Source organism: Mchenga conophoros, linkage group LG11 (genome assembly GCF_057382185.1).
Source record: "Mchenga conophoros isolate Kocher_MC1m ecotype Shallow Benthic linkage group LG11, M_conophoros_male_GT1.1, whole genome shotgun sequence".
In the NCBI taxonomy this organism is placed as follows: domain Eukaryota; kingdom Metazoa; phylum Chordata; class Actinopteri; order Cichliformes; family Cichlidae; genus Mchenga; species Mchenga conophoros.
This window is the reverse complement of record NC_140536.1, coordinates 21,523,992-21,650,703: the sequence shown is the minus strand read 5'-3', so window position 1 is coordinate 21,650,703 and position 126,712 is coordinate 21,523,992. Positions and strand designations below refer to the sequence as shown.

Below are 126,712 nucleotides of genomic sequence, written 5' to 3'. Positions count from 1 at the left end.
GACTTTCAGCATGGTGACTTTCAACCTGGCCCAGCTCCACAGTCCCTTTCAACAGCTGTGGAAGTGTGTTATTATCTCGATTACACTCCTCTAGCACACTCCTCTGTGCACCACCCTAATGAGAGGGAGAAAAAAAAGAGACAGCATCTAATGACTTTGACCTCCATCATTTACACATAAGTACATGCTTATGTTTGTCCTTTTACATGAATGTTCTCCTTGCGTATGTGTGGCCTTTCACTGTAAGAGAAGTCTAAATGGAAACATATCGTTTGTTGACATCTTTTTTTATAACCATTTCTGTTTCACTATATGCTAGGGCTTTTAAGCTTTTAAGAGTGCTATTCTCCAAAGGCTGCACAATTACTTGTGGTTTATAGTGAAAAACAGCCTTTGCCACATTTCAGCTTGATGTTTCACTTTAGCTTGTTCCCAGCAGTCATAAATACCAAAGACGGCCTGTATTTTTAGCCCATTTTATGTGGGATAATTCAAGTTCAACTCTAGAAATCTGTCTATCACTGTATATGTGAATACAAGTGCATGCAAGTGGATATATGTGTAAGAGATGACTGTTAGGCTGGGAATTCTTAAGTAAAACTGTGGCTTTGAGTCATATGTCAGGATTCTTAAAAAAGGGATGCACCCTGTGGATTTATTTGGCACCCGGTAGTTAAGATAAGATAAGATAAGATAGAACTTTATTAATCCCTCGGGTGGGTTCCTCTGGGAAATTCGACTTCCAAAAAGCACAGCAACGACCGAAGTTACAGTTACAGAATTGTTATATATATATATATGTATATACACACACACACACACACACACACATATATAAATACAGAGACAAATATAAAATATACAAAGGGGATAAATAGAATAAATAGGAATAAAAAAATAAAAATACAAGTGAATTGCACATTTCAAGTATTGAGTCTATTGCACTGTTGACTATTTACAAAAAGTATTGCACAAGGTATTGTACAGTGAGGTGAAGAGGCACTACAGCTTAGTTGTTCCCCCCTCCTTTGTCCTCCTGTTTCCCCTCCCTCTCCCCTCCAGAGAGGAGTTAAACAGTCTGATGGCGTGTGGGACAAAGGAGTTTTTAAGTCTGTTAGTTCTTGTCTTGGGGAGAAGCAACCTGTCACTGAACAGACTCTTCTGATTGTTTATGGCCGTGTGCAGAGGATGCCCAGCATTGTTCATAATGTCCAGCAGTTTCTTTAATGTCCTTTTCTCTGCCACTGTCACCAGAGTGTCCAGCTTCATGCCAACCACAGAGCTAGCCCTCCTGATCAGTTTCTCCAGCCTGGATGAGTCCTTCTTTGCTGTGCTGCTCCCCCAGCACACCACAGCATAGAAAAGTACTCCAGCAACCACCGACTGGTAAAACATCCTCAGGAGCTTCCTGCAGATGTTAAAAGACCTCAGCCTCCTGAGGAAGTACAGTCGGCTTTGGGCTTTTTTATACAGGTGCTCTGTGTTGCATGACCAGTCCAGTTTATTGTCCACCCACAGCCCGAGGTACTTGTACTTGTTGACCACCTCCACCTCCTCCCCCTCTATCTGAACCGGCAGTGGACCTTCTCTGGACCTCCCGAAGTCCACAACCAGTTCCTTAGTCTTTGAGGTGTTGAGTTGCAGGTGGTTTGTGTGACTCCATGCGACAAAGTTCCTCACCAGACTTCTGTACTCCTCTTCCTGATCATCCCAGATACACCCCATGATGGCCGTGTCATCTGCAAACTTCTGAATATGGCATAATTCAGAGTTGTAGCAGAAGTCAGAGGTGTACAGGGTGAAGAGAAGAGGGGACAGCACAGTTCCCTGTGGTGCTCCTGTGCTGCTGACCACTGTGTCAGACGTGATGTCCTTCAGCCTGACGTACTGTGGTCTGTCGGTGAGGTAGTCGGAGATCCAAGCCACCAGGCAGGGGTCCACCTCCATCCTGTTCAGTTTTTCCTGAAGCATACAGGGCCGGATGGTATTAAAGGCACTGGAAAAGTCAAGAAACAGGATCCTGACCGTGCCTTTTCCCCCATCCAGGTGTGAGTGGGCTCTGTGTAGGAGGTACAGGATGGCATCCTCCACTCCGACACCCGCCTTGTATGCAAACTGTAGTGGGTCCTGGGCATGTTGTACCTGTGGTCGGAGGAAGTTGAGGAAGAGCCGCTCCAGAGTCTAGAGTTTGATTAAGTCCCAAGAGGGCGACTTTCTGCCGAAAAGCAAAGGACTTGGCATGAGGGCAACATATTGTCTGTTTTTGTCTGGTCATAGTCTGTTTTTCTTTGATTATATCCTGCTTCAAAATAAGCTGATTCCTTGTGTATATAAAAAGGAAAAGTTCTGAGTTTTCTTTATGGTGGAAAAACAGAATCCAAGTAAGTAGTCCGTATGTATAATTAGTTCAGCATCCTCATGTGACTTCACAGATTCTTTCCAGAATAAAAACGCTCCTGGGGCTTTAGGCCAGATTTGAGGATGATCGTTGCACTTAAAAAAGCGACTCTTTAATTTTGAAGCATTTTTTTCCCTTTTTCTTCTTCATCTTTTAACACTGCACAGAGTCACAGTTTTTTGAATCCCAAATAAGATACAAAGCCATTGGTCAAATCAAGTGGGATAGGCTCCAATCCTCCACAACACTGAATTGGATAAGCGGCTAAGAAGATGGATGGATGAAAGATGTATTAAACTTAAATTTAACAGAAAAGATATCTTTTCAGTTTATAAATTTAAGCCTACAGAATTATTTGCAGCATCATTATTAAAAGTACAGGTATTTAAATGGAGTTGCTAAAATACCTCAATTCAGGTTCCAGTTTAGCTCAGTGACTGAGGTTGACAAGATACCCATATGCTGAAATGCAGCAGTCCTTTGCTGTTTGTCTTCCCCTGCACTCTCTCCCCTGTTTCCTGTCTACTCTTCACTGCTGTCAAAAAAGACAAAAAAAATCTGTTTTAAAAAAGTGTTTGGCGATACACAAGAACAATCCATTGGAAGACAATAAAAAACACGACTTTAAAACTGAGCAAACGTGCAGTCAGGAGTAAGTGTTTTATTTGCACACATGTTAAGCAGATGTTTGAGAAATATGTTAATATCTCGTTTACAATGGATTTGTAAAATGTGTAAGGTAGTTAAATGCACTAGTTTGGCATTCAGAAGTGATCTCTGAAGCATTAAAATTATATTTCCTAACATCAGCAAATCCTTTCTATATTCGTTAACAGGGACTTTTGGACTGTTATGGCTCAAGGTACAACCAATATTCTTGTTCACTGTGAACCATAAACAGTTAAAACCAGCTGAAAATTGCATTCTTGTAAATTGGCCCAAATTGTAAACTAAATTGGTAGCTCTGAAATCCCCTGAGGCACCTACACTGCAGTTGGAGCCTCCACTTGCAACATGTGTGGTGCTCACTGTGTAGTCGAGGATGGGAAGATGGCTGGAAAAGAGACTGGTTTGTGTTTGAAAGGTATTTCAAAAAAAAGTTTCAAGCTGTCACTTCCTAATCTGTGATACCAATAAGCAATGGAATTTTATACTTGGGGATAAACAGTAATCCTTATATTTGGTCAAGCTCTATTGACCAAATTGCTCTTGAGGAGGTTTTGTTTGCATGCAGGTAAACATTTAATGTGAAGAGAAAGAGTTGACAGGTTTCCAGATTGGATGAATGGTGAACATGCTTTTCTTGCACGGTGAAACCAATGATTTGTTTGTTTTTTCGTAAAGAATTCATTCATCAGCTTGTTTGGAACGTGTCTATTTTGCAAAGCTGGAACTAACATAGAGTCAATGCAAGGCAGAAGGCCACAGCAAAGGTATTGTTTGGGCCAAAGCTGGCTTAAGCTGTAGAAGTGGAGTATTTTACATGTGGCAGCCAAACAACAGCACTGTCATTTTGACAGTCAGTATCAGGTCTCTCCTTTTCTCTGCATCTGTGTAACTGTCTGTGTGCGTTCCTCTGCGTGCATGTGTGTGTGTGTGTGTCCGTGTGCGTGCAGGAAAGACAAGCAAACTGGCTCCAGCCTGCTCTGGGATTAATGCCTTTATCAAGCCATAATGACTACTTTAGCTGTTTTTAGTGTCAGCCTCAAATTTGATAGTGTGTAAGTGTTGGTGGCCATGGGTATGCTCCAAAACCTCTGCTGTTCTGTATAAACAGCCGTGTCTTTAAAACGCACTGGCTGCAATTGTTCTATCTTGGCTTTTCATTAAAGTGACATCCAACTGAGCTACTACAAGAGCTTGATGTATCGTATGAAAGTGTTAAATGCAAAGTTTTGCAAAGGAAAGTCTGAATACATTTTAAATCAATGTTGAATTCGTCACGATTTTCTAAGCTTTAACAAGACAGCTGTGCTTCATCTGTGAGAAATACAAAGAAACCGGCTTTCATCTCTGTCTGGACTTTGTGTAACAGTGTTTACTATTTTTTTGTTGTTGTTGGTTGTTATATACACATACACATGTGGAGCAGAATATGAACTGTGCTTCAGTGTTTTTACTCTACTTCTTAAATCAGAAACCAGCGTTTCACTGGCTGTATGGCATTGATCAAGTTTTTAATGATTCTCTAAAGGAAGCCATACACACAGTGCTGCATTGTTCATGCTTATTTTGAGGTATATACTTAGCATCTTTTACAGTTCTCTGCACACGAAAGCCCATCATTATGTCTCATGTGCAAACAGATGGGGAGTTTTGGTGTTGCTAGGAGGGGTGCTGCTTGCAGAGGTGGACGGAGGTGGAAATAATTATTCATTATCTTGGACTGCAGCTTTTCCTCTCCTACTAGATGTTGCTCTCACTGGTCTCACAGTGATCCTCCGCAGACTTTTACCCATATAGCCTGTGTATAGAGCACTCTAAGCCTGGCTGTGGTGGTTTGTCAGTCACATAGTTTCCACGTAGTACATACTTGTATACACACAAAGAGCTATTCTTAAATATGCAAAGTAAGGCTGGTTTATAAAAGAACAGTGTGGCCTGTTACATAGTCTTTGTAATGTTATTCAGATGTTTACAGCGACACCGATGGGACCATTGTTTAAGAGGAATATCAGTCCTTTTGAATCAATATTTGTGCTCACGTGTGGTTTTAAGTTGTTTCCCAATTTAAGTAAATTAAACAGGGAATCATACTTAAAACAGTATTAAAATGGATTAAGGACCCAAATCTGGTATTGGAGGAACAGAATAATTTTTAATGATAACATTCAAAGGCTTTTGCAACTCTCTTGGAACAGAGACAGGGGACATCTGTTTAAATCTACTCCTGTTTGTATGTTCTGAACTTATAAAATGCTTTATAATCATTAGCCCAGACTGCCAGAGTCACAGCAATCTGCTTCCCACAACAATACAAGCAAAATCATTACTACCAGTGAGTCACTACATGCAGTGTTGATCTACTAAACATACATGAAAACTATTTATGCCCATTTTTTTTTTTCATATTAATCAGCCTGGTGACAACAGCTTAACAAAGCTAAATGGAGGTTACAGTCATGCCGACTAAACATGCCCCCTTGGGTCCTTTGTGCGGCTGACAGTGGGCTGCCTGTGCACATAGGTGTGGGTGACCTGTGGGGCTATCCATGCAGGGCAAACCTGCACTTATCCCACATGGTACCATGGTCAGTGTGCCCACACAGCGTCCAAAGCAGTTTTGCTCTTATATGGGGCCAAGAGAATTCTTTCTTGGGAACCCAAAAGGGCAAAACTGCCATGGACCCCAAATGGGTTAGTCTCATATGGGCCTCATGGCCTTCATATGGGTTTTCACACACAGAAAACCCATATGAAGTACCCAAGGTATGACGTACCCAAAAGGACAAAACTGTTCTAGGCCCTGTGTGCTGCCTGGTGCTCATAGGATGAATGTGAATTTGCCTTTCCCCACACAGCCTCATGTGTGGCAAACATGAGCTTGATACTGACACAGAGTGCATTCTGGTTCATCAGCTGGGGAATATCGTGCATTGTCATGCATATGTTTTTGTTCCTAACTAAACCGTCGGAGAAAGTTTTAGAGGTGTTTATGTTTCTATCTGTTCTCTGTCCAGTATCTGAACTGGTTAACAAACAGCATTAGTATCCCAGGAGTACTGCTGCTAGCATGGAAAAAATAAAATGGCAAAGTGACTGATGCATAATATGAGCAAAGGTTTAGGTTCCAACATTATCAATTTCACACACAAAGAACTGCATACTTGCATTGATTATTATTTTTCTTATGAAATCCAATAGTCTGCCATGACAAAGAAAACACATGTTTTCTGTTCTGGAAGGAAATTTAGCTCCTGTTACTTTATTTTCTTATTTTAATTTTGTCTTGTATTTTATTTAAAAGCTCCACAAACTTCACCATAATAAGATAAGCAGATCTTCATATTTTGGGAACTAACTGCTGTAAAACAAAGAGAGAGACAGTGAAAGAGATTTAGGAAGAAAGGGAAACTATGCAACTGTCAAGTTGCCAAGATGTTAAGATGTTTATGTAATCTCTCCCCTGAATTTTTGCAATCTTTGTGTTCCTTCCCCACTCATTTAACCCCTGTCAACCCTTCTGTGTCCATTGACTTGCGTAGGAGTGAGCGTGAGCACTGGGAACTTGGGAACAGTGTGCAGTATGTGCATAGACTGCGCCTGAACAACTCAGGATCATTTCCTGTCCTCAGCTTCCAGCCTAATACCAAACAGACCTCTTCCTTAATATCCTTTCTATTTACCACTCCATGGGTGTGCCGGAAGTGAGGTCATGGTCTTCTTGGCATGGTCTTCTTATTATAATAAAAGAACTGTACAACAATAAAAAAATAAAATAAAATAAAAAACAGCATACCTTTTTAGAGGTGTACCTATTATATACATAATCTGCATACCAGATTGTCACCAATGAAAGACTTTCTATAGTTTAAAGTACTTCCAGTAAAAATACTTCATAAAAATATCCACAAAGACGGCCGAAGACACATGTGCTGAAAACAGTAAAATTCCACAAAGTAATGGCTCCTGACAGTTGCAGTCATGGTGGAAACATTTCCAAAGATGCGCAGAAGATTTTGGCTGTTCCACTTTCTGGTGTCAGTGAGCCTCCTTGAGAGCATTGCTGACCAAAGATATCTGCATGATCTGCAGAGTTAAAACAGTAAGATTTAATACATCTTAAGAGCTAATCCATCTGTTTGTAATTGTGGAGAAATACTGAGTCGTCGATATGTGCTTATACACCTCTATTCATGTGTTCTAGTGTGTTTCTATGTGCCCAGGTATGTGCATGTGATTTATTATTTATGAACAGGGAGTGGAAAATCACAGCAGGAAAGAGATCAGGCTCGTGACAAAACAAACCCTGTGCACAGGAGCTGCCTTCTCAGGATCCCATCTGTCCCATAAAGAAGCAACTGCAAGCAGATGCCTCCAGTGTGATTGGTTTTTATGGGGGGGGCACAGAGGCCAAAAAGACAAGTATGTGCTTTCACGCACTGGAAAAAGTGCAGAAAGCACCTGAAAAAGACCTTGATGAGGTTAATCCAGGTAATCCACGAATGCATTAATGAGCCATTTGTGAAGGGCAAGTTGTTTGTACCTTGACAAACTCGAGGATACATTAAAAATGTTTCTTTTCTCTTTTGTCTTCACTCAAGCTGATGGTTGCTTCAGTGTTACTTCTTTGCAATATTTCTTTGCAGTTTTATGTCATTGTATGCTTTTGATTAAAGAAGGAATGATGCTAATTCTCTCAGGGCGCCCTCCCTGGATATTAATTTCAGTTTGCTGTTGAGTCATAGGGGTGGTGTTTTCCTCCCCCTATCTCTCTCCCCTCTCTCTAACAGGAAGACAAAGGTTTATTATTCTTTCATAACTATAATCACATTATTGCAATACTTGAGAAAAAAAAAACGCAGCCATTCCCTAAACAGATTGTTTTGCATTTACATTTTAAGAAAATTGCGGATGTCAGAAGTGCAAACAGCCTAAGCACTTCTTCTCTTTATTCCGCTTGCTCTACTGTGGTTTCAGCCACCCGAATCCAAGCCTTTCATCAGAGGTTTCCATCTACTGTTCATTCACGCTGCCTCGCTGCGGTGCAGATCCCCAACAAAGGCTGTGCATGGCAACCTTTGGAAAATGAGTGGGTGTGGCAGCTCTCTCACGAAATGTACTGCAAATATTAATCTAGGTTAAATACTGTAGTTAGCTTTTGTTACTATGAAACCTGCCTCGAACACACAGCCTCACCTGATCCTGGCAGTTAGCTTTGTGAGCAAGTGCTATCTTGTTTAACTCTCCCCACCACCACCACTACAGTCTTTACACACTTTATGTTTCATTCTTCCCTACCTGCAGACAGACCTTTGCCAATCATTAGTCACACTCCCTTCCCCCATCACCGTTTCCATCTCCAAAAATGCTGTGAATTTATATTTATATTGAGCACCACACGGGAAGGTTTGGGTTTGTCTGACATGATCCAGGAAAAGTCTGTCTTAAAGCCATACGTGCTCTGTAATTAGACTGCTCTCATTATCTTTAAGTCATTTTCACCTCCTCCTCTTCTTCTGTTTCTTCCTGTTTTTATCCCCAGTCTCCTACCCTTAACATACCCACCCTCCTCAGACTAACCCAGTACTGGCGTGTAAATCAGCCCCAGGGACAGGTGGACATCTGCCAGTTATGAGGAGATTCAGGCAGGAATGTGATAGCTGATGCAGCAAAGAGAAGCATTCAAATTCTGGCGTAAAGGAACTCGGCTTTTCCACTAAAGGTGCTACAGGTTCTCCTTCAGCACCTCCTTCATCGATGCAGACGACTGGGTGGATTTTTGGAGAGATGCCTTCCACTTTCTTTTTGTTTTGCTTGCATCCAAAGACAAAGGGGGAAGCAGTAACTTGAGAAAGTGGTGGTGGGAGGATGTTTGATTTGGAACGATGATCCTGAAAGACCAGTGGGTGCAAAATTAAATGCAGTTTCAAGTGAAGTGAGTGAATGCTTAGATTTTAGAGCCTCCAAACTACGTGGGTTAACGAGCGAAATATGTGACCGAAATATCTAGACCAGGATGTTCTTTCAAGTCCCAGAAGGGTGTAGCACAATAACAGCTCAGTTCTGACACTGACCCTCTGGAAGGATAAAATGAACACTTGATTTCACTCTTCTCAGCTTTTCTTCCTTATTTTCCCATGAAGACTATGGGCAAAACTAATGAAAAATGTCACATTGCCCCCGCAATCATATGGCTTCAATAAACCTGGCAAACCCAGAGCTTGTTTAAAAATGCTGGTAGTTAAACTGCTTGCAAAATATGACAAACAAAGGTCGGTGCATGCTGAGAATACAAAAATACTGTTCATGATATGCAGCAATCAAACATGAGAAAAACATTATTATTACCAGTGTTAACTCAGTGGTGCGGTCAATTCCTGATGCAAGATACTTTTTCATGTATCTTGCAGCTGTTCTCAATTAGTATGTCAACTCCTTCAGCGTAGCAGTTGACATATTATTGGGATTACATGTTTACTATGTTTTGTGTGAGGCTGCTTTTACCAGTGCTGTTACCAGTCGCACTATATCGTAACACGACTCTTTTAAGTTACAAATATTCATCAAAAACACACATTTTGAATTATAAATCAACATTAAGCTTTGTCATTGCATCGTAAGTACACTGAGCCACATCAGTTTTTGTCAAAATAAAGCCAATGGAAGCTTTAGCTTACTTTACTTAAGCTGCATGTACCAGCCATACAAGCCTGGGATAGAATTAATGTAAAGTTATTTAAAACTTTATTTTCAAAGTAGATTTTAACATTCTGAAAGATGCACTTACTTTCTATTTAGTATAGAAGATCAAGGGCATTCGCATATATGCATTAAATATAATTAAGCTACAGGTTATATGAGCATTAACAGTATAAACAAGGGGAATTAGGAATCCTGGGTCTGTCTGCTAACATCTCTAAAGGTTACTAATTAACATGTTTTATTTAATATGTGCAAAAATTAGAGCACAAAAATTGCATGTTGTGTATTCTTGGTTATTCTCTTGAGATTGGGAGGCATACACTGAGAACTAGAATTCACCGCAACAAACAATTTCAGCATGTATTCTCTCCATAGCAATGCAACTTGACATTTTCAAGTGTCAGTTATTAAGCAGATTACTTAGACGTGACAGATCCAGGTAGCTGCTGTTCCCTTACAGTCTTTAAACTACACAAAACAAACCGGCGGCCTGCACAAAGTTTTCTATCAACACACTTGAGAGCAGAACTGATCTCATTCCTCATAAAAGAAAATGTTCTTTTAAAGAAATAGCTTGGAGGGAAAGAAGACTAGGATTTGTAATCCAGCATTTTCCTGAAGCTATTCACAACACCCATTAAACGTTTAGATGCGTGGGTGAAAAAGTGCAAAGCCACAAAACAGCAGTTCTTACACCATGTAACATATTGTTTCGTTTCTTGTCAAACTGCATGGAAAAACTTGGGCTAATATTCCTGGAGTTGCGTTTTGCCTGTTTTCTCAACAACAGAGGGAACCCCCGCTCTCCAGTGCTCCTACACACCCTCACCACACTACACACACCACAGCTTTCCTCCCTCCCCTCTTCTTGGAGCTTGCCCTTTTTTGGCTGTTCCTCTTTCTTTCTTTTTTTCATCTTTTTTTTTTTTTTTTTTTTCTCTGAAAGAGGGATAGTGTGACAGCTTTTCCTGCTTGTAGATTGGAACCGGGAGAGAGAGAACTCTGTTACTCGCTCCGTCTCCAACTTTCAGAGGAAGTTACCACCTCTTCCCCAGACCCTGTACACATACTCAGGCAAACACACGCTCCCTTCAGGACTTGACCACAGCAGCAACAGAGCAACAGTCAAGGCTGCTTTTAATGCCGTGCTCTTTTTTTCCTTTTCTCTAATTCAAAATTTGGAGGGAAGGAAGATTAAGATTTGCAGTTTGCTTTCTGCGAGGACTGAACAGCTTCTCTCAAGAGTGACAGGTGAGTTTAACATTCATATCATAGAAACTCCTGTGAATCACGAACACTATTTTTTTTTAAATTAACTCTTTCCTGTATTAGAGAGAGTCTGAGATTTAATTTGTTTTAGTTTAGAGAGATGCTTGGTCTTGGGAAAACCTTCCTGTGCTACAAAGTCTGATATCTGGTCTTCATCACAGCGAGTCTGGTAAGTTTTTACAAGAAAAAGCAGCTTATCTGCAGTTGTTTCTGTTTTGATTAACTGTGTTCAAAGGTTTAGAGAAGCTTGAGTGAAGTGACTGAGTTTTAGTAACAGCAGTGTGAATACATTCTTCAAACCTTTTAAGCACCTGGCATCTTTTTTACATAAAAACACGTTGTTCTACTACAATCTACTGTCTCGAACTAAGCTGGATCCTCATCTGCCGTGTCAGTGCATCAGAGCTGAGTTAAAGTGTTTTTAGCTTGTAACAGATCTAAGAAGAGCTGATGCAGCACCAGTTCAGACAGGACAGAAGAGCTGGATTTCCTGTGCCTCTGCACATCATTTCTAAACTTAAAGCCACTAGATAGTTGTCTAATAAAAGGTTCAATATAAGCAAACATCCTGTTGCTGTTTTGTTGTGTTTTTAAGGCCACAAAAGAGCAGATTCTTACAGTAAAATAAGAGAGGTGAGAGAATTTTAAAAGTAGGGCACACATGGTGCGTATGGCTCTATTCATCTGTCAGTTTTTCTTTTCCTTTTTTTTTTTTTTTTGCATAAGCACTAAGAGAAGATCATGGTCAACAGCAGCTGACCATATGCCTCATTTCCATTAGTTCTAGCTTTCTGCTGGATGATTGTGGTTAGCACCTCTTATCAGAGAGAAGAGCGCTGATGGGTGGAGGCTGGAGCTGCTCTCCAGTGTCCTTTTATTCACACTATCTGAGTGGACTGCTTGCACTGTAGCCTCCCACATTCAATCAGATAATCTCCCATAGGAAGAGCATGTAACAGGGTTAAATGACCCCTTGGAGCCTGATTATCAAGACTTGACTTCTGCATGACCTCTCCAAGCTATTCATACTAGCAGACTTTTCTTTTTCCAAAACCCAGTTGACTCACTTGTCAGTTGGCCTGTCTTATCTGTCCTGAGGATGGTTGGTAACTCTCTCCATTTACTCAGAGGTGAAAGGTCAGATTCTGACTTGATTTGCTTGTCTAAAGTCCCATGGTACCAATCTGTTTGCAGAAAGTTTCAATCCACACAAAGCCAGGATAAGTCAAAAGAACTTAGCCCAATGGATAGCATTCATAAACAAACCCAGTGCAAGAGAAGGGCTAATATAGGCAGCTAGATATATTATCGTTACTCTTTGTAATTTATGTTTACACATGAACAAATAGCCTGTAATGATGTAATGCTATTGAAGCCCTGCAGAGGTATAGTGTGTACATACATTTGGCTGATTTAGCAGGACTCAAAATTGGGCAACAGTGCTGTTTTATCAAATGTGAACAATGCATTGTTATCACAAAAGCATCCCAGTAAACATTCTCAAAGTCCCATGTGTAGACCACCGCATCAAACTTCATGTTTCCAGTTCTTGGCTTTGGGAGAGAACAATTGTACTAAAAATTGAAGTAAGAGCAATGAGGTAATTTTCCATCAGTGCATGAATTAAGCGAATTAGATCTTAATGCATATGCATTTAGTGTGCCTCTTATGTCCCTTGGACATAACTTGGACAGATGGAAAAATGCTGAATCAGGAGTTCACTGTTGGTTGCTCAGTATTGCAAATTGTCCCAAACAAAAGTTACAAAAGATGGGAATGTCAAAGAAAGTAAATGAAAAAATGTCAGCCAACACCAATGAACCACTTTACCTACATTTATTCCTTGGAGTATTTTCAGCTTGTTCCAACTTTAACATTCCATGCAATGGAAATACGGTAGTTGTCTTGTGCATCACTTTTTAATTTCACATTGATTGTCGCTGACATCTTTTTAGGTGAGTTGGGTTTAAAGTTAAACTTGCAGTGGTTTGTTTCATATATGGATGTATAGCATATGTTTGTCCTAAGGTCAGAGTGCCTTTGATAACCACTGCATGGGGAAAAAAATGCTTTGCCAAAAAATGGTTTATTTACAGTGAAGATGCTGTGATAATGGTTTCATGGGGCATATTTAAGCTAGGATATGAAGTCATGCAGGATCAGATGATCATCAGCAGATCTCTCTGAACAACACCCAGCCCCAAAACAAAGTGCTCCATTTAAACAGCAGGCCTTCTCCTTTTAACTGTTAGTGCTGGTGGTTTTATTATAGCCGCTAACTGTTGTTACCAGGGTTGAAGATGTGGGAAAAATGGTGAGTGTTTATCACTTGTCTAGTTTTTCATCAGGTAAAAACACAGCTCCAAAATCATGTCATTCATCAAGCAGCAGCTGGTTTCACCTTAACGCCCTTTTAACACACTCATATATGTATACAGATTTAATTACTGCACTTTTAACAGCGGTTTTGTTTAACAGTTATATGGCCTTGGTCAAAAGGTGATAGCTAACACATAAAAATATATATATATTTTAGGTCACTGACAAATATGAGTTTGATAAATGAGGTGTCTCCAAAACTATGTTTAGCAAAGCTTCAACTAGCCGGTGATGCCTTCCAGGACTCAGGGCTTATTGTCTTCTAGCGGGAGCCCCACTGGCCTAGACAGTCTGGTCTTTAGATTTCAGTGGATGGTTGACATGTTAAGTCCAGTGGGTTTACCTAAGCTTACACTCCTATCTTGGATACATGTATGCTGAGACATATTTGCAGCTGGACACACACATACTGGAAGAAGAGGGGCATGCAGGAAAAGACACACGTTGAAAAAATGTGCTTGAGCATGCATAAATGTGTGGTGGGCATATTTTTGCTTAGGCTGCAATATTTAGTACATTTGCTGTTTGAAACAATGACAAGAGCTGAATGAATGTTATTTAGGCCCAAACTCAAGGCATTATTCCGCAGATATAACAATCAACAATAACTTGCTATTATGTTAAGTAATATTTGCACCCTACAAGAACACATAAAATTAGCTCAAGTGACAACAAAAGCACTGTCAGCAAAAGCCATGTCACATTTTTATTTTTGTCTTGCTGTAAATAAACCCAGAAAATTGAAAGGATTAGTTTTAGAGCACCATGCCATCTTATAAACTATCATTTTTAAGCTATGCTATGATCTGTGCTCTAAGCACCTCCTCACATCTCTATTGTAAAAATATGACACTATCATGATCTAAGAGTTAACCATAACAGATGACAGCGCTGTTTTTCTAATTGCTACTGGTTACTAAAAGAAGTCAGTAGGAGCCACTACCTCAACAGCCCCTAAAATAGTCATACAAGCAGCCTTCACTTTCACTACACAAACTCAGTCCTGCCAGAGCAACACTTCGAAACTCCCCAAATCTACTGGAACTGCAACATATTTGTGGATAGCCTACAGCGAGCTGTATGGGCCCAATCATGGAAAGGGCAAACACGTGTTTTGTGTCACAGAGTAATCCGTAGGGTCCATGTAATTGATACAGTATGTGGTGCTGGCTTGCTTGCTGGATGATGGCCAAGATAAATGAAAACGATGAGATCATGTCTCTATTTTTGGAGATTTCAATTTGTGCTGATCTAAAGCCCAAAGTAATTTAGGGAATTGTAGAGGAACGCTCAAATGAATCGATCTAAACATCCAGGAATTACTCAAACAACCTATAAGAAAAAACTGTACACACACGAATATATAAATAAACCTTTCAGCACAACACACAATGGTTGTCATAAATTGGATTCCCTACTGCCATCAGCTATTTGACTTATACCTTGATGACGTCAGTATTAAGAAGGAGCATGGGAAATCTCTCCCTGATTTACATAGCAAAGCATTCTCTCTCTCCCTCATATCAGGAACACATCTGGGTGCTATTAACCACTTGCTCTAACCCCAAGCTCAGTCCTGCATCTCTATTACCCTCCCATTACCTGCCATAACCCACAAAACATATTCTCCACAGGGCGAGCAGTACACTGAGGTTCACTTCTTCATGACATGAAGATGGAAAGGAATTAATCAGGGCAAGAGATGCTTTGCCCTGAGTCTACCACTGCCATCACGTTGGACAGTGAATTCCTAACCTAACTGTTGTTGAAAGCTAAATATCTGTTGTAAAATAATTGGCTGACAATACTGCCGGGAGTTTGTGTTCACTCCTGGAAAAGGGTTTGTCCTTGAAAGAAAAGCTGTTGTTCATTAGGCTTATGTAAAATACAGTACCCAGTGCCCAGAGCCATCAACGCATAAAAACCAAAGGTCTTTTTCAGCATCATATCCAACACTAAAAGATATTCAAGACATTCAAGACTCTCTAAGAGTCTCAAGAGGAAACTTGATAAAAGCTGGGCATGTCCTGACTTTTAAATTTGCTATGCTGTTTGTCTTTGCAGCTGGCTGTAGCTAGGGTGAGTAGTTCAGAATGGGGTCAAATATGATTGAAATTCTGTTTGTTTTTACCAACCGTGAATGTTACATGGGTAATTTTTTTTTCTCGATGATTTAATCATGTTCTGTCAAACTACTGGGAGTGGTTGGGTTCTTGTAGTAGTTCTTGAAAACTGAAAGTCTTCATGTTCATATTGGCAAAACAATCTTCAGTCATCAGCAGACAAAGCTTTCACTGTGCTCATCAACCTTTTCTTGAGCTGAGGCTGGAAATAAATGCTGACCTTGGAAACTTGAGGTAATGAGACAACCTGCACTCGAGGACCTCTCATTCGCTTTGGACGATGCTCATACTCTTCACCTGCAAATGTGGTTTGAAGCCCCACAGGCACTTAAATTCATGGGAAGTTTGAAATCCTGCTGGTCTGTGATAACAGCGAAAACTTCATCTGCTTTTGTAATCAGTGTGATTCTAAATGGGCAAAAGAGCCAGGACAAGACAGCAGGTATACTTTATATTTTCAACTCTCATTTCCACTGTCAGCCCCAAAAAGCTTTTTTTTAAAATCTTATTTGCATGTTAAAGCTCTTCCTAAAACACATCTTTTTCTGAGAAGTTACGTTAACCACTCTCTGTTTAAATAAATGGTGGAAAGAAACATATCATTAATTTAAAAAAATACTTGATTTAGTTATTAACTGTTTGATCATTTTTCTAACCGTTTGGCTTTTAAGAAGCATTTTAAGAGCAGTGGTTCAGATCTGCTGGCCAGCTACACCCCTCTGTGTGGAGTGCACCTTCCCTCAGTATTCCAGCTTCCTTCTACAGTTCAAAGACAAGCTTGTTAAGTTAACTGGTTATACTAAATTGGTGTGACTGTGAGCATTACTGATTGTCAGTCTTTGGATGTTAGCCCCGTGATAGTTTGGCAGTTTGTACCTTGTCGCTTGCCCCATGACAGCTAGGCTAGGTTCCAGCCCTCCCACAACCCTCAGGTGGATTAATGGTTAAAGAATACCATATCTCTGTCCTTTCAATATTTTTCTAAAAGTTATCTAGCATAAAAATTTGGCTTTATTTGATTGTTTTTTGCTGATAAATACTACGCCTGATCAAACACTCTCAAACTCTCCAAGCTGTGTCTGCTCATGTTCAGCCTGGGTTTCTGCATCTTTCCTGATGTTACCCTTATGAATTTTTTGTTTCCAAATGGAACAACCTTCCTGTCAAGCTTTCACAACGGGGTAGCAGAACTGACAGAAATCATAGCTTGAAATCCAAGATGTTGGTGTCAAGAGTAACTTGGAAGAAATGTACTTTTACTTTCTCCAGAAATGCAGCTCTGTGCAACCCTCCGCCGTCTGAAGAAAACTTACAGGCACTTCCAGAAGAAATTACCCTTCACCCTGTGGACATCCATGAATGCTTTCACAGACACAGTTGACAGAGATCTTGGTTTGGACAATGTTTCTATTTACCAAGTGGAAAGTAATCTACTGCACTTCTGCTGTTTTGCGGAGAACTTGAAATTCCATTATGTTTGAGTGCTTGGAGACGGTTCGCTGGCTTGATTACAGGTGTCTGATAAATGGTGTGCACATACATCCAGCAGATATTTTTGTGATACAGTTTCACATTCTTTGGCATGTGAGCCAAAACGAAGCTATGATTCAGTAAATCTTTTTTTTTCTTTTTACAGGAACTTGCACGGTTTCAGAATGAGATCTGAAAGCTGGAAATAATGCGTTTGTTTGATGTTGTGAATCATTTAGAGTTTTTTTTTTTCTATCGGCAGCTACAGAATAAGAGCATAATTAAGACCAAAAAAAGATGCTATAAATCCTACACAGCAAAATCTCCAGTGTTAAATTAACACTGGAGAGTGTCTATATGGGTCCACACCTCTGAGTGTTAAATACAACACTGTTGAGTGTTAAATTAACACTTTTGACAGTGTTATATGTTTAAACGTAACCTGGTCAGTTTTGAAGATTAACAAAGACTAACACTGAGCAGTGCTGATTTTCTAACACTGGAATATTTCTAACATTTTGAGTTATTTTCCAGTGTTAGAAAATCAGCACTGCTCAGTGTTAGTCTTTGTTAATCTTCAAAACTGACTAGGTTACTTTTAAACATATAACACTGTCAAAAGTGTTAATTTAACACTGGAGACTTTGCTGTGTAACAGCACCTTTTGTGATCTTGGCTACTAGAGAGAGTCTGTGTGTGCATGTAGATCTGGGCATTTTCATTTTGTGAAGTTTCATCCCAGGCAAACCACAGACACACTGTCTGTTGTGCTAGGAATCATTGCAGCTGCAAAGAAATTGGAGGTATTAAAAATATTTATTTTCTTCTGTGGTTCAGTGTGTGTGTCATTACAATGCGGAAATAACACAGACAGGCTTCCTTGTGTAATCTGACCTTTTCATGTTCTGTGTATAAATCAAATGTGGCTTGACTCCTCGCGTAAATTCCACTGAAGAGTTACAACTTTGACTTTTTCATTGTGGAAAAGGAGCAATATGGTTGGATGGTTTATGAAACTACTGTAACTGGTGAACTATCCAAGGGGAAAAGTGCGTCTATTCTGTGACAGACCTTTGCCTTGGAAAGCTGCCCATCTAAGGAGCCACCTGATAAACTGCTCAGCTGACATCTGTGTACAGTAAACAGCCCAGTCTATTCTGTCTCAACCTACTTATCTAAGACAATGAAGCAGAGGAAAGGCTTTGCCCTGGATGTTGCCTCTGTGGAAAGGGATAAACCTTGTGGGAAGGAAGAGCAGTTGTGGTTATCACCACAACAGCAAAAATATCACACTGCATAACATTTTGTAGCTGGTCCTCCACTCAGCTATTTCTTCTAAACCAAAGCAAACAATGCCGGGTCAAAAATAGCGCCTGACCTCTTCTCAGGCCACAACGTCATGATGTGTTTATCTTGGCTTCTGCAGTGATCTGACACAAACAGCTCATTGCTGAGTGACACACACACACATGCACAGAGATGAATGGTAATTTAGTTGATGCCCTTTCCATTTGTTACTGGAATAATAGCTGTTTTGATATAACAGGACATAAAATATAGACTGTGTGTTTCGCACAGAAAAAAAAGAAAATAATGTCAGGATGATGATTTGAGTGATTATTTAATATTCAGAGACATGAAGAAGACCTCAGACGGGGTGAGCCTAAGTCTTTGACCTGAGGGTATGAGACCCTCAGAAATTCTGCCTTTTTGGACCTTAACAGGGCCAAAAAAGCTAGAATTTCAAAAGAAATGCCTCTTTCTGCACCTCAAACCAGATGAGTAGGGTCACAATATTTTCCAGGCTGTTAAAAATTTAACAACTGTTTAAGTAAAACATGATGGAAATAAATGATACATCAAGTCCCCAAAGCATGACTGTTTTCTTATAATGAAGGTCTCCTTTTTAAAGCTTTCGGGTTGTGCAAAACCTGCAAAAGAAAAACAGATTGGGTCACTTTGAGAACATGACTGAGAACTGAGTCATGATACAGTGCATGCTGCTGCAGAGGAACAGGTCTGTTAATAATTTCCTTGTTTGACTAAAACAAACACACAACAAAACAACAAGCCAGGATAATTAGTGTTTAAATAGGTTTTAAACAGCTCTCCAGTTATCATTAGCCACCAGTAACAGATGCCAAGATCCTAAAGCTCAGTTTTGCTGCATAGCGGTGTGAGTAGAGGTCAGTTAATGTTCTGTAGGTACCCAATCATTAGCTTTGACCTTGGCTTAAAAAGACTGTAGTCATCTGAGCCGTTTACTTTATTACCCCTGGGACAAAAACAAAATATTTCATTTAAAGTCTGTGCTTTTCTGCTCAGCTTGGATAATGATGATAGATTCCATTATGTGGATTCTATCATCGAGTGGGATTCGCCTCAGCAGGAGATCGGAAATGAATCTGTTCATTATTTGTTTATCTACTTTTTATAAAGAGAGGAAGCTTGTTTGGAAGACAGTGCACGGGTCTATCACTGCATCGTGGAGCAGCTGCCTCCTGTACGGGCCCCCCCCCGAGTGCTGTTTCAGTTAGGCACTGTGTAAAGTGCATAGGATCTGCCAAGAGTCAGCAAGATCAAAATCTGCCCTGGAAAGCTCAGAGGCTCTGCTAAACCAACTGCTGCTGGCAGAGGATCTTTTTTCCTAAACAGGGGTGCAAGTCAAAAAACTCCACAGCTCAGCATTTTCACAGCGCTCAGCTCTGCACCTGGCATGTAAACCGCAAAACCCCCAGGATGTTATAGGGCTTTTAGTAAGTATAGAAAATTGATTGTTATTGTTCAAGGTGCTAGAAACAAAAAGAAAAATCTCAAGTTCGTGTCACTTGTTCAAAGTTCAAAATGTTCTGTTTTGTCATCCTTGCACAATGCTGCAATGAGAGAGCAGCATTACAGGTCCCTGAGGCTGGAGAGTGGAAACACCTCACTTGTATTTTACTATTGATGACAGCTTTACATCTAATAGGTGTGTTTTCCCTACAGAGCCAGAAGGGGACCCTATGTTTTTGGGGATTTTTTAGCTGTCAGTACTCATTTTGCTAGTATCTTTGTAATTGGATCTGATGTTGTTCCCAGCTTTCTATGCATAAAAGTCTAAATGTGGAGTATCTTCAAGTCATAGAACAAAGTCCCACTAAGTTCATATCACAAAATAATTTAGTTCCCAAGATCTAATCAAATGTATTTAAAGACATCAAAAAAAAATTTACTTTTTCTTTTAGCAAAAAAAAAAAAAAAAAAGTTACTTTTCATGTTGCTTTTATGACACTAATATGCACAACTTGGCCATACCTGTGTTTTTTTTTCTGTGTTGGAACAACTTAAGCACTAAAAAATGCAAAATGTCTGCCTCTGGTCTCCTGCTGGACCACGTAACCTGCAATAGGTCTGTCTTTGTTTGCATTGCAGACGCCTCACTGAGTTTGGCTCTAACATAGCTTGACGTGTCTGTGTGTGTATTTGCTCTTTTTTTCAGGGTGGCCAAATCAACTATTTAGCCTGAAGACCAAAGATCACAAGCCGTGATCCAACAGCAGAGAGAAAAGAGGAGCGTGATAATTTTGCATCTGTTCTCCAACTTCTCAGAACAATATGAACTGGAACTGAAGCTCCATAGTTTCATTTTTGTGGTAAGTTTTATACTTTATCTGCACTCCCCTTTCTGTTTACTTCTACTTTTACAAGAGAATGTTTGCTGTGTTTTAAAGTTCATTAGTGGGCCATATTACATATGGTTTACACATGTGTGGTTTCATGCTTGAATTTTACTAAAAGTTCCATCAACAAGTAAGCACACATGCTAAATAAATTATTGAGGTAGTCACATCATGATAGAGATCAGACATTGAGATTATCACTGGGTGCAATTTAGAGGTAAATGGAAACATAAACATGTGGTTTGTGCAATATGAACGAGTCCATATGATCTCTATAGGCACAGTGACATGTGGTTTAACTTAGAGAAGAGCGCACACAGGTTAGAGTGAGATGGTTGCAGCGCTCGTCATCATATCTCGTGAACAGAATGGTTTTTTTTCCACAGTCAGCCACAACACAAAGCACATGCTAAAGAGGGATGGTGCTAACGTGTGTATGTGTGTTATTCTGAACTGGTCTTTTTTCTGTTGTCACCAGCACTCTTTTATGTAACTTGGTGCAGCTCTATGATGCCATCCTTGGGTAGTGACAGAAGTTATGGCTGCACATAGCAGCGGAAGAAGCACAACAAAGTTCATTTGACTGACAGGATATGGGAGGATAAGGCAGCTTAAATGTCAAGGAAACAATGGCTAAACATTAGAAAAATGTCAACCGTGCACTGGCTGCTTCCTCTGAGCTTTACAAATCGATCTGACAGTCCCATCTGACACGAAGGAGCCCGTTGCGGCTACTTGGGAAATTGACTCTTGACCTCATTTATATAGGGTTGTCATGGTTCAGAGAGAATGGCTGAGGCAAAGTGCCATGTGCCAAATGCATTATGATGATCCCACATCAAGCTAGTAGTTAATAGTGACACAAAGGAGCTTTTGTTGGGGACTCGAAGGCCTCATCCCACCCACCAGGCATATGAAGAATGTTGTGGTCAGTGGGTTTGACATCCCGGCGCTGCACAGAATATAAACCTGGAGGAAAAGAAGTCTGGCAGATATTTCAAAAGCGACTTTTAGCACCTGGAAGAGAACTGATTGATTAAGTGTCTTGTATCTTATAGCAGTCAGATTAAATATTGTGTGTCAAATGTCTGCTACAGGTGTAAAAGAAGAAAACCGAGTCACCATGGATGTGAAGAAAAAGGAAATGGACCTCCTAAGTAACAGCATTGCTGCCTATGCACACATCAAAGGTAAGCCACAGTGTGAATTTGCCTCTCATTTTTTAACAACATTTAACTGTATCTAATGCAGTTTGTTTTTGTCCCTTCTTTAGCAAATCCAGAGAGTTTTGGCCTTTACTTTGTGCTTGGAGTGTGTTTTGGCTTGATACTCACACTCTGCCTACTGGTGATTCGGATCTCCTGCAAGCCACGCACTACCATTACCCCCTCCACTCCTGAGAAAAAAAACTTAAAGGACATCAACGAGGAGGATGAGGACAGTGATGACGATGATGAAGATGAAGAAGTGGACGATGTAGAGGCGACTGTTCCGTTGCCCACCACAGAAATCTCTGTTGGCAATCACACCAGCCAGTCGGATGGGACACTGAGCGTGAATGTGTTTACTTCAGCCGAAGAGCTGGAGCGTGCACAGCGACTGGAGGAGAGGGAACGCATCATCCGAGAGATCTGGAGGAACGGCCAGCCAGATATCCTGGGGACAGGAACGGGAACTATTGGAAGAGTGCATTACTACTAAGAAACATGAGGCTAAGGAAAGTGAGCCCTGAGGAAATGAGACATAGACTTTTGGGTGGGCCTGGTGTCCCTCAAGCCCGAAAGCCTGCGTTAGATACAAAGTGACTGGATATTAGTCATATTTGACATACTTAGCTCTGACAGAGCAGACTGAGATATTGCACTTCTTATGTAGCATTGATAAATCTGACTGATTAACCAAACCAATGGAGGTCTCAAGGACTGAATAATTCATATGGAAGAGATGTGGAGTGAATGTGGGGAATGATGGGACACTTGAAGTAATCAGTCTATTAAACTTGGTGCTTAATTACAGAAATGAAAAGTAGATTTGTGTATGTAATAAATGAAAAATGAAAGTGTCAATAAGTAAAAAAGAACTGTTTGTTTAAACAAAGACTATTTCCACTAACAATTCTCACATTATAGGATAATGAATTTGCAGGATAAATCAAAGCACTTCATGAGCATATATACGTGTATTCAACAACATCAGATACTGAAGTCCAAAGGTATATACTGATCAGCTTCAAAATGAAACTCTATCTAATTGTTGATGTTCTTCCTGCACTGCTAAAACAGCTCTGAAATGTGGAAGAATAAATACCACGTTTGTAGGGCTTACTGGGATGGGAGGAACAGGTACTGAATTTTAAAATAAAATCCAGACCTCAAAGTTTTTCAGGAAGAACATTAGTATTGCAACATGATATCCAGTGCTATTGATATATTAATGCTGTGGCTGATCAGTGTGTACAAATCTAATAGATCTAATCATGTAAAAAATAAATAAATAAATAAAATAAGCAAACATGTCAAAATGTCAGAAAAACACAACAAGAATCACTACACCTTTGGGCCATAAATATATTTTCAATAATAATAATAATAAAGATGGAGAAAGATCACTTTTGCCACTTTTATTTCTCAATATCACCGTAGTGCTTGATGCACATTTGTTCTTGATACAACTATTCAGTTTGGCTCTTGGCCACTTTAACACAGTTTTCTTTCATCCGCTGACATCTGGAAACTACAAAAGCTAATGTTTCCCTCCATAAAGCTAAGTAGCCTGCTAGCTTTTTAGTCTAATACATGCTAACTCTGCTACCTGTTGCCACTGCCTTTGCAGTCGAAGCTGAAGCAGGGTTGGAGTAAGGCTCTTGGCCAGGTTCCATGAACTCTGTGGTCTACACCACAGACCTCTAGTGCTAAGATTTGTCTGACATGTTCAGCGTCTCTGGAACATGAATCTTTTCGACTTATGTGACCTGTTGGTTTTACACGTTTAACTTCAAATTATTCCATATATGTAAGATGGGCATTAGGATGTTGCGTGAACATGCTAGCTTGTTAGTGCAGCACTGAGCTGTTAGGCTGTTCACCTGCATTTTTTTTGTTTTGTTTTTGATTGCTTATCTGTTTTTTCAGAGCTGCCTGATAATATCTGCTAAAACTGCTCATTTTTTGGTTGATAACCTTTTATATGCTCGTGGCTAATTTCTTCTCCTGCAACCCAATCCTAATTTACTTTCTACTACAATGCTAACCTGCTAACCTCTTCTCTTATTCTGTTGACCTCATGGTTGAATTGTCTTTCTTGGTGCTTTTACTGTTTCATATGCCCATTATGATTTTTTTTTCGTGCTTTTGATTCAGATTTAGAGAAAAATAATGGCAGTGTTAATGGATGAATTAGTTTTGGATGCCTCCTGTGGTGGAGAGGGTCTCCCATAGCTCCCTCCAAGTCTGGGTCACTGCTGTAAACTTGGATGTAGTTATTAGCCAGTTATTAGTGAAAATGAAATTGAATTTAATCCAACGATGACACTTGCAACCTTCTGCTGCACTCATTGCCCAGTTTCTCTGGACTAGGTTGTATGTTGAAGGTGTTTTGTTTAGAGCTGACCACAGAGGCCATTAGCATGGCTCATGCACACAAGGTGCTTACTTGGCAGCCTAATTCCATCTGTGGTCTCGTGCAGGGTAATGGCCCCAAACGCTTCACATAATGACTAAAGTCAGACTCTGTTTCTAATGTGGTCTTCAGAGACGTGCTATCATCACTCCCACTGCTCAGCTGCTCTGAATTTCAGAGCTTAGATGTCCAATATCAACTCTGTGTATTAGTGTAATAAATCTGTTCCATGTGAGTTTATAGCTTGGAACAATGTTTGGTTGCCAGTAAAGACTTACAGAACATTGATGAATTGTCCACACTGGTGGTGTGTTTGTGTTGAATATTATCACAAGTCACCCTTCAGCGGTTTGGTGATTTACAATAAATGTTAGCATGAATTCTTGACACATCTGTAAATCCATAGAGAGGGTTAGTATGCACTAAAATACACATCATTGTAAGGCAATAATATTCCTTTTTTTGGGCACCCTGAAGCCGGTCTGGTCCTTGTGCTGCAGGACCAGATAGGGCTCAGGTTTGCCTTCGGGTCTCCGATTTCTGATAGCATCTTCTGTGTTGAGGTCTTGGAAAAGGTTCTCCTGTGGTCAGTGGCTTAGAGAAATTAGTAGCTTTGATTGTGTGCAGTCCTTTTAAGAGTCCAAAAAATATATTTTACTAGAGTCACGACTAAATATTGTGAACAGTGTCATTTTCATTTTGCTTAGGGCAATTAGTTCCAACATATATATGTGTATTTTTTACATAGGTAAAGTTAAGTCAACATCAACATGATTGAAATCTAGTAACCAAAGCCATAACTGAACTTATTTGACTTCAAAGTTTAAACAATAAGAAAATATATCTGTATGGATACCTCATTAAAGGTGACGTCTTTAATTTACGATTAAACAATGAGGAAAAATATGATAATAGGTTTACAGTTTGGTCTTCGAGAGGGGGAGGTGGTGCTCATAAGCACTGACCTGCCCTTTACTTGGCTTCTGGAAGCTGGACACTCAGTAGGAAGTGGGCTTCTAGGGAGGACGGGATGTTTAAAGACACTTACTGGAGCTAATGTTACTGCTGTTTCAGGCGATGGCTCAACTAAGGGGCTATAGAGCAGGCATTATGAAATGACGTGCTTTTTAATTGTGCAAAGCTTCACGGTTCCAAAGTAAAAAATAGCTGAGCCGAGAATCAGAATACAATGTTCCTTTTAAGCTTAGATCACAAATCTGTACAAGCTGTACAAATCCAGATTTGTTTCAGCATCTGTCTCGCTTTCTTTGTCAACATCTTTCATTATTTCTAAATTTAACTTGGGAATTTTTTTTGTGTGTGTGTGTGACCTTTGGGCTCTGATAACTTTTTCACTACTCCATTTTCAGTGCTCTCTACAGAGTTTAAATTCCACCAGTGTTACTGTACACTGTACAGAGTTCACCATCTAAGACGAAGGAATAAAGTATCTGTGCAGATATTCCACTTTATTTGTGTATCTCTGGTGTAAGAAGAACTTACCTTCTATAAACATTTAAATCACATGCAGTTCTTCACAGAGAGGACATTATTGTTTTTAGATATCCTATGAAAGGTTTCTGCACTGTCAGCAGACTCTTTGTTTTACTGTTTGTCCATAAAGGAACACATCAATAATGGGCATGATTAACAATATTTTTTTGTTTCCACGAGAGTTTCAGAGCTTGATTCCTAAATAGCTCCAGGTATTGTTCATATATGCTCTTCACAGAGACACTACCATTAGCATGTTGTGAAGACTGCATTGTCCAAAGCTGTTCCTGCGATGGGTGTAATAATTTCTCAATAATTTTCCTCCCATGTGTTCCGCATCCACTGATGAGTCACCTTTTGGTGTTTTAAGAGTGAGTCAGTGTTTCTCCGACACAAACTGACCACAAACTCCTGGTGCATTAAATCACAGTTTTATTTCTTTTCTTTTCTCACTACCCATTAACATGAGCCACTCGCTTAAATCTTAAATGTTAACACAGTTACTGTTTGGATGAAGAATGTATTTCTTTCTTCTATTTTTCCTTCTCCAATGTGAGGTTATTTTGCCAGGGCATTTCCATAAATCCCAGCAATCACAGAAAAACTTAACACCTTATGTAAAAAAAAAAAATAGTCAAAGAGGGCCCCCTAGTGGATCTTTGCAACATTACATTACATTGCATAAATTCACTAACATGGCATAGTTTGGACAGTAGTATCTCACTTGACATTCAGGTAACAAAGCCCATTATGATGATGTAAATTATCCTTTAGCTCTTTGTAAAAGACTTAACAATATTTCCTCCTATGTACAGCTGCATATATTACAAATTCTGATATTAAAAATAGCCTAACCTGTAATCCACAATAAAAGTAATAAAAAAGAAAACATGTAAAACAGTAATTTGCTTCCAGGCGTACCCAACTGAGGACCTGTATGAGATTTCTGGCATTCCAATATCAAACAGCATGTTACTTAAAAGTCTTCTGGAGGATCTGGTTCTTTTGCTCCATTATAGGAGTAGCTTGATATTAACTCCAGCTATACTGTTTAGGGAGGGTTTTTTTGTTGTTTTTTTTACTTTCTCAATGTCAGAAAAAAATGTTCATTTTCTGAAATTTGCAGTCCAAGAGCTCGCATGGCACAGTGTCAGACAAGCAGCTTAGTCACAGTCTGTGTTGGGATTATTGCTTCATTCTCAAACTCTGCACTTCCTCCTGTAAGAAACAACAACAAAAAGAACCCTTTTAAACAACTGATTATACTGCGCTCGTGATCTTGGAACCACAACTGCTGCTTATTTTTTCACCCATTATGCAGCAGGCAGTAAGTAATAACACTCACAGAAGTCAAGACACTGACCTGCAATGCTAGTCTTTTGTTTCTTTCATCCCTCAGTTCTTCTTTCACTTCCTGCATGTCTCGCCTTATAAAAAGAGACAAAGAGAACAAAATGAGGAGGTTGGAGATGCTGGTAAGTCTAAATAGGTCAACAACACTGTGCAGTGCCAGTCAAGATAATAATACATTTAGAAAGTTACTTCTGTAGCTCTAACAGGAAAGACATTTATTTTAATAGTTTAATTTTATTGAACTATTATGGTAATATAGGTTTTTGCAGATATGCTAGGGTATTGGTGTGGGTGCAATTTATTTAAAAAAAAAACAACAACACACAAACCTCAAAATCTGGTACTCAGATATGCAAATGTTTTAAAATGTTTGTTTTTGTAGATGCAGCTGTCTAAGTGAAAGTCTCTTTTTTGTCTCCCTTGGGAGAAATTGGGGTTACACTACACAAACCCATTGCAATCTTCCATACGCCACAAAAATAATGAATACATACAGGGATTGTTTAAAATGGGTAAATAAATAAATAAATAAAAACATTTATTCGCTAAAAAAACCCGCCTGTTTGATGATCCAAACTGCACAGGTTAATGACTAACTCGAGTTTTTACACACATACGTCTCAGCAATAAAGGACTTCTGTTATATTTTTACAAACTATCACTCGCTATACTTTCTGAAAACACACGGAGGTGTTAAACCTAAATCAGTTTAAGATTTCATTATAGTCAAGCTTGCAACTGCAGCCACAGCCATTCAGCAGTTTCATACTTGAAATCACCAGGTGTTATAGTCGGTGGTATGTTTGAGCTTGTGAGTCTGAGCTCAGAGCAGACAACACCTCAGATTTACAGACAGATCGCCACATGCCTTTGTAGGTCTACCATAGCAGCCAAGCAGGAAGCTGCTGGATCAAAATGTTTAGCTGCATCTATTAATAACTGTGTAGGCATTTACAGACCTATGCATGCATTATGCACACACAGATCTTGAATACACATTCACAAATATCAGTTGCATTTAGAAAATCTTTTTATACGTTTAGAAAACTGATTACACAAACACGGCTTGAGATACAGTTACAGAAGTCTTCACACACATCCCATTAGGATTTGTGTATTTGCCTGTAATTAACATATACTGTCAAAGGTTTTACTGGTATAATGCAAAACGTTCAGCTACTGAGTGACTAGGGAACAACAGTAATTTGAGTTTCAAACTGATGGTTGGTGAGTTCAAAAGGCTTAAGAAGATCACTGATCAGGAAATGAAATGTCTACAGCTCTGCAGAGTGTGGCACATGTTTATCACTCAGGCTGCTATAACGTTTCAGATCAAGAGATACGAAAGAGCTGTTGAGTCAGGCTTTTTTTGTTTGGAAGGGAGGGGGGGTTTCCTATGATGGAACATGCACAGTTACATTCATTTGTATTTCTCTGCTAGGTTTGAATTACTCACTTCCTGTGTATGTTTGTGCTACAAGGCATCTTTCTTTTTTTATTTTAGAAGAGGGTTAGCTGAAATGTAATGAAGATCTTTTTTTACAAAATTGTCTTAATTTTGTAAAGTAACTTTAGGCCTGTCATAAACCTGTCATGTCTCAGGTTTCAAACATGGCTACAAAACAAGTGAGTTGTACTCACTCCTGTCGTTTCTCAAGCAGCTCCAAAGTCATCCTGAGCTCTTTGATCTCAGCCTGCAGACTTTCCACAGTTGGCTCGTCTTTAAAGGTCACAGTTTTGTTATCTACGAGAACTTTGGGTGGTGCTGGTCGAACTGGAGGTGGTGTCTTGGGTCGAAGATCGGGCTTTGGAGGGGTGGGCAGAAGATTTTCTGTTGTCTGAAATGATTTTAATTGTCAAAAATATTACTGCACATTTTCCTACATAGAACAACTTTTTGAACTCAAACTTATGTGATTTCATTCATATTTCACCCAGAACACAGAGTGTTACAAACCTTTTGCAAGCCAGCCAGTATCTCCGTTTCAAACCTTTTTGGTTCTGCATCTGTCTGGTCCGTGGCGCTCTAGCAGTACAAAGGAAGAACAGTCAAGTTTAAATGTCAATCATTGCTAATAGTCATTCTTCACAGCATGCCTTAGGATTTCTGGTTTTTCAGCTTTGCAGGATTAACAGCTAGGTGGGTTTTTTGGGCGGTCAAGTACAAGCTCGCTTTCTCTTTCTTCTAATTCTTTCATTTTTTCCAGATGAATTGTTATGACCAAGAAGTCATTACAAGTGTTCTTGGTCAGTGAGCAAGAGGGCTGTCCATAAAAACTGGTCACTTTTCTGTAAAATTGTCTTCTGACAGCGTCGGGAGAATCTGATTGGGACCATGTGTAGCATACATTAGGAGATGGTCCCTTTCAGAAACTCTCAATATGCAGAGCATGAACCAAAATACATGAATGGAATAACAGTTAGCTGCCCTAAAGTCACAACTGCACAAATCAGTGCAACCGGACACAGCATGGACTTTAAACCAGGGAGGTGGCAGAGTAAAGACTGTTTATTGTACTCTCAAATGATATCAGATATCGTTAGCATTCCCATGTACACCTCCATGGGGTACTGTCTATAAAGGTTCAGGGCTTCATGAGTGAAGATGGTCTCAAAACATAACAACAACACAAGTGTGAACTGCAGAGGCACAAAGTTAATAACATTATTATTATTAGTAGTAGTAGTAGTAGTATGGGCTTATGGTATATTATTGCTAAAAATGGTTCTAATCCCAACATGGACACAATATTTATAAGAATCACTAAAACTATTAAGGACTGTTTCAAACAACTGTGCTTTAACTGACTGCACAAAATTAAACAGAAAACTGATAAACCTTTGATTCATCTGCAGAAATATTGGTTAACACTGTATCAATACCCAGAAAAATACTTGATACCCAATACTATTTTTGATGCCACAGGAGCAAAAAAACCCCTCAAACCCCCAAAACAAGAATGAAGATTAGAACAAGAGCAACAATAATATCCATGTTCGGGTTGTTAAAATGGAAGCTTTTTTGACTTCTCAAAATTCCTCCAGGTGTTTATTCTTGTAGTCTTGTAAATGTCAACTGCTTCAGCTGCTGGTAAGGGGAGGGCCTGTGTGGACGCCTGCATGCAGGTACTGTGTAAAAGTTGTGTGTCGGCAGAAGGAAGCAAAGACGACGCTGTCCGCATCAATACTGTTGCAAATGAGTATCTTATCTGACAGTCGTTTTTAGTATTGAGAATGACTTGTTTTGACAACCCTATTCATGTGGGTATGCAGGTTATAATTTGAGTGTTTCTTGTGAAGCTCTTCACATCTGTGTTATACACACTGCCACACAGATCGATCGGTATTGGTCGCTAATGCGGACATACTTGTGCTGCTATGGGGAGTCCTGACGGTGGTCTCCTCTGTGGAGGTTTGGCTCTGTTTGCTGTGGGATGGCTCAGCTTTTCAGTCGGCAGTTCCAATCCATCAAACTCGTCAGTCTCCTTCTCCTCCGGTTGTTTCGGTGGAACAGTAGCCGCATCACCATTGGTTCTACAGAAAACAACAATATACCTTCGAATGAACACTTTTTTTAAAATTACAGACAAATAAAAAAAGAAATCTATTGATGTGAAGAAATACTGACGCAGAGGGTTGGAGAGTTTGTATGTGGTTTCTGGTTTCCTGAATAGAATGGGCGCTGGTGCTAGTGCAGGTGCAGAGCATGGCAAATGAAGTCTTGAAAAATCACTATAATATTCTCTGTATTCAGAGTTACTACTTAAGTTTTATAACATTTTAAATGCTGGTTATAACTGATGTGTTTGTTGAAAAATCAGCCTGGCTGTAAAAGCCTTGTGGGATAAGCTTAGATAAACATGAAGGAGGAGTCTTAAAAAAGCTGAAAAAGGCAAATTTGCACGGAAACGCTTTTCAAAAGCGTGTTCTTCTTCTCAAGACGGGCCTGTTTTTGTTTTCTCAATTTTGTGTGTGTAAGGCTGTTTGTGAGCGATTGCTCAGGAAACAGGAAATGGGCTGCTCTCGTCTGTTTCGGCCTGATCTGACTCATCCCACAATTTCCACTGAGCCACTAAATGTCAGGCATCCTGGCATTCTTCTTTAAGGAAACCATAGCAACTGGTGGTTGCAACCAAAAACCTTTAACATCTAAATGCTCCACTGTTGGTGCCAGACCAGAGAGGAGAAAGTGTTCCTGACATTTTCTGAGGGCCTATTTGCTTTAGAAAGGCTGCATATGAATAACTATTCTGGTCAGGTCTCCAGAAAGTGGTTTCACATGGAGTTACAAGTAGTGAGAAAGAACATCACAGACGCTTCTGTAAAACTCACTTTGGTAAAACCTTGTTCGGCTTGTCTTTGACTGGAGGTGGGCTCGGTTTGATGATGGGTGGAAGTTTAACTTTGGTTGGAGGATTGCTTCTTAGGTCTTTAGGCTCTGGTTTATCATCTGCAAAACAAAATCATCACATTAGTCCACAGCAGGATTTTTTTAAGATGAATTAGTACAAAAATAAAAGCATCTACCATCTCTACCTACTCGTCTTTGTTGTTGTTGGACCGACTTTCTCCATTGCTGATTCCTCTGTCTTTACTGCAAAAAAAAAACCCCATTAAATTAAATTTTACCGCTGATCACTAGTTGCATTTGTCACACAAATATAACAAGTCCTCATTTAAAATGCTCAAGGCACTTTATTTAGTATGGCCATAACAATGGCAGCACAGACAAAAGCAGTGATGTCCTACATTGTGCTTTTGTCAGGAAAAAAAGGTCTTATCAGACATTTGCAGTTTCGCTGAAAGTTCTCTTGATCAGCAGAGCATTTCCCAGATGTTTTTCTCTGTAGCAGAATGAGTGAATGAGCATGCTGTCGCTGTGCTGTGCAGGGCATGCATGCTGAGCAAACATGCCATTGTTTAAATAATACTGTATTTGCAAGTGTGGCTTCTCCTGATTTTGATTCTGATTATTCAGCCCTCAGTTCGTGATAAAAAGTGCATGACTGTTTTGCAAAGAACTATAAGACTGTCCAAAAAGCATTATGGTGTAGAAAAATGCTAATGGTGTTCAAACGTAAGGTTTACGAGTGGCGTGTTATGGAAAAGATATGCACGTAATTAGAGCAAATCAGGTAACAGCTAGATTTAGTAGCGATGCAGTTACAGTTCCCAGGTCTTAACTGGCACTCTGGGTCATCTCATATGAAACAAATACAGCCCGTAAGAGGACTTACCTTGGAGAGAGGTTAAATCATTAAAGTTATGTGACAGATCTCTGTTTGTCATGCAAGTGAAGTGATTACTCTCAAACAGATAAGATGAGCTGTGTGGTTACAGGCCTGCTGAATGAATGCAATCTAAGAAGTAAAACTGCTCCAATGCAAAGACCTCAAGAAATAGGACAAAAAAAATGTTGCTTTAGTCTTAACATCAAACTCAGACATCTATAACGGATCGGATGAAAACACAGGAAGCCTACCTTGAGTGTTATGCAACGCATTGTGCAACATTCCCCTCGTAAATAAACCATCCACAGAGCAGAAGAAGCTCAAGTGCTGCTTGTTGCTGGTAGTGGAAATCTGTGACAGAGCTCTCATCTGTCCCCCACCCCCTTGTTTCCTCCAAGACTCCTAAACTATGTCACATGACCAGTTTAACCATCCCCCATCTTACTACGGTCTGAGACTTCCTGTGAAAATCTTTCAAGTGATACTGTGTGGAAATGATGAGTACAATTTGGTACGAGGCTGCACTGTAATTCTCATAGTACTGGTGCCACTTCCTTTGGCCTTATTTTCACCTGCCTATTTAAGTTTCAGTGAGGGTGCATATTTTGAATCCTTTTAAAAAGCTGTCTGGGCAGACACTTTTGATGCTACAAAACAATTTCCACGAACCACATCCTGCTGTGTGATTCATAGATTAAATTTCTACCTCTTCGAAATTCAAAGGGTGCATTACTGGGCAGTCTCTTCAGAAAATATTAGATTTCAGACTAAACTAAAAAAGTTAAAAAGTCAATAACTGCTGTGATTGATCGCTAACGTTATCTTCTAAGGAAAAATCACCCCCCCCCCCCAAAAAAAAAAAAAAAAAAAATCAGGATCCAGGTTGCCAGAATTTGCCGCTCTTTTGCATTTCTTTGTGATGAGTTTTCCCTGCGTGGCCCCATTTGTGGGTTAGAGAGTTTATGCTGTGTGCTACAGGGCAGAGTGTTTAAATCTGTTTAACCTCCTTTACATGGTCACAAGATGAAAACGTTTCATATCTACTGTAAATGTTACTAGGGCGTCTGATAAATCGCTATGTGGAATGCATGTAATCTCAAGAAATGTTCAAATAGTTCCTCTGACTTCAGGGTATTTTTTTCCCGCTACGTCTTTATTTTCTCATAGATAATAATTAAAAAAAAAAAAAAAACTTTTATATTTTATTGAATTATTATGTAACTGTGTAAATGTTGACCTGCCAAACCCATCACAGGCCAAACAGTCAGCACACTGCCAAGCAAAACACTGCTGCAGTCAGAAATTCCGACTTGGTCGTGAACCTCTAAATGTCAAGCTCCACATCATACTTTCAAAGAGCTTCAACCACTGTGCTTCTTTATTTGATCAGGGAAACATTCATGCTGTTCTCTTACCTGAGAGTTTCTTGGAGTTGTTACGTGCAGGTGGTTGGCTTATGGTCCCCGTCTACAGGAGGAAAAAGAAATGAAAAAGTAAGTTTTCTGGTACTCCATGTGCCTTGTACTCTGCCCCATATTCTACACACTGTTTCCACAAATGGGAAATTTCAGTGAGTAACTCCAAAGCAGACGGTATTTAAAGACAGTACTGAGTCACTGAATACTGGTTGCAGACATGCTAAAATAGACATAATGTATTTTATTTTTAAAGGACATTTTAAAATGACAAAAAAGTATGCATAGCATCAATTACTCCGAAGCATGCCCATGGTTTCATTGCAGTGCAGTTAAACTCCAGTCCAACAGGGTTATGTTTGAGATTGTGTTTTTGTCCACTCACTTGCAAGCTGTTTATCGGTGAAATCACCATGACAAAGTTATCAGGAAAGAAGCCGCACCGGCCGTTTAGCTCTCCCTCCCACCAGCCTTCATCTGCTGTTTCCTTTAGATGGTGATTAAAGAGTCATTTGAGAGAGGTTAAAACAAGCTTCTGTCCTTAGGGATCTGAAATCTCTGAACCTAAGGTCATCAAAAAGTCAAGCAGATCACGACGTGTCAACACGAAGTAGCTATCTCGAATATTTTTTCCTTAGCATGTCTGGAGTGCCACATTTCTGTCCTTAAGCCTAGTCAGTCTTGAAAGTGACACAACTGGTTTCTCTGGAAGAACCATATGGTACATTTTAAGAAAGCAAATTATCCAGGAATTTATTAGTCATAAGTGTGACAGCATAGAACAGCTGATAAAAAAATAAAGAAGTGTGCTCAAACCTTGTTCAGTATCTTAACAACATCTCCTTTTTTCAGCTCCAGCTCATCCTCTGTTTTGGCCTTGTAGTCAAACATGACTTTGCAACACTCTATAGCTGAGGAGATACGGTGTTAAGAGATAACATGATTATTAACTTTGCAGAAACCGTCGTACGTGTGAGGAGGTTTCACTAGTGATGACTAATTCTATCCACCCTGAAACAACACTAAATCAAAGAACAGCAAAGATTACAAAAGACTGTAATACTTGAGGTAAGTTATAAACCTTTAACCCTGGAAGATCGCTCACTTTGATGTCTTTGTGAAGTAGTAAATCAAGGAATATTGCTGTTAAGTATTTTGGTTTGACCCCACCCATAAAGGTAAAAGTACAAGAATTTACCACTTGTCCTACTGACGTTGTATACTAGTCTAGCAGCTTTTAAAATGCTGTTCAGAAATAGAACCAGTGTCTCATGTGAGAAAGCTAGCATGTGATGTAAATGTATAAAACTCTGAACTTACATTTTTTTGCTTTGTTCCTTACACTTGCCCTCTGAGTTATCTGAATGGGAACAAAGACAGCATTAAGTAAAAGGAACACAGCTCATACATATTTAAGAAAAGTTTTTCCACTGTTACAAACCTCCTTATTGAACACAGCGTCAGTGAGTTTTGGTCTTGCCTTGCCCTCATTGTATTTTACATCTGTTCAGATGAAAAATGTTAAAAGTTATATATGAAAAATGAAACTATAAAAAACTCTGTTAATTGACTTTGCCACCAACCTTTGGGAGAAATGAAAATTTCTTTGACAAAGTTTGATGGAAATGCTCCTAGTTTGCCATTTTTCACCCCCATCCACCATCCATCTTCAATCTGTCATGCAAAGTAGGTCATGAGCCATCAAAATTCACAGGTTATTATATATTGTACAGAAAAACAAGTTCTACAATCTCTATTGTCATTGGTTGGTGCTATTAAACAAATTAATGAGAAAATTAAAATCTACTGAGAAGTCAAGGAGACTTGCTAACAGCCATAACCCAGAAAAATTAATATTATTTTACTGAAATCGGTACAATACTCTTAGATTTCTTGTAAATTGTGGATACAGTCAGCCATCAGACCCACAACCATCTTATCTGTTTTAATTCATTTTTATTTGATTATATTATCTGTCTGTTCAGCACTTTGGCTGACACTTGATGTCTTTTAAATGTGCTATTTAAATAAAGATGACTTGACTACTACTCAACATCGCTTAAGCTAAAAATATGTAAAATTACAAGTAAATAGCTGCACTACCACCTTAGGTTTACATGAAATATCATCTTGTAGTGCATTCCAGACACTTGATCGGCCTGTTTAAGGTGTCTGACGAATGATCCTCAGAACTGCCAGGACTAGTCTGATCAGTTCACATGGGATTTCAGAAAACGTATGCTTGCTGTGAACTATGAGTTTAATTATAAATAAAAAGAAATCGATCAAATAAAGCCATATTCAAATCTTTGTTTATTTACCCAAAGAAGTTCAGGCTGAGCAAACACATCGACAACACCCTGATTTACATATCATCGCTATAGTGCAGGGTTCTGACTACAGGGCAGCTTCAGGAAGTGACAGGAAAATGCCTCACTTCTCAGCAGCTGCTATCAGGTATTCACTATCATGTCATCGCAGAGATTTCTTTTCACCAGCCACAACCTAGTTATTTTAAGCCCATAATCTACTGCTAACATTTGACTCACAGTTTGGTATTTAGAGGCCAGATATAAGTGTGAAAACCATAAGGGTGATAAGAACTGTACCTCCCTGACGATCTCTATAGTCTCGCCAGCAACCAGCTCCATTTCGTCTTCATTCACGGGACTGTAGGGAAACAGTACCTCACATTTTCTTGTCGGTTTCTTCTTTGCTAAAAAAAGAAAGAATTGTCAGACAAAGTAAAGTTCATAACGTTCTTCTAATGAAAAAAAAATGGAGCTCTTTAACAGTGTCTTTGGGCTAGAAAGCATTGTTATCAAGTTTCAACAGGAAAGTGCTAAGATTGCATAGCTTGGAGCAATTATTCACGTTCTGAGCATGTCTGTTCCCACAAAGTCCAATTTTTTTTCTCTGAATTAGATATACTTTGCATTGCAAGGATGTGGTAAATGTCAAGAGCAACCTGTTTTGAATATTATTGTAATAAGTATTTTTACTGTATTGCTGTGATGGCTCGTTTTGTACCAAGAGTCTTTTTTTTTAGCAGGAACTTTACTTAGAGTAGTTTTAAATGACGCTGCATTACCAGCGTGGTTAATTTGGATCTTTTGCACACAATTGGACTATTCTAAGTTAGTGATCGCAGTGTTTTAGAAATTCCTTTTATTTTACAACAAAGCAGTTGCTCATATTTTAATTGTAATGTGCATCCTTCTCTAACCCAACTGGTCGCGGCAGATGGCCGCCCCTCTCAGGGAGGGGCGGCCATCTGCCGCCATCTGCCTGGTTCTGCCGGAAGTTTCTTCCTGTTAAAGGGGAGTTTTTCCTTCCCACTGTTGACAAAGTGCTTGCTCATAGAGGGTCATATGGTTGTTGGGTTTTTTGTCTGTATGTATTATTGTACGATCTGCCTTGCAATATAAAGCACCTTGAGGCAACTGTTGATGCTGTACAGCTGAATTAATATTGAAGTGAATATTGCATTTATTCATTAGTTTTCTATCATTTTTCTTTTTCCTTTTTTGGAAAGCAAAGTCATTTCATAATTGCGTTGGGTTTCAATTTTAAATCATCTTTAAAAACTGCTTTAAATGCTTTCTGATTAAAGCGTCTGCCACTCCTGTCCTGCTTTTTAAGGTTATGACGCTAAAGAACAGAAAGTGCTGATAATTCAAACTCTGCATTTTACTTGTTCTAATGCTTCGTGGTTCCATCTTGCTCTCTCCTCTCAAATAGACTGGGACCTCCTGTTAAAACCAAGTAAGTCATATTTTAAACATGTTGCACGCAATGTAGATGAACACAAATATATCCATAGCAAATAGTACAGTACTGTGGACAGTAAAGCCTTGGCAGACCTGGACAAAGTTGGCAGGAAAGATGCCTTTCTTCCCTCTCAGCTCCCCATGCAGCCATCCTTCCTCACTGGCCTTGGTGACATTTTTGACCACATCCCCCTCCTTCACTGTGAGCTCGTCGTCGGAGTTGCTCTCAAAGTCGATTAGCACCAGCACCTCTACAGCGCATCCGTAAATGGGGCAGATAATTAGATTCTTTGCACAAAGGCTGGTGTAACTTGTCTCACAAGTGATGTGTCCTGATATCTTAAAAAACCAAGACAAACCCCTAAGCAGTGGAGGCTAGAAACAAATATGAGCTTGAATGTGGATTATTACAGTTAAAATGCTTAGTTTTCATTTATCACAGAGAAGTGAAACAACTATTCGTGTTGTCACTATTTTCCTGAATATAAAGAGAACTTTAGAGATTCTTAAAAGAACTGAAAGTGTGGCATTGTTATCTTGGATGTATGTAAAAACAGGTTTTCTCTAATTGTTTAGCAAACACAAATCTCGTAGATACAGTCTGTGCAAGAGCTAGAACGTACACACTCTAGTATCTGTAGAGTAAGGTTTCGTATTTTTGCATGCCTGTACATGTCAGGTACAATACATAAATTCTTGGAGGAGCATTTCAAGCAGATACAAATCCATTAACTTTTGTCAGCACTTTGCAGCTTTTCTTTACCACTGCCACGAATTCCCAGCAAAAAGGCAACTGTTAGTCAAAATACTCAGACATGACGTTGGTTTATTAAGAAAAAACTGATAATGCTGACTCACCCATAGTTGTCCTTCATTCGATCTCCCTTTGATTTGAATATGTAATCCCTCTACGAAGCAGCAAACAAACTCTTTGAGTAGAAGGAGAACTGAAAGAGTGTGGCTGTGTGTGCAACGCTGCTCGATATGGCAACGAAGGACCTTCTTCCTACTTGTCAAACATTAACATTGAGCAACTTTTCCTGCGGCTAGTCATGCTAAATCAACAGCAAAAAGTAGGAGTGGGTCAGTCAAGAGAGAGAGAAGGAGGAGAGAGAAAATAAGGCAGAAGAACAGGTAAGACAGGTTTCTAGTGAAAGAGTAACTCTGATAAGTGAGACTTATGAGAATGACAGCATAATTAATGTGCAGCAAGCAAAACATTTGCCTATGTAAGTTAGACTTTATGAGCCACACAAGTGCATTTTACTTCCAGTCAGCTGTACTGTCATTTGTACTGCCCCACCCAATAATCTCAGGCTTTCCCAGAAGTTGAACCAACTCAACTAAACCATAACAGTAAATGTGTTTGTAGTAATAATTTTGTAGTAATAATAACGTTTTTACCCCATAATGTTAAGTGGCAGGAGATTTACAGCAAACAAGGGTTACAGCCAAAATATACTGTGATTGCTTTTTATATAATGTAAGTTAGTTGCATTAACAATGACCCTTATCTTTTCCTTTAACTCAGTTAATAGGTCACTGGCTTTAGTCAACAGACAAGATGAGCTCCATTACTTCCTTAGTTTCCATTTTGAATGTTGCCAAACAAGTCAAGTTATCATTATTTCCAACTTTTAAGATTTCACTTAGACCAGTTACAATAGGGAGTATGAGATGCACACTATCCAAATGTTTAGGGAACGTTTTGGACGAATATCCCACTCTAGCCAAGCCTGGGAGGTATCTGATCGGTCACTATTTAGCAGTGTGACAAAGAGCTCCAATATGCAACCAAATAATACAAAAACACCATGAGCAATAGAAAGAAACTGGGCAGATGGAGTTAGGCTTTGTTTGTAAAGAATGTTGTATTAACCTAATCATTGAATGACAAATATCCAGAGTATTTAAAACATCCTTACTTTATATTTAGTGCCTTAATATTTTTTATTTCACTGTAGTGGTGAAAAATGAATCAATTAGTACAAACTGACAATTTTTACTTGGTGAATCCAGTCACTTTTGACTTCAACCTGCTCTGATACAGTGATTGGTTGATAGGTGTTTGGTTGAATGGGATGTGCACAGGCACACTGTAGCTTTAGGCTGGGTTGTTTATTCAACTCCCAGTGACTTACAGGGATTTGATTGCTTTGATTGAAGCAGGTGATTTTGGCCTTTAGTCAAAAAAAAAACCAAAACCATGGGTTGTAACCAAATCGGCTCCACCCTGATACACTCTTACCAATATTATGAAAGTAAAGTGCAAAGTGTGGTTCACTCATAGCACACAAACATAATATTTTTAGGCCACACCGACATAGGTACTTCTTATTGAATCATGAGCCAGCCTAAGTATGTTTAAGAGCCCCATGGTGTGTGGACCCTGGGAGCACCATCATTTCCATACACAGAGGTAAATAAAGATAACCTAAAAGACTGTAAAGATTCTTTTTAATTAAAGACACATACAGACAAATGTCAAAGTAATCAGTGTTTCTTTAATTTACAGTCTCTAAGAAAACAAAAACAAAAACAGTGACCACAACTATTTAAAATATGCAATATTCCCTAAGAAGTCAACCTTAAAATTTTAATCTGTAGGCCTATAACATACGCAAGTAAGACCAGTGCACCCACAGCAAGGTATACTTGTACTTGCATAAATGAGCCTAGAAACAAATAACATTGATATGCACAGAATAAACATTCCTGTTCTGTTTTACAAACTTGGATAGACTCTATACTAAAATTTTTAACTACTTCTCTCATTGCGTTAACAGTTGCACACAGTTAGCATCACTGCTAAAATCTGTTTGGTTAAATAAAAGCTTGCAAACATAAAAATGACAATACAATCTATAGCAGTGAAAACAAATTCTCTGTTACAATCGAAGTCAGAATCCTGCGTGGCCAAGTACAAATACCAAAATTAAAGTCTTTGCAGAAAGAAAATCACTATCAATATTATACACTAAAGTGGTATCCAAAAACAAGCTAAAGCTACTATTCGGATAGTAAAATGTTTCACAAGCTTGTTAAAAGGCTTTTAGCTAGTGCTGTAAAATGGTTGTATGCTTTATAATGACAGACTGCAGGGCACAATCTATGACCCTGTGCAGTTTGGTCCCATTGTCAGATCAGTGTTATTTCTGCCAAATTGGCTGGACTGTGGTGTTTTATGTCATCACCAACAACATACTTATTGCTGAGACATAGCTCAGAAAAACATAACATATAGTCACTGTTTGCAAATTAAATTAGATTTTAATATATTTGCAGTACAATAATTTATCTTGTTGCCTAACTGATTTGATCAAAAATGTGCAGTTCTTTTTTGTGTTAATTCAAAATTGCAAGTTATTTTCTAACCATCCTAACCAAAAAAGTGTAAATATTAATATAATGCTGCGTGAAAGAGATTTTAATTTACCAAAATAAAGCAAAAGCATAAAACTTTAAACTTGACAAGAAACTGCATTTCACTCTTAAACAGCGCTTTTACTAGTCTTGATGTAGGAAATGGTTGTGTCAAGTCTGAAGAAATGAAAACAAAGTAATATGTTTCATAGGAATATCTTAAAACATTTAATCTGCATTTATTGATCCATTGGATAAAATCACTCAGTCAGATCTTGTGAGAACACAGAAGATACGATTTTCTGCAGATTCCTTTGCTACTCAGATGTTCTCTCCATCAACTTCTGCCCTTTTATGGTCCTGTTCTGTCTCTTCTCTCTGCATGCCACCTTGCTCGTCATTGACCTGGAATTTATCGAGGCCCCATTTTGGATAGATGATATTGGGACCTCCAGTGGCTTTGCGGATAAGGAACCTCGCTCTTCCGCGAGTTAAACTTCCCCTCCCTCGACCTCGATTGTCTGTCCACTTGGATTCTGACTCTTCATCTCTGTCATCGTGCTAAAAATGTGGGAGAATGTGAGAGACATATGTCAAGGCTCAAATTCAACACATTAAATGCTGAAGCTGAAAAACAATTTTTTGAAAAATCTATGTTAGCCCTATGATCAGCTAAATACCATTCAAAGGAGAGAGTAGTCAGTTTATTTACTAACCAGGCTGCTAGCTGTCGCTAGGTAAAATCAGCCACAAAGAGGGTGCTACACCAGAAATCTCCCTGTGACCCTTATGGTTACTAGCAGACTATAGCAATTTCTCATAGTTGCATTGAAGACTGAACATTCGTTACTACTTGCTGAGTGTTAGTGAAAAAGAGCAATGCAAACCTGAAGAACAAGAACAACTTTCCTTTTAAGGATTCAGATGTTTCTGGATTTTTGTTGCACTTTTAACAATTTCACTACTTCTCAGCTAGCAGTCGCTTTGTGGTTTGGCAAGCAAATTACAGGTCACCGTGGCAACTTCATAATATCAAATCAAATCACTTTTTATTCTCACATCACATGTGCAGGTACACTGGTACAGCACATGCGAGTGAAATTCTTGTGTGCAAGCTTCACAAGCAACAGAGGTGTGCAAAATGCAATACAATAACATAAGAACAATACTAAAGCTGTTTGGTAGGGCACCATGCCTTCTTTGAAAGCACCTTTACTTTCATTGAGTGACTGCATGCAACCACTCACCAACTAGCTAGAGAAGATACATTTTCTTCCCTGGTGAGTTAAGGGGTTGACGACTCTGCTCTAGGCCTGCATGATTGGGTCGTTAGCAACTGATTTCACAATGACACCAGCAACCACTTGTTAACTTGTTGGGGAATGCACATTTTTCCACAGTGACCAGTGGTTGCCAGGAAGTTACTGGCAGGTCTATAACCCAGTGTAACTGAGGTATAAGTGGTTAAGCTGATGGATGGCTGAATGGACAGATTTTCACATTTTGAATTTGATGCCAACAATGTAGTAAAATCATGACAGGGACATGTTTACCACCATTTGCATCACCTCTTCTTTTAACAACCATTCTAAGCATTTGGCAGCTGCTTGATATATAATTCCAGCTGGTCAACAGTTTAGTCCTCCTTAGTCATATTCATGGCTTCATAATGCTCCACATGTCGGACGAATAGATGTGGAATGCAGCCAGGCCGCTTTAGCACCGGGACTGATTTACTGTGGAGCCATGCTGCTATTAATAAACAGAATGGTGCCTGGGTGGTACCATACATTGCTTCAAAACCTGTATGTATTGTTCAGCATTTTTTCAGACCCTCAGTTTTCACTAGATGTGCAGTTTAAATGTTTGGCAAATAATTATATGCTTCTATTGTTTACATTTAACACAGCCTCTAAATATTTTCAGAAATCAAGGTTGACAAAATAAGGAAAGAGATGAGGAATGAGAAAACCTTACCAAGTAATATTTTTTGCTCTTGGGAGTATATTCTGGGTTCCAGTCTTCACTTTTTTGGTGTACAACCATGCTTACAGGATTACTGTGTGAAATGTTACCCTGATAGTTCCCTTTGCTCCAGTTCCTTCCACGTATTCTTACTTGCTATAATTGGAGAAAAAGAAAAAAATGCTCAAAATATGCAATACATAGCGATACATAGCAAACTGTCTATGATGGGAATTTTACATTATATTGTAGATATTACAACAAATCAAGCTTTTTATTGGCCTTACAAATCCTCCATGTGGATGTCCACTTTCAGCTGAACCTGATGATTCCCTTTGGCCCAGTCGGTTTTTATTAAAGTCTCCATTTTTTGAATCAGGTTTCTCTTGGGGTAAACCTTCATCTTTGTTAGATTTGGAGGATGAGGAAGATGAGGATGAAGTGGAGCGAGAACGTTTCTTCTTCTTCTTGCTTTTCCTGCACAAGGATTATCATGCAAGCAAATTCTTTACATGCAGCTGTTTATAGTGCAAGATGATTATGTCATCATAATGGTAGATACAAGTACAGAACAATTGTGCATACTTTGATTTCTTGTGGTATTTATGGAAGTTTTCCACAGATCTCTCTCTGCTAGAATCTGGGGAATCTCCCGCATCTCTTCCCTGATCCTCGTTATAATATCTTTCATGGGTCGAATATTTTTTACGGCGTTCAATATCCAAGCGAAGGTCCATTGGGTCACCCTTGATTTTTTCCCCTCCATCCTGAGCAAAATTAAAACAGAACACAATGTCGTGGATAGACTTTGGATTAGCATGTGGAGGGCTGTCAGTCTTCTCTGAGCTAAGCGGATTTGTAAACTAAATAGTGAAGTGCAGGGAAAAAGGGCAAAAACCCAGGTGACAACCAGCTGGCATGAATAAAACCAAGCTATTTTTGAGGGAATTTTGAGTGCATTTAATAGGCCAAGCCAGTAGTTTTGCATGTTTTTAGTGTTTCCTAAACATCTACTTTTCCAAATCTTATGTTTTGATGATCAAATTTTACATGACTTCCTGGTCACAAAAGTCTTCATAATTTCTTTAGATAGGTGGTTCAGCACAGTTAACATGTAGCTAGCCTTATCCATCCAATCTATTCAACAGCAATAAAATATCCAGCAACAGATTCACATATTTAAATTCCTAAACTTCAGCAACATCACATACTCGTGTTTTTCAAAACACAAAGGTTTGTTAAACTTTCAGGCCATAACAAGTTGAAATCATGTCATATCTTATCATATAGTATCATGAACCAACACCAATGGATGGCAGGAAGAAATCAGAAATCGGGTTTGGAAAACATGTGGGAAAAATGCCGAAGTGTAAACATGGATAAAACATGCAAAACCACCAGTTTGGCTCTTTCACAACAGTGACAGACAAGGCATGTGATTGTTCATGCTAATTTCAGTTTACTCAGTACTTAGTATTTCCTCTGCATGTTTGAGAGCTGACCAGATGTATCCATGCGCATCAATAAAGAAATACTATGATGGTTTACTCAGAATGTTAAGCAAGTAAACGTAAGCACAGGCACATGAAGTGCCTGCTGTTGGTTATTTCCGTTCCTTATTTTTTTAAAAGAATACTTACGAAGACGATTGCTTAGAGTCCCTTGAACAGCTTTGGCACTGAGGCTTCCATTTTTGACCTTATTTGATTCATTAGCCTTGGTCAGGCTTGTGCCCACAATACAACCCATTCACCATGTGAGGCGATATAACAAACAGCAAAGTCAAAGTGCCTTATTTTGCATTTGCTTTTCTTAGACTTGAGCATCTCCCTTCAAGGAAAGCCATGGGCTTTCAGAGAGTGCAGTCTAAAGGCATGTGGCTTTCTCACTTGTTTGAAGTTGTCTTATTCCAATATACTTCATACGTCAAAATGTTCAGTCACCTTGTAAGTGCCATCCTCTGAGCTTTTCATCGCCTCAAAAAGTTGAGGGTGTTTCTTAAAAGCACTTGGTGAAACATCGATTCGCCTGCAAGAAAGAAATCAAGATGGGATAAAAGAAATGCAAGACACGTGCCATAACAAACAAACGGTCAGCAACACTGAACTGGAAAGACAACACGAAACAGAAAAAAAGAAAACTGCTGGGAAAGTAAAACTGACCTCCACCAAGCATGAGAACAAATAAGCCAAGATAGTCTGTAGATTATCAGGGAGGAAAGGTGAGAAAAAATACCTGAAAGCTGTTAAAAGAGGAGGTGAAGCCACAGCACACTGAAGGTGAGAGGGGTCACTCAATAGGCGACTCTACCTGTGTATCTCTGGACTTTTTCTTGGCTTCATCATTTCCTTCTCTGCAGCTTGTCTTTGGTACAAGGTGAATCGCTCATTTAGAGTCATGCCAGAAGATGGAAAGTGCTGAGCTGATTTGGTAACAAAGTAAGAAGCAAAAGCTATGGTTACGTCACATTTTATTCAAGAGGCCATTGTGAATAATAATGCTGAAAATCAGTCAAGACAAAATATTTGAATTTTCTATGAATTTTGCATCATAGAGGGTATCGAGGGTAATGATTTGCAATCGCTCGATATGGTTTAGACACAGAAGACTCACCTTTGATGTGGTGAACAATGGTGACAATGTGCTGAGCAAACAGCTCAGAGGGACTTCTTTGTAACTGTGCAGCCTTTACATGCTGGAAGATGGAGCGAAATTCCTGATCTTTTTTAGAGGACTGCACAAGGTCCTGAGACAACTGTCGCTCTTCAGCTAAAAGATCTGACGAACTGAAATGATAAGTTCTTTAGTCTCTTGAATTTCTTTTGAATGAATAATGACATAACATTAAAAAAAAGAATTATTGAACCTATTGAACAAGGCTTACCTTATCAGGCTATCTCCAAGGAAATCCATTCTAACATTAAATTTTGCTTCCTGTTTTCTTGAGGACATGACAGGCGGGTCCTCTACTCTGACCTCAAACGTGTCTCTGTCAGAGTTCCTCCGCAATGGTGGTGTAGGAGATGGGATAGATAGAGATTCTGCCGTCTTCCTGGCTTTACAAATCAAGTCTGGGGACAGTTCTTTGAATTTTCCCGTTAACTCCCTTTTGGCAGCGGCAGTGGCTGCTGTTTTATCCTGCTTTCCACTGAGATAAAGCTCCTCTGCCGTGGCATCTTTGTCACTATTAGCAAACTTCTGCCATTTCGCAAAGCACTCTTCAAACTGTTCTCGGGCTGATGGAGCGACCTTGGTCTTTGGCTTATAGGACACTTCTCCATTATTCCAATTTTTTGGAAGTGATTTAAATTGAGGCTTAATGATCATCTCATCCTCTTCTTCCCCATCAGCAGACAGAAATGGTGAGGCTTTGAAAAAGCTGTTCAGAGACACTCCAGCATCATTATCCTCTTTGTATTTTCTTGATACAGAATCAGAGACAACTACAGAAGCTTTGCCATTTACTTTCTCTTGTTCCATTTCCATACAGTTTGCTTCTGCGTTCCTGGCATTTTCTGAAGCAGATTTAGCTTTAGCTTTAGCTTCCTCCCAAAACCTAAAGAAGGAAAAAGAGATAAAAAGCTCTGTCTAACTCGAAAACCTGATTGTGAGACAGCTGCAAAAATGAAAATAACAGTGAAATATAAGCATTTTTTATCAGGGAAGCACTTTAGTAATGAAAATAAAGAAGAAGAAGGATGTTGTTTTCACTTGGAAAACCTTTAGAATTCCTGTAAATGGATACAGTAGCTGAAGCTTGCAAAGTTTATAAAATGCAAATATGAAATGGTTGTGTAGTTTACCCAAAGTAAAGCTCAAATGAACCTGCTGTCCATTATTGGACTACCAAAAGTATATTTGTAATGGCTTCTGGTACATTTGCCTGATGTTGACTTTTTTTCATTGTTTATTGTCGCACCACTGTCTGCTCAGCTCTGATGCATACTCTGTTACATGTCCTGCACACACAGCCGAGCCAGGCTACTTATTTGTAATAGATTTCTAACTAATTTGTAACTATATTGCTGGAAAACCTAATCTATCCATTAATATGGAATCAAACCCAAAAATCCACAATCTGCATTATGTGAGGCTCCAAACAGAAGAACCAAACAACAATTTGTGTTTTAAGTTACTAAAAATTGTCATGAGTGTAAACATAAAACTGGTCTTACTTCCTGAATGCAATGGAGATTGCTGTTTTATCTCTATCCAGGTAGTCTTCTTTGGAGATGTCAAAGCTGGAAAGGATTTGATTTAGACCTTCATTTGAAGGTTTTTTAGCCGAGGATGAACCACACACCATCTGCCAGGTGGGGGTGCCATTGGGTGTGATGCCTGTGTTTTTAGTGGGGCTAGACTGGTTAGCCGTTTGGCTGCTCTGACCAACAGTAGCAGCAGAGCCTGCCAGCGGACTGTTTTTCTTTGGACTGCTGCTGTAGTTTGTCAGGCCTTTCCAGTTCCCCTCAGTTCTCCCACCGCCAGCACCTTCTATATCATCTCCTGCCAATAACTCAACACGCTCCCCTGACTCATCCTCTCCCTCTCCTCCCTTTTGAACGTCCTTGGAAGCCAGCTGCTCATCTTTCACATCTTTTGAGGTTTGGTTAGCGAGCAGGGAGGCCGGCCTGCATTTAGGAGAGGAGGAGTGTGATGAGGCAGAAGAATGCTGCGAGTGTCTGGATAAAGGAGAACAGGATTTGTCGGACTGGTGAGATTGACCATGAGGGGAGGTCCCACAGTGTTTCTGAGAGCGTCCTTGTGAATGGTTTTGATGTTGTTTCTGTTGCCAATGCTGTTGCTGTTGTTGTTTCTGATGATTTTGTTGCTGTTTTTGAGGATGCTGCCTGAAATTCTTCCAGTTCTGATGATAGTTGTTGTTATTGTAGCCACGTCCACCTCGTTGGTAGCGTCCACGTGGGAAGTAGCCCCGTCCTCGACCCCTGAAGTTATATGGCCTACGGAAGCCGCGGTGATAGCCCCGGAAGTCCCGGTTGTTCTGGTAACCTCGCGGATATTTCTTCTCCCGGTTATAGGATGGAGAATAAGATCTTGATCTTGACCTTGACCGAGACCGAGATCTAGAGCTGTGAATGAATAAAGAAGACAACGAAAACATTACGTTTATTTCTACAGAGTTTGATATAGATACATTTTCTCAATAATGTATTGCCTCCAAAATAGAAACAGTAGATCTTATGTGAAACAACACTACCAGAAACTATAAACCACCTACAATTAACAGTTTAGAGCTGAGACAGACAGATGCTTGGTTAATATAAAAGGGAAAAAGGTGGAGCATATTTGCTTTGGCTCAATGACATACAAAACTAGGAGTACTTGGATGATTGCTTACAACTGTTTAAAAAAAACAACGTTTATTGCTGGTCTGAAAAATTTAAATGACATATCTATTCATAACTATTCAAATTCTAGGGAAGTTTACAGAAGAAAAACACACAGCTCCTATTATTCAGGATCATTTTGAAAATAATAACAATCCTTAATATTTTGAAACAAATGTTTTGAAAATAATCCTTAAATTCTGTGACGATGTATAACACTTGAATATATGTTATTATGATAACACATGGAGAACACAACATGTTGCGGAGCATACTGCAAGGTCAGATTAGACCACAGGGTGGCGCTGCTGCACTTCCAATAAAAAGCCTTCCACAGCGTGCTAGCCTTGACTTTTTACCAGGGCTTCAGATTATAACAGTCTGTTCTTCAGTTTTCTCAAATCAGCAATTTAATCAGAACACCATGCTTTTAAAAGTACATTTCAACACTGTGTCCACAGCTGTCCACTGTCATATTTGAGAGTATAACTGTTTCAGACTTCAAAGTAGTAGTGCAAAGTATCTACTGCTACTTGTATTTAACTGCATCTTCAGCAGCTTTTATAAAGGATGCATTTCTCACCACCACCCTCCTAAAATGTTAAGAGTATGAAGTGATTTACAAATAATTTAAAATCTAAAAAATGCTGCAGAGCAAAAGTCTAGATTAATGAATTAAAGCTGTGCCAAAGTACATGCAAACATAATACTAAACTAGATAAATGAACTTAAATTTAAAAAAAAAAAGAAATAAGAGAAGCATGTAACTCACCTAGTGTGCTTTCTCATTGGAATACAGAGGCAGTGCAATGAGCAGCACTGCACAGTGCGAGCTACAAATACTGCATCTCCTCTGCCCAGCTCTGGTGGAACAGGGAGTCACATGGACCGTATAAGGGTGGGAAATCTACTACTGCCTGAATTCTTTGACTCTATGCCTGCCAGTTAAAAGGGCTTTTCAGCACGTTTGGAGAGGATTAATGACAGAATATTGTGTCACACATGGCAAATCTGTTCCACCAAATTGTTGTGGATATTATTTTCTTTCAGCTTCCTGCTATGACTTGTCAGTGAGTAAAAAATCGGCCAAGCGAGAGCTCAGACCATGTACTTCTGTAAACTGTGGCTCTAATTATTAAGTGTGTTATAGCAAGATCAGGTAATGTTGGAAAGAAAGAGTTTAAGCTTCGCACTGGCAACATTTGACAACATGTTTCCACCCAGCACACTGTCAAACCTGCACCTTTAAATGCTCTTTAACCTGACAACTGTTTCTTGTTCTAACATGCTGCCCATGTAAAACATGCAGGAAATTAACTATTTATTTGTGCGTGCGTGCGTGCGTGTGTGTGTGCGCAGAGGGTGGGCGGGGATATGCTTTTTTCTGTTTTTGTATTTACATTTTTGTTGTTTTCAAACTTGTACAAAGGTGTGCATTCACACTTTTCCAGTCCTGTTTTGCCTTCCCACAAAGCCATTTGCACACGTGCAAGGTAGCTTCAGGAAGAGTAGACCATTAAATTCCTTCCATAACTCTTATTTATGCTAATTTTAATACAAGCTGTAACACTGCCAGGAAATGAGCTAGCCTGTCATTTTATTGCCATCCGGGCGTCACTCTACCAGTAGCGGCAAAGGCATCAGACTGAAGCCTTACTGTTTCTTACGAAAGCACATCAAAGTCAGCAGAAAACCCTTCAGTCAAAGCTTCACGAAATAAAAGCACATCAACAAAATGCCTTTCAAAATACTGTGAAATGTGGTACAAAACATTCCCATATGCCACTGTGCAATATTATATTAGACTACCTTAACTAAATTCACTAACCGGGAGCTGAACTCTCAAATATTAATTTCCTGTGGATACAGAGCCTGACTCAAGAGTTTGGGTAGGACTCAAAGGCTCTAATATGCTCCACCAGCTCTGTCTATTCATGTGAAAACCAAACTCTTTAAATCCTACAGATGGCAATCAAAGATACACAAAAATACACAGTGTGTTTCCAGTCAGCCACAATAAGATTTGCTACACAAAACAGATGAAAATGGATCTCAAGAATGAGTTTTTAAATTTTACTTTAACAACACAGATCTGGCAACTAGGGTGGAACTTTAGCAATCAAGGCAAATGCATGTTATCCGCTAACAAGCTGTTGCAAACGGAAGATCGCCCGTACCTATAGCGGTGCTTCCTGGACCGAGACCTGGAGCGACTCCTGGAGCGGGAGGTGGAACGGGATCTTGACCTGGACCTCGAGCGGCTCCGAGATCTCGAGGCTGATTTTGTGGATCTGGACATCACTGCACTCAGCCTACCTCTAGCTGTGACACAAAAATGTTTTACAGTCAAGTTAGGATTGCTGAATATGTATACGGTGCGCCTGTTTAAAAAAGAATTATGACATCACCTGTTCATTTGCAGGAACAATTGGATGAACAATAAAAGAAAGGATAAACAAATTTCAGGAAAGCTGGGTCAAAAATCCCTTAAATGAAAATGTCCAACAGAGATAAACCTTCCAAAATGAGCTTCAAAAACAGTCTTAAAGAAAAAGCTGCATGAAGAAAAACAACAGCTGTGAAAAAGGAAGAGGCCAATCTGTAATAGTGTAAGGTTTAAACAGAAGGAGTTTTATTTATCTCACTCATCATTTGCATAGAGGGCTGTCTTCTATCAGTCACCTGACTATTTTTTTTTTTCAGCTAACCAAAAATATTATAAAACAATTATTCAGAAATAATAATATAATGATAATATAATATTATTATGATAAATAATAATATAATATACAGTTATTAGTATGATAGATTGTTTTTCAATTTCCTTATCACAGAATACCTGCAGAGCAACATAAAATAACTTAAAACTGGTGACAGAAATGTTGTGTCTCAGTTGACTGTGCAGAAGAAAAAGTTGCCAGTTTTTTAATAAGGCAAAATAATCGAGAAGACAAACCACCAAATTCAGTACTATTTGTATTCCTTTGGGTGTTTGACACTAACATACCTCTAAATATACCTACATACAACATATATATATATATATATATATATATATATATATATATATATATATATATATATATATATATATACATATATACATATATATATATATATATATATATATATATATATATATATATATATATATATATATATATATATATATATATATATATATATATAGTTAGAGAGAGATATGTTGTATATGTTGACCAGACTCACTGAGTGTATGAAATATACAACAAACATCAAGCACTCATATAAAATGAGTGTAGAAACAGAGATATTCATAAATATTAAGATAAATAGATAAATATAAATATAGGTATAAATATACATATACATATAAAATATAGAAATATAGAGACATTTATATATTAAGATGTGCTAGAGATGCTGCGTACAAGGGCTTATTTTGAGGAAGTCATAAAAGCCGTGCTAACCATGTTAAATGCAAAAGCTGCTACTTGCATTTTTACACCACAGCATCGTATGTAATCAAGTGTAAATCTATTCACATAAAATGCATGGTAACACAAGCCTCGTTTAGTGGTTTTTTTTGTTTTTCCCCTTTTCATAACTTATTAAGAGCTTTCGTTACTGTTACACTTGCCCCTTGCCCGATCCTTTGTTAAATATTTAACCTACACCATGCCCAGCTAAAACCAGTTGATTTCCTCTGCAGCTACATAGAAATTTGCTTGTGGTTAATGCTCTGCTGTGAATCCGACACCACAGAGATGTTCTCACTGGATGTTCTCACTACATGGTCTGCACACACCGACCTCAATGTACATTAAACTTCAAAGGATGACTCTTCTGAAATCAGGGCTATGCTTGCAAACTTCCCGAATTGCACTTTCATAGTGAGAGGAGGAGTTTAGTAAGAGTCTAGTTTATTCCCTTCCAAGGCCCACAGGGCAATATCTGTGCCATATGATCCACAGAGTACAGTAAAAGCTAGGGATCAAATAATTGATCTTTCATTATGAGAATCATCTTCAGAGATTTAGGAAGGAGGAAATTGCAAGCTACACATGGCATGGATTACAAAAGCACCGAATGCTATCACATGGTAGTCCCAGCGTGCATCCCCACTACTATTTTGGAGAGTATCGAAATAGATCCAATCCCTCCCACCCCCACCCAACTCTTTCACGTGCTCTATGAACTTCCCACTTCCCTCATTTCTGGCAGCTTGTTTTTTGGCTTTCAGACAATAATTTCCTGAACGTCCAACCTAAATAAAGAGTTAACGCTGAGTTTAGCCTAATGTACACATTTCAGCAAAGGCAGACAGATGTGGTTCTTTGCAGCATCTGGTGGCTAAACAGTAAAATCAATTACTTTTTCATATTAGCTTTTGAATGAGTTTCAGCAGAAACTATGCACAAAAGATCTCTACAAAGCTGTGGTTACTCATTGCATTAAGACTGCATTATTAACACACCACAACCTAATTTCAGCATCACGTATGCATAAAATTAGATGTGTGACCATAACATTGTTTTTCCCTGTAGCTGGTAGAATAAGACAACGAGATCTGTTTTGATAGCGTCACCCTGAAAGTTCAATTGATAACCAGCTGCAGCTGTCTGTGCTCCACAATGTGTGGTCGACAGTCTAATCACTGAGATTGCACCCTCTTGGAAAGGCAGGAGGCAGTAGGCCTTTAATCACTAACTACTAGATTTCTGAACACCATTACTCTTACTGACACACATGCATGCAAATCCACACAAATGTTATTACCAGTATGTTTTTGTCTGCTTCCTCATCCATATCCTAATAATGAATCTATCTATTTGACATAGCCACTACATTTGTGTCAACAACTTAGATTATTTTCATTATTTGTTTGCTCATAAGCAAATTCAAGGTTAAGGTCTAACCTGAGTCTTACTGGTTTCAACAGGAACAGCATGCAAAACTAGAAAAGCAGGTCTGCAGTCCAACTGCTAGAGAAGCAATGATGGTGAAGCGCGTGTAGAACGATGTGCTAAATAGACGTGCTCGAAAAACATTAAAATGTCTGTTTAACACTGTCTGGTATTCATGTGGATACACACACACACAAACACACATGCTATTAAGGCTCCCCTTGGAGCAGTGAATGACAGCTGTGTAATCCTCATCAGCTGTTTATTTCATATAACAGCAAAAGTAGCTCTGATAAACAATGGTACAGCAACATGATACATAGCTCAAAGCATATGAGAAGAAACGCTCACTCATCTGCCCTATCATTAAGACTACCATGCCACAGTGGCAGCTGGAATCACATTTGCTATCTATATATGCCCCCAAGACACTCTTCTCTCTATTTCTGATAAAGCCACAGCAACTGTCACTGGTACAGTGTTTGGTTATTGACGTGTGGCAGTCCCTCTTAGTATTCCCTCCAGGCGCTTCACAGAGCAGTTGATGGATAACAAAGTCACTGGCAGCACAATTTAAGTTTGGGATTAATAGTTGCGCTTTCTTAGGAGGTTAATATCTTAAAAAAAAAGAGAAAGACTGTTTCTCTAACAGTTGTCTGACATTTGTTTGTCATTAAGGAGCTACTGTTGCTGCTCGAAAGACAAATGAGATTTCCTGCAGCATTATTCTCTAGTAATGATCAACAACGATAGATCAGGACGCTGTTCGACTTGGCACTGAGCTTTACCACAAGCAGCTTCAGCTAGCTTTCTGCAAAGCACTAAACACACGTCACACGAGGGGGAAATTTTGTTTTAAAGTATTTTTTTCGTGCAGTTATACTGTCATGACAACAATCGGTAGTTTAGAGACTAACAAATGCCACTGAATAGCGTTTTTGGCACATATACTCCTGCCTGTAAAAAAATGGCAGACGGCAGAGTGTCACAGTGGCATCCTTACAATCACATGCTTGCAGTTGTCTGTCATCACCACAGTAATGGACCTCTCCCGCATACAAGGGGGAGCTCATCAGCAAAAGGTCCTCTCTATTTTGGTAAGTTGGGACCAGCCTGGAAAATCATGAGTTATACATTTACCTTATATTTCCAAAATACACTCAGCTGTTGTTTATGTTCTTGTGGGCTGGAATCTCCATACAAATCCAGCGGCACTGCGTTTGTTTTTGTTGTTAATTAAGTGGTAGAATGTTTTCATTTCTAATTTATTTGAGCAAAGGTTATTACAGCAATCTGTAAAAAGTAGTAGTTTCTATGCTCATTAAATACAACATAAAAGAAGCCACCACAGTGATGGCAATCACAGAGATAGAGTTCACACAATATCGAAAAGGAAACTAAATTATTTGTTATGTCATGTTATTCCCGGACAGCATATTTGGACACGGCACACCTTTGTGTTGTCAGTGTCTGTGTGTGTATGTGTGCTTTGTTTGCTAAGAAGGCTCAACCTCATAGAGGATGCCACAGTACAGCAGGATACAGGCTTGGTAGTATTTTCAAACCTTTTTTTTTTTTTTTGCCTCTGTGGTCCATAGAAATAGATTCAAGCTGGATCTCAAACCCCAAACAGACAACTACAGACGCAGTTCTTTCTGCTATATATGACTTGGCAGGCTTGATTCCAGTTTGGAGCTGTTTACTGTAGGTGGAGGGACAGCTTAGAGAAACGTGTAATCACAAAAGTCATTCTTTCATTGGGCTAACCACCAAAGACAACAGTCAGTCATCTGGTGAAATTAAATGGCTCACTTTACTTTAAGTCCCCATTAAATCTATGGTGGTCTGAGGACGCACGTTGGGAACCTAAAAAAGGCTTCAGGGCTCTAACAGTGACAACCACTATATGCATCTTCAGATCATTTAGTGACAGGGGTGAGAGGCATATCCTCAACGAGACAGTCAATGCATTTCTGTGGCCTAGAAAACATTCATATACGCAGAAAAATTGGTCATTTAAACCAAGAGAAAGACAGTACATCGTGATAAGGAATAGACTTCTGATGTTTTATTTGCTTAATTAATATTTACAGCCTTGTTTGAAATGGCGGTTTATTCGCCGAGAAGGAACTTCACTTCGCGGCAAAGAAATTCATAGTTTTTTTCTTTTTTTGTTGCGACAGATGATTCATGTGCTGCTCAACTTCCCCTTCACTTACTGTATTGTATCGTATTACACTTCACTGCCTCTGAAAATTATAATATTTCTACTACCTCTATTCGCTCTTCAAAAAACTGTTGCTAAAAAATAGGAAAGACTAAGACTTACCGGGTCGGCGTTATATTTCAGTGTTGTCGCGTCACATTCAGGAACCCTGGTAAAATATAGTAGAAATGAGTGCAGGCTTTTACTCCTTGGCGAACTCGTCTCTTCTATTGTACCCGACGGTGTGTATGTGTGTATGAGTGTGTGTGTGTGTCTGCGGTGTTTAGAGGGAGGGTGTGTGACAGCTCCGTGCTGCTCAGAGGTTCATATTTCCTTCCGCCTTCTCGCCACGATTTGTCAAAACACCTTCGCTACCTTGCAGTGAATGAGATTGGAGTTCTGTAGTCAGTGGGTTAGGATTAGGCTAATATGTCTGCTGTCCTTTTAATACGATCGTTTTTGTCACTAAAGCCTAATCCACGACTACAATTCACTGCGCTAAGCTTGTGTTCCTACAGTTTATTATAACTCCACTGTGCAGGTCTTATATTTGACCGGGGGGGCTTCATTTAGGGACTTATCACTCGTTTTGAACGCTAACCAGCTAGTTAACAGCATGAGTACTGAAATCTGTTTTCTACTGCTTGTATTTTCAAGCGAGCCTGAACAGGTAATACTATGAAGTGATGTGTGCTGCCTGTGTCTTTATCATTCCGGTACCGTATAATTCTCCGCTAATATCAGTCTGGTTTTAAAAAACTCCTTTAAAAAAAGTTGCCCTTTTCGCAGCAATAACTGATGATTTAAAAGATGGATGTGGTGGATCATAAAGTCGACCACTTGGATACATATTCCAACTTTAGCTGTCTTTTGTAGAGCGCCTCAAGTGGACACTGTAGGAATAGCAGGCTTTGGCCTTATCTTTCAGCTCTCGTGGTTGGCGCATAGTTTAAGCACTGAATGTTAGGTGCATGGCCAGTTTGACTGACAAGTGGATGCGGAAGCAGGCACCTGTAGCTAATTTTGGTCATGAAACTAGCCCTTGATTGTGGTTGTGGTGCTCTTCAGAGCATTTTGAATGCAATTCCAGGGCAAATAAAATGGGATTCTTCGCGGTTAATCGCACTAACTACACACACAAGGGACAGTGCTCGAGCTTTTGTAAGAAAAACTTTGAATTATATTTTTATGCTACTTAGCACTAAACCGCAAACATTTGCACCTGTGTTGCACTCTTAGAATCTATTGATGCACTTTGCTATACACGTTTGCTACCATCAGCTGATATGATGCTCAATTAAGTGTCCACTTATGTTTAAAAATAAAGTCTCCTGTCCTTTCCAGATAATTCAAAAGCAATTGAGCGACTGAAGATTAAAATTTTGTATGTGAAACACACATAAGGTCCATTTCACTCCATATTTGATGAACTTGTTCAGTAAATTGAACCAGTAATTCCTGCAAATGCATTTGTAGTTGGCATAAAGCAACCACTGAAGAAACTAAGGGTGAGCCAACAATAAAAATAAAAGTGTGACGTATTATTTTCAGGGGACAAATTCAGTATTACTAAATAACCTGGCTTGTAATCGATTATTGTGAAATCAGCCCGGCTGTGAGAAATGCTGTTTTGAGTCAGCCCAACATAGTGAGTTTCATAACAACGGAGGAAAAAAAGGAGGACTGGCATTGGAAACAAAGTCTAATGGATTGCAGTTGTATGTATGACTAAGTCACTGGGAACAGAGGATCCATTCAGCTCCCTGAATGTTAATGAGATTCAGGTCATCTGTGCAATATTAAATAGAAGAAGTGTTTCTGACTTTATTGATATTAATTTAAAATAAAGACAATCTATGGTTTAAATATAAAATTAATGGTATGACTGATATGATATGTAGGACTGGATCTCTCAGGTTTTCCTTTTTAACCACTGATGATTTCCGACATCCACAAGCATTTATGTTTCATTTTTCCCATTAGCATTATAAAATATATACTAATATTAACACTTTTAAAATCTTACATTAACCTCTTTATCTATAACATTTTGCTTTTGATGTTATTTCTTGAATCTTTAGCACATAATGTAATATGCTGTATAGTACTAACTGTCAGCTGTTTTAAGGGAGTATCTTGGATGCATTTATTTATTTTTTATTACAGACTAATTATTCACACAACCCATCAATTCTGAGCTGAGGAGCATCCAAAAAGTCAAATAAAATAAAAGTCTAATTTCAACAGGTCATCGATAGCACACACTGCCTGTTTGAAGACCTGCTTCCGTACCAGTAATTGTGTGAATGCCTCACAGCATTCACACAATTGAGATCCTGTTTCTCTTTATTCTTTATCTTTTATTATTCTATTTGCTCCGTTTCTTTGCCGCTTAACTACTCCCTCAGTTTTCAGTCGATTTTCACCGTTCAAACTTTCAAACTGCTATTTCTGCTTTCGACTGCTATATCTTTTGGTGATGGTAACTTTTATACTTTTTGAGATATTCAGCTTTTTGTGCCATTTTTTGGCCCATTTTGCTGACAGGGACCACATTATCAGAGTGATCACTAGTTTTGCTTGCCAGGCTGAGCCATGTTTTAGCTCAGTGATATGAGCACCCGTTCTCAGACCAGGAGGCCCGGGTTTGAATCCCGCTTATGGCATCATTTTTTTTCAGTTAACACTTCAACTGTTTAAACTCTTTTCCACAAAAATTTCAGCTTTTTCACCTCTTTTTAGCAAAATTTTCAGTTTTTCACTACTTTTCAGCACAAATTCCAGCTTCTTGAGCTGTTTTTAGCACAAACTTCAGCTTCTTTTCCTCTTTTCAGCAGAAAGTCTGCTGAGTCACCTCTTTTCAGTACAATTTTAAGCTTTTTCACCTCTTCTTAGCACAATTTTCATCCTCTTCTGTTCTTATCAGCACAATCTTCAGCCTTTTCACCTCTTTCCAGCACAATTTAGCTTCTACTGCACAGTGCACGTTTTTTTTCTCTCATCATATCTTTGTTTGAGATTCTAATTGGTTTGGCGCAGTGGCGTGAGATCTGGTAGCAAGGGTTTGAGTACTACATGTGACAGATGCTGCACATCTTCCCTGCTTAGATGTAATCTGCTTTCTTGACACTCTTCAGTGTAGTCTTTCAAATAAAGCAGTTTTCAGCAGAGTTCAGCTTCTACACAGTGTTTTCAACAGATAGCTCTCCTTCTGCTGTTTTCAGATTCCGCTACACAGCATTCACACTGCATTTTCGCAGGAAATGCAGCATTTTCTAGTTTTATTTTATTTTATTTTATATTATTATTAGTCCTTTATTTATCCAGGTAAAAAATCTCATTGAGTTTAAAAATCTAATTTCCAAGAGAGGCTTGGCATCATGGCAACAAAATCAAAATACATGTACTACATAAGCATACAACACTTAAAACAAATACAATATCCTGTGCAGATGTCGAAGAAGTATATCTTTCATACTCATCTGATCTATCCAGGTTAGCTATTTAATAGGAATTCATGAGAAGGTGTATTTGCAATGGAAATTCTTTCAACCATTAATGCGCCCACTGTGTGCACATATTGCCTTGCACATCCTGCTCATTTGACTGATTCAAAATATGACTACCAGGAAAATAACACAGCAGAATAGTTGTGGTAGGTCGAGTAAAGTTGGGATCATTAAACATCAGTGTGACTGGATGATGCGAGCAAGATAATACAGGAAGTGGTGTGTTTGCTTGTTTTTGGTTGGTGATGTAAAAGTGACTACTGAGTTTGTCAAAGCCCAGTGCTTATCTTGCAGATAAGACTATCTCTAAAAAAGCTAAGCAAATGACTCAGAGGAGCTAACATTTGTTCAGCAGTGTGTACTCAAAAAAGATGTGCACGTATTTGTTAGAAAGTATTTTCCTGTTTTCCAAACATAATATCGAGACTTATTTACACCCAAACTTAGGACAGTTATCCTGCCGTTTAGAATAGAATATAATTCAACTTTATTGTCATTGCACATGTCACAAGTACAAGGCAACGAAATGCAGTTTGCATCCATCCAGAAGGGCTTTAGCCATGATATAGATATATTACAGAAATGGGTCTGTTATACGTATGAGGGTGCAAAAATGGGTTTACTATGGGTATGTTGTAATGTACATGGTATGAAGGTATGTTATGAATATGCTATAAGTATGTACAGGCTGTAGTGGGTATACAAGCTATGTACAGGCTATGAACAGAACAGGATATAAATATGAAACTATACAGGAATATGGAAGTTATAAACAGTTGTAAACAGTTGTAGAATTATAATTATTGTATTGTACAGGATGATTGTTTATACAGAAGTGCAGTTAAGATAAGTGAAATATGTGGCTACTTTCTACACAGCAAAATCTCCAGTGTTAAATTAACACTGGAGAGTGTCTATATGGGTCCACACCTCTGAGTGTTAAATACAACACTGTTGAGTGTTAAATTAACACTTCTGACAGTGTTATATGTTTAAAAGTAACCTAGTCAGTTTTGAAGATTAACAAAGACTAACACTGAGCAGTGCTGATTTTCTAACACTGGAAAATAACTCAAAATGTTAGAAATATTCCAGTGTTAGAAAATCAGCACTGCTCAGTGTTAGTCTTTGTTAATCTTCAAAACTGACTAGGTTACTTTTAAACATATAACACTGTCAAAAGTGTTAATTTAACACTCAACAGTGTTGTATTTAACACTCAGAGGTGTGGACCCATATAGACACTCTCCAGTGTTAATTTAACACTGGAGATTTTGCTGTGTACAGAGGCTATATAAAGTGCTAGTGGTTGTGGGTGTGTGTATGTTCAGTCCATTATTTTAACGTGGGTCAGATGTCGGCAGAGTTCAGGAGTCTGACAGCTGTGGGGAAGAAGCTGTTCCGGTACCTGGTGGTCTTAGTCCGGAGGCTCCTGTAGCGCCTCCCAGAGGGCAGGAGGGTGAAGAGTCCATGTGATGGGTGACTAGGGTCTTTGATGATTTTCCCAGCACTTTTCAGACAACGCTTCCTGTAGATGTCAATTATGGCTGGAAGTGGTGCTCCAGCGATGCGCTAGGTAGTTTTCACGACCCTCTACAATGCCTTCCAGTCCGAGACAGAGCAGTTCCCGTACCAGACTGTTATACAGTTGGTCAGGATGCTCTCGATGGTGCAGCAATACAAGTTCACCAGGATGTCTGAGGACAGGTGGTTCTTCCTCAGAGTCCTCTGGAAGAAGAGGTGCTGGTGAGCCTTCTTGACCAGCTTGGAGCAGTTGGTCGTCCAGGTGAGATCCTCGGAGATGTGGACTCCCAGGAACTTGAAGCTGCTCACACGCTCCACAGCCGTCCCTTTAATGTAGATGGGTGGATGTGGGTCAGCATTCCTCCTGTAGTCCACGATGAGCTCCTTGGTCTTCTCTGTGTTGAGCAGCAAGTTGTTTACGTCGCACCACTCAGCCAGACGATCCACCTCCTCCCTGTAGGCGGCCTCATCGTTGTCATTGATGAGGCCAATCACCATGGTGTCATCTGCAAACTTAATGATGGTGTTGGAACCATCGGTAGGTCTGCAGTCGTGGGTGAAGAGGGAGGAGAAGAAAGGGCTCATCACACAGCCTTGTGGTACACCGGTGTTCATTGTGATTGTAGATGAGCAGTGGTTATCGACATGTTGGGGCCGGTTGGTTATCAGTCTCTGGGGAAAACTACACATTTTCCTAATTGCAACAGCGAGATCGAAATTAACATATCACTTAACAGCAAATTACACTTTTTATTATACAATAATTTTTGGAAGTTAACTGCTGCACAATTAAAATATTCAGTATGAAATGGTGTCATGGGTATTTCTGCAGTTGGAAAAAGCAACGCACCAGCATTCATGATTTAGTATGAACAAGAGATTTGTTTGACTTTGTAGCCAGCAGTATTCATCAGAAACTTTACACAGATGTTTCCCCAAGGATGAAATCATATTTACTTTGGTGGTCTTCTTACTTTTCCTCTAGCACCATAATCAAGATTGCATTTGTGGCTTTGAGTGACAGGATTTCGAGGAACCATTTCGACAACCACTGGAAGGCCTGCCATGAACTATGGACCAAATATTTCCACTTCCACATGCATTTCCGTGAATATAACCAACTGAAAAAACCTCCCAGCTAACCTAAAGCAGGAAACAATATGTTAAAATATGTAAATAAGTACATAGATAATAACCATGAAAATGTATTCCCTGACAGCGTATAACATCGACAACCCGCTGAGATGGCTTTCCTTTAGCACCTACTCAGTGTGCCCTGTGGCCCCTTCTCATCCATCTCTCTCAGCAGCTCTGCATCATATCACCACTGTCCAGACACCAGGCAGGTTATTTTGGGCAATCCCTCTGACACCACCTTCTCGCTCTGCGCCTGGATAAAAGCATTCATACTCCTCCCACTTTAAATCCTTCCCACCTGTTGGAGCTGTCCGTCTCGTTGCTGACATGCCTGAACACATAGAGCTTTAACATTACTCCTAATAACTGCACTTAAAATCCCCCGGAGGTGTACTGTGAACGCTTGCGAAGTCATATGTTACACACAGATGGCACATGTAAAATGACCTGATCTCTCTGTCTATTTGAGCTGCGCTGGAGTGTGTTTGTTTTTTAAAAATACACCAGCTGTTCCACAGTTCAAATATTAATGGGATATAGCATAGATATTTCTTTTTCAAGGTAAATCATGGCGATCGTGGCTCAAGAGTTGGGAGTTTGCCTTGTAATCGGAAGGTTGCTGGTTCGAGCCCCAGCTTGGACAGTCTTGGTCGTTGTGTCCTTGGGCAAGACACTTCCCCTGTTGCCTACTGGTGGTGGTCAGAGGGCCCGGTGGCGCCAGTGTCCGGCAGCCTCGCCTCTGTCAGTGCGCCCCAGGGTGGCTGTGGCTACAATGTAGCTTGCCATCACCAGTGTGTGAATGGGTGGATGACTGGATATGTAAAGCGCTTTGGGGTCCTTAGGGACTAGTAAAGTGCTATATAAATACAGGCCATTTACCATTTTACCATTTAAGGTCTTTAAATCTAACAAAGTAGTTCCAGGTAAACAAATATATTGCCAAGGGACAAAAAAACTGTTAGATGATTCCTTGCTGGCCTTTTTGCATAACGGTATTTTGATATGACCCATCTGGTTGTGGTTACTTCTTGTAAAGAGCCAAACTCCTCTAATAATTCTCTTTCTGGCTGAATCACCACCTAATTCATCTTTAGGGCACCGTGGTAGCAATTTCGTTAAAATAAAGCCTCAATTGTTCGAAAGAGAAAAAAAAACTATTTTGGTCTTTCGCAATACCCATATTCAAATAACCAAATCGTTTACTCCCTGTGCTGATTAAAAACAATTGCAGCTTGTGAAAAGTCAGAAAAAGTGTCAGTATGACACAGTCTGTGCCAGTTCACATATTACTTCCAGGCTCTGAGTCAGCTCAGTTTCTCACAATCCACAACCTGAGCAATTCTGAGATGCAACTGTCAGCTTTTAAAAACAGGGAGAAATGCTTGCTAAGCTTGATGATTTGAGGAAGATTTTTTTTAGCATATAAAAGGAAATTGCATAACATTTAGTCTGTTTTTATGGTTATGAAAGTGTTCAGTTGTAAGAAAAAATACTTAAAATGTTCTACATTTAAGATCCAACATAACTAAAATACAAGTACTCATTTATACCATTAGACTGTTAGTGTAGCTGTATCATTGTTTAAGGCAATAGCTGGTTAAGGTAGGCTGAATTATAACAAGTGAATGTGCTGTTGTTTGGTAGCATGATCTACATATGCTCATCATATGAAATCTAAACCTGAAATGTATCTGCAGCTAAAAAATTAATACGCTTGAGTAAAGATATTATAATTGCATCTGTTATACAGTAAAATCACAACACGCTGAAAATTGTGTTGTACATACTGTAAAGCTACTAATATAGTAATTACATTACAATACTTTTTCATAAAAAATATCTTGTGTTAAAAGATTTTATGGACTATAAGGCTGGTTTTCAATAGCTGCAAATCCTTCAACACAAATATGTGTGTTTACAATCTTGTTATTTTTGTGTTTAATGCCCACTTCGGTCCATCGTTTCACGTCCAGCTTTCCCACCTTATAAATGATTACATTTGGCCAGAAAGTGAAAACGCACACACTATGACACCACTATCAGTGCTTACCTTTACCGTCACTGTTAACATCAGGCCATCTGACACCTCTCCTAGATGAATATGTCTCTTGTCCTCTTTGTTGTGAACACAGCCAACCCAACTGAGTCTGAGATGATGAGCACGTAGGCAAGACAGCTGCCCGTGCCACCAGAGGGTTCCATGACCCCCATCCAGAGCCTATTATCACCTTCTAGCCATTTCTGCGTGGCTCGATTCCACACCATTAAACCCTGTGTCAGCATTAGGCAGGCAAGAAATGTAGGAACCCAAGATGGGTATTTGGCATGAGGAGTTTAATAGAAACTCTGATTATGAACAAATCAGACGTTTAAAATGAGCCAAAAAGTCATAAAACATTGCACAGCTTTACAAGAGTGAACCAAATGGCAAGATCAGTTTGTTCATAACATTGCTAAGCATGTCAGCTGGGTCGTTTTTTTCTTCTTTCATGGAGAAGAATTGTAATTATTTGAAACCACTATATCATGGGGGCCAAATAACAGATTAGCATGGTGGTTGTGACTGACAAAGAAAAATAGTGTAGAATTTCCCTTTATTTGTTCTTTCTATGGCATTAGATTTGGAAATATATTAGAGAAGATTTGGCAAGTTTTCCATGGGCACAACCCACAATCTCAACTTTGCTTATATTTGTGGCACCAAGTAAGGGGAAATTAACAGGTTTTCCAACAGTATCAGATTTTTTGCCAAAAAATTGTTACAAAGAAATAATCGGCCAAAAACAAATTTTCTTATTTTTTGTGCTAAGTTTGGATATTTTCACAAAGCTGTTCAACATTTAAAGCTTGTGTACCCACTGGCCATTTCATTAGGCACACCTGTTCAGTTGTTTGTGTAAGCAAATATCTAACTGAGCGTTAAATTGAAGAAGAAAGGTGACTTAAGTGATTTTGAATGCAGCATGGCTGTTGTTTGCCAGACAGGCAGTCGTTAAATAAAGCTTCTTATAGCTGAGACAGTTGGCTAAAATTAAGCCAGTTCTTTCACTGCAGCACTTTGAGACAGTTATCCATGCCTGCCTTTGTTACCACTTGGCTGGATTACTGTAATGCACTTTATTTAGGGGTCAGTGCTTCATCCATTACTCATCTCCAGGGTGCAAAATGCTGCAGCTCATCTTTTAACTGGCACTCGAAATTTTGAGCACAATTTCCCTGTTTAACCTTCATTTCACTGGCTGCCCATTCCTTTTAGGACTCATTTTAAAATTCTTTGAATTGCTTTAATAAAAGCCCTCCATGACCGAGCCTCATCTTATCTCTCTGAGCTGCTCCAGCCTTATACACCCACCCGCTCTCTCGGGTCAGCTGATTAGCTGAATGTACTCAGCATAAACTTAGAGGAGACCGTGCTTTTTCTGTAGCAGCTCCCAAACTGTAGAAGGATCTGCCTCTAGAGATTAGGCAGGACTCTTTTCTGCCTGTTTTTAAATCACTTCACCTTCACCCTAGCCTGTTTTTTTTTTTTTAGTTTATTTTTATTTTAGTTGTTTTTTAGTTGAATGTATGTTGTTTTATATATTTTTCTTAATATATGGCTGTTTTAATATTTATTTTATTTTTGATTTTATTTTTGCCATTTTGTTTTATCTATTGTTCTTAACTTATTTATTGTACAGCACTTTTGGTCTCGTGTTGGCTGTTGGACTTACTAAAATTGGAGAACAGAATAATTTTTAAAAAATGGTCTGGTTTGCTCAGTCTCAATTTCTGCTGTGATATCGTGATGGCATGAACAGAATTTAATGTAAACAATATATAAATAGCAAAGATATGTTCATTATTTGGAAACATCACATACTAATCAAATCCTGGAAAATGCACTTTAACTGTAGTAGAATCTAAATATTAGGAGTCAGGGGTTAGCTACTAGCTTGAAATGAAAACCAGAACAAAAAAAAGTATGAGTCAGAACAAACTGTGTTTTATAACTTGACATGTCAGGCACAGTATGCAATTTCAAGCTACAAGCACAAGGATTTATTCTTAATATTTTTTAGGTACTGAATATCAATTAAGTATCGTCATTAGCGCCAAATGATGCAATTACAATATCAGCTACAGATGAGATTTATAGGTTTTTCCCAGCTAAGCATCAAATAATATTGAAATCCTCTTTGCAAGAGATCCTATGATCATCTTTTGCATGTTGAAATTCTAATTCTTTTAAGTGAAAACAGCTTACTAACTATTATTGTCTTTGTTCCAAGAGATAGTTCATTTGGTTTCTGGAACCAAAAACCCTTCTGGTCTCAGATCAGAAGAAGAAACCAAAACATTCTTTCCTTCCTTCTCTGTCTCTGCCCTGCATTCCCAATGTGCAAGAATAATAAAAAGAAGAAGAAGAAAAATAACAATATAAACATGAGTCTAATGTATATATTTTTAGTGTTCAGTTTCCCCAGCGGGGTGGCTTCTTCTACTAAGTTTGGTTCTTAAGCCCCTCTTTACAGGGGCCCTGCCAGTAGCCCAGACCTAAATAGACTACCCATATGATGCAGCAGGGCCTTCTCATAAAAGATGAACTCTCTCCATGCATGTTGCCCGCACCCACAACCCAGCAGCTGGGTCATTTGGAGTTACAACTATGAATGGTCTGCGTCAAGTGGGGGGTTGTTGGTGGGCTCTGGGTTTCCATGTATGAAGTTTTGATGACTCAGCACCTGGGAGATTTGGAAAATCCAGTTCTAAAAATGTAAGCCATCGTGTGAAGTGCCAAAAGTGTTACAGCAAGCGACCAGGCTGGCAAAGCAATTTTACTCCCTAATACAATTCAATCTATCATGGACAACAAGTGGTAAGACCACGAAACAGCCAGTGATGACTAATAAATGATAAGAAAGTGAACTGCATTGGGATCTAATGCCACATGACATCAAATACTTCAGACTTAGTTTCCTCTTTGATGATTCATCTCTTTTTGTTTTGCATCCTAAGAAGTAATATCCTATTCGAGCACAAAAGGTACAGCACAGAGCACAGCTGTCTGAGACTGAGGCGCTTATTATGCTCTTGTGAACTATGGTAACACGTTGGCAAGTCTGAGAACATTTTGCCCCAGCGATACTATAAAGCAGATGTTGTGCTGTGATTCAGCCCTTTCAGAAACTGACACGTGAAATTTCCATCCCTTCTACTGTGAGAAAAAATGTTTCAGCACAGCATCAAAGACTTTTTTTCCACTTTCATATCATCTAATTAAAGACACATACAAATGATCAGACTGAAAGAGGAAGTGTCTTCATCATTTTCATTCGTTTACTTCTGGTAAAGATACGGGGCTTAAAGCTATGACTGTCGTACTGTTCATCTGGGGAGGAAACTATTCCCTCCTGCATTTGTTTATCTGAAATGCACCTGGAGCTTTATGGTGGATAAGAGAAAAACACTCCAACTTCCATCACACCTGCACCTTCTCAAACCCAAAGGAAACATCCCTCAGGGCAGCTAGATGCCCAAAGGATGATCTTTATTTAGGAGAGCAGCTGAGGCCGCCGCTCTCCATCCACAGCTTGGCACAGTCCCTGAGAGCCAGAGTTTGTGATGTTGTTAACTCAATGAAAAATATTACAAGCTCTCAAATCCCCAGCTGCAATCAACAGGACTGTTTGTGTTGAGGTAGGAGGACAAAGACTTGACCTGCTTTGACACTCATGCACGCACCGGGTAAAATTAGTACTTGTGCAAAGCCACCCAACCTTTACTGGCTCATCCTCCTGAACTGTCACTCAGTGTTACAGGCTGTCAACGGTTTCAATTACAGTTAGCGTTCCAGTGGATCACTGGTAACCTGAGAACATAACCGGGAGACAGGCAGCGTAGAGAGCGGCTACATATTCCATCATAAAACGTGCATATATCACATAAATACACCTGAGAAGTTGTTCCGCTTTTTTCCCTCATTGCTTTTCACCCTCCGGTGGTTTAAGAGATATACACAAAACCCATTGGAGATTAGAAACTGCAATATTAAGCAAGAGCTAATGCAACCATGCGTATAACTGAAGTTCAGTGTATCAGTTTTAGTATAGTGCTTTATTTAAAGGCCATTTCTAGAGAAACAAATGCTATCTATGGGTGTATAAGGGCAATTGGCATGATCTGAATTATTTTTATTTGTTGATCTTTTCCTGATGGCATTTAAGGTCATCTTAGTAGCTGTAACTTAATCATAGCAATGAATGTGTGGCGTATTTTATCTTCTGGAGGTAGAACCCTAGGGCTCATGGCCAGACCCTTAAGGTCACTGTGGCAAATGAGTAACATAGAGAGCTGAGGCATCAGAGTTCAAGTGAATGTTTTAGCTATAACAGCTGTCATTTCCTTTAATAATTCTTCAGTATACATCTACTAATGCTTGTTAGTTTCTCTAAACATGAGAAAGACTTAAGATCATATAATTCAAGGCAGGAGTACCTAAAACCTTCTGCTTTTAATATTGCACAATGTTTTGTTTGAAAGCAACAGCCCCACTTGGAGTAAATAAAATTGAATCTGATTCATTAAGTAAAGGCAGATGCCTGCTGCAGGGTTCCCATCAACTTGCACTACTATGAAGAAGCAATAGCAATAGTGCAAGTTGATATGAAACTGTTTGTTCCTGGTTTCCTAAAGGAACAAACTGTGTGAAAATAAAACAAAAACAACGTTTCCCATAATGAAATAATTTAGGCCAAAAAATGGGATTCAGCTGCTTTTAACTTCTCCAAAACTCTTCAAAAAAAAGGAATTCAGGAAATGGAGGGCAACAGAGGAATGCTTTTGGAACACCACAATGACTCACTTTTGGTGGAAAAAAAAAGAAAGAAAGAAAGAAAGAAAGAAAGAAAAGAAAAAAAAAACAGAAAAAAAAACTTTGCCATGTCTGCTCTCTTTGAGACAGGGAGAGTCAGTGTGACCGTGTGGCATACATTTCTTTTGGAAGAATTTTATTTTACACTATAAAAATATTTTCAACTTCTGCATCTTTGCTGTGTGTTTTTTATAGTGTTCTGCATGAACAAACCAGGCTCATGCACACTTTATGTTGTTCTAATTTGCTGTTTTCCAGCCTTTTTGATGTATTTTATCTTTTAAAATTTTTCCAGGATGAATATATGTGTTTATTCTACACTGCCCAGCTTCTCACTGCCTGCTCAGTTATAGAAGTGGTAACCTGGGAAAAGTAAAATGGGACTTTTCACACTCAGTAGAAAATGGACCGATGTAGTAAGGTCAAAGTAAAACCCACAGCATGAACTCTAACAACTGTGTCAACCTCTGTTTTGCCAGTAGACACTGTGTTTATGGACAACACTGCTTACTCTTAAGTAATACATATGTTCTGTTTGTTGTCATTTTTAAAATTTTGTCTTGGGTTTTTGGGCAAATTGATTATGCGGAAATATTAACGGGAGGATTTAACCTTAAACAAAAGTATATTTTCTCACTCATGTTGCATGTCGGCAGCACGGTGGCACGGTGCAACGGTGCAGTACAAAGACATGCAATTAGTGGGGATAGGTTAATTGGAAACTCTAAATTGGCCATAGGTGTGAATGCGGGAGTGACTGTGAGCGCGAATGGTTGTCTATGTCTATGCGTTAGCCCTGTGATGGACTGGCGACCTGTCCAGGGTGTACCCCATCTCTCGCACTAAGACAGCTGGGATAGGCTCCAGCGCCCCCCGCGACCCTGAAAAGGATAAGTGGAAGCGAATGGATGGATGCATGTCACATGTCAACAAGCCATGAAGACAAGGTTTCATGTTCTAAGATTTTAGAACTTTGTTTGGGGCATGGAGTGGAAATGTTCAGTTAAAATTATAAAACTCTTTCACAGTTAAAAGGTGAAAATCTTTCAGCATGGCATTTAAAAACATACCATTACATAAAGCAGGGGAAGTACAATGCTCTTTGGTACAGTCCATAAAACAGCACTCATATGTTGGCTGTGAGATGGGACCATGTGTTATTGTACACAGTTGTCAGGCTTCATGGATGACACTGAATGTAAACATAATTGTTGTTCGTTTAGAAAAGAAAAAGCAGTTTCTAAACGAACATAACATTTCACTGAAATGTTAAAGAAACCATTTCAGTGTAAACTGTTTACAGTGTGTTCTTTGACTCAGTAGGAAAAACCTCACATGCAACACATTGGGCAGATTTTTTTTCTGCCGTGAGCAACACAGCAAACATTTCTATTCCCTCTTCCTTAACGGTAGAGCTGCAGAAATTCTCACAACTTGTGCAGAAAAGTCCAAAACCACCTGCACAGTTCAGTGCCATGTTTTTTCAATTTACATCCAGCAACCGTTCCAACTCTTCTGCTGTCTTCAGACATCCAACTTAAACCTTCTGCACAGTGTGTGCCGAACATTTAAACTCAAGCTCATTTAGATACTTTCCACTCTCATTAGTAGTCTCTGCTGTTGTTGTTCCATTTACTTTGGCTACATTAATGTGTCATGTAGCTGCTGCAGATTATTAGCTGGAGAAATAACTGAGGTTTCTTTCAACTGTGAAAACTCCGACAGCAACTAAAATAAAATAAACATGAAATTCTGCATCAACTGAAGCTTTACGCAGTATACTCTAATGCAAATATCTGTGCCACAAATTTGAATCATGTGTACCCCCCTTCCGCTTCACATGTTTTACATACATCTGCTACATCCTTTTATGTCCTGTCCTCTTAAAACATCCAGAGCACATTGTCAGTTGACGAGTGTTTAACAGCTACAGACTGTGTGGTTTCTCCTGTCCAGATTAACCAGCGGAGCAAACCTCTCTTCTTAAAGGCATGTCAAGACATTGCACCAGTTGCTGGTGAAGAAACGGAAAATTGCGTTTATTCACTTTGCTTCCAGGACATTTGCAGACTGTTTAAAGATTGAATGCAGCCACCAGCTGGTCACAAGCCCTCGTTTCTGCTTCTGAGGGACGCTGAGTGATTTGCAGGGTAACTTGCAAATTCAGCAACAGAGTTAAGCTACCTTTACACAACGCCGCTGAAAGATCACCATTACTCACCATATAAAGTAATTCTCTGGAGTCACTGAAAGAAACATGCATAATTCAATAAGTCCTTCTAACAGCTAATTTTAAATCTCTGCAGTTGAAATGAATTGAGCAATGTAGTAGAAATTGCTGACTGTACAAATCAAATGCTTCTGTTGCTGAAAGCATAGCAACCAAATGTAGATGAAGACTGACACAAGGTAAATAGAGACGAAGAGTGATCCACAAAGAATCCTTTTAGTCAGCAAAGAAAAGAAAATCTGGCCTAAATAATCACTTTGGAGGATGTACACATACAGCAGCGCCTGCTTAAACCTCTATGTTGATATTTGTCAATCAGCTGATATTCAAGTTGATAATTTTCCATGTTATGCTGGGATTTATTTGTTTCCGCTCCCCTCCAACTCCTGTCCTCATATGACTTTGTATTGGCTGTTGATGAGAGACATTACTAACAAGGGACTGACTGTGGTTTGTTAGGACAGAAGGACACCAGTGACTTTAATTAATGTCACATGTCTCAGTATGATAAACTGAATGAAAAAGAACTGGCAGTGTTGAACTACTGGATGTCTTTCATATGGAGCAAAAAGACTCCCAGATAATGCTAAAAAGCCCAGAGACGCGCTCTTCAGGTGGGCTGGGAGAGTTTAAATGCTGAAAACAGTTTGGTCAGTTAATTTCTGTTATTGGTGTCAAAATCATTTTCAGAGTAGCAACATTTATTAACCACAGCTGTTCCCAGACATCAGATAAGGGGAGTTTCTGAGTGTCAGGGGTGTCGCTGTAATAAGATCAGTCATGTAATTGTTTTTCAGTGTTTTAAAGCCCCTGAGAGGAGACTCACAATGCTCTGGATAAACAGCTAATGAGTAAGCTCTGTGGGGAAATCATTATACTGTATCTTCCATGTGTCTTACACTATCACATGGAAATGCACCAACTTAATGCAAGAGGGCTGAAAGGAGTCCCTTTTAATGATTTTTATCACCATGGTGACCTGTGCAAACCTGAGTTGATGTTATTTTATGTTTAAATATATTTTAGTAGATAACTTGGACCAGTCTTTTAGTTATGTTAATAAACTGTAATTATTATCTCTGTGGTAAATAATTAGGAGAGATATGATTTGTGTTTTACCGACAGTACTGTGCTTTATCAAATTTATTATGCGCAAAGAAATTACATTAAATGAACGATGTAGTTCCCTGGTAAAGCTTACCGAACAAATCATTATCCAAGCATATATCAGTATCAGTAAGATGTGTTTTCCAAAGCGTGCTTTTAAAACATGCCCAGATTCCTTTAACATTACTAAACTTAACCAAAAAGCCAAGAAATGTTCAAATATGGACTTGGAACTTGAAGAGAAGAAAGGGAATATTTAAAAGTAGAGGAGAGGGAGCGCTTTGTAGCGTAACAGGACCTCATGGCCTCAAGTCTGCATTCTACATGTTCAGACGAGTCATTTAACCTGTTCAACAGCACTGATTGGAACTAGTTTTTAATGGGCGCAGGGAAAAAGGCGTCTGGGTGGTGCACAGAAAGAAATCTTCAGTTTGGTCAGGAGTACTTTTCCTGGTTTGTTCCCAAATAGTGTAACGTGCCAAAATCCCATCTGGGTTTGATTCTCTCTCACCCACTGTTACTTAACAGAAGATAATTGTCTCCAGGAGACCTATACCCTTCATGCAAAGTGCATAGGGATGGCAAAAAAGTAGTAATTTGCTTCAGATGTATGATAATTACAAAGCTTTTTGTAATAAATGTCATTTATGGGATGTAATTAAATGTTTTAAGTATTATTAACACCAAATTTGGCATTTGGAGTTACAGTTTTGGAAAATTTCTTGGTTGTTAGGACCAAATAAATAGTTAACATCCATGAAGAATTGTTATATAAATGCTGCTGGTGGTTCTTGTTGTTGTGTGAATATAGGTGTTTTGGCATTTTAAGATGGACGGTGGTGTTTTTAAAAGGGACCTCGGTATATTTGTATACTGCTTTAAAGTGTTTCCTGAGCTTCTCTCCAACTACTCATTCAGTTGTTATATTTAAATAGTTGAATGATTTCTAAAGGAACGACAAACAGTACAATTTGTGTGTTTCGGGTGAGTGCAATCTGGGAACTGAGCAGTTAGTCTCTGGAGGAAATGAAAATTTTTTTCAGGTCTTCTCGTTCTAACTGACTCATGTTCAAGCCAAGGCTTTCTAAGTCACTGTCAGAAAATAGATAAGCTTATCTCATGGAATTTGGTGAATGCACTTCCTTTTTTGCACGGACTTGTAGGCTGCTGATTGGTCTGTCACACTTGAAGGACAGATAGAAACCAGAACACTCAAGTAGTGAAGATATATGTGCCTCAAAACTATTTAAATTTACACTCAACTGAATGAGTGCTCTAACTTAGAGTTTTACTTTTTTCTCCTAGTGGTCATTGATAGTATTGCATCCATTATATTCATGCACTTGCAAAACTAGTTCACCATGGACAGGTAAGTCTCTCCACTGTATAAATCTGCTGTTTGCCACTGAAGAGAGGAGCAGCCAACCTAGAGGCAAAACAAGGATTGCAGTGTAAAAAAGAAAGCGACTGAGAGTGAGGATAAAGAATAATCACCTCTGCAGGTGAAAGAAATCCATCTAGGATTGGCCATGACTCGATGACTATAGTTTTTTATTGAGAAAGGTCACTTCAAAAAAGGGGGGAAAATGTTCTTTCAAGAACTCTAACCAAATTGTTTTTGCTTAAACTCAATTATACTCCGCAGACGTCCCACCCATAGTTTTCCCTCAAACACGTCATTATCTTCACTCATCTCCTTTTTTTTAAGAAGTCATGCAAAAGTAATTATTTTGCAAGAGCAAATTTATATTAAGTTAGATTTTTATGTGTGATCTTGTGCCTTGTAATGTGTTTTTAGCTGCCTAGAGACTTTGAAAATGGCCCATAATGAAAATGTATTCCATCAATAGAGGATTGCAGTGGAGCTGGACCCTATCCCAACAGTAGGGTATACCCTGAACAGGCTGCAAGTCTGCTGCAGGGCTAACAAATAGAAACAGACAGCCATTCACACTCACATTCACACCTACAATCAGTTTATAACTTCCACTTAACCTAACCACATGCATAGACTGCTGCAACACACCCAGACACCTGAATTTTCAAACTCCAAGCAGATTAGAATGTACCAGTAATCGTAAAAAAAACCAAACTTGCAGCAGAAAAATAAATACTAATTAAGGGAAGACACTTAAATTGAGCAGTGCTCATTTTATGAAGAATATAAGCAATAGTGTCTTTCATTTGTCAATAAGTTTATATAGGTTGGAGCCATGCACTTAACATTATAACATGCTTTGATAGACCTCAGATATCTACTGTACAGCACGACGGAATGTGCAGTATGCGCTGTAGATGTGTTTATAGCTCTAATTATATATTTGTATGTGTTCTATGCCATCCCGTCCTCCATGCACTTATCTACGTTTGTTGTTTATTGCAGGCATTTCCAAGCCATATTTATTTTTTCATGAAGAAAATGAAATCATTCGTATTTCAAACAAACTCTGATAAGTCTAAACATCTGAAACTTTTAACTTGTGACTGAAATAATTGAAAATATAAGGATGTGATGAGTCAGAACCCCTGCTTTGTTTTGGTGCTTATTTTTCTTCATGGGGTCAGTTTAATCAGGAAAATGTGCTTTTTTTGGCTCCCTCTGTGGTTGTTTTTTTTTTTGGGGGGGGGGGGGGGGTCTGATGGGATATATGACTTCAAGATAATATTCTCAGGTAGTAGTTTTAGCTGACAGTCCTCTGTTTGTAGAAGAATGTAAGAGAAGGAGTGACAGAAGACAGGCAGAGTAAAAAGGGTGAATTGATTCTTCCAGTTGAGGGAAATATTTCCAGTCCTCTTGACTTCCGAAAAGAAAACAATCCCACCAGGAAAAAGTGAGGCTCCATCATCTTTAACCCAAACACTTTTTTGTAGCTGTAGAGTAAAATGAAATCTTGTTGCATTCGACTCTAAGACACATATGGTCCGAGGCTACTGTTATAGAAGGAAGAAAAATGCTTTCCTCTCTGTTTTCACATTAATATTTTTTTCTCTGCAAAATCTATGATTGTAAAAAAGAAAAAAAAAAGTGGTCTCATTTTATACCCATTCAAACTGGTGCCAGGGAAAAAATGGTTTGGTTTGAATAGAACCACTGTTCTGTTCAGCTCTGTGCTGTCCTGCTAGACATCTCTACACGGCTCAGAGATGCTGGATTCAGAGCTACTTTTGTGGCTTTTGGTTGCGCTCCAAGGTTCGGTTAAGCGGTATTTCCCCCTTCTCTGTCTGACTTGTGCTGCAGACACATGCACAGCCTGTCGCTACACACTCTCTTACACACAATGCAAAGAGCAGCCACGTTGTCACACATGTTCCATCACTCTGCGTCTCTCATGTTGACACACACAGCATCTTCCAGCTCACAAACATTTTTTTTTAACACGACAGTGACGTTCAGAGCTTACTTCCTATTTCTGCGTAGAGAGGAATGACTGTTGAGGGGCAGAGGGAGAGAGCAAGCTGTCTGTCAGCGTTACATCCAAGGCTGTAGAGCTTAGAAAGCTTGTGGCGTTCAAGAATAGCAATGGTGACATACTGCACTTTTGTAAACTCGCAAGGCACTCTGAAATTGTTCCTCTCATAAACAGCTTAAAACTCTGAGTGATGAAATCAACAGGTTCATTTAGAAGGACACAAACTTTACCTCCTCTTAAATTGTCTAACCTCTGCACCTATTAAATATTTCTTGCATACGCTGTGCTGCTTTGACTGTTGCTCAGAGTGTTATTGGCACTGCAATAAAACACTTTTGCGCCACTGTATCAAATACATGAAGTCTTGAGCTGTTATATTATAACTGTTAGATTATAGATAGTGTCTGAGAAATAACTTGTAAACAAGAGCAGCCAAATTATGCAATAGCTGTGTGCTGTCCGCAACCTGACCATCAATCCATCACTCAGAGGCTTTGTGGAGCGATCTGGCTTTGCTTAACATTCAGATCAACATTTTCATCCCGTTGTTAAACTTGTGTATTTTCCCCTGGTCCTTTTGAAATCTAAGATGCTGCATAAGTTTTACATCTTCCGTGTCCACATAAGCAGAAATAGAACTCAGTCTTTGGGAAATATTTGTTTATGATCATTGTGTGCAGAGATAGTTGGCTTTACAGGGCAGGGGGGACTTGGACACTGGACAAGTCCTGGATGCTGGACCTCGAGATTTCCCTTTTTCTCCAGCTTTTTTGCATCCCCTGCAGCTTACTGAGATCATCTTTTTCTTTTTTTTCAGTTTTTACTGAAGGTTGATTTAAGGCCTTTTTCACACCAGATGAAGAACACATGTAGAGTACTTTCAGTTCTGGTGTTCCCCTTTCCATTGCTTTTTCTTTTTTTCTTTTTTGTGGAAAAGGAAAGACAGGACAGTTCTCTTTTGTGCAAAAGGGTGGATTTGTCATGCAGGTTTTTACAGGATACAAATAAACATCAGTTTACTGAGTAACACAGCAGGGGGCGAATAGTATTGACTTGACAAAGAAGTGAATTTGAGTCATGATGACATGCAATTATGTCACTTAGTAGTGGTTGGCCTAGTTCAGAATAAGCAATGTTACTAACGCTACACTCTTATAATTTCACTAAATCCAATCTAGAAAAATTCAATGCTTGAAGTCATTTAATGTGTTTAATGTGTGTTTAATAAATGCGTGTGTGTGTGTGTGTGCGTGCGTGCGTGCGTGTGTGTGTGTGTGTGTGTGTGTGTGTGTGTGTGTGTGTGTGTGTGAGAGAGAGAGAGAGAGAGAGAGAGAGAGTGTGAGTGTAGACTACAAAGGCTTGCTCTCTGGCTCACTCCACTCTATCAGGGTTATATTAATTGTTTTTTGGAACATGCATATGTAAGTTTGTGAACTAAACTGAGTCCAGTGCCCTTTTCTTCCAAAGTAACCCACAGCTTTGTTTATGCCAATCATCAGTATTTATTTCCTTGTTTGGAAATATCACAGCAAGGACAAAAATTTTGAAAGACTCTTTAAACCCAAGCAGTATCAAACTACTTGAAATAATTACGCAGCGTGCAACCTGACACTATTTTACAACAAACACTGATGTCTTGGGGTCTTTCTTTTAGGCCCCATAGTCTCAGAAACAAATCCTGTGTCCTTGTTTGAATACTGTATGCAGCTCTTTTAATTATTCCTGATTTGCATAGAGTGAGGAGAAAAAAAAATCAAGAAGTTTTTCCTTAATTTGAGATGAATTCGTCTTTTATTATTTTAAGCACGATAACAGCCAAGGTCAGCCAAGGCACTGTCAGTCTGTCAGTTGGTCTACCTGCTCAATCAGCGGCCATGAAATTCATGGTTCCCAGCTGAATACTGCTAAATTTGGCGATCCATACACCATTTTTTAAGTAAGTCCTAGCATAAGGTTCACATTTGTGCTCTTAAAGTAAAATGTCAATTGAAGGATTTCCAGGAAGCATTAATGCTAAGAATGTAATACCGCTGTTGATTCCTTGACCTTTTATGTACTGCCAGTATCACAGTTAAATGTCAGTTTGTTTAATTTTGTCATACATTTTTATACCAGTGGTCTAAGTGGACAGCAAATGTAGGCAAGATACTGGAAAAATACATCAAGAGAAAATGTTTCTGGTTTGTCAGCACCATGTGGTTATAGTAACTTTATAGATTATATCCATCTGCACTGTATGTTCACAGTGTGTTTAAGACATCAACAGTTTAATATTCAGCCAACAACCAGTATATCTATATACTATATCTGGATTTCCTCTTTTATTTCCTTCACTTGTTTCTAAACCATGTGTGCACTTATTTCTGTCACATTTGAACTCTATTTCTTTTTATCTTAGTGTATGCTTGAAGTCCAAGATCCTAATGCTAATTAATAAACTAAATATCATGTTCTGTCCAGGTGGGAGGAGCCCCTGACAATTTCAAGATAAAGTAAGTCAGTGGATGACACCTCCAAAAGGCAAATTTTCAGCCACGTCACACCCAGCAGCAACAAACTGAAGAACCAGACAGTCAACTATTTTGGCAAAGTGGTTTTCTCTCATGTGTGAAGGAAAGAGCAAGAAACTGAAAAAATAGATGAGTACAAAGATGCACAAAGGGGGACTTTCCAACTCAAAGCGAGAACCAGCTGGGCCTCAAGTCCCCGCAGGGAAAATGGACAGAAAATATTCAATAAATTGGGACTTTGGTTGGTTTCTTCAAGATCAGCAGAATTTAAAAAGATTCTTGTGTTTTGTGGTTTAAGTTAGTCACCATACATGATTAAAATGATCATTCATTCTTACAATGTGGACTTGTTGTGTTATGCAAAAGTCTTGAACACCCTCATAATCTTTATATTTTGCTTACAAGGAGTCTGATTTAGTTTTTTAAAGTGGTTTTGAGCAACAGTTTCCTTTCTGATGGTCTTTTTTCTTTGGACACTGGCACATTTTTAGGCAACCTGACTGTTTACAGAGGATGTTTTTATTGTTTGTTAAACCACTTAATACTGGCCTACAAATCATTTGAGAACAAAAAAGGGATGAACAGTGTTTTGTCTACACATAATAGACAAATTAGCATTTTAAATTGTATCTTTGGCACCTTGTTACTACCATTCTATTATAAAAAACACATAACTTGTTCCCACTTAGTTTAGCTGAATCTGTGAAAATTGCCAACTATAACACAGTCTCACAACATAAAATAAATTTTGCCATTCCCATAGAGCTGTTAGCCAAAAACTTGGCATATCTCAGAATCATTTGCAGTGTGTCCTGAAAGAAGTCGAGGAAACTGGACAAGCAGAGAAGAAAATAATAAGTGGCAGGCATAAAAGCAATCTACAGTGCACAGACAGTATCTGAAAGTCATGTTCTCAGGAAACAGGGGGAAAAACAGCAAAGTCTCCTTTTGTTAAAGTTCCTTCTGAAATGGTCCCAGTGGAAGGCTGGCTATCAAGAAGCCACAATTGGGAAATTGAAAGAAAAGGCAGCCAAATTAAGACACGTAGTGGAGACTATCAGTCATGGACTAGCTATGGATTGAGCAGTGTCAAATATCAGAACAAAGGGCAGCCAACATACATAGAAGCGCTTTTTCAAGCAAGCTCTGTTTCCCATATATACATTAATTCCATGTATGTTTGCACAGTTCATAAAGTCCCTGCACTTTTTTCCATTTTCCCAGCAAAGTATAAAGAAACGAGGGGTGATTCAAGACCTTTGCACGGCATTATATTACCAGGAAGTATAAGGACTACAGCAAATATACTATACATGTAGGCACACACACTCTTTTTTTTATTATTAGTTTTGCAGTATAACAGCTGGTAAAAATGTCCTGTGTTTAGCTTAAAACTTTGCTTGGAGAACAAAGGAAATAAAGCCACCTTTCATTATTCTAAGGTACTTCATCTTCTTTCCTCTCATAGCTAAAGAACAATACATAATCTTTGAAACTAGCTCACTGCAATTTGGTTTCTTTTTGCAGCCTGTTCAAATTTTCCTTATATTACATGTGGTTTGTGAATTCAAGTCAAATGAAAGCTACTATTAAGCTATTGTTATACTAATAATGACCAAGCCAAAAATCTTCAGAAAGCATCCACAGACAAATATCTGTAAAGAAAAGTCAGGAAACTTTTTTAAAAACAGGAATGTTATTAACTCCTTTAAGAATAATTGTATTTATTTCTTTTTAACAGCAAGAGTTGCACCAATGCTGCGAATGACACATCTGTCATTTTCCACATAGTGAGCCACACATTTTTATCATGTGTTTTACTTCTGCGAAAGATGATCAGGTTTTTTTGTACCTTTGTGAGAACAAAGACGAAACCCGTTGCATCACGCTCACGGCGCATCATTAATTCTCGGAAAAAACGTGGTTATAAAGTTCTTCTTAACAGCGGTTTTTTTAGCACAATTGAAAACTCAAACGCAGGTGTTAGTTGTTGTTTTTTTCTTTTCATTCAGTATCTAAGAAGAATGACAGTTTCAGTCTCTTTTTCACTAACACTGCCATCGATGTGACTAAGTGTGGCTGATCTTTGGCCCTGTGTGGTGTGAAACAGAAACATGTCCCTTTGTGTCCCTTTTCCCCCCCGTTTACATGAATCCTTTTACTGTGAGAGCGCTGACAACTCAGGGTCACTGTGGTACCGAGCGGTCACTGGTTTCACCTCCCCCTCTTTCTCTCTACACACTCTTTGCTCTCCAGGGTCCCAACAGCTGTTCTCACGTATCATGCAAATAAACTTTCTTGGAACCTTTTTCACACATTCCTACACTTAAAAAAGCATCTGCGTGTTCACATAAATGCAGGTACAAACAGAATTTGATAGTAAAGCAAAATCAAATTCACAGAGAGAGAGAGAGAGGATGGCTGAAAAATGACTGTCTCAACAACATTAAGTAAACTGACAGAAACCTGATGGAGGGAATTTAGTATTTTCAAACAAAACTCTGTCATTATTATGGAGAATAATAACTTTTATAGAGAAAATAATGTGACAAACCACATTTTAGTTCCAGATGTAATTTCAAATCTGGGAAAGTAGCTCAGTAATATATCAGTCACATGAAAATTCCCAGTGGAAAAAAACTAGTCGGTGTGGCTTCCTCTGATTCCTCCTGTGGCTGTGATGTTCCAGTGTCACAGCAACCAAACACAACACATTAGCAGGGTGAGGATATACTTCACAGTGACATTAGACACTGCAGGTGGTCTATCATGAAGAAGTCATCTATAAGGGTCCTACCTTAGTGAGCCAACACTAACACAGGCCAACAGCAGATCAGTTTTCTGCCTTAAACATATTTACATCCCTATGTTGTGCCTCATGAGCCACCGTATTAGCCTCTTTTTTTTTTCTTTTTTCCAAAATGGAATGAAAAGAAAAGTGCCAAAGGCACATGCTCTGGCTGGTAGGGATTAATTCCCATTTATCAAATGAACTGAAAATAACCAACACTGCAAGCTAGCAGAACTGAAGCTCTGCGCGATGATTAGCAGGGAATGCTGTAAAACTATCAGCTTGAAAATGAAGAGATAACAGATCTTTGAAATCAAACCTGTGTGCCGTCTAAATGTGAAATCTCTGGGGTGTAATTTGTTACTGCCTTGTTCTAGCCTCTCACCACAGTAGTTGCCAAGCCCTGTGGATGCAGTGTAGGCTGACACTCTGTAGAGACATTTGTGGCCTCAAGAGGATGACGTTTGCTGGTAATGCTGGTAATCCCCTAAAGTTTCCCATAGTGTCACTGTGAGTTTTGCATTTTTGTGCCGGTTAGTGCAATGTTAAAAAAGTACACCTCATAATCCAGGAGCATGTAGAACCAGAATCGTAGAACCACTTTTAGCAGCAATAGCTTGTGTTCTGTGTGACTTTAAAAGTCTGTTGCATTGTTGTGGAGGAATTTTGATCAGCTCTTCTATAGAGCGTTGCTTCAGTTCATTGCACAGTTCTCTTAAGGTCCGGCAAAGCATTTTAATGAGGTTAAGTTCTGAACTTTCATTGCGCCATTGTAGTACCCTGAGTCATTTCCTTTTTAGCCATTCTGTTATAGATTGCTGCTTTTCTTGGGACCATTATCCTGTTGTATGACCAAATGTCAGCCAAGCTTTAGTTTTCTGATAGATCGTCTCACATTTGACTCTAGAATACTTTGGCCGACTCGGTGACAGCAATGTGCAAAACAAGCCCAAATAATCCCTCCTCGCCATCATTGCTTGACACTTAATATGAGGGGTGTTTGTGCTGATATGTTGTGTTTGCTTTTTGCCAAACATGGCTCTTCATTATGGCCAAACATCTCCATTATGGTATTGTCTGTCATTTGAGGACATTGGCCCTCATTTGTTAACAGTGCATATGCACAAACCTCTGTGTGAATAATCAGAAGTGTCTCTGACTATGTATATTAAGAAATGAAGACCTGGCTAATTAGATTTTATTTGCATAGCACATTTATGACGAAAGTGCAAAAGCTTGAAGGAAGCTTGTATTTTAAGCTTAGATTAGACCAGAGTTCTGGTGCAAGGACACATAAGGCTTTGACTGAAACATTATCAGCAGTAATTGAGAAGCAGGCGTTAATGATCTTGAGGGAGTATATGGGTGCAGCATATCTGCCACATATGCAGATGTGAGACGTAGATGTTGCAGATGTAGACTGCAACTACTACAAGTAGTAATAAAAAGATTCCTTTTTTTTTTGCCTTTCTTCAGTTGAACTTTCTCCTCATTTCTTGCCTTAGGGGTATTTTTAAATCTACACCGCATGTATGAGATCAAAACAAACTCCTCTGAACTCCTATGACGTAACCTACGCTATATTCATCACTTTCTCCGTTTCACCTGCAGGTAAACGAGTAAACGTGGCAGGTAGGATGCAGACTGCACAAGCCTGCTGGTTCAGAATGATTACAGTGTGGTAAGATCAAAATAGGCCGGTGCGTATGTTTCATAAATCCGAGTGTCATGTTGTGTACGCACTTGTGGGGGACAGGTTAAAAGCTTTCCACGCACATTATGGTAAATAAGTGCTTGTGGTTTGCTCACATGCATCTTTGCGAGCTTTAGTCGTGCTGCCATGTTGTTTTATGAGAGAAGAGGCTTTCTCTATGTAGCCCTTCCAGCCACTTCTTCAGTCTTTTTCTAATTGTACTATTGTGAGTTTTAATATTTAACATGCTAACCGCTTCCTGTAAAATCTGAAACGTAGCTCTTGGGGTTTGTATTTTTTAAGTTTCTCTGAGGTTTGACCTTTGGGGTGAATTTGCTGGGACATCCACTCCTAGGAGGTCTGTGGAGCACACAGCTGAATGCTCCAGAGCAGCAATCTTCCTTAACCTCTGCGTTTATAGAGGTGCTTACACTTGTTGATGATCAGTTAATCAAGTGTATTTGATTGGCAGCACCTGGCTGCTAGTCGTGACCTCATTTATATTGGAAGTAGTGTAGTTTTTCTTAGGACTGCATAAAGTCCTGTGGAAACTTCCCCTTTCACATAAATTCAAATAGTTAGCATCATCATATGTTCTCCCCTGGGCAATCATCTCAGAAGAAGCAAGCAGTTAGCTTGGCGGCTATTCGTTTTTCAGTTTTTATGTGGAAACTGGATATTCTCTCTGGTCAGTCTGAGAGGGCACGTAGTTGTACGTATACTAGGAGGAATGGAAGGAGTAAGCAACCTCATATTTTTACTGGTCGTAACACGGCAGCGTTTATTTTAAGTATTTGAAGTGCATCGTCACAATATGGGACCTTCATCAAGTCTGCAATTAGCAGAGTTTGCTACTTACAGTCTGCACAGTTTATTGTTAAGCATTTGTTCTGGCACAAATTCTTGACATTAAAAGCCAATAAAAGCCTTCTGTTAGCAAGTCAGTTATTCAAACCTTCATTTTGTTATTAGCTGTTAACAAAAGATTCTCAGTACAAGTTGACCACAAAGCAGATGCTTTCTTAAAGTTAATGCCTACTTGTCCAGTAAATCTGTTCCCACTTTATCGGAGCATGCTTTTATTCAGGGGAAACATTGCATGCCCTCAGCTCAAAATAACACAAATGCAGAGTGCAACACAGAGGCCAGACTCTTTAAATACTTGAGGTTTGATGAAACGTCAGAATCTCATCAAAGAGCTTCCATCCGACAGTTTGTGACAATGATCCAACAGCTGTCCATGTAGGCTCAGCTGCTACTTGTCCTCAAAGTCTACCTCTGATGCGATCCAAGTCCCTGGGTCCTTTCTGCAACCTCAGAAAGTTCCATGTTATCAGTTCTCTAGGGGTGGGGGGAGTAGAAGGTCTAGAGCCTGGTTACCCTTAAAACTTGCCATCTCTAATCAGAATAGCTAAGAGGTTGCTCTGCTCCCACAGTTCTGCCAGGGATTGAGAAGCACGCTTACTGTGAGTGCTGGCCATTCTGTGGCCTTTCATTAATACTGCCTGCCATCTGAGAGCAGCTCAGAGAGAGCTTGTTGCTGAGCAGATAAAGATAGGGGTGAGTATAAACACTAAACAGTGGTTAGGCACATGAGCTTTGATGGTTGCGACTGGTGGTCTTATCTGGAGTGGGACGCCATCGTGTGATCCCCTCCCACCCCCCACATCTTATGCGAAATAGAGGTTGAGCAGGCACACTTGCCATTCAGAAACATTTGCAAGATTCCATACAGTCCTCAAGTGCAGAGATTTATGACAGGAAAACAGTCAATGTATGTCCAGTGTTTGGCTGGTTGCATTCTCTACATGGAGCACCTTTCATTAAACGTTTGACACCATGCTTATAAAGTCCTCAGGCGACTGAAGCTGGTTGTTTCCTTTTTGCCGTTGCTGTTAATATGAGCTTTAACAAGGCGTTATTCACGCAAGAGAGTAAAAATATCGTCAAAATTGTGACACCTCCACCTCCTGAGCACACTTGCAGAGGAGATAATACACCCATCATTCAAACAGGTTTGAACACCATATGTTGGTGGTGGATTTAACACGTGGCCTGGCTATTCCAGGACAATCTGACTACCTCAACTGGCACAAAGTTGCTTTATTCATTTACCACTCTTGGCTTTTGGATGACCCTTCCCATCCACACATTCAACTCCTTCAGTTCCTTTTTTTTTTTTTTTTCACCCCTCATTCTGTGAGAATTTATTTTGAAACTTGGCACTAATCAACCTGTAACTGTCCACTGCTTTGCAACACCTCCCTAAAAATAGTCCCCACTAATCCTCAGGTCCCCTCTGAGAAGTACGGCACATTACCAGGGATTGACTGACAGATCAGCTGCACAAAATGGCAGAAATCTTATCATTATTATTAATGGAAAAAATATAGAGATTTTTAAAATGGGGACATTTCAGTTTGTGTCCTCTTTTGACACACTGCAGTAATAAAGTTTAAAGCCTGAAAACAGAGAAGTCAAATGTGCAGTCCATGCTGCGGTGCTGCACCCTCTTGTGGGGTCGATGAATACAGCTTTTAGCAGCAGACTCATTTGGACAACTTTAGGAACAACAAAGTGAACTAATGAGGAGATGTGGTTGAAGTTAACATCCTGCTCATGCAAGTCAACTGTCTTGCAGATTAAAGCTGCGTCATATACGAGCTAACGATGTGTGTTATTTAACACGTTTTAAAAAAAGTTTGAAGCAGTGACGCAGCTGTAACTGCAAAAACTGTTGCTTTAAGAAAGTTTGCGAGCATTAGCTTGACTTAAGAGGCAATTTGTAGCAATAATGAAACCGTAAGAAAAGCAGTTCCCAAAAAAACTTCGGTGTTTTATCAAACAGTTTGAAAAAAATAGATATTTTTTTACTTGCATTAAATCTTGATCAGCTACTCCTTAATCATGAATCAGAGAGTTTTCCGTCTTTGGCTTTCGGTTTCATTTTGGTGACAGTTTGCTGTATTTACCATAGTGATTTCATCTTATGTAGCCCACTGGGGGTCTCTGTTACAGTTTCAAGTTGAAAATCTAATCCCTCATTCTACCAAGGTTAGAACATAGTCACATAATTTATATGATCAGCGTGGCATGTTTTCACGTGTGGTAGAAGAACATAAATTGTGTTTGTGTGCACTTCAGCTGCCTACAGGGCTGCAAACACAGCGTGCCAGATCTCCCACAGGCCTGCAGAATATAGTGAAAGAGGGCCAGCAGATAGAGTGGCATGTACCCCCTGTTGAGATTTTGTAAAAGGAGACCCAAAGAGAAATGGACAGCTGAACCAACTTGCACGCCTAGCACATTAGCTGCACAGACTGTAAGGCTTGTGGTCCCGCTTAGATGTCGGTTTTCCTTTGCTTAGCATGTGCTCTCTTTTTACTTTCAGTAACAGTGGGCCACTGTTGAGCGTCTGAAGTAAACAAAGCAAATGAAAGTAGAAAACTATTCAACTGATAACAAATGAACTATTTCTTAAGTGTACTAATCTGAATCAGGCTAAGAATAATCTCACAATGCATCAAATCCTTAAACGGTTGGGACATAAGGACGATTAGAACAGAGACTGGACCACTTGTCTTTAATAAGACTTGAGATATTCCCACTGGCCTTACATCGCACATCAAAATATATCTATAGCATATACACGCGCCAGAATTTCAAATGAGAAAAAAAAAAGTCATGCTTGCACATGTGGGGGAGGGAAACGGCTTCAATTGTTAAATAGTGGAGGAGATCTCCGTTTACAGACATTTGACCTTTGATGACTTACAGTTTCTTAATTGTAAAGGTTGCAGATTTATTATTACATCCAGTTATGCATACAATCAATCATAGCTGAGGTTTAGACATGAACCAACAGTATGTTTACACAAAGTAACAAGCCATTCTTTGTGACGTTTAATTTCAGATCTTCTGATTTCTCAGTCTACCTTTTTCAAAAACCGGTACAGGTAGTTTTGTACAAACCAGGATGTACAGTATCTGGGTTTTATTCATATCTACTCATGATAGAGTAGCATGAAATGACTCCCTTTCAAACAGCTTTAATCCACTGATCCAACCTTCCTTTTCCCGATACGTAAAGTTCATTTACATTATACACAAAGTTGTACCCAGTCTTAATTTTTTTCTTTTAGTTAAATAACTAAAGAGCAAAGAAAACAGTTCATTTCCGTATACTGTAATCATTACTCAGCTGTACTATAATGTACAAAGGATGATACTGTTGAGTAGCAAGGTGCATGGAATCGGTGCTGCAAAGAGTTTGATGAACGATAGCAACGGTGCCGTATGCGGCAACACCTTTCATCCTGTTCTGTCAGTTGTTTTGTCGTCATCTTCTTCTGTGACCCACTTTATCTTCGGAGGGAAGTATGCTTGCTTTTTTTTGATTGGCACAGGTCACAGGGCTCGCAATGCGAGCTTTGGCAGGACTAGGAAAGGTCAGTGGCCTAAGGCAACAAGCACTTCAGCGCTGGAATATGTCACAGGACCTCTGTGAATGAGGCAGAGAGAAAAGTGTTAAAGGCCAGATGGAGCAGCAGTCATACAAGCTTAATGAACATGCTAACAGACAAATTAAACTATATATTCAACCTTGTTGAAGTGCGTAATGGCAAGGTCTGCAAACCTCCAACCTGGTGACAATGATAAATGCAAAAGGATGCAAAACATGTTGCAATTGGAAGGCCCATAAACCTTTATTGTCGTCTTTACATGCAGCAAACAGAAAGCTCGCATGACTCAAAGAAATGAGATGGGAATGTTACTGTTAACAGCGGCTACCATATAAAAACTCGATCTGACTGACAATGCCACATGTGGGACCGATGAGGGCCATATCCTCAACAAGTATGAACATTCAAATAAACCCTGGAAGCATGCCTCAAAATAAACCGGTCTCCTGAGAAACTGCTGTGTAAAATTAAATCAGTCTGACATACTAAAAGTCATCTCACATATCCAGATTTACAAGAGTGCATATAAGAAGTGAGAATGTTCCCTTTTTAATTACACACTTACCAGAAGTATGCAGTAGTTAAAAAAAAGGTAGTGAAATATTCATTAAAGTAGGGGCAAACAGAGGTAATCGTTCTTTTTGGTTTACATAGTATTTCTGATCGCTGGCTTGCTTTCAGGATAACAGGTGAAAGTTAGGATCTAGCAGCAACGGGGAGGACAGGGTGCTGCTGACGTTGCTGCTGGGAAGAGGATGAATGAGGAGTCATATGAAGCTTAATTACTCCAGAGTCCAGTTTCTAACCCCTGGCAGTGAAGCACTTGTGGATAGGGTCTCATCACCTCTGTCATTCTTGGAATTCCTCACTGGGTCCCGGTCCAAGTCAGTGAGACACTTTGAATAAAAGCTGTCAACAGTATAAAGATACCCTCCTTCTCAGCACCCTTCCCAACACTATTTCTTTTATATCCCGTCTCCACCCCCTTGTGAGTGTAGGTATTCTCTCCATGCCACACCTTCCTCTCCTCAGGGGGGACTCGCTTTCACCGGGGTGATGACTTGCACCTTATATTAAGTACACATTCAGGTTCTCTTGCTCCGTGCCAAGGACAATAACCCCATTTATGGTACCTTGTTCAGCAGTTTTCAAATTGGGTGATGGGAACTAGGTCGATGCAGATGAATCATGCCTGAATCTGCATAATTTTCATTGGAGATATATTTAGATTTAGTTTTTACCTCTGTCAATAAAACCTCATCTTTTATTTTACAATCCTGAACTCTAGCCTGAACGAGGACTTAAAAAGTTAACTAGAAGGAGAGAAGTGGACTCTCATTACAAAGCACAGCCAGACCTTTTCAGCATGGGTCAGCCAGTTGTGGAAAACACTCCATCAATATCTCATTTCAACAGTGGTGGAACGATTGCTATTGTAGCTTTTTCCCCTGCATCATTTCATCTATTCTATTTATATTTTCATGAATCATTTCAGATTGTGTTAAGTAAATTGTCTTTTCCATGTTTGTGTTACAAATGTTTGCGCTGTTGTCACTTGTGTATATTAAAGCAGTTTGTAATTCTGTACCCGCAGCATGCTGAGGCTTCATTGGGCCTGCCTTTTTCATGAATGACTCCTCGCTTTCAAAAGAAAGGATGGGCTCTGTGGGCATGCTGGTCTCAGACTTGTCCAAGGCTCCGTTAGTGGAGTTGCCGTGATTTGTGAGATGGATGATGTCTTCCAAGTGGACAGTGTCTTCTTTTGTCGAAAGACCGTTTTCAAGCTTCGTAGCCTGGACCCCATTAACTGCTTGGATTGAGAGGCTGTTGGAGAGGAAGACATAAATCATGGTATGGTTCTAGTCAGGATGGGTCCGAATGACTCATAAAACAAATGAGTCATCCCACCACAATAGGAGGATTCTTTTTTTTTTTTTTAAATGGTCCCAAGAAGCATGATCAAATGCAAACAGTAAACATTTTTAAATACCAAATCATTCTCCCACTGTTATAACTGTTTACTGTTGGCCAGAATCATGGGGCTTCTTGTGTTTTCTCTTGAGGTTTACAGCAACGTGAACCTCCTGCTGATTTGATTCGTTGTCAACTCCCAGCTTGGTCTCCTGGCACAAGTTTTGTGCTGTTCATGGTGGTCTTGCATCAATGTGCACACAAAGAAGAAACGAAAGAAGCTTTAGTTTTACCTTTCCTTGACATCGGCCTGTCCGTTTTCTGTTTTGTTGTTGGGAATGCCGAGCTCAGGCGTTGGCTGGTAGTCAGCAGATGCTAGAGAGAACAAAGCAATACAGTCATTAAGTGTGACCACAGAGATAAAACATCCCACCCCACACCGTGTGTTAACCCTGAGATGTGTCAGGCTAACCTCAACACACACACGTGTGCATCCTCTTTTTACTCTCTTAAGGAGAATCAGCACTTTTGGTGCTTTTCAACTGTTGGTGATAGTACCCACATTTTTTCTGCGTTGCAGTAACAGGAGACTAGTGTATCTGTTAGTAGTTATTTTTTATCGTCTTATTAGCTCCTATTACTGAGCTGGTACTTTCCTGGTATAGGAGGATATTTGATTAACGTAGGTGTACTGCATTTGATTAAACACATGCATGCTGCAGCTGCAACCACCATTAAAATAAATAAACATTAGCACTGTCAAACTAACTGTTAGAACCAAACACAGAAAAAAGAACTAACATTGAAGACCAGGCTTTATCTAGCCTACATGACTCTCTACAGAATAATATATTTGCAAGCAATCCTGATCTTGCTGCTAAATATCCAAAACACTGTAAAGCAACATAGAGAAAATGATCAGGCTGGACCATAATGCTAAGTAAATAAAAGACATTTTTATTTTCTTTTGACATTGCACACCAGCTGCTAACTTCAGAGTCTTAATAGCTGTGGAGAAACACCTCCCGAGTGGGTACTCAACCCCCAAATCTGCATCCTTTTCAAAACGTTCACAATAAAATGCCAAACTCTAGTCATCATTTTCAAATGGTCATTTAAACATTTGGGTTCGAACATTGAGGTGCAGACGTCCAGTTTTCTGACCTCATGTATATCATAAAACGAAGACATTCACACTCACACATGACGAACTAAAAGGCATTTCTGCCAGGTCTCAATCCACTTAATGGCTCGCTAGTGTCTCCTTGCAATGTGAAATTTGTGAAATTTGACACAAACTGCATTTCCATCTTACTCATTTATAACGTGTGATGTTAAAATTTCGCTAGTAAGGATATTGTTAAGTAGGGAGAGAGTAGTTTATGTCTGAAAACTTTGCAGCAACACATGTATCACTGTTTTATTCAAAGTCTCTCTAATGAATGTAGACTGCTGCAGGCTGTTGCCATAAGCTGACTCTTCCACTCAATTCTCCTCAGTCCGAGGGATTGGACAACAAACTAAGGCCACATGGGTCCTATTCTGCAAAGAGCAACTCCAGCTGTACAGGATATGAGGGCAAATGTATAATAGGCCTTTTAAAAGTGCATCCCTCTCTGAATCTTACTCACAGGGGAACTGATAACAAGCATATGACATATCTGTGCTTTGTTTTGTGCAAGCTATGGAAGAGGTAAAAGAGGTAGACTGATATTTATGTGTACATCAGTGGAAAGTATTTTATAGACGCCAGTAGAATCTACCAAAATTGAGTTCTTTTGAGTTTAATCGAAGCAGTAAAAGTCTAAGAGTATTCTGAACACCAGCTGGCCAGAAGACGTCCACTTTGTTTTAAATCCCTTCCTAGATAACACATTAATGGGAGATGAGTTAAGACAATTATCCTTTGTAATTCAAGCAGATTAAAGGCTAGTAGTGGGTAATGATTTCACTCAGGGATGTTTTGTAAAAGGCTGAGGGGAAGTCCAGACTGATGCTTGGCTTACCTTTGCTACTCTCTGCCTGTTTGTCATTGACATGTTCGACTGGGGAGGACTTTGTCTCTTTCTGTGAAAGTGGGAGAGAATTTCAGTCACTTTTACAGCAAAACTAAGTTTTATTTTTTCAATTTGTAAAAGAAGTTTTGGTTTTTTTAAATGTACCTTGTCACTTCCATCTGTCTTCCGTGTCCTCTTCATGATCTCCTCCAGTCGCTACAAAAGGAAGACAAAATGAATAAATAAAGGAATAAAACAGATAATACCCCACAAGGAACCAGATGCTAATAAGCAGACGTACATTTTCTGTGCACTGGTGGACAACAACGCAATGATACTGGCACTTGTGTTATATCATATTACCAGTAAAACATAGGCTTCATGCAACATCTATAAAAAATATTTGGTTTGACTTGATGAAAATTTGGCTACGCTTATTCGGCTGGACTAGACCACACACCTTGCCGAATTGTTTAGATAGAAGCTAAGGGTTCAACTTTCCCTTTTCATTAGTTCTTTAAAGCAGTCAGGTTATTATGCTCAAAATAAACTGAAGCACATCGGGTGGTGGGTTAGACTAATGAGGGTAAAAACGCTGTTGGTGTACTGAGCTGAAACAATAGTGAATACTGAACAACAGGAAACACAGAAAGGGTAAGTGTGTGCTACACTGTGATATAGAGAACGCTGCATGGGTAATTTGTATGCACAGTGGTTTGAACAACATGAAAATTTTATTTGAGGACACAGCTAGCCTGGGACAGCTAGATCATAGCTGCAGCTGCCACTCATAAAAGTGAGACATTTTTAAGATCCAAGATCATATATGGAGCGCTCACACGCTCACAGCTTTGGTATCTAGTTTGGCATCAAAATGTCTGTTTCAGGAGTAAAGAGTTGTTGTGCTGCTCGAGGTACCTATAAACACCTGTGCTGAGGTAATAAGACTGAGTCACTTAGGTTTGGTAGAGGACTGTAAAAGGAGTTTTGTGTAGTGCGACTGCGGTGCAAGTCTTTGGGGCAGAGGACATGCTGTTCTTGTGGGCTAATTCCTGCCAACAGCAAAACTTCAGCTGGCGGAGCTAGGCCTGACACGCCTAGATAACAGCCTTTCACACATGGAGAGAAGATGAGGAGAGGGAAAGAAAGGCTTAGATAGCCTGCAGAGGCACGATCTTATGTGTGTGATATACTTGAATATATGTTCACCAAAGGCCCAGGTATCAGTACACATGAGAAAGGATCCACACACAGATGACTGACACAGCTAGCTCGCTGTTATTAGTTTTATATATAGCTTAATGCTCATTCACATTGTAAGCCCTATTAAATCATGGCATGCAGACAGCCGATCCAGGATAAGCCAAAAAACATCATTCATCTTGTTTCAGGGATTCAACTTTCTGCGTTTGTCATGTAAAAAGGGCCGACCTCAGGATGAATGTATCTTGGAATATACCACCACCGGGGGAGGAGAGCTTTTGTAAACCGACTACAAAATTGATTTTGGCATTACTCTGTATCGTGCAAGAGAACATTTTCCTCTTTTAAATCAGCCACTGTTTGGAGATGCTGTATTTCGAAAGGAAAAGTTCAACTCCAAATCGAATGTACTTGCATGTAATGCTACTGATGCATTCAGATTGTTATGTCTTGTCATCAATATAAAGGAAAACGATGGCACATGCCTTGAGGTTTTCAAAGTGCCAACAAATGCGTTTTAAAAACTCAGTAGCAATGTCTCCTTCCAGAAATAATGACTTTTAAACATTGTTGTGAGCAATTTCAACTTCTTTTCATCGTCTGCATTTGGAAGGAAACCAAACATGCAGCACAGCTGAGTATGGACACCGTTAATGTTTTCATCTGGTCTTGCTGCCACTAGCATGAGACTGTTATCATAGGCACATGGACACTTTCTTCTGCAGAATGATATCTCAGTGGAGCTACGTGAAACTACTCACAAGTTGATTTATTTATTTATTAGCCACTTTGTCATGATTGCTGTAAAGAGACAATCACTTCTGAGTTTCTCACATGTATTGCATATATTGAGCACCAAGCACGAGTGTTATTTAGTTCAGTTATATTCAAAAGAAGACAGACATTTTTACAATCTACTACACAATCCAGCTCCCACCAAAAATAGATAAACGGCACTACAGGACAGTTAGACAAAAAAACAACTTTGGACTTTAAAAAAAAAAAATTATTCCAAAAAAATCCAAGCTGGGATATTTTTGCATTTATGATCCTTTACAACCCATAAATATCCATTTCCTTTTTGGAATTCAGTTACTTGGCTGAAAGAAACAACATTGGCAGGACAGATGTATGGCCCTACCTTTTTCCTCTCCAGCCTCTCCTGCTCCTCCTTCTGGAAGTGTTTCTCCCTCTCCAGGCGCTGCTTCTCCGCCTCCTCCCGAGCTCTAGCCTCAGCCTCCTCTTTCTGAAACACACACAAGCAAAAATCCAACCACAACTTTAATGGCAGCAGAAGAGGGAAAAAACATCAGCCAAAATAACATGCCTTTTACGTAACAAGGGTGTGGTTGCTCCCTGCAATTATTGTCTACGACCACAAAAGGGATATTTTTCTGTACCTTTGAGCCAAAAGGATCTATTTTCAACATTTACAGCTTCATGGGGGCGATTCAAAGTGAAAGACAACACTTAAGTCTTTGCATAATTCTACTGAAACGTGTTTGACCACAAATGCCACTTCTATGACAAACCACAAGGGGGAGACAAAGCGCCCTGATCTGATAGCAACGTACATACTGCAGTGACACAATTAATCACGACCCCAGAATAATCGATCACTCTGATGAATGGCCACATTCTGTTTTCTGCTTATCAAGCTTCATTGTCATCTGGTTCTCAACAACCACTTCCGCAAACACAAGAAGAATCAATACTGTTCGGGCGGATTATCTGGCAGACTGAAAGGTTAAAGGGGCCACATTCAGTGTCGCTCCATGTTCACCAGATCAGATTAATATTTACCTTTAAAAGGCAACAACATCCCAAAATAGGTGACTGGGTTTGTAGGATGAACATGATATCAGACAAGGTCAATGTGAGCAGCACCTGAAAGGGTCTCATTGTTTTCCGTGTACGTTTTGGCATGGTGGGAAGAGTGGAATGATGTGGCAATACAGTGAGTTATCAGCTAGTTATGACTGTTGTCCTGTTTTATGCTCGTCTAACTAACCAGACCTGATGAGTGACTACAAGACTCCTTTAAATACACTTGATACTCTTCTGGAAACCAGGGGCAGGTTGACAGCATACCTGTTTCTGCAGCCGTAAATTCTCCTCCTGCTCAGCTTTGGCCCTTTCCTGAGCCTCCTTCTCCTCTTGCAGCCTCTTCGCTTCATCCCTCTTCCTCTGCTCCTCAGCCATGGCCCGTGCCTCCTCCTCCCTGCGTTGTCTCTCCTCTGCTTCCCTCGCTAAGCGTTCCTCTCTCAGGATCCTGAAGTGTTTGAATACAAGGTTGAGATAAGATTTTTTTTTTAGTTAACCATAAAGTCTCTTGAGATTAAAATCTCTTTTTCAAAGACATTTTATCTACAAAGTCGTCTGCCAAATGCTCCGAATGTCATAAACAATTTAAATTGATTTACTCGTAGTGTAAGCAGTGTGAACGAGAAAGGAAACAATTGGAATTAAGAGTGCCGAAAAAAGATCAAATCAGTTTCCAGGGAGTAAATAGTTACTTGCTGTGGTCAAAATCAAAAATGGTTACACATCTGGAGATAATGCAGAGTCATTCATCTTGAATATGCTTGGATAGTCCATCCAGCCCTTCATGATTTGCCTTACATGTAACCATTTACACAGAATTTGCCCAGAAAATAGCTAAATGTCCAGAGTGGGTTTATTCTGCTGCATAAACAACTACTACTCTATATCTACAGCTTCTTCCTCACAATGATATGCAAAATGTTGTTTTTGCCCAAGTATTTTTTAATATTTATTCCCACTTATAACCTTTTGTACAGGTTTTGGCATAGCTGACAAGAAAAGGAGAATATTACATAGTTCAAAAACTTCCCACAGCTTACAGGAGTTGCATAGTCACCGTTTTGTCTTTGCATGCATTTTAAAAACCAGCTGACCTCTCTTTCTCTTCCTGTTCGCGGCGTTCCTGCTCTTCCCTCTCCCTCTGCTCTCGGGCCTGTCGGCGTTTCTCTGCCAGAATACGAGCCGCCTCTTCTGGGTCATTCGTGCCTGCCATGGGCTTAGCGGATGGAGAGGGTGCAGGTGACACTGCACGCACAGAGGGAGAGGAATTGGCTGGCTCGGGCAAGGAGGAAATGGCGCTGGCTGTGACTGGTGTGCCTGATGCATTGGCAGTAGCTGAGGATACAACAATGGCAGGAGCCACAGGGGAACCTAAAAGAAATAACAGTATTGTAAGCGGAGAGTCACAGAAATGTATTTGCTTTCATAAAGAGATGCCTGTTAATTATTATTAAACTGTAAACAACCACAGCCATTCACCCTACAAATGCAGTAATTATATATTTAAGACTGATTAGCACAGCCTCTTAGCTTTGTGCGAGAGAAGACCCCGACCACGATCTCTGTGTGGCTCATTCAGTGTGCGCCCTTTATTTCCATGACTAATTATGCTTGACGGTAATCTTTGACCACTGTTTCAATTTCACTGCATGTGTTTTTCTGTTCAGTCACAGGCAGAGGGAATCTCTTTGGGAAGACAATAAAAATAGAGAGAAGCTGTTCATAATTGAACTATGTCACCAGTCTGCCACAGGGCTAACACAGAGAGACAGAGTCTACCATCCAAACTCACTTTGGACAAATCATTTCACTAACTGTTTGAATTGATTTGAAATTAATTATAGTCCAGTCTGAAGGACATGATTATCACTCCTTTTTGTACTCACTCTTTTTTTCTTCTGGGGTGGCTGGCCTATGGGGCTGTCTCACTCTCTCAAGAGGGGCAGGTGAAGAGGTCCGGTGGTCTATCCTGGCAGGGGTCCTGGCTCTTTTGGGCCGGGCCTTCGGGGTTGACGGGCTTCCGCGTGCTGACGGAGGCTTGGGGGAGGCAGCAGGGCTGGGAGAGGCAGTTCTGCCCTTGGGTGTGGCAGGGGACGCTGGCCGTTGTCTTGATAAAGGACTAGGACTGGAAAAAAGTAAAAACAAAAGCTGAAGGATGGAAAATTGTGTCAACAGTTCTCAGCGTTGTTCTCTCGTACCACATTATTTATTTAGACCTGGCCTGAAATGCTTAAAATGGCACATGTCCTTAAGAAACTCTGACATCGGCACAGGATCTCAGCAGTCAAAGCACTCAAACATTGCATCATGCCTTATAGTGCATTATCAGTTAGCATCCCAGCAATGCAGCACTTGGAGGAACAACATCCATTATGCTGAAGATTTTTTCCCCCCTTGAGTCTCTGGCGCTGACTGCTCTGCCAAGCTCTTTGCTGCCTTTTTGTTGAGTCAAAAGAAATTGATTTTTTTTTTCTTCTTTTCTATCCCTTCTGCCATGGATGTCATTTATTCTGGGACCAGGGGATTAGAGGGTAAATTCTTGGGTATTCACTCAATGCATATGCTCAAGCAATGCATGAAATGTGAAGTCTTTGCAGCACAGACCCAAACCAACCCAGTCATTGACCAGAAACAGGCTGCAGGTCAGGTGCATCCAAGGCTAATCTGGTTTACAATGCAGTTTTTGTTTCTGCGTATTTAAAAGAGTAAAAAGGGTGCGTTATTATAACTTAGATTTCTTAACTGGTTCTAAGGTTATGGAATAATGTAAACTTTAAACTGAGATGGTAGCTTTGACATTTTGACTTTACATGGGGGTTGGAGCTTTTTGCTAGGTTTCCCAGAGGCCAGACATTTATTGAAAATGTTTAGCATTGAACTCAGGTTTCTGTGATTTATTTTTGTGTATATGTGCCAAATGTGGATGCTTCCACGCATGCACTACATGGTCCAGGGCCTGGATTAACTGGTTAGCAACATCTGAACTTTAGTAGTATATATGGTGAATATTTTAATCCACCGATAAAATAAATAAGAATAAGAATATATGAAATTGGCCACCAAATATGCTTAACTCGAGACTGTTGCTGATATGCTGACTATCCAAGAAAACTCTACTGTAAATAAGTTGCATGCTAGCATGCTATCCCCTCACTGATTTCTATATAGGTATGCTATACAGTCTGTTGAGTCTTTATTGTTAGCTTCATTTTGTCTTTCGTTTTTGTAATTTCACTGGATTATTCTTCATCATAAGTTATTGATAGAACCAGTTAGATGATTAGATGATTTACTAACAGAAGATTGATCTGTGAGCTGATATCTGACTAAAATGTGAAAAGCTTAAATTTCTCTGTTCGACTCAAAACTTGTTGATATTCTTTTGACATTTTGTAACTAAATGGAATAAAAATGTTGCACTGCAGCCATAAAATATATATAACTCACAGTACTGATAGTGGTGAAATATTCAAGCCAATATTAAATCTGTTAAGTGTTTTACCTTGGATCAGGTCTATGTCTCATACTAGGTAGAGACTGTCTCTTCTTCAGCACTTTTTCTTTAGTGATGGCACTTTTTTCCATTTCATTCTCCCTTTCTTTGTCTTTCTTTTCCTTCTTGTTTTTATCCATCTGTATAAAGATGGAAAATATCAACATGCAAAGCAAAAAGAAGCAGATTTGAAACGGCATATAGATTATATAATAATGTCATATAGGTAATTATGCAGACTTACAGGTGTGGAGCTCCGCCTGCGTTGACGCTGGGTGATATCTGGTGAGCTGGACGTCACCCTCCAGCGGTCAGAGCAGCGGTGGTGCGGCTGATGGCCACACAGGGTCAACGGACTTGCTGAGGCTGAACGAGGGCAGAGAGGAGAGTCTAAAGAACAGAGCAACAAATAATTAAGCCTTGCCAACATTTATATACTAATAGTATTCACTAAATTCACACTGACGGCAACAACTCATTTGAGGCTTTTAAAAAAAGAAGAAAACTCACGACCGTCTTTTCCATTTGTGAGGACACTAGCAGCACTGCGGCTCCGGGCGAGGAAAGAAAGAGTTGGTGTCATCAGCCGGTCGACTATGCTGCTCTCCCACGGACTCAACGCAAGGCTGCGCGCTGCAAGAAGGAAAAATAAAATAATTCAATTATCTCCAAAGATACATGATAATGGGATGCCGTGAACCAGAGGAAGCTTTGTTATATCTCAGCTCACATTCGTGGTTAAACGGGAAATGTTACTCCTCACCCAACACCAAATGTAAAGTGTAGAAGTGTAGTGTAGAACTGCATCTGCAATCCAGAAGAACCATACAATAAACCAATAAAACACCAGTACCACTTAAAGAAGAAAAATAGGCCAGTATATGTGTCCACTGTAACCTTGACCTGCATGGGTATGACCGAGGAGAAGAGGGGTTATTGGTAATTCTTTTGTAGACAGCCTTGTGCACAAACGGAGAAGAAGCAGAATCCTGCGTCTCATTTGGGTGTAAGATGTAGAATGAGTAAGGTTTGGGAGTTTTAACTGTGACGGGAAAAAAGACAAGTGAGGAAGTTACCCGTCGATTTTTTTTCTACCAGTACAGAGGAACAGTACCTGCTCCGAGGAGAATACATTAAGAAAATGCTGACTCACTGACTAACTTTCTTCTCTGACTGTGTAGAAGTATGCAGTGGCCTTGTTAACTGTAGAGCTATAAAAAGCTATACTCATCTTAAGCTTGGAGACACAAACTCGATTTAAAGAAATCAACAAAAACCAATTAAATCAATAAAAACATTTAAGACAAAAAGACGGCTGTGATTCAGTACGTTATGGTGACAAATGGACACAAAAGGACTGGGCACATCAGGAATGAAAAGGCCATCACCACACAATTAACCAACCAAAGGACAGTAAAACGCCACTAGGAATACTCCCATATCAAAATATGAGCATGCAGAGCATGTCAAACAAAACCACAACCCAAAGTTTGGAATGAAAAAAAAAAAACTTGTGATTTTTGGAAGATGGAAATGGGTCAAATATCAACCATCAAGCAAGAAGAGGATTGAAATCAAAGGGGAAGAAGTAACTGAAAAAAGACAATGATGGACGGGTTCGGTAGTGCTGGCAGTGTCAGAATGATGGACATTTAAAACAGGAGCGGGGCATTCCAGATGTAGCCTTACTTCTGTTGGGCGAGTTCCAGAGCGTGGCGGAGGACTTGGAGAGTCGCTTGTTTATAACAGAGTCCACGTGTTTGGGCAGGTTGACCGTTGAAACAGAGCATCTGCCTAAGAAGCCAAGAGAGCGCCACACAGATGTTCACACAGGTCACATGGTTTGAGAAGAAGATGTGGAGCTTGTGTGACGTCATGGGCTATGCTGAGGTGATGCCTTTACAAATTTATACCCACTCACTGTAAAGGCAACGACACCAAGTGTAATCCAACCCAATCCAGGGCTATTCTTGTGTGCTGACCGCACAATACCATCCATTGATTACAAACATCCACACAGGAAGAGATCTGTTCACCTCTGCAAGCCTTCAAGTGTACAGACAGACCACCCGTGGCACAAAACATGCATTTAAAGAATGATATTTCTTTGTGGATACTCCTAACAAAGTGTCACATAACCAAACTCTAACTGTACTGTAGCACAGTATTATTACTCTTACAATCAGATATTGTTTCTGCGAGCTCAATGAAGTGGAAGTGAAAGAAATATTATTTTTGTTTTGCTTCTTCTTGTTTCTTTTCCAAATAACTCTGTACCACTTCCTCTGCACAGTTTCTATCAGCACAATTTTGTTGGTGAGCAAGTAACTCCAGTAAAACTACCACCAGTGATGTTTGTGGATTCTTCAACGTAACCTGGACATGACTTCAATTTAAAAAGTTATGTTAATTTTTAGGTGTTAAGAACACATACACTAAATTTGATACAACTTATAAGCACTCAGCCTCAATTTATATAATCTAGTGCAAACAACTCTCATAGCTACATTAACTAACTAAGGAAATATCTGCATTTATCTACTATTGCAAGTCAAATATAGAAGGAACCTTTAAAAGCCGCCTCTTCAGGCCACTAAAACAAACCCAGTGAAAAGAATGGCACATTAAATACAACCCTGACAAGGAAACATGTGATGGGAAGTAGCTACAGGGAAATGTAAACTAATTTCAAAGCTGCTGACGTAAACTGGCGCTTCAAAAGCGCAACCATCCATGTGCAATACTTGTATCTGTCCCAATTTCATATCCCTTAAACACAGTCCAATCGATGGATAACCTTCTCTTTCTCCAAATGACTTGGACAATTTAGTGGTCACGGAGGTGCAGCATTAAAGTCGGCTGAGCATGACTGTGGGTTTAAACACACAAATCCAGCACATGATGCAGTATGCTCTTTGATTGAGGCTAAGATGTATACATCTGAGCATTTCCAAAGGACAAAAACAAACATCTAGAGCTCTCAAATGTTCCACTGGCGCCTATTTACACTTGTTTACTCCCATCATCTGACCAACAGCAGGCTGGTGAGTGAGGGAGGAAAAGGAGATTGGTTTGAGTGTCCATAATTCCCCTGGCATATGGCTGAAGCGATTACATGGCATAAAATGGAACATGGGACACTTCATGTTCACAGGAGCTCACGGTACAGAAGCATTCATCAAAGCGTACCACCAAGGCTCTGATCTAATTGGCTGTTGGACTGTCAAGACACTTATTAGCCCCAAATTAAGCAACTGCATACAACAAATTGAATCTTGTTGCTAGTCAGCGGTGCCGTGCTACTTACTGCAACACACATACACTTTGTGCAATCAATATAGTCTGGTCACGATCAGTGGCTAAGAGCCGTGTAACAGTGTGTTCAAGAGACAAAACAGTGTGTACTGACAGAAATGCGTTCAAGGAGGAAAAGCGTGACTGATGTAGTAAAGACATATCCAGTTTAAAATATAACGGAGTACTGCTGGCATCATCTGCCTGTCATAACACTGCAAATGTCTAAGCTATTGATTACTGCTGGGAATAAGAAGCAGGCAATAAAATTTGTTTTGGTGTATCATCTGAACAAGGTGATAATGCACCAATTTCATACTGCAGCACATCTAAATGCTTTGGCGGTGTTACCGATATGGTTTCATACTATCAAATATTTGTTTGGTGTTAAATCCATCAAACAAATATTGATGTCTGCTCCATCAAGAGAATGTATGCCAATGTAAAATTGACCACCACGCGAATTGGAAAACTATAACAGCTGTAATATTTTACAGGCCAAATGACCAACTTTAGCAGAAAAAAAGAGAAAGCGAAGGAGAATTTGATGTGCAATTATTTTAAACTGCATCATTAAAGCAGGTCTGTTATCTGTTTCTTTATTTTGTCATCTACATAATGTTGGCCAAAGTTTGAAATGGGATCAGCCAACAGCCCAGACTTCAGGCTGCTTTAAACTCTTAATTTCATACAGCTTTTCTGCTACTCTTTGCTATGAATGATGTCATTGACCACAGATATCTTTAATAAGGCCATCTCAGACACACGGTTCTGAGTGTGAGCGTAGATGACAAACACAGCTGCTTTTCCCATCTTCTGTCTATAAGAGGCAGCCAATCAGAACAAAGCTGACTAAAAAGGAAGAGAAAAAGACTTCAAATAGTTTGTTTCAAACAGCAAATGAAACAAACAAAGGTTAATAGGGACCATTTTGAACAATGATCATGCAAAGTTGCTATAGCTGAAACATGAAAGTCCCATTAAAAAAAACAGATCCAAGTATAACTGATATAAGTAATACTGAGGCAAAATAATTTTCTCCTCAGAAAAACTACATTATCTAGGAGGCACCAGTATACTCACCCTCTTTCTGGCTTGAGTTCTGGCTTAGTGCACCAGCCCACGACCATCTCTGCTGTCGGATTTCTGCCCACGTCTTCTTTGTTGACCTGTTGATGGCCGCCTGATACCGTTCCTGAAACAGATACCAGAACAGATATCAGTCTTTAGCATGTGAATTCATTTTAAGTCTATATGGAGGGATGGCATGTATGTCTGTGAACTGAGCAGCCTGAATCCTGTGTAGCTGATGAGTCCCTGACGAAAATCCTAAATCCCTAAATTGAAACTAGCAGCTGACCTAGTTCAGGTGCTCTCCCACAGACAGAGTGCATTGAAATTTCACCTTAAAATCTAGCAGTCATCACTTTCAAAGGTGCTGAAGCATCACATTACATGTATTGCTTTTCCAAACATACTTTGTTTTTCTCTAGTTTCTGTTTTTGTCTCTCCTCCAAGGCCGTTCGCCGCTTTTCCGCCTTGATCCGCTGCTCCTCGAGCTTCCTGCGTCGTTCCTCCAGCTGTTGCTCCCTGAGCTGCCGCGCCTTTTCCTCCTTCTCCAGCCACTGGGTCTTTTTGGCCGCTAAGAGAAGGCAGATAATATAGTCAGGAGAGAAGATATTTTCCAGTTGAGTGCTGAAAAAGTAAAGTCCTGTCTCCCTCCACTGTTCGATCAGAATAATATATAACACCCCAATTCTACTCTCTTTGAGAGTCACTACTTGGCATGTTGGGAGAAAAAAAAGCAATAATCCCAACATTGAAGCAATCCCAAAATCAAGCAACTCTGATGTTTTAAATTACATAAAGCAGTTTTTGAAAAACAAATTTGGTCTTCGCATCAGACCTCTTTTTGAGTTTGGAAAAAATAAATTCAATACTGCATAAAACCAAATTAGATGGATGCAGGACTTCTGAACTGACATTTTTATGTCATCGTAATCGCATACAGCTTACACTTCAGCTTCAGTAAACCACACACTTTGATATGGAAATCACCTCTTTGTCACAGAGCCATTCAAAAACAGCGTGAAGGAGGCTTTTGCAGCTGCCTCTGTGTACACAACTCTTCGTACTTCTTTAAACTACAAACCTCCACAAACAATCGGCTTTTCAAAGAAGTAAAGCTTTGCGCCCTGAAGCAGTTGATGCACCAAAATCAACTGATAGTGGATTTCAGACTAGAGTGATGGATAATTGCAGAGGCACTGGAGGCTAGGGGATCTGAAATTTATAAAAGTTATACTGAGGCCCTGCATGTCAGCATCTTGCAGAAAACACTTCTAACTGCTGCAGTGCATATATCAGAGTTCGATGGCCCCGATTTGAGACGTACCTTAACTCTACCTTCCACGGACTTAAAGCTTTAGGGAACTTTAAGTAGAGCACAGTGGAAACTGTTTTATAATTCACCTATTGTGCAGTGATGAGACGAGTAGGGGGAGGAAATAGATCCCAGCGCCTACAAATGCAGTTTTCCACATCCAGTTTTTCCTCCCTTCTCAGAAGGGAAACCTTTAGGTCACACAAGTGTTTCCACTCTTTCCATGCAAGTCAGGTCTGTGACATTTGATGGTTACGTTTTTAAATTTGATTCTCTCACAGTTGCAATGGTTCTTCAGAATATAGGTGTGGGTTGCAGGAGGAAATGAGCTGGATACTGGCTGGGGTCTTGACGGTTACAGTGTACCAGAGTGACACTGACATTCCTCAACTCTCTCCTGACAGTGATCAGCGCTGACAAGCAGCATCTAGACCTGCTACAGTATGGCCATTAAATAGTCATTGCCAAAGGGCTGCGCTAACCCTGGTACATTAAGTATTTATACCTCCTCACCAAAGATGGACAGGGTATGAGAGTAGCATCTATCTATGCAACTATAACAGAACAAATCCAATAGCAGATGAGCTCGTATATGTAGATTTTTTTTCTACTTATACCTCTGCTACTAGAAATGGTTCTGGCGATATAAGATCCCTTAAGCTGATATTGTAAACACAAGCTTTGGCAGGATCGCATCTTTTATCCCAAGCTGGCTGAGAGTATTAGATCAGACCCCTACCATCTGGCGTACCACGGTGATCACCCAATTAGACTGATCCACAGTATGAAGTCTGCTGACCTCATCTTACTGCAATCCAACACAAATTTGGATTAGACAGCAAAGCTTTACAGAAAGTACGAGTGTGACAACAACTAGCTTTAAAAAAAGAACTACGTTGTGTGACTTTCACGCAAGTATCGCGGTGCGTACAGGCTGGGTGATATACAACTCGGCTCAGTATCTGAACACTAATTTACATATTTTCCCTTTTAAGAACATTTTGAACTTTTTTTGTCCTGTTTGGCAACAAAGTTGTTTATATATAATTTCACAGCCAAGATAAATTCGGCAGCAAACCATCAATTCATCCAGTAAGATGATTATCATGGTGGTTTTGTGGCTTGGTGTTTGTACTTTTTTTTTTTTTTTTAATCCAAAGAGTTTTGTGGTGACTGCTGTTAGAACGTGGATAAACAACAGTCAGTGTAAGGGCGGGCTTCTCGTCACCCACAACTTCCTGTTAAGTAACAGGGTTTTCACACATAAATGATGATTTAGTGAGTACATGATTTTTGTTTAAGTCATATTTATGATGTTCAGAGAAAGGGAGGATGAAATTTTAAATTTTTGTCACAGGAAAAGAGGAGGATTAAAACAAGAAACATGGGGATTAAATAAATGAAAAGGCTCTAGGGCTGGGTTTTATTACCAAAAGTCAATATGCAAGTTTTGTCTTTGCAGCACTTAACTTAATTTTTTTTTTTTTAAAGTGTAATTGTGCTTTAAAATTTACAAAAAAGCTTTATTTTTGTTACACTATTACTGAAACAGTAGTCATTATTCTACATGCTGCTTCTCTTTATAGGCAGGATAATTGAGCTTTTGGTGCATTCCCCAGCTCTAGCTTTTACTACTGAACTTTATTAAGCTGAAACTGAATGATCAAAAGGGGTATTCATTGGCACCACCACCACCACCACCACAAAAACACAGGTGAGTGGCTTACCTTGCAACTTGCTGAGCTCTTCTGCAGGAGTAAAGGGTGAGAGAAAAGATAGAGGCAGCTGTCAATCATGCAAAGCAGTGCATGGCAAGTAGGCAAGTGATAATGTGAGAGCCACGTGTTAAACAAAAAGAGAGACAACTCATAGGTGCTGAGAGAGCTGTGACATTTCTTGAAAATGCATCAGTGTAAGTTGGGGCACTTTCTCGGCTTTCACAACTCGTCATAAGTTATAAAAGTTATAAAATATTCAGCCCCATCAACGTGTACGTTTTTGTCATTCGTGCAGCATTTTTGAACAATGTAATGTGTATCAGTTGAGCTAAAGCAATGATTTTGTTCATACAAAAACAATAAATAAGCGTCTTGATAGTGCTCAAGACTGTTTCAGCATGCATGCAGAAAACAGATGCTCACTTGTCTCTGGTAAAATGGTGGCTTGGCTTTTACTGATTTTGGCCCATTTTCTGTAGAAGTCCAAACTACCTTTTTATCCTCTCCAAGTGTCTGTGTGTATAATGTTGAGCATGCCTTTTGCAGCCTAAAGCCAACCCAGTAGCCAATCAACTGCTAACAACCTCCTCCACCCTAACACCAGGTGGAGCTCTCTATCCATTTAAAAGAAATGGCCTCCCACCCCTGGTTTTTACTTACCTAGATATTTCGCTTTCTCCTCTCGCCGCTCTTTTGCAAGCTTCTGCCTGTCTTCTGACTTCATGGCATCTAAGATTAGAATGAAGGCAGAAGAAAGAGGATTAATGATAGGTATCACCTTGCATCATCCAAACTGATTAAATCATCTCCAGACACTTTATATATTGGAAATTGTGGTTATTATATAGCGTTTTTCTACTCTACTTGGGGACTCAAAATGCTTTATCCAGCATGTCTTATTCACCCATTCTCTCTCTCTCCCTCACACACACACACACACACACACACACACACACACACACACACACACACACACACACACACACACACACACCTGCAGATACTGAATCATTCAGTATCTGCAGATTTCTAGCATTGCATCTCCCAGTACTTAAAATGATACCTATTTGAAACACACCTACTAAGATATCAGTTAAAGCCGACTAGTCAAGGGCACCTTTTGAAGGTCTGGAGAATACATCATTTAATCATAAGTTCTACAATCTTCTAAAAGCCCCACAGAAAACCACTCCATTTCAAACCATCCTCAGCTGCAAACTGACTTGAGGCATCAATGATGCATCTGACCTCATATAAATAGAAATGCAGTAAATGCCTTCTTCACTGCTATAAAGTCATTGCAGCGATGGCTTTTTAATCTCTAAATGGCTCCACAAGAAAATCCATGGCATAATGCATTGACAGGAAACTTACTGACTGACTGACTAATATCACAATTTCAACACTAATGCACAACCTAGGGCTACAGATAATGTGTATTCTATTATCTAGATTAAGATACAACAGGAAAAAATTAAGAAAATTCTGCCAGCAAGCCAATCCCATCAAAATAGAAGCAGTAGCATGTGGCAAATACCAGAAATCTCCTAGTGTGGGTGACTTGAATATGTTATAACTAAATTATATAAACATAGCTTTCTGACACAGTAATTTAAATTTTGGGCATGTCTAGTGAAAAATGCTCAAACAAGCCAAAGGCACACTTTGTCTTGGTATGTGAGCCTAAGAATATATCAATAAAGATCATTTACAACTAACAAAAACAGTCAGTGGAACAGTGTGTTGAGATGTGGTTGGTAACCCATATTAAATTAACACTTATAGTTGATGTTAAAACAGATTTAAATTGGGGAAAGGTTAATTATTTTTTTCTGTAATTGCATGTTTTTTTCTCAACAGTATGTATGCAACTCATTTCTGCAGACTTACTCCAAATGAATTACTGTGAAATACCATTTCTACCACAGCCAACATACCCTAGTACCACCCACTGAGAACAGTGACACGGAAGGCATTCTTGAGCCTTTAGTCTACATCATCCTCCTCGATCTTTACGGTCCAGATGTTCAGCATCAATCACAAAGGAAATCACTCCTCAGCAACATCGAATAGGGGGAGGTGTGAATCATGAAGACGAAAACAATCTGCCATGCAGCCTCCCCTAAGAACAACTCCTGACCTACATTGATATTTATAGTATGTTGGAAATGCCATGTGCGTGGCCTTGGTAAGTGTTACTTGCTGATGTTCGCAACTCACCACCATGTTAATCATAAAGTCAAATGTACAAGGTGTCCAAGAGGAAAACAGACTGGCCTAGAAAATACTACGAGGTGCGGCATCTGAGTTTCAGACTGTTCACGCTTGCTCTTAAAATGTCAGTTCTGTTATTTCTTTGGCTCCGATCTTTACAAATGGAGCAGCACAGGATATACGGATTACTGGGGTAGTAGTCAGGATGCAAGAAAATGAGCATGCTTAAGAGACTTTCACTAAGATAACAATTTGGCCTTTGCCACCATTAACATCTGGCATAATCACAACACTGAAACAAACATTGCAAGAAGCGACGCAACCAGAATCTTTTGGACAGAAGTCAGACTGAACCGTCTAGCAAAACTGTTTAAACAGCAAAGGCAGTTTCCTTAAAGAGTCATTTGCATGATAGCTGTGTGTAAGGTGCACACCTTATATAAAGTTTGGAGACCCAGGACAGGGCAAACTTTGGCAAATAAACCAAGAACTCTCAATGAGGTATCCAGCTGTGCAGTATTTTCTAAGATTGGGAGACACCTGGAACTTGTGGGGGTGTAGTCCTGTCACTTTACTCTAAGAGAATAAAGATCATGACCACAGTAAAATGTTATTAGCTGAAAAATAAAAAGAAATAAGGTTGGGGTTTGTTTTTTTTTAAGAGAAAGGCACTTCTTGTACAGAGTCCTAGTGGAACAACTACAGTGCAAACGGCACGTAAACCTCAATGCCTTCTTGGAAAAACTCTTTGAAATGGAAATTTCAATATAGGTTCCATCTGCAGACCGTTCATTGGAGATTAGTGCATAGCAGTGATCACCAATAGCTATCCACTTACCAAAAGCTAATTTGTTCATATTCTGCAGGCTAAGCTGTTCTCACATAACATAACATCCTGTGCAGCGACTGTTCCAACACATAAAGATAACCTGCAGCAGCACTATTGGATTTTGCTTTGTGTCTGAAAGCCTGTGGTCACTGTGACTCCAATACTGGCCAAAGAGAGCTGAGTTCACTCCAACTTAATGCAAAAGTGTAATTATACCATTACCAGTCAGCCAAATTCAGCCTCCATTAATTTTAAGCAGCTAAATGCTATCTAAGGAACACCTCAAAAGATAAAATCTTTCATTTTTGCTCACCTCGTTTTGACTTGAGGGCTGGTGATGCTGGTGACGCAGGTGATCGAGAGATAATGTCAGATTTTGAAGGGGTCGTCCGTCTTCGGTCTGTATCTTTCTTAGCTGGAGAATCCATCCTCTCGGTGTTGTCCGTCTTCAAAGGACTGCTTTCCCCCTCTGGATCAGGTCTCACAGGGTTTGTGTTTAGAACTGGGCAGGGAGCTGGTGGAACAGAAAAATACAAAATAAATTTAAGTTAGTAAATGAAGAGCCAAAAGGTAACAGGAATCCGTAACTCAACCTGTTTATCTTCATTTCATGTACTACTGAGCCTACGAAGTAGTTCAGTGTGCATGATGTAAATTTCTTGAAGTGTGAGGTGGAGCCGACTGATGGGAGAGGATCTTTAAGAACAACATTCTCACCACCGAAAGAAAATAATCCAACTGAACACTGCAAAAGTAATGAGTGAGATGTCTCTGTTTCTGTACAAAATTCTTCCAAAGACTGAAAAATATTATCAATTGCAGAGATTGCACCATTTGTCAAGAAGCACGAGATGATAAGTCCAAAGCCTCCTTTTCTGTCTCTACACATAATAGCATTTCTACTGTGCTACCGATTTATTGACAGACTGGCCTGTACAAATAGCCTGAGTCTCTGGCAGAGCAAAACACTGTAATTGCTTTTTGGCATCCTGACGATTCTATTGAGTCATTGGAAAACAAAATCAGAGTAATCATCTATCCAAAAATGGTTAAACTTCCTGTTTTTAATGAAAACGACTCAGGAGCACACAGTTTAGGTTCAGCAGTCATCTGTAGATTTTTTTTTTTTGGGGAAGGGGGCTGGGGTGGCCTTTTAGGGCGGCAGCTTCACTAATAGCACTATGACTCACATTTGGCAGGCTGCTGAACTTGAATCTCTAACTCAAACATTAGTTTGCCCAGGCTTTGACGGTCAAACAAAGATCCTCATGGCAGGGACACTTGGCTTTGTCCACTCAGCACTGTATCCCTGCACTCCCCGTGGAACCATGTTGGGGAACAGTGTTTTCTGTATAGTGTCTGAAGGTACACACTGGGGCAACATGCTGTAAATTATTCAGACTTATCCAAAAACAGCACAGACAGTTGGGGGCTGTCACACGAAGACAGTGAGTGCGCTGAAGATTTACTATAGAAATGCTGTGCTGTTCAACAGTTTGCACAGAAAAGGAACAATCAGCAGCGAGGCCAATTCTGTGCAGCTTCAAAGGGAATTGATCAATTTTTGTGTAAACTGTACAGTGTGCCTCTTAAGCCTTAAACGGACTGTGGAACTCAATGTGCGCACACACACACGTCTGTACGTCTGCTGCCTTGTCCATAAAAACCTGAAAACAGTCTGTATGGATGAGTGTCATCCAAGAGCATTGGTCAACCTTCAATTACTGCAACTGCAGACACTTGGTAGAATTCAAAAAGTAATAAAGACATAGGGCAGAGGTTGTCTGAACTCTGCTTGGCACATAGGCTATGTAAGCAATCTGGGAAATGAAGCCTGTTGCTGATGAACCTGAACTGCACAAAGGCTGACAGGCAGTAAGAGTCTATGAAAGAGTTCAGCTGGGAGACAAGACAATGCAATTTCATTGTCAGAGCATGCCACTATTAAATAAGCATTCCTCGGGCAGTGATGTGCTGTGACAGAGAGGGGCCATTGTTGTGGTCTCTGCATAGCAACGGGACAGCAGCCAAAACACTGCAATGACAGTGAGAGCGGAAAGGAAGAGGGGGATGGTGGTGAGATAGGCGGAACGTAGACGATGAGCACTAAAATCTGTTCGGTGCAAGCCTGCGTAAAAAAGGAAATTACGCAATGTAATACAACAAGAAGGGATATTTTTACTGGATTTGGTCAGGTTAAATCATTCAGATTATGTCTTTGCACAGAAAACTATTATTGTGATTTAGTAATCAAACCCTGCTACATTTTTTTGCTACACAGAACCTCAGGTGTTGCACCACTGTGAAGTCTCAGGTGATGACGTGAAGTCTCAGGTGATGACTCACACAAACCTTATCTTGGAATTTATCATCTGGCCCTTTTTTCTCACACATCCCAGAGGGCAGATATGACAGCTAGACTACCAAACGTGGCAGGAGCTGGTACAGCTCTAACATTATACTCTGTGAGCACTTTTCCATACACCTGGGAACTGGAACCACAAAGAACTAACTTGTAGGACTGTGTTTAGCTGGTGACAAGGTTACTGTACTGTACATTGGCAATGCTGAAGAGAGTGAGAACATAGAATACTCTGTTGTGTAGGTGGTAGTGACAACGAATAGGAATGAAACCTGAGGTAGAAAAACTGGATGGGAGTTGAGGGAGAGGACTGCTGCTGTGTATCAAGAGACTGAAACAAGGGTTGATTGATACAGCGCTCCTTCTGTACATAGTTTTTGTAGCCCTGCCATTTCTTCTTTGAACCCCATTTGTTCAGTTTTCTCAAATTTAAGGATACTGCACTCTCTGTCAAGATATGTGAAATTTGTGGCTAATAGCTCTTGGGAATCATCTTAATAGTGCAAAAATGCTATTTTATCCCCATCACACCATTTTTTGTACATTCAAATAAAGAAATGGAAACAAATTATGTGTTTTTGTCAAAGGGTGGTAGTTGTAATTGGTGTACACCCAACACTGCTTCATCCCTTGAGTTGGGTGCCTTTTTATGCTTGAATGATTGAGTCAGTAAAGCTAACTCACAAAGTAAAGCTGCATATTTGATTTGGTAGATTTTTATGCTGCATGTCCTCCCTTATGCAACCCCCAAGATATTCATCTCTCCGTCTGGGATCGAACCATGGGGTTTTTTGGGGGTTTTTTTGCAAGGACTGGCCTGAAAATTAGTAAAAATAAATAAATAAATAAAAAAAAAGCAGCCTATGTCCAAAGAAAACTTTAAAGGTTTTTCAGAAAGCTTGAGTAAGTATTGCTCAAGGGCACTGAACAGATAACAAGAAACCTTGGCTTCTTGGAAATAAAATATATAGAAATGAGGGTTAACAGAGTTTTGCACCGTACTGTATATGTCGATGGTTCTGCACTAATTCACTCTGTCAAAACTGCATATAAACACAGGGGACACAAAGCCAGGAACCAAGGATGCACACAATGAAATGTGAAGCGGTGCACAGAGTGTCGGCACAAGTTTGTTCACAAGTATCCTCCACTTATCACCTTCAACATAAAAATGTCAAAGACGTCTGCTAAGTTAGTAGTTACGTAATTGCTCTAATTTATGGACTACTGCATGTCTTTAGCTGACAGTAATGGGTGCCGGTGCATTTGGAAAGCTGTCCATGCAGTGACCCCTAAAAGCAAACACGACGGGGACACACTAATGTGGTGCTTTGAACAGGATGCTTGAGTAATATTTGCACAGATGAGCTAAATGCAATGACGAAACGCATGGCACTAATCTAATTCTGCGGTTTACGAATTCGGTGTTGTAAATGTTCTGAAACTGGCTTGAGCGAAGCTAATGAAATTATCTAGCTCTTGCACAATGAAATGTTCTCATTTGGAGCATTTATATGTGAAATCATTGCCAAAAGACAATTATCCACTTAATTCTATTACATTATGACTCACGTCATGGTGTCTTCAGAACTGTTATTTCGAAGAGGCGACATAGGTAAATGTGCCTTTTTTTTTTTACTTTTCAACGGCAAATGTTGAGATAAAGATGTCTTAAAAAGAAAAATAAATAAAATACAAAGTTGCGTTTAATGGCCAAATCATTGCATTTCATATTTACTTCCATTTTAAACATCTTCCCAACTTTTTGGGGGACAATAACAGAGAGACTCTACCACCTAAGGTTGTTCTTAATTAACCTATAACTACACCCTCTCTGTATTTACGTGGCAGTTTCCAACAACCGAAAGCCATTAGACCACCTGCTTGTCACTTACATTATTCATAAATCAATGCACATCAGCTTCCTCTGAGAGGCTGGAGTCTCCACCAAGAACAAACATGGAAAAACACTTTGGTCCATCTTATTATTGGAAGCGCAGAGAAAAAAAATACACAATGCTTGGGTCATTATTTCACAAGCCTGATAAAATCTCACACAGGATGCTGACTGCGGTGTGTATCTCTAGCATCTGTCAATGATTCAGCTTTGTAGTATGAGCATTCAACCCCACATAATATTTATCTTTATTTGTCTGATAATCCAAAATCTCTCATTGATTTTATCTGACAAATCTGGGGCTACAAAGAAAATCATGTTTAAGAGCAACAAAAAGACATAATGTCCTGGTGTGGATGCTTTGTTTTGTTCCCCTGCATATTATATGGGCATGAGAAAACCAAGAGACTAAAGTAAAGTGGGTCAGAGGCCGTTCGGGAATCTGTAGCACGCCATGTATGATTCGGTTGAACATACAGCTCAACCACATCTCTGTTACCCCCATCAAGTCTCCTCTGTGGCCTCTCTAGCTGCAGGTGTTGAAAAAAGCCTACTGCACCAAGCTGAAGCACATTTACATTTAAAAGTGACAGAATGGCACAAAGTATCTATAAGAATTGGCAAAAATGGTAAAGAAATCCCTGCAGAAGTGCGTGTATGCACGGATGCATAAGCACAGTGTGGGAGCAAAATGACAGGTTGAGAATCAGCAGGTAATTAGCAGAAACTCAGTCCCATTTTTCAGTTGGAACCACAGCATGAAACTTCAAATGTTGAGTTGGGAAAGCACAGAGCACAGCATCTAATGACGTCCATTGTACATTCACCCCCAAAGCACAATTACAAAGGAATTTAGCGCTTTACAGTCTGACTGAAGATATTGTGGGTAAAGGGCCAAGTTAAAACTGGGGCAACTGGTTCTACTGCCACACCAAATGTGATTAAGCATAAATCCAATTTCACAGCATATTACTTTGTTAGAGCAGATGTATAAATACCCACGCCACAGAGCCCTTTTTCCACCTCCTAAACAGCCACATCATAAACTGCAATGCAGAAAAATCCTTCCAGGTTAATTATTTCAGTAACAACAGACTAGAAATAATTTCTTTGTTCAAACAATAAAAAATAACTATTGAGAAATGAAGCAGAGGTGAGAAAGGCTTGTCCTTGGAACAGCCCTTTGCATTTCAATGAAAATTCTTTTTTCTTAGCACAAATATAAAAACCACAGATTCTGACAGGCAGACATGTTTGTACTCTCAAATAATATACCACACAGCTGTTTATTTCTACCTGTTCTAACCTCACAGGGGAACTATGATCCAGGATAACAAAAAATTCTATGTAGCAAAGCAAAACACATGACTCACTATATGACAGAGTCAGCAAACTGCACAAACAACAGCACATTCTTATGGCAGCGACTGCTCAAGGAGGAATACTTTCGGCCAGGAAGAGCTGTAAAACATAAATATGAAACTCTGGCAGGCACTCCTTTGTGAGAAATGCATCAAAGTAGTGGAAAGCTTTAAACATTTTCTTGTCATCCCAGAGCTCTGCCAAAGTTTTTGGCAAGACACAAATCAGAGTAAGAATATAATGGAAAATTTATGAAGCCAAGAGCTTTAATCCTATGTACATCCCTATTGTGCCAAACAGATAAGAAGAAAAAATGGCCAGTGTTAACACCACCTATAAAATGGACTAAAATACAAATAAATAAAACAACCATAGATAAAGAGAGTGGAAATGCAGCACATTCCCAGGAAAATGTAAATGTAAATGGGCCTACCAAGAGCCTTGGAGTATAAAATCAAAAGACTGGAAAGGGAAAGGGGCGGTAACAAAGGGGGGAGGGAGGGTATGGAAACAAGGAGAATGGATCTGCATCTCATTTAGGATGGGCCTGGGGAGTAATGAACTACCTCATTGCTTACTGCCTAACCCATCACCCCTTCACCCCGTTGTGTCCCTCCTGCACCGAATAGGATGATGTAAGAGGGCAAGGGGCCCAGACACACAGGAAGCCTAGTGTAAACAACAAGCACAGGCTCAAAGCCAGACCAGGCCCTGTGTGTGTGAGAACAAAGGTTTAAGTAGATGCGACTGCACCTTAGACTTTACTTATTTATAACTGAGGAAAGTTAAAATTCCTTAAACAGCTATAGGCAGAAATCTAGAAAAGTAAAAATATAAATGGGGAAAAAAAATAAAGACAGTAGTCAGCCTTCCCTCAACTCACCATTCAAAGCCTCTGCAACCAGTCGAGCATGTGCATATGTAGGTATTTTACATGCACTAAAAACAGGTCCCTGTTCTTCTAGATGTAGGTCCTTTGCTAAGTATAAGTTTCTATATGGACTCTTTCATTTCCAACATGAATTATGAATTTTGTGATTTTTAACAAGCCCAATGCGTGACTCAGCAACAAAGTGCTGGCAGAAGATAGTTTGGTACATTTTTACTGGCTGATAAAACATGTGAATTTGATGTAATGGACAGACGATATGTCAATCTCTATTTATAAATGTGTGATAATGTGTTTCCATAACAACAGAAGAAAGGAAATGAACGAGGGGGGTGTAAGAATCAACTGTTGTTCTCAAGTTATTAATTGGTTGGTGTATACAGTGTTTTAAAAGTCTGTCGCATTTGAGCTAAAATCTTCAAACATATTTTTGTTTGCCCTACAGTGTAAAATACAAAGACTTTCAATCACATGATAGAAAACATAATATAGTGACATAAGCTGCACACTGACTCATCAGGATTTAGCTAATGTCTGCCTTATAAAAACAAAAAGTGGCCGTGCACACCAAGCAACAAGGCTCAAGACCGTTCAGATCACAGCATTCCTTCCCTGCATAGTAACTGGCCAGTGAATACTAATGTCTCCATCAATGACTGCAGCAGCGTTCATCCCATCACCTGGACTGGACCAACAACAATGCCCGGCATTTAGTTGCTGCTCTCCCCTGCACCAGTGTATGTGCCAAAACTACCGCGCTGATGAAAGGCTCCGCTTATCTGAACCAGCAGCGGATCCCTAGGGATCCCGCATCTGCTGCTGCCACCAACATGCTCCAACATACACACAGGACTAACAAAAACGGTCCAACCAGAGGTGGGACAAAGTGTCAAGCATCTCTACACTAAACTAAACTGCTCTGAAGGACAGCAGAGGACACGGAGGTTGTGCAAAATGCTTTAATAACTGAAAGCAGTAAAGAATGCCAGTCAGGAGTGCCTGACTGGCATTCTTTACCAGCTTTACATCCCTTTTGGGAGTTAGGAAATGGTTTCAATGACTGCGTTTTTCCTTGTTCCCTATCACACTCCAGGACCAGGTTTAGTCAGAAGAGGTTAGGAACAATTTGTCACAGTTTTAGCTTGATCTTTGGGGAATTTAATTATTCCTTGACCCCAATTACTCTAATATTATTATGCCAAAGCCTATTAACAAGAAGAACAATGCTTCACTGTGCCTTCAAGGGCAACAGAGTCAAAATTTATAATGGATTCTTATGACTGACTACATGTCGTTGGCATTTTTACTAGATAGAAACATACAGTAGATTTCAATAGTCTGTGGTTAGCCAGGTAGGATGTCATAAAGTTTATTTGACTCCTCAATGCCACCATGGAAGCTTCTGTAATATGCATTTCTCTAATTTTCTATTTCTGTCACAACCTAATTTCAGTTTCTTTGTACAAGACTCCAGAATTAACACTAATTTGGAAATATAATAAAGACCAAACTGGTTCTAGCTGTTTGAAGTAGTACTGGTGCTTTAGAAACATCCCTAGGAACAATAAATAGGTACAGACAATATAATTGGTGACAGCAGTGCTGTGGACATTTCATAATAGCCTTGACTATGTGTCCTTTAAAATGTAGCTCACAGAGCAGTTTGTCATTTTGTTGCAATATGCCTATTTTTGTAAACATTACCTAAAGTAAAAATCATCCCAAGCAGTAATCTTATGACCATCCAACACACAATTACATCCAAAAGTTGTCATTAACTGGATTTTTGTCTCCCCACATAAGACCCGCAACTTCTTTGCTGGCTACAAGGTCCACTCTTGGGTTTCATAATCACAGGTAACTTCTTAAGAAGAGGCAAACATCATTACAATACTTTCATCCCCAGAGGCCTGCATTGATCTTACAGTATTTTAAAATGTTGCATTTATTTAGAAAGTAAGCACTTTTCTTTTAATACAAATACAAAAAAAAGTTCTGATTACATGAAATACGGTGAAAATCAGGAAACTGTAGGGAGACCAAGATGTGTTTACACTATACGAGGTATGCCCTTTAGCTGAAGAGAGACTGATCTAATATTAGCAGATAGGTCTGGTGACTGGACGAATAAAGGGCATGGAGCAGTCTTGTCTGGGATATTTTCAGAGCAGTAGAGTGGTATGAACAAGCAATACAATCCAAATCAAGACTTCCCTCTACTCGTCCTTCCTCTAGTGTACCAGAGAGAAGGGTGGTACAGCTCACTAATAATAAATTTAGGCTCCAGCACTGCCGCATCAGCTTCCTTCTAGAATCTTACAGTCAAGGCTAAAAGACAGGAGGTGGTTTGGGAATGCAGATGCATTCCCAGTAGCACTTTTTTGTGTTCCATTTTGTTTCTTAATGCATTGCATGAAGGTGCATTCAGTTTGTTGAATGTGCCTCGTCATTCTTAGGTCCAGTAATTTAAACAGCTTTTGCACATTTTATTTTTAAAAAATATATATATATTGACTATTAACAGTGATGCAGGTAAATCCCTCTAATCAAACTGGAAATGGGGCATCCTACCAACAGATCTAAAAATCTCACCAATATGCTTAACAAAATCCGTTGGACCTGGCTGGGAGAAAGGTTAAGTACAGATGTCTTCATTTTTGTTCAACATACCTCGTAATCCCCAAATAATAATGAGCTCTGAGACTAGCTTTAACTCCAGCAGCTCAAAGTCATCACAGATGGTCCTGGACAAGTTGTATCTGTCTGGATAATCAGACGTATTACATATCAAAGGGTAGTGTTATATGGAAAAGACCAAAGGACCCAATGAGATAAATACAGGTTTTAGTAAAGCTAGTCTTCAAATTTATTTTCCAGAAGCAAATGGTGTTGGTGTCACAAGCATTTCATTTTAGAGGGAAGGGTATTAAAACTACAGCCTCAGGTCATTTTTATGTGTGACTAACAGCACATGTAATTGGACTGTGGAAATTAATAATAATAATAATAATGGATTGGATTTATATAGCGCTTTTCAAGGCACCCAAAGCGCTTTACAATGCCACTATTCATTCACTCTCGCATTCACACACTGGTGGAGGCAAGCTACGGTTGTAGCCACAGCTGCCCTGGGACAGACTGACAGAAGCGAGGCTGCCATATCGCGCCATCGGCCCCTCTGGCCATTGAGTGAATTAGTAGGGAATCAGGAATCAGCAGAGATATTTAAGTGACATTAATCAAAATGTAGGAAGTACTATTTGCACACAAACCCTGGCGTTTGACATGCCATGCAATTTAATTTGTTATAGATGGTTCAAAGATAGACTGGTTTAACTCTAATCCTACCTTAATCCATATTTTCATGTTAAAGATACTATTTGTCTGTTTTTATAATTCAACTGTGAATTTCTGAAGCTCCGTGTATCATGCAGGGTTGTGACACCGTTGACTCAGAAACATTTCCCAAAGTATTCAAAGTCACCTTTGTAGTTGTTGCTGCAACAGTTGGTATCTGCAGAACCACATTTTGCTGTGATGACACATGCAAACACACACAGGGACTCACAACGACAAAATAATCCTAGCTACACTTTGATGGCTGGCCATCACTGTATATATTTAGACAGCATGAAGATGATGATTATGATATATGGGAAGTTACAAATAAAAATAAACAAAAACACAAAAATATTGAACACCACACCCAACTTCTAACTCTTCCAACTCATTTTGATCATGGCTGTACACGTGTAAACTCACCTGACTGCATCTTTCAGGGTTTTAGTGTCATCACATTGACAAAGGCTAAGTTCACACTGCAGGTCTTAATGCTCAATTCCGATTTTTTGATCAAATCCGATTTTTTTGTCTGCTCGTTCACACTACAAATAAAATGCGACAGCAAACGCTCTCTAGTGTGAACGCTCAAAGCGGCCCGCATGCGCAAAAGAAGATGTCACACACAACGCGCTCTGTTTAGACCCAGAGCAACAGTATTGTTTGACTGATGGCCCTTAATATAAAGACTTCGGTCTTCACGTTTCCCAATTTTTGCTTTAAGTTATTTTGTTATTTACATAATAATGTAAATAACCTAATAATGATCCTTATTGCCGTTTAAGAGAGGAGCGGTGCTTCAAAGGATAGCTGTAGATTTCTGTCAGAATCTGCAGATTATACAGTACAAATAAAATGTTTACGTTGTCTTCCCAACAGTTTCACTGACATCTACACTGGATGGCCAGGAAGCGTTCGCGATGTCTTCTCGGGCGCTTCTCTGGCGCTGATAATTGGCTTCAGTCTTGTGTCGGTGACGTAAAAGGCGGATTTAATGCGACTTGACCGTTCAAACAGCAGTCGCTTTCTAAAACATCGGATATGTATCGGATTCAGTACCACATACGAAAGTGACCCAGATCGGATTTGAAAATATCGGATTTGCGCCGTTCACACTGTCATAGCATGATCGGATATGGGTCGCATAGGGTCAAAAAATCGGATTTGATGCGCTTTCGCCTGCAGTGTGAACGTAGCCAAAGTCTACCCACAGACAGACATAAAAATGCTGGCCCACGTGTCTCCAGAAACACACAGACAAACACACAGTTTCACAAGGTAATAACAACAAGCCAAATTGTTGCAGCTGGTAAATAATGGTGTCTGTATGCACTTACTGATCATTGCTATATCCTGGAAGACTACAACAAAAGTTTAATTCTTACATCTGTGCAGAATCTACGAAGAACCCACACAACCAATATAAGTGGCTGATGCTGTTGACCCTATACCTGTGCATGGTAAACCCCTGCTGGTCTGCAATTTCTCTCTTTAAGTCAATTTGAAAAATAGCAACAGAAGTAGTAGTAGCTGGAAGTGCACAGGAAGAAACACTAGGACCGAATGGCCTAGTTAAAGTCATTGCAAGCTGTGTCGACATGTAGTTACATTACAGATTACCACCCAAGTTACAGCACAGGGTTTGAGGTCATTGTGTACCTATGGCATAGATTTAACGCACAAGCATAAATCCATGCAATGCTTGTTAATGGGGAGGGTTTTCCAGAGACTTCTCCCTTATAAGTTTTTTTTAATATAGATAAACATGTATATACAAAAACTTTTAAACATTAGATAAACCAATAAGGGCTTTTATTCCTAAAATAATTATCTTACTTTGATTGTTAGAAGGGTAAATTATTACAGATTATTCTGTGCACATCTTGAGTATTTGGAGAATTTGTCTCTGGATAAAATATTTGACTTGAAATTAAAGGTTAGCATAAAATGTTCTTTAACTTCTAAAATGAACTTGAGGATATTCGCACAGAGAAATAGCATACGAAATATTTATTGCTCTTGCTGCTTTATGTAAAAGCTATGACACTGATAATACTCAAATCATCTTGGTTTCTACAGTGTCAAACACCCTCAGAGCTGAGGCCCTTGTCACTGTCTCATTGCCAGTCCAGTGAGATTTTTGGCTCTTCTGTACTCAACTACAAATGCATCACTGTCAAAAGACTGCACTGTAGCTTTAAAAGCAGACCTCAGTGCCACAGTGTTGGCATGACTTCAGTCGGTTCTGTGTGACTCAGATGTTTCTGTTTTTCCCCTTTTCTCTCCCAACTTAAAACATGGCACGAGTCCCATTATAAAGTTCACTCAGTGTAGAGTTTGAAAATATCTGAACATGGCCACCCACAGTAGCCTTAGAAGAATAATCAATTAATCTTGATACCAAAAGAAAAGCATCATCTTCTCAAAGTGTGTGGTAAAGTGTTACAGTTCACTCCGTTTGCCAGTTTAATCCTTTCAAGCATGCATGAAGTTTGGCATTTCTTGTTAAAAAGCCAGATTAAGATGCCTGGAAAAATCCATTAAATAGACAATGTAATCAGTGATTGCAGCCACATATTCTGAATTAATTGGATTATGTAATATGGAGCCAGCTCACTGATTGGTCCTTTTGTACGCGCACCAAGTAATACAAAAATGAGATGGAAAAAAACAGTATAAAAAACTGCAGAATATCAGAATCAGGTTTTTAATGACACTACATGAACTGCAGAACATCTTGAGACAAGATCACCATTCATTGCTCCCACCAACACCTATCACAGAGAACATTACACACTGATAAAACTGATGAAAATGCATCATTAATGGAGTTAGAAATGCAAAAAAATGGAAATGACTGCACGACGTGGGCATAAAACGGGAATCCAGAGTCAGCAATCGAATGAATAAATCTGCTACAGCAGTGGAAATATTCTATTCAACTACTGAACATGCCAACATTTTTCACAGTAAATATATTTCTCTATTGATAGAGTGTTTTGGTCTCATCTGATCAGACTATATACTCTCAATAGTTCATTGGCTTGTCCAGATATTATGCATCGGAAGTTTAGATATACGTCTGTAACTGATGCTATCGGTATATTTTGCAACAATAAGCTTGCAACAGTCTTCAAAGAACTGTTTGCTTTTACTCATCATGAGATGTTTCTTGTGTGACACCTTGGAATTGAAACCATCGATTAGGACTGAACTACCTGATATTAATTTGATCGTAACAGAAATAGATTTCAACTTGTTCATTGGCTTCCCATGGCTTTTTGCACCTCTGTGTTCAAAACGTATTCCCTGTGTCACTCCACTTTATAAAACGTACATATTTGTTTTATATGTGTGAATTACTTTGACTGTTACCGATATCAAGTGACTAGCCCATGGGTGGGCAATCTCAGTCCACGAGGGCCGGTGTCCCTGCAGGTTTTAGATCTTACCTTGGGTCAACACACCTGAATCACATGATTAGTTCGTTACCAGGCCTCTGGAGAACTTCAGGACATGTTGAGGAGCTAATTTAGCCATTTAAATCTGCTGTGTTGGTTCGAGGACACATCTAAAACCTGCAGGGACACCGGCCCTCGTGGACTGAGATTGCCCACCCCTGCACTAGCCCCATCAGAAATATATTTACAGAAAAACATGTTGACTTGTTCAATACTTATTTGGCCTACTTTATTTGTTCATGGTCAAGACATGTACTAGTTCTGTTTCAGGCAATTTTTCAATTTTTTTTTTTGATTGTTTCCTTACACCAATTTAGTAATCTGTCTCCTTGAGAATCCAATAAGTAAATACTTAATTTGAAAAGTGCAAATGCTGAATGGCACCATAAGGTGATGTCTTCTTCTTTTTTATTTTACTAAGATAGTATTGGGAGTTCTGCCCATACACTAATGAATACTTCCATCACGTGTGACTAGCAAATGTAGTGCCATGAGCACTGGTTACTGCTAGGTTAATAATAAGTACTGGTGAAGGAAGCACCAGTGTGAAAGTTTCCAATCCTGTGTCCTCCAAATTCCAGAGCTAACTAGGTACACTGGAGCCCATAAAGCGTAGGATATAAAGATATGTCTTGGTGGCTCTTGGTACAGGTTGCGCACTCGGAGTATTTAATAGCATCCTGTATCTTTGTATCTTTAGAGACTACAAGCCATTCTCCATCTATCGATCGTGGCTCAAGAGTTGGGAGTTCGCCTTGTAATCGGAAGGTTGCCGGTTCGAGCCCCAGCTTGGACAGTCTCGGTCGTTGTGTCCTTGGGCAAGACACTTCACCCGTTGCCTACTGGTGGTGGTCAGAGGGCCCGGTGGCGCCAGTGTCCGGCAGCCTCGCCTCTGTCAGTGCGCCCCAGGGTGGCTGTGGCTACAATGTAGCTTGCCATCACCAGTGTGTGAATGTGTGTGTGAATGGGTGGATGACTGGATATGTAAAGCGCTTTGGGGTCCTTAGGGACTAGTAAAGCGCTATATAAATACAGGCCATTTACCATCTAATTACTTTACTTAGATCATTTAGATTGTTAATTAGCTCCAGTTCACACTGATAGTTTCACTGGAAAATTTTAACATTGTCCAGCCCTAACAGGAAAATCAATGGGCCACTTGGCCCTTTCTACTTCCAGCATCCTTCACTCCTTTCTCACCTGCATTTTTATCCCAACTATGCACGTGTAATGTTTTGTCGTTGAATGACGCAAAGTTGCAACATTAGCACAGACAGACATAGAAACACAGTCAAAGTACTCTAAACCGGCTTTGTGGTAGTTTCTGCACAGCCTGGGACCACATTCCTGATGACATGCACACAGAGTCAACCTGCTAAAACTGATAATGGCAAGTTGTTTTTTAAGTATACTGCCAATAAGCCACTGCTCAAAATACAAAGTAAAATCCATATCTTTTTTGATGTATATTCACAAATGTTCTATCACAATCTTTGTTTTTTAACATGGTAACAGATATGAATCTTAATATACTCCCAGTTGCCCACGTTAAACATTAGTGCTTTCACATTTACTCCACATATCCTCAGAAACCCATGAAAACATCACCTTAAGACATCATGACATTGCAAACAACGACTCCCCTCTGATGTTAAAAGAACCCACATTAGTCAGTTAATATAAAGGGGCGCATGTGACTCTGCCCTCTGTTAATTTGCAAACAAACCTAACAACCTAACAACCCCCCCAAATAAAAAAGTGCGGCACAGTTGATTGCATGTATTCCTTTGATTACATAATCACCCGTGCAAATGTGTAGCTGACAGATCTTGTTCACTACACGCTTGACAGGCAAAGCTGGTGGATTCTCCCTTATTACACAATTGACAACACTATGAGCCATCTTCTATTGACTCCGCTTACGCTTTCAGTTGTCACTGTAGTTATAGTCTGCTGTCTGTGTGTTAGTTCAAACCCTCTGAGATGCCAGTAAATGTTCTAGAAATTGCAGGTAGACGTAGAACATAGAGCTTGTTTTTTATCTTAACTGGTCACAACCTTGTTGTTCAAGTTAAGAGGACAACAAAGCCCATCTGTTAAACTGTGAGGGAATGAAGAACTCAAGAAGATGAAAGCCTGAAAATAAAAGGGCCCAGACATCTGACAGCCTATTTTACTGTAATCCATGCTTTCGCTGCCTTCAGTTGTTGTGTCAATTATTTGCTGAGGAGCCAAGAATACGTGTTTTTTGGAGGACATGATGAAGCAAGACATTTTTAGCAACTAGTGTACCCTTTCTTCACTTTCATAACTGAGCTCATAAAGAGGTCAAATGTTTATTAAAGCAACATACTGGATTTAATGTAATATCATGCTTGAGTCGAATGTAGCAATGCACGATTGCGTTGCTCACAAGGAGCATTGGATCTCTGATCATCAATGCATCAAAGAAACCTGGGGAAAGAACTTTTGATCATTTTTAATAAGCGTGGGAGCATAATAGTCTGGCTGACTTCATTACATGAAACATTAGAGTGGCCTGAAATCAGTCTTCTTCTTGTGAGAGTGTGCTAGCCTTCAATGCAAGCTTTATTCAGAACATTTTGAAGGCACCTACAATCAGAGTAAAGCATCTGTCCCCTCCTGCTTGAGACAGAGTCAAATCACACTGACCTCCCCCCACAGAGGAAAAGGAAGGAAGTTTTTTGTTATCAGACACATTGTATGTCCCCTTCTATTTCCAGAAACGGGCAACATGTCAATAATATACAGTAGTTTAACGTGGAAACCAAAATATTAGACCAGACTTGGTCGATCTGTCTTACATGAGAGATTTCACATTGGCAGACTTCCAGCATGGATATTCCATCTTGTCTCAGGCTCAGACATTTGTTACGACCGAATGGGAAAACTGTCTTTGAACTGCATGATTGTGGGATCACACCGTTTGTAACTGCACATATAAATCTGTAACTACGGCAAAGCTGGCCAGAGTGTGTTGCGGACTCTTCATCCTGCACTTTGGTCGGCAGCTGATCTCATTAAAATGTTCTAGATTTTAGGAGTTTGTTGATGCATCGCGGCACCAGCAGGGAGCATGACTGCACCTGTGCATAAACTATTCACTGAATTTGGAAAACATGCTCTGCTGGAGGAGAAGAGACGCAAAGAGGAGACCGCAAATGATACAAGACCGCCTGTGACTCCATCGTGTTAGTAGAGAGCTAAACATAACGTGAGGCGGGGGATGGGATGGGGTGAGACTAGTGAGATTACCTCATCTAGTGCAAATTGTGTTGTTATTATAACCCTTATAACCTGAGCTCTGTGCAAAAAAAATGGCAACAGACATTCTTTTCTTTTTTTTAAGAGACAACAACGGTCAGCTGATCGCACCGGTGTTTGACTTTTTCTCTACATTAAGATCTGCAAATTGATAAATCACCTCACAACACAGATTCAAATCTGCTCTGGGACTGAGGTGTTAAACTAGGCTGCGTTATCTTTACGCTTTATGAACGGTCTGTCTCCCTCTCTGCTCCCATAATAGATCAACATTAATAATTGATCCCACATTCATTATTCTCCATCACACTGTCGAGCCCGCAAACATTAATGTTTCCTAACCTCTAAATCTGACTCGACAACTATGTTGCGTCTTAAAACATTTCGTTGCAGACTGACAAAGGACGTGGATGACAAAGCACTTGTGCATGCTTTTGAATTCCCAAATTCCTGTCTATACTATGACTTACATGTTGCTGCAGGCAGAATATTTCCCTCCATTCCGGGAGCGATAGCCTCGCTTTCTGTTCTTTTGTTCATTCAAACATGCGAGTTTCGGCTCTTCCTCTCCAGCAGTCCTCTCATTCCTCAGGCAGGGATTCGGAGGTGGGGTGGGGTGAGGGGGGAGTTGGTCGAGTCACTCCAGTTGCATGAACTGGAAAAGGAAATCCTCCGGAGAGCGTCCAGATAGGTCAGAAATAAAAAATAAATAAACAAACGAAACCCTCGCCTGTACAGCCAGTTGCTGTTCACCGGTCACTGCGTCTCTGAAAAGTTAGATGACAAGGTGTCCGAGGGAATATGAGAAGAAAGAGAGGCAACAAGGAGGAGGGAGAGAAGTTTCTCACTCCACGACACGCCACAGCTGATGCTCTGCTGGTGCGAACGATCCCTCACTGGCCTCCGGATCGGACTGTACCACTATCAACAAGGGGGACACTCTGGTATTATTTGTTAAGTTATCCTTAACGATACAGAAGACACGAATAATTACTGATACATTCGAATGTGCTTAGCGCAAGATTAGCACAGATTTCACTGACATCCCTGTATCTGTTTTCATGTTAAAAATATTTTTTCCCTAACCTCCCCCCGACGTTCTGATTGGTTCTCTCACCCACAAAAACTACAAGACTCGCAGCCGGTTCACAGTTCACATTCAAATAAACCTTTGACTTGTAAAGCGTACCTGTGTGCCTGGATGATATAGTTTAGTCTCTAGCTTGTCTAATTCATGAGTTGGTTAAAGCATTTTCCCCACATAAAAATGTACCTACATACTGAAACCCCACATAGGCGTGATCAGTACAACAGGTTTTCACGTGCTGCTGGGTAAATGCTAGTATATCATTTTTAACCTGCAGAATTCAAATGCCTTTCCGGGATTATAATCCAGCATGCGGCTTTACAGGTTTATCTAGGAATCAGAATAAAAGGAAAGGTGGCTTTTGTGTACTTTTAACCCCAGTTAAGTGCAGAAGGAAAACACCCCAAAGAAAAAAAGCTGAGTAGTCCACGTGATGATTATTGCAGCCTCCCAAATACTTCTTCTCTTCCTATAATCTTTAGAGACACGTTAAAGAAGATTCATCTGAGATTTCAGAGTCTAAACGAAACCAGACATTCCCAAGCACACACTACAGCAGTGAAACAATAGTAGAAGATGAATTTCCATAAGACAGCTCAGTCAAAATACATACATAAGGTTTTATTTTGGAATCTACTTCAGCCTACTGCATTGAGATAATAAAATTGTGCAGACTTTGTGTGCAGCTTGTGTTTTTTAATTGTGGCAAAAACAAGTCCCTAAAAATGGATCTTGATTACACAGCATTTCTAAGAACTCCACTGTGTCTTCTCATCTACCACCTGTGGATCTCCTACAGCATCTGCCAAGGTGGGGGCTGGGCCAGGCGCCCATCGGCACGCTTGAGAGGGGACACCCTGTCAAAAGGACCCCATTGGGATTCTTTTGTGCAGCTGTTGAGTTATATTCACCCAAACCCCCAAGAGCCACCTGTCACTGCAACTTGAAAGTGGGGGGTGCTCAAGAAAGTGGGGGTTGGGTATGCTGCTGGAGTGTGTTGGTTTTGCCAAATTGAAGCCAAAAAAGTGTGACCACGTGTGTCTTAAAGTCTCCATGTACTTGTAATCATATTATTCTTAATCATCCTTGATAAATTAATCATGACTTAAATAAGTGGATTTCTCCCAGTAACCCTAATGTCATTGAATTATGTTGATTCAAGAGCTATCTATAATTAAATCACAGATTAGCGTCTTTTTTTAATTTTAAGATAAAAGGAGCAGTTAAGAGTTCAGTTCTTATTTCCTTCAAGTCAAGAACACATGGAAAGCAAGCAGAAAACATATTTCTTTGCTTTTAATTAAAGATCAATGGCTCCATTAGTCAGCCAAAAGCTCAAGAATGTTCAAAAATGTCATGTTTGTTTACGGAAGATAGAAGCCATAAGTGTGTACCAGGAACCTTAGAAATGTGTAAGCCCTTATTAAACTCTTTCATGTCATAGGACAAGGAAGAATTCCCGTACTTAGTGTAAACATTAACATCCTTTAACTAAACATATCTGAAGTCATGAACAATCTCTGATACTGATGTGCTCTCCACATTTTGTTTTGACTATGACATATTGACGCAAGGAGACTTAAAAAATGTAGATTTCCTGGGGAATAAAATATCTTAATCACTCATTT

At 39.6% G+C, this 126,712-nt stretch overlaps 4 protein-coding genes across 12 annotated transcripts; 1 reads left to right on the top strand and 3 right to left on the bottom strand.

Annotated features, from left to right (window-relative positions):
- Window positions 1-10,657: 10,657 nt before the first annotated feature.
- Window positions 10,658-22,722, top strand: eva1ba (eva-1 homolog Ba (C. elegans)). 3 transcript variants are annotated; one of them, XM_085291464.1, is made up of 5 exons: window positions 10,658-11,014; window positions 11,124-11,201; window positions 20,483-20,636; window positions 21,761-21,853; window positions 21,937-22,722. In XM_085291464.1, exons 4-5 carry the CDS (start codon window positions 21,787-21,789, stop codon window positions 22,362-22,364), a joined length of 495 nt encoding a protein of 164 aa, XP_085147590.1. In that variant the 5' UTR covers window positions 10,658-11,014; window positions 11,124-11,201; window positions 20,483-20,636; window positions 21,761-21,786; the 3' UTR covers window positions 22,365-22,722. The 3 variants fall into 3 exon arrangements, with proteins under 3 accessions (XP_085147590.1, XP_085147591.1, XP_085147593.1); XM_085291465.1 differs by lacking the exons at window positions 10,658-11,014; window positions 11,124-11,201 and adding an exon at window positions 19,467-19,760; XM_085291467.1 differs by lacking the exons at window positions 10,658-11,014; window positions 11,124-11,201 and adding an exon at window positions 19,788-19,972.
- A 3,468-nt stretch (window positions 22,723-26,190) lies between these two features.
- Window positions 26,191-38,612, bottom strand: mnmip1 (manchette microtubule inner protein 1). The gene is made up of 17 exons (XM_085291453.1): window positions 38,403-38,612; window positions 37,638-37,795; window positions 37,469-37,526; window positions 36,384-36,490; window positions 35,358-35,448; window positions 35,216-35,277; window positions 35,095-35,134; window positions 34,591-34,685; window positions 34,160-34,261; window positions 33,775-33,826; window positions 31,669-31,722; window positions 31,461-31,578; window positions 30,497-30,662; window positions 29,086-29,154; window positions 28,770-28,966; window positions 27,139-27,202; window positions 26,191-26,993 (listed from the first exon to the last, which is right to left on the bottom strand). Exons 1-17 carry the CDS (start codon window positions 38,404-38,406, stop codon window positions 26,961-26,963), a joined length of 1,470 nt encoding a protein of 489 aa, XP_085147579.1. The 5' UTR covers window positions 38,407-38,612; the 3' UTR covers window positions 26,191-26,960.
- Window positions 38,613-40,028: 1,416 nt separating this feature from the next.
- thrap3a (thyroid hormone receptor associated protein 3a) lies at window positions 40,029-55,591 on the bottom strand. 3 transcript variants are annotated; one of them, XM_085291441.1, is made up of 11 exons: window positions 55,433-55,591; window positions 50,395-50,539; window positions 47,048-47,959; window positions 45,757-46,428; window positions 45,486-45,658; window positions 45,183-45,294; window positions 44,816-44,900; window positions 43,458-43,639; window positions 43,160-43,349; window positions 42,885-43,028; window positions 40,029-41,468 (listed from the first exon to the last, which is right to left on the bottom strand). In XM_085291441.1, the coding sequence occupies exons 2-11, from the start codon at window positions 50,514-50,516 to the stop codon at window positions 41,229-41,231; spliced, it is 2,832 nt and encodes a 943-aa protein (XP_085147567.1). In that variant the 5' UTR covers window positions 50,517-50,539; window positions 55,433-55,591; the 3' UTR covers window positions 40,029-41,228. The 3 variants fall into 3 exon arrangements, with proteins under 3 accessions (XP_085147567.1, XP_085147568.1, XP_085147569.1); XM_085291442.1 differs by lacking the exon at window positions 55,433-55,591 and adding an exon at window positions 50,626-50,791; XM_085291443.1 differs by lacking the exons at window positions 50,395-50,539; window positions 55,433-55,591 and adding an exon at window positions 48,990-49,066.
- Window positions 55,592-85,639: 30,048 nt separating this feature from the next.
- map7d1a (MAP7 domain containing 1a) lies at window positions 85,640-124,877 on the bottom strand. Of its 5 annotated transcripts, none has more exons than XM_085291447.1 (19): window positions 124,468-124,877; window positions 107,716-107,916; window positions 105,020-105,088; window positions 104,369-104,389; window positions 101,737-101,900; window positions 101,342-101,453; window positions 98,654-98,758; window positions 97,475-97,597; window positions 97,209-97,354; window positions 96,974-97,104; window positions 95,358-95,596; window positions 94,566-94,842; window positions 93,739-93,919; window positions 92,789-92,893; window positions 90,610-90,660; window positions 90,454-90,514; window positions 88,741-88,822; window positions 88,125-88,360; window positions 85,640-86,574 (listed from the first exon to the last, which is right to left on the bottom strand). In XM_085291447.1, exons 1-19 carry the CDS (start codon window positions 124,535-124,537, stop codon window positions 86,564-86,566), a joined length of 2,385 nt encoding a protein of 794 aa, XP_085147573.1. In that variant the 5' UTR covers window positions 124,538-124,877; the 3' UTR covers window positions 85,640-86,563. The 5 variants fall into 5 exon arrangements, with proteins under 5 accessions (XP_085147573.1, XP_085147575.1, XP_085147576.1 ...); XM_085291449.1 differs by having other exon boundaries at window positions 97,209-97,330; XM_085291450.1 differs by lacking the exon at window positions 98,654-98,758.
- Between the last annotated feature and the right edge of the window lie 1,835 nt (window positions 124,878-126,712).

Coding starts and splice junctions, on each gene's coding strand:
- map7d1a (XM_085291447.1), bottom strand. CDS start 124,537: ATGAACAAAAGAACAGAAAGCGAGGCTATCGCTCCCGGAATGGAGGGA. Junction 97,355..97,474: donor CACAAATGGAAAAGACGGTC/GTGAGTTTTCTT, acceptor TCTGTTCTTTAG/ACTCTCCTCTCTGCCCTCGT. Junction 90,661..92,788: donor AGAGGCTGGAGAGGAAAAAG/GTAGGGCCATAC, acceptor TTCCTTTTGTAG/CGACTGGAGGAGATCATGAA.
- eva1ba (XM_085291464.1), top strand. CDS start 21,787: ATGGATGTGAAGAAAAAGGAAATGGACCTCCTAAGTAACAGCATTGCT. Junction 21,854..21,936: donor TGCCTATGCACACATCAAAG/GTAAGCCACAGT, acceptor TCCCTTCTTTAG/CAAATCCAGAGAGTTTTGGC.
- thrap3a (XM_085291441.1), bottom strand. CDS start 50,516: ATGTCCAGATCCACAAAATCAGCCTCGAGATCTCGGAGCCGCTCGAGG. Junction 45,295..45,485: donor CATTGTTCACCACATCAAAG/GTGAGTCTTCTG, acceptor TTACCAAATCAG/CTCAGCACTTTCCATCTTCT. Junction 43,350..43,457: donor AAATACCACAAGAAATCAAA/GTATGCACAATT, acceptor ATCCTTGTGCAG/GAAAAGCAAGAAGAAGAAGA.
- mnmip1 (XM_085291453.1), bottom strand. Junction 35,449..36,383: donor CTATAGAGATCGTCAGGGAG/GTACAGTTCTTA, acceptor TTTGCATGACAG/ATTGAAGATGGATGGTGGAT. Junction 28,967..29,085: donor TACTGGCTGGCTTGCAAAAG/GTTTGTAACACT, acceptor AAATCATTTCAG/ACAACAGAAAATCTTCTGCC.